Here is a 144,179-nt window from a genome sequence, read left to right as displayed (position 1 = left end):
ATGTTCAGAAGTAAATTATGTTCAGGGAGGCCTGAACCTGTTGAAATTATAGTTTGACCTTTCCTTAACAGTCTTTGCTATAAAACATATTTTATATTGGCATAGCGATACAAATATAATTTTAGTGTTTAAAAACACCAAATATTAAGTAGTACTAACTTATTCTCACCTATTTACCAGTTCAAGCCTTGTATAAAGCCTGGTTAAGGGGAGACTATGACTATGTTTTATTTAAGAGTAGAAAAGAGATTATTTTCCCACTATAAATATTATATCCTCAAATGTCAGACTCTTGTATCCTCCATCTTGGTATTGAACCAAAGAATATTTATCAGGCACTGACACAGATGTATATACATAGAGTACGACATGCATAAAAACACCATTAAAAATATCTCAAAAAAGCAAAAGAGGATCTATTTGTATTTCAGTTAAATATCAGAAAATATGTCACATTTGTGGTCAAATATTCAGTAGATTTGTATGTATTTGGTTATATTCAGTAGTACCCATGATCTGTTGATTACCTGCCATACATCAGACATTAAACTATGCATTATACACGGATGACCTCAGTAAGTGTGTACGCTTCGGTAGGTTATTTGGTTTTATCTCTGCCCCAATTTCCTCATCTTTAAAAGAACACAGTAATATCAATTTGTTTTCTGAGTTGCTTTTTGGTATTATAAATTTATTAGAAATACCCTTTTCAGTGAGTTTCCCTGAGGAGAAGAGAAGCATGTGTAAGTTAAAACAAATAAACCCTAAGTCCTGTAATACTATACTAAAGGCATGTGAATCGATAAGTGGAAAAAGCAAGCCTTCAATAGGTAGCTTTTCTTCTTTAAAAAAAAAAAACAGTGCACACACGTACACAAACATACACACACACACACACAGAACTAACAATTTTATCTTTAAAAGTGTTTCCAAGTAATGAGCACACTGATAAAAGGGCAATTTAATAACAACAGTAACTGATGGGCTTCTAGCCAGAATTTTATTGATCTACTTGCCTACAAAAGTAAATCTCCCTTCACACTACTCATCTGTTTATGTTTTATTACAGTACTTATAAAATTTTTCTCTTTTCTAAATGTTTTTATATATCAATAATTAAATGTTCTCCTTTACTTGGTTTTCAGATTTAAAATATCCATGCAACCCATAAGAGCACTTTATATTAGAAATAGAACATAGCCCCTATTAAATAAAAAATTATTACACTTACTGTTTTTCATTTGCTGTATCTTATGATTGTGCAAAGTATAGCCTTTGTCTGAGTTTCACTTTTAATTAAGCTTTGTATATTTTTCAGACTCATCAATGAAGAAAGAAAGAGCAATCATACCACTGGTAAGAGCCAGCATATATAGCACACCAGGCTTGAAATTAGTGGTGACAAAGATAATTAACGGATAATGTCAATGCAATGAAGTGTTGTCACAAGATAATGGCCTCCTGCTGCTATATAAATGTTGAAGTGGAGCCAATTTTTCAAAAACAAATGTCAAAGTTGAGACAGGAATTTTTATCTCATAAAATAATAACCTTTAAACAATGTTTTATTGCAATAATTTATTTTGGATACATTACACCTTGCTCTAAAAATGCTAGAAAAAGTAATTATTTTATAATAGGGATGCTATAATTGTGTCCTGACAGTTATTTGTTATTATATTCAATGTTATGGTTATTCAAAATCTGGCATTTTGATTTTTAACAATTTAGAAGTGTTTATTTCAGTGTATTTCCCAGCACAACTAGTTACTTTACTTTTTACACAGTTAGCCTGTATAAGCTTTACTTGAAAAAAATGATTTACACCTGAGGGTCTAAGTAAAAAAATAATGTACTAATTTATTATCAATAAGCATGTTGTACTGATAATGTTTTTAAATTCACTGTTACATTTTTATTTAATACCTTCAGTTGAATATTATAGTTTAATATGCCTATTTTTTAACTAACCTACATTTTTTTCTAAGGAATATATCTTTCCAGTTCTCATATGATTGGAAGTAATATCCAACGTCAAATGACAACTAAGTAATCATGTATGAATTATTATATGACTCATGAATTAATATCGGAAGCTATTGCCAAACTTAGAGAACTCTGTGTAAATTATTTGATCTAAACTTACTTTGTTAAAATAATTTTGTGCCAATTAACAATTTATTTTTTCTCAGCTGAAAACCCTTTTTAATAACTTCCTCTCATGCAATAGTGAAAACAATAATGTAACCTTGTAAACACTTTCCTTTGCCAGTTGGCACATATTAGGCTTTGTTAGTGCAGAGCGCTGCAGGGACCCAGCAGGAGTAAGGGTCTTTTCTTGGTTTCAGAATGCTCCTCTTGGTAAACTCCTGCAGTGCACAACAGCCAACAGCACTTCTTGGGCAGTGTCCCCCAGCAGGCAGGTTTCCAATTCACATCCTTGCAGGAGGATTACCAGTAAGTTCCATGGCCCAGGACCCTCAGAGAACATTTTCACCATTGTATGAGCTACTGCTACACCCTCTCCAACAAAGTAAAGGTCTCCGCCTTGGGAAGAAGGTTCTTCCATATTTGTTCCTTCTTTCAGGGCTGTCTCGGCCAAAAAGGTAGGGGCTCCTCCTTATGACTGCTCTTCTATTCTTCAGAGTTCTCCTTTCCTATTAGTAGGTAGTCCATTATAATTCTTTATATTAAACCTTCCTTGCTAAAATTACTATATAGTTTCTATCTTTTTGACTGGACCCTAACTAGCACAACTTTCCGTTTTATCCCATCATTTAAAAAAAAAAAGAATGTACCAGAATATAGTGGATTTTTTATTTTCTTATTGAGGTACAATTTATTTAATATGAAATTAACCATTTAAAAATATGTCATTCAGTGCATGTAATACATTCTCAATGTTGCTCAAACACCACATACCTCTATCTAGTTCCAAGATATTTTTATCACCCCAAAAGAAAACCTTTTCTCATTAAGTGGTCACTCTCCATTTTCCCTTTGCTTCCTTCCTAGAAATCACCAATCTGCTTTCTGTTGTTATATAGGTTTACCTATGTTGATTATTTCATATAAATGGAATATACATGACCTTTTGTGTCTAGCTTCATTCACATAATGTTTTCAAGCTTCAGCCACATAGAGACATGTATCAGTACTTCATTCCTTTTCAAGGTAACATTTCATTCTATGTATACACATTTGCTTATCCATACATCTATTGAAAGACATTTGAGTTAGTTGTACCTTTTAGTTATTGTAAATAGTGCTGCTATGAATTTTAATATGCAAGAATTGGTATGAGTCTCTGTTTTTAATTCTTTGGGATATATACCTACAAGTATAAATATTAACCATACAGTAATCCCTTATTTTTTTTTTTTTTAATTTTTTTTTTCAACGTTTATTTATTTTTGGGACAGAGAGAGACAGAGCATGAACGGGGGAGGGGCAGAGAGAGAGGGAGACACAGAATCGGAAACAGGCTCCAGGCTCTGAGCCATCAGCCCAGAGCCCGACGCGGGGCTCGAACTCACGGACCGCGAGATCGTGACCTGGCTGAAGTTGGACGCTTAACCGACTGCGCCACCCAGGCGCCCCGAGTAATCCCTTATTTAAACTTTTTGATGAATCACCAAACTGTTTTCCATTGTGGCTGCACCATTTTATATTCCCACCAGCAATGTACAATGGTTTCAGTTTCTCCACATTTTTGCCATTTGCTATTTTTCATTTATTTTTAAATTTTTTCATGTTTTTTTTTTATTTTTGACAGAGAGACAGAGAGAGACAGAGACAGAGCATGAGCGGGGGAGGGGTAGAGAGCAAAGGAGACAAAGAATCCAAAGTAGGCTCCAGGCTCTGAGTTATCAGCACAGAGTCCAACACGGGACTCAGACTCAGGAACCTTGACATAATGACCTGAGCTGAAGTCAGACCCAGGCACCCATTTTTTAATCTTATTTTTTTAAGTTATAGCCATCTTAATGGGTGTAAAAGAGTATCTCGTGGCTCCAATTTGGATTTCTCTAATGATGTTGATCATCTTTTGTGTTTCTTGGCCATTATATATATCTGCTCTGGAGAAATCTCTATTCAAGTCTTTTGCTCATTTTTAAGTTGGTTGGAAGATTTCTTTTTCTTCCAATAGACTTTTATCAGATAAATGATTTACAAATATTTTCTCCTATTATGTAGGTTTTCTTCTTACTTTCTTGATAATGTCCTTTGATGCACACAAGTTTTAAATTTTTATGTAGTTCAGTTTATCTAGTTTTTCTTGTGTTGCTCATGCTTCAGTGTCATATTGAAGAATACATTACCATATCCAATGTCATGATTTTTCCTTATGTTTTCTTGTAAGAGTCTTATAGCTTTAGCTTTTATATTTACATAACTGACCCAGTTCGAGTTAACTTTTTGTGTACTGTGTGAAGTCAGCATTAACTTCATTCTTTTGTATGTGGATAACCAGTTGTGCCAGCACCATTTGAAAAAACTACTTCCTCATTGAATGGATTTGCCATCCTTGTCAAAAATCAGTTGCACATAGGGGAGCCTGGTTAGCTCAGTTGGTACAGTCTGCAACTGTTCATATCAGGCACATGAGTTCAAGCCTCACGTTGGGCATAGAGCTTACTTTAAAAAATCAATTGCACACAAATGTATGGGTTTAATTCAGGACTTTCAATTGTATTCCATCTATTGTCTATTCTAATACTGGTACCACACTGTTTTGGTTAACTGCAGCTGTATACTAAGTTTTGAAATCAGAAAGTGTGAGCTCCAATTTTTTTCCTTTTTCATTATTGTTTGGGCTAGTCAGAACTCTTTGCAATTCCAGATGAATTTGAGAACTGGCATTTCTAAATTCTGCAAAAAAAGATGTCAGAGTTTTTCTAGGGATTGCCTTCAATCTGTAGGTCACTTTGGGTAATACTTCATAATGCTTCATAATAACGTCTTCCAACCCATGAACCCAGAGTGCCTTTCCTTTTATTTAGGTGCTCCATAATTTCTTTCAGCAACATTTTATAATTGTTGTTATATAAGTCTCTTACCTCATTGGTTAACTTTTTGTGTAGATATTTTATTCTTTGGGTAATATTAAAAATAGGATAATTTTCATAAATTTCTTTTCAGATTGTTAATTGCTCTTGTATGGAAACACAACTGATTTTGTGTGTTGGTATGTTCCCCTGCAGTTTTGCTAAATTCATTTGCCAATTCTGTTATGGGGGATTTTCTATATATAGGATTATGTCATCTATAAATAGAGATAGTTTTACCTCTTTTCTAATTTGGATTCCTTTTATTTATTTTTGACTATTTGTCCTGACATGAACATCCGGTACAATGTTGAGTTGCAGTATTGAAAGCAGACATACTGGTCTTATTTCTGATCTTAGGGGGAAAGCTTTCAGACTGTCACCACTGAGTATGATGTCAGTTATAGGCTTTTCACAAATGCCTTTTATTATGTTGAGGAAGTTACCTTCTAATCTTAGTTTACTGAGTGTTTTTACTATAGAAGGGTGTTGAATTTTGCCATATGCTTTCTCTGAGCCAACTGAGATAATCATGTTTTTTTTTTTTCTTTTTGTTCTATTAATGTGGTTTTTCATTTTGATTTTCTCATGTTGAACCACCCTTGCATTCCTGGGATTAACTCCACTTGGTCATAGTGTATTGTCCTTTTTCACGTGCTTTTGGATTTGCTTTACTAGTATTCTGTTGGTGTTTTTGTATATTTATTCATAAGGGATATTAATCTGTGGTTTTCTCTTCTTGTGGTGTCTTTGGCTTTAATAATAAGGTAATGCTGGCCACATAGGGTACGAAATATTCCTCTCTCTTCTAGTTTTTGGAAGCAGTTGAGAAGGGTTGGTATTAACTCCTCTTTAAACGTTTGGCAGAATTCACCAGTAAAGGCATCTGGTCCTGGCAATTTTTTTTTTTTTTTTTTTTCAGGGAGGTTTTGACTACTGGTTGAATCACCTGATATTTGTCCTGGATCTGTCTGAACAGCTTTCTCAGTCAGCTTTGATAATTTGTATGTTTCTGGGAATTTGTCAATTTCATCTTGTCTAATTTGTTGATGTACACTTGTTTATAGTATTCTTATAATCCTTTTAATTTCTGTAAGGTCAGTAGTAATGTCCACTCTTTCATTTCTGATTTTAGTTACTTGCAGGTTCTCTGTTGTTTTTTTTTTCCCCTGTAATCAATCTAGCTAAAGTTTTGTCAATCTTGTTAATCTTTTTCAAAGAACTTATTTTGTGTTTCATTGATTCTATTGTTTTTTTTTCTGTTTTGTTGACTTCAACTTTAATTTTTGTCCTTTCCATTTAATTTGCTCTTCTTTTTCTAATGCCTTATGGTGTAAAATTGGGTTAAAGATTTGAGATTTTTATTCTTTTTCAATGTACTTATTTAAATGTATAAATTTTCTACAGAACACAGCTTTCACTGAATGCTATAAGCTTTTGTATACTGTGTTTTTGCTTTCATTCATCTTTAATTATTTTCTAGTTTTTCTCATGATTTCTTCTTTGACTAATTAATGAAGAGTGTGTTTCCAGATATTTACAAATTTTCTAGTTTTTCTTCTATTATTGGTTTCTAGTTTCATTCCATATGGTCAGAGAAGATACTTTACATGATTTCAATCTTTTAAATGTATTAAAACTTGTTTGGTAGCCTTTTATATCATGTTTCCTAGACAATGTTCTTCTACATTTGAGAAGAATGTGTATTCTGATGTTTTTAGATAAAGTGTTCTATATATGTCTGTTAAGGCTAGTTGTTTTATAATGCTGTTTAAGTCCTCAACTTTCTTATTATTCTTCCATCCAAACGTTCCATCCATTACTAAAACAGGGGTTTTGAAATTTCCAATAATTATTGTACAACTCTCTATCTATTTTTCCCTTCAATTCTGCCAGTGTTTGCTGCATATATTTTAAGGCTCTGTTGTTTGGATATGTTTATAAATTTTATATCGTCTTTATTGATGTTGATGTAAACTTTCCTTTTCATAATAGCTACCTTGGCTCTCTTGTTCCCATTTGCATCCTTTTTTCCCATCCCTTCACTGTGAACTTATTTGTATCTTTGAAGCTAAAGTGAGTTTCCTGCATCGTGTGTTCATATTTATTTATTTAGAGATGGTTTTCATTTATTTTTTTTTAATTTTATTTTTTTAAATTTATATCCAAATTAGTTAGCATATAGTGCAACAATGATTTCAGGAATAGATTCCTTAATGACCCTTACCCATTTAGCCCATCCGCCCTCCCACAACCCCTCCAGTAACCCTCTGTTTGTTCTCCATATTTATGAGTCTCTTATGCTTTGTCCCCTCCCTATTTTTATATTATTTTTGTTTCCCTTATCTTATGTTCATCTGTTTTGTCTCTTAAAGTCCTCATATGAGTGAAGTCATGTGATATTTGTCTTTCTCTGAATGACTGATTTCACTTAGCCTAATACCCTCCAGTTCCATCCATGTAGTTGCAAATGGCAAGATTTCATTCTTTTTGATTGCTGAGTAATACTCTGTACGGAGTATTACTCAGCAATCAAAAATATATATATATATATACCACATCTTCTTTATCCATTCATCCATCAATGGACATTTGGACTCTTTCCATACTTTGGCTATTGTTGATAGTGCTGCTATAAACAGCATTGGGGTGCATGTGTCCCTTCGAAACAGTACACCTGTATCCCTTGGATAAGTACCTAGTAGTGCAATTTCTGGGTCATAGGGTAGTTCTATTTTTAGTGTATTGAGGGACCCCCATACTGTTTTCCAGAATGGCTGCACCAGCTTGCATTCCCACCAGCAATGCAAAAGAAATCCTCTTTCTCTGCATCCTCGCCAACATCTGTTGTTGCCTGAGTTGTTAAGGTGAGCCATTCTGACAGGGGTGAGGTGGTATCTCATTGTGGTTTTGATTTGCGTTTCCCTGATGACAAGTGATGTTGAGCATTTTTTCATGTGTTGGTTGGCCATCTGGATGTCTTCTTTGGAGAAATGTCTATTCATGTCTTCTGCCCATTTCTTCACTGGATTATTTGTTTTTTGGGTGTTGAGTTTGATAAGTTCTTTATAGATTTTGGATACTAACCCTTTATCTGATATGTCGTTTGCAAATATCTTCTCCCATTCTGTCGGTTGCCTTTTAGTTTTTTAAGATATATTCTGTCAATGTCTATCTTGAATTGGTGAGTTTAATCCATTTAAAGTGATTACTGATTAGAACTTCTCTATTTTGAAATATGTTTTCTGTATGTCTTAACTTTTATTGTTTTACAATTTATCTAATACTGTTTTTTTCTGTTTGATGATTTCAGGTGTATCATTTTGATTTCGTCCTCATTTTCTTTTCTGTATACTTTTAGTAATTTTCTTAATGTTTTCCATGGGAATTACTATTAGCAACATAAATTAGAAGAGTCTACTCTGAATTGATACTAACTTAGCTTCAATAGCATTCACAAACTCTGTTTCTTAGCTCCACGCCCCCTTTATGTTATTACTGTCAAAAGTTACATCTTTGTACATTGTGTGTCTCTGCTAATGATTATAATGATTGTTTTATGCATTTACCTTTCAAATCATATATGAAAAGAAAGAGGTGTTACAAACTAAGAATACCATAATACCCACTTTATATTAACCCGTGTAGTTACTTTTACTGGAGCATTTTATTTCTGTGTATGCCTTTAAGTTATTTTCTACTATCTTTTCATTTCACCATAAAGGACTCCCTTTGACATTACTTGTAGGGCAAGTCTACAGCTTTTGTTCCTCTATTAATACTTTTTTTTTTTCTGTAAGATAGTTTGCCCAGATATGAACTTCTTGGTTGACAGGGTTTTTTTTTTTTTCCTTTTAGTAACTTAGATATGTCATCCACTATCTGCTGGTCTGTATGATTTCTAATGGTAATTCAGTTATTAATCTTATTCAGGATCACTTGTAGATGATGAGTCATGTCTCTCTTGCTGCTTACAAGATTCTTTGTTTTTGATTTTTTATAGTTTTATTATAATGTGTCTCACTGTTAACCTCTGAGTTCATTCTATTGAAGTTTGATGAACTTGTTGGATTTGTAGATTCACTTCTTTCATCAAATTTGTGAAGTTTTCAGCCATTGTTTCTTTATACATTCTAACTCTCTCTTTTCCTGGGGCTCCCATAATGCTGTGCCAGTACACTTGATAGTGCCCAAAAGATTCCTTGGGCCCTGTTCATTTTACTTTTTTTTTTTCTCTTTTATTCCTCAGAGTGGATAATTTCAATTGTCCTATATTTGAGTTTAATGATTTTTTCTTCTGCCTACTCAAATATATTATTTTTCCCCTTTAGTGAATCTTTTATTTCAGATATTGTCATTTCTTCAGCTCCAAAATTTCTATCTGATCTCTTTCTTATAATTTGTATGTCCTTATTGATATTATCTATATCATGAGACATCAGCCTCCGGGGTTCATTTAATTCTTTAATCGCTTCTTTTAGCTCTTTGAGAAAATTAAGACAGTTGACTTAAAGTACTGTCTTATAAGTCCAATGTCTAGGCTTGTTCAGTTATGGTTTTTGTCCCCCCCTCCCCTTTATTCCAGGAAGGCCATACTCTCCTATTTCTTTGTTTGCTTTTAATTTTGTTTGCTGAAAAGTTGACATTTTGCATATTCTAATGTGTGAACTCCAGAAATCAGATTTTTCTCCTTTCTGCCTCCCCCCGCCCCGAAGGTTTGCTGTTGTTGCTTGTTGGGGGCTACACCTATCCATTCACTTAATGACTTTTCCAAACTATTTTAACAAAAATTGTTTTCTTTGTTGTATGTAGCCACTAATTCTCTGTTCCATTATCTCAAGACTTAGCCAGTGACCTGACAGAGATTTCTTTAAATGCTTAAATTTAGCATCATTTTTCTTCATCAAGCACTTCCCTGGTTGCTGTTAATTTTTCCTAAGTTTCTAGATTTCTAAAAAGTTTATTCTGTTTTTGCCAACTTAATGAGTTCCAGTGGAGTGAGCTCCCTACTCTTTTCCATACTGTCACTTTTATTAAAGCATATTTTTAAATGTTTTACCCAAAAAATGACAAACTATTAAGATAGAATTCATGAATTACAAATGGAAATGACTATCATACTTGAAGTTATAACTTATTTATGAACATATTCCCTAGAGGACCTAGATAATTGACAAGCTTTGTTAAATCTTTGAATCCTATAATGTAAATCAAGTTATTTTTCTATGCTTACCCTATTAACAGTAGCCATTATGTTTCTGAAGATCTTTTTAGTAGAATTTAAAAGTAGTAACATTTCTTGAGCAGGTGTATTTTAAAGAGATCTTATTCCAAGTATTGTTGTACATATTATCAGAATTCAAGGATACAGTATTACATAACATTTAAAAAATTATAATTATATAAAAATTGCAAAAAAATGCAAGAATATTTTAAAGGAGGTTACCATTTTCTATGCTTTTAATATAATGATGAATATAAAATTTTACCTGGTATGACCAAGACCAAATATCTTAAAATTGGGGGCTTGTAAGTGATTGTAAACACCTAAATTATCCCCTAAAGAATCATACTGCATCCCAGATATGAGAAATCCACCCAAGGAATAATAATGTCACACTGCTAAGACTAATATACCAGATTTTTTTTCCCCTCTACACTTCATTTGACTTCAAATGAGAAATAAGCTCAAGAAGAGAACTCATTTTATAATAAATTTTTAACATCTTAATTCCATTTTAGTTTATACCGCTATTCAATTATTAATTAGAAAATTGCAAATATATAGCAAACACAATTTTGTCCATTTACCAACATTCACATTACAAATTTAAAAAAAGAGAGACATGTTTGAATGTATTATACACAAAAAAATAAAAAGGCAATGCAAAAATAATTATATACATGTATAAAATGAGAATATTAGAATGGGTGTATTCTTGAATTTTATTCTGCACAGCTGATTTGTCAATGCTCTTCCAAAATTCAGCTAATGAAAAATTAGCCATTTGTATTTGTTCTCAAAACACTGTTTGCTTGTTTTTTTCCCCTCCAAGAAAGCAAGCAAACAAATTAACTCAAGAAAAAAAAATCTAGATACTAACACATTTGTGTGTGTGTGTGTGTGTGTGTAATGAAAAGTCAATTTAAAAAATAAAAATATATCACCAAACCAGAACTGATATATACCAGGGCTTTACAAAGTCCTGAAGCAAAGCAATCCTTTAAGAATCAAAGAAAATATTCCTGTCAGCCTGGAAGAGTAGAGTTATATAGAAAGTCCAAAATTAACTTGTTGGCAAAGTGAACCTAATAAAACTGAATAGGAATGTATGTGTAGGGACACTTGACGGTGGCTTAACTGGTGAAGCCTCCAACTTCAGTTTAGGTCATAATCTCACAGTTTGTGGGTTTGAGTCATGCATCAGGCTCTCTGCTGTCAGCACGGGAGTCCACTTCAGATCCTCTGTCCCCCTTTCTCTTTGCCCCTCACTGCTCTCATGTGCTCGTACGCTCTCACTCTCTCTCTCTCTCTTAAAAATAAATAAACATTAAGAAAAAAGGAATGTGTGTGTAGAATGAGAAGTTGGGCACATAAAGTGGGAGCAGTGTAGAAAATCAGTTGACTTAGTTAAAAGATGCAAATTTTAAAGCTTCTCTTTTGTGACTTCTATATTTTTCAACACTAGCCATGGATCAAAGCCACCTGTAGCACTTTGTAAAAATTCAGGTTTCTGGAATCCCCCTCTGAGAATTTTATTCATGAGTCTGTGGTATAATCCAGGCATAAGTATTTTAGGAAGCCCTGCAGGGAACTCTGATGAATACCCAGAGGTGCATATTGCTAATTCGTCCTCTATATGTTTAATGAAAAAATATATATTTAATAGCTTTAGTTTTATATATCTGTGCCCATTTTATTAGGCAAAATTCTAGTCTCTACTCTTTGAGACTCCATAATGGTAATATATGCATGAATTTAAATAAATTTATTTTGTGGGCTACTTAATTTTATTCAATGATCAAATAAAAACTAGGTACCGGTAGATATTTTATAGCCCTACAGAAGAGTAATTGCATCTCTTCAAGCCCTAAAATTCAGTAACTACTCAATGTAAACTACCAAGTTTGCCCTAACCTCAGAGTCTTTGCCTAGAAAGTCAAATAAAACCTAATGTATATTTAATTCGTTTCCTATTGTGTCTGACATGTAAGCAGAAATGTCTGTGTCCTGGGAAGCCCAGGTGGCTCAGTTGGTTGGGTGTCGACTTCAGCTTAGCTCATTATCTCGTGGTTCTTGAGTGTGAGCCCTGCCTCAGGCTGTGTGCTAAGGGCTCAGAGCCTGGAGCCTGCTTTGAATTCTGTGTTTGTCTCTCTCTGTCTCTGTGTCTGTCTGTCTCTCTCTGTCTCAAAAATAAATAAACATTAAAAAAAAAAACTAAAAAAACGAAATGTCTATGTCCCCTCTCATGGCCTGTTGTGGCCACTTAGTACAATGTCATCACAAGCACCAGGATTTTTGCTTCTTCTTATAACAAATAAGATTATAAATGTGATGGAAAAATTGAGTTTTGATTCTGTTAACAGATTGAGTGTAGCCACTGTAGGGCTATATATAGTGTATATATAGTGTAGCCCACTGTAGGGCTATATATAGTGTATATATAGTGTAGCCCACTATAGGGCGACCTTAATTCTAGGTCTGAAAGGATAGTAGGGTGATAGTGAAGCCAGTCTCTCTTAGTACAATGTGACTGTAAGTCTTAGGCTTTCCCACCCAAGAACAGATTTCCAAGGAGATGTTACAAGTATCTATCGCTCTTAGAAGACTGAATTTTTGTTCATGGAGTGGCAACTTCACAGATTTTAGCATCTGAATAAACTACATTTAAATTCTAGCCCCACTAGGTCCTAGCTGGGTAAGCATTTGGAGTATTCAATGGCAATATTTTGCATTTCTATAGCCACTGAGTGCCAAGGGCTATCAGGGTTCTCTTTACTTCTAAAGACACAGTCATTAATGCCTTCAAATCTAATGAGATTACAGAATCAATTCCAGAACACCCAGAACCAATTTTAAAAATTCACCCTAAAATTCTCTTTTTCTAGAACCACTCTTGGTACCAAAATCTGTATTAATCAGGATTCCAACAGACAAATCGTACTTGTAAGATAGATAGGTAGGTAGATAGATAGATGATGATAGATAGATAGATAGATAGATAAATTAAGAAGGGGGAAGACAAAAAGATTTGTTTCAAAGAATTAGCTTACATAATTGTGGGGACTAGCAAGTCTAAATTAATTAATTAAATTAAATACAAAATAAATAATTTAATTTAAACCTGAGTACTACAGCCTAGTCATGTTGACATGTAAAACTAACCATAACAGAATCCTCTCCTTGGAAATGACAATAGCAACTTCTGGGTAAACCACAAATCAACCAGAATGTCTTCATGAAGCTCATATCTTCCTTACAACGTAATATTATATAATTTGTTGCACATAATTATCATTCTGTTGAAATCATCTTTTATGTTACATCTATGTGTAATTAATATTTGTATCTTTGTTTCCATAGTTATATTTTATAAAAAAAAAAAAAACCTTGGGAAAATGTCATCAGCAGGTATATCGAAATTTCAATAAGGATAGGCACAGAGTGATAGTAATTTTTGTCACTTTCCAAAATACTCATCAATGAAATTCTGATGTGAAATTATAGGAAAATATGCTTCTACAAGTTCTTACATTCTGTTAAGATTCACCCTAAATGTAAGAAGTATATTCCATCTCTTTAGTGACACCTTGTGCCATGCTACAATTCTTCACATAATATTATAGGAAGAAGAATCCTACTTCTACATAGTAATACACTAACTATAACATCCAGTAGTAATTTCATTTAAACATTTTCAAACATAAAGCATGGTCTTCAATTTCAATAAGCATGTATTAAAAAGATGGTTAACTCTGTGAATGCAGATTTATTCTTTTTGATACCTACAGTATCACCAGATCCTGAGATATTACCTGGCATAAAGAAGATTCACAATTAATTTTTCAGTTTTTTAAATATAACAGCTCTATGAGAAATAATTCACACACCATAATATTCACCCTTTTAAAGGTGATAATTCAGTGTTTTTGAGTATAATCACATAGTTGTGCAAATGTCACCACTAAATAATTTTAGAACATTTTTAATCACACCAAAAAGAAACCCCATATCCATTAACAATCCTTTCCCATTCCCTCATTTTTGTCTCTTACAAGACTCTGAGAGTCAGTAATCTACTTTCTGTCTCTATGGATTTGTGTATTCTGAACCTTTCATATAAATGGAATCATACAATATGTGGCTTTTTGTGACCAGCTTCTTTCACTTAGCGTAATATTACAAAGTTCATCCCTATTGTGTTATGTTCCAATAATTCATTCATTTTTATTGCCCTATATATTCCAGTAAAAGGATATACCACGTGAGTTTATCCATTCATGAGTTGATAGAGGTCACCGGTTTTTGGCTATTAGGAATAATGATGCTATGAATATTAATGTACAAATTTTTGTGGGTGAACATGTTTTCAGTTGTTTTGGGTTGATTCCTAGGAGTGGAATTTCTGGTCATATTGGTAAACCCTATGTTGAACATTTTGAGAAACTTCCAAACTGTTTTCCAAAATGGCTGTACCATTTACATTCCTTACTTATTTTGTTCATTGCTGTATCTCCAGCACTTAAGATTGCCTAGCAGGTCTCATACCTATATATATTGAATGAATGAACGAACATAGTTTTCCTACTTATTCACAAGTTCTCACTATAACAAATTAGTGCCAATCACTTATTTAAAAGAAGTTGTAAAGAGGCATTTCTAATCTCATTGTTATTAGTTAAGGCAGAAGGGAATCTCAGATAGTTACCTACAACTCAGGAGCACACTATCTCAAGGATTAATCCTCCTGAACATTATTTTTCTCAAGAATATAGGAATTACACATTCAAAGTAATTTATAGATATATAACATGATTTATTCATAATTAAAACAGCAAATCAGCTCAGTTGGTTGGTATACATGCCAATAAAACCAAGTTGATAAGTTTGAGCCCCATAAACGTTGGTTTTCTATTTGTTTAGGTACTGGCCACATATCGCATTCCTTTCCCTTGGCAACTTAACATTGCCAAAGAATAAGTTGAATGCAACTACATCAGCAGAAAACATTAGCTTTATTAAAAAGGTGTCAAAGTTTGTTGACAGTTTTAAGAGACCTATCTGTAATCACACAAGATTCAGGTATAAGTATTCAATATTCAAGGGTAATATATACTCTGTGTACTGTGGATACTTAAGTTAAAACAAATCAGAAGTATGTTCTTATTTTACTTTATTTATTTTTTTTTAATTTTTTTTTCAACGTTTATTTATTTTTGGGACAGAGAGAGACAGAGCATGAACGGGGGAGGGGCAGAGAGAGAGGGAGACACAGAATCGGAAACAGGAAACAGGCTCCAGGCTCTGAGCCATCAGCCCAGAGCCTGACGCGGGGCTCGAACTCACGGACCGCGAGATCGTGACCTGGCTGAAGTCGGACGCTTAACCGACTGCGCCACCCAGGCGCCCCAGTATGTTCTTATTTTAAATTCCTAGTAAGTTCCTTGTGTGCCCTCATTTTGCTATTAACTGTACAAGGAGTTATGCATGTAGATCCACGAAGCACAGACTCCTTAATTATTAGACATTGATGTGTTGCTGTATTTTGAACACCAGGCTGGCACTTGTTTCAATTTGAAACAATCAGCATACTTAAATATTAAAATCACCTAAATATAAAGTACAATTTATTTTCTTAAGTAATGTCAAGTAATGTACAAGCTCACATGGAGAAATAAGTTTCATTTAATATTTTCATGATGTTACTTTCATCTAATTTAAATATGATTAGGACATTTATCTAAATTTATCTTGAGGTAGTGTAATGAATATAGTGAAATGCAGTTCAAAGCAAAGCATTTAAGGAAGATACGCATGGATGTTCTTATGATCAAGATGGAAAATGTGAACTCTATGAAAGTTTACAGGAGACTACAGGCTACCATTTATCGAATTCCTATAAAATATTCAGCATTGGGATCTCAGCTTTACATACATTATCTTATTTAATCTTTACACCACAAATAAAGTGTTCTAATCCTCAGTTTATAGAGAATAATTCTGAGGTCTTAGAAGGGTTATTGCTTAAGAATGCTAAAGGAAGAAGCTGGGATTTAAGCCTATGATGTCTCCAGAGCCCAAACTCTTAACTACTAAACTATATACTTTCTTCCAAAAACTGTAATCTTAAGCCCCTTTGTACAAAACTTCAGATTTATCCTAAATAATAATATTATTGTTATATAAATCTTCTTAACATTACAATAGTAATATATAGTTGTTAAAAATTTGCATAATACATATAAGCTAAAGAATGAAAATAAGGGGCACTCAGTTGGTTGAGCATTCAACTATTGATTTCACCTCAGTCACAATCTTGTGGTCATGAGATAGAGCCCCATGTCGGGCTCCATGCTAAGTGAGGAGCCTACTTAAGATTCATTTTCTCTCTCTCTCTCTCTCTCTCTCTCTCTCTCCTTCCCCCAGAGCCCCCTCTCTTTCAAAAAAAATGCATGAAAATAATCCAATTGTATCTGTGTTCAAAGTCCAACTATAGAGAACAGAATCCTTTGTGCCAGTGTAAACCAAAAGAAATTTTACTCTTAAATGGATTACAGAATTATTGTAAAGTGTGCAGAAACAAATTCTAGGTTGTGCTTTCAGAAATGAATCCTACTGCCATACCATAGGTAACTATGGTCACTACTAATTCTTCAAGATTAGTAGTCATTATGCAAAGTCATGATGTCCCTGCCAGGAGTAGGTACTGCTTCACAATCTTGGTACCTGCTGTACTACACAACAGCAAAACAGATGTCCCAAGAAAAGCTTCTTAGCAATCACATTACAAGTAGCCCAACAGTGGGACCCTTGATGATGCTGCAGCAAAAAAATCAAATGCTTCTCTGACTCTACTTAGAAAATGCCAAGAGTAGTAGAACTATAACTTCTGCCTCACCTACAACTTTGAGATATCCTGCAATGACATGGTCTTCATGGACATTAATAAGATACAGAACCCAAGCTACATTGGAGTTTAAGAAATGGAATTTCTAACTTTCTTGTCTTTACAAAGAAACCCTCTGAGGCTTGGAAGGTTGGAAGAATGTTGGGTGCCAGCCATCATAACCACTAAGCCTAACACTGGATGTAACCACTGTGAGCATTTTGTTACTTTTTCTTACTATTTATAAATCAATAAATTTGTACCTATTTCTCTATAATCTGATTTTTTTTAATTGAATACCTAAATGGTGTTCAATTTTATGGATATACACAGTTAATCTAATAAAAGCTCCATTTTGAAAATGTAGATTGTTATAACAATGTAACGTGTTTTAATATTACAATGTTACAGTGTTTCAGTAAGTATTTTTGTGGCTACCAGCGCCTGAGTGGCTTAGTTGGTTAAGAATCTGACTCTTGAGGGGCGCCTGGGTGGCTCAGTCTGTTGAGCGTCCGACTTCACCTCAGGTCACGATCTCACCGACCGTGAGTTCGAGCCCGTCTGGGCTGATGGCTCAGAGCCTGGAGCCTGCTTCCGGTTCTGTGTCTCCCTCTCTCTCTGCCCCTCCCCCGTTCATGCTCTGTCTCTGTCTCAAAAATAAATAAACGTTAAAAAAAAAATTTTTTTTTAAAAGAATCTGACTCTTGATTTCACCTCAGGTCATGATCTCATGGTTGGTGAGATTGAGCCCCGCATCAGGCTCTGAACTGATGGCACGGAGCCTGTTTGGGATTCTCTTTCTCTCTCCTCTCTGCTTCTTCCCTCCACTTGCGCTTTCTCTCTCTGTCTCAAATATATATTCAGAAATACTTTTGTGGCTGACTCAATTAACACATTTATGATATCTTCCTTAAGATACACTGTTAGAAGGGAATTTCTAAATAAAGTATACAAAACATTGTAATGCTGTTAAATAATTTAGAGAAATGTGGTATCAATTTGTTTTCTTACCAGCAATGTACACAATTACCCAGTTTCCTCCAAAATCTTGCCTACACTGGACCTTATAATTTTTTATAAAGATTGTCATATTGTTAAGCTTTGCAGTTATTTGACTATTAATAAAGTTATTTTACATGTTAATTTGTCATATGTGCAGTTTTTTAAATTCATATTTCCTACTTCATTAAAATCAAACTTTTGTTTTAACTGATTTATAAGAGATCTTTTTCTATTGAGATGTCATTATTATGGTTATTAGCCTTTTTCTTGCATATATACCACACACAATTTCCTCAGTTCAATTTTTATGGTGTTTTCTCAGTATACTTTTGCCCTGTATGTTATGGTCTCAATTTTTATAGTTCAATTTTGAATTATAAAATTCTCTAACAGAAATTTTCATTTTTTATTGTTTTTTGAATTTTAAATATTTAAAATCAAATTAGGTCCATTGTGACAAATCAGCATTTTTACAAAATATAACAGCGTTGGTGTTATATAGAGATCTAATTCCCATACCAGAATAGTCATACTTTAAAGAATAGAATTCAGTGGGTTTTAGTGTATTCATAGGATCATGCAAACACTACCACTATATAATTTTTAAACAATTTCAAGTGAAAATGGAGAAATCCCAGCTCTGTTAGCAGCCACTCTCCATTCTCTAGTTGTCTCCACCCACCCACACCCTAGAAACCACTAATCTACTTTTTATTCTGTGTCTATATTGAAATATTGAATATTGAAAGTCTATATTCTAGACTTTCATGTGAGTGGTTATCATATATGTTCTCTTTCATGACAGGGTTCTTTAACACAATCTTTTTAGGGTTCATACATGCTATAGAATGTATCAATAATGCATTCCTTTCTACTGCCAAATACTATTCCACTGTATAGATATACCACCTTTATCAATTAATGGACATTACATTTTCAGGCTACTAGAAATAATGCTGCTTAAACAGCAGAGTACAAGTTTTTGTGTGAACATTTGTTTTTAATTCTCTTGAGTAGATACTGAGTAGTGAATTAGTAGATACCTAATAGGAAGTTCCAAACTGTTTTCCCAAGTGACTGCACACATTATATTCCTACCAGAAATGTATGAGAGTTCTTATTACTCCATTCTCTCCAATGCACATTTGTCTTTTTGGTAATAATTATCTTACTTAATTTGAAGTGGTTTATTATTGTGCTTTTAATTTTCATTTCCCTAATGGCTAATGATGTTGTGCATCTTTTCATAGGCTTATTGACAATTTGTATATCTTCTCTGGAGAAATATCTATTCAAATCCTTTGCCTATTTTTTAATTGGGTTCTCTTTTTATTGTTGACTTGTAAGAGTTCTTTATTTTCTCTGGATAAAAATCCCTTTACATACGTTGTACAATATTTTCAAACATGTCGGCTGCCTTTCACTCTCTTGATAATTTCCTTTGAAGCACAAGTTTTAATTTTCATTAAGTTCACTTTACCTATTTTTTTTCATTTGTTGATTGAGCTTTTGGTGTCATTTAAAAAAAAAAAATCATTGTCAGGGCGCCTGGGTGGCTCAGTTGGTTAAGCGTCCAACTTCAGCTCAGGTCATGATCTCATGGTTTGTGGGTTCAAGCCTCGCGTTGGGTTCTGTGTTGACAGCTCAGAGCCTGGAGCCTGCTTCAGATTCTGTGTCTCCCTCTCTCTCTGCCTCTACCCAGCTCACACTCAGTCTCTCTTTCTCTCTCTCTCTCTCAAAAAAAAAAAAAAAAAAAAAATCATTGTCTAACCTAAGGACACAAAAATTTACTCCTACATTTTCTTCTAAAAAGAAGAATATATATTTAGGCCTATGATCCACTATGAGTTAATTATTGTGTATGATGTGTGAAAGAGGTCCAACTTCATTCTTTCATATGTGGATACCACTTATCCCAGCCCATTTATGGAAAAGACTATTCTTTCCTTTTTGGGGCTTTCACTTCTATTCCATTAATCTATACAAGCATCTCATTGTCTGAATTGCTATAGAGCTTTTAGTTAATTTTGAAAATTGGAAGTGTGGGTCCCCTAATTTTCTTCTTTTTCAAGATTGTTGTGGTTATTCTGAGTGTATTACATTTCCATATAAATTTTAAGATCATTCCATCAATTTTGCAAAAAAAAAGCAGCTGAGATTTTTATATGGATAACATTAAATCTGTAGGTCAAATCTTGTGACTCATAAACACAGGATATTTTTCATTTATTAAAGTCTTTAAATTCTTGAATAGCAATGTTTTGTAATTTTCAGGGGTCAAGTCTTATACTTCTTTTGTTAACTTTATTCTTAAATATTTTATTTTCTTGATGCTATTATAAATGAAACTGTTTATTTAGAGTGTTCATTGCTAGTGGATAGCAACACAATCTTTTAAACTATTGGTCTTGTATCCTGCAACTGTGAAGAATTCATTTATTAGCTGTGATAGTTCTGATATGGGTTCCTTAGGATTTTCTATATTTAAGATCATGCCCTCTGCAAATAGATATGGTTTTATTTCTCCCTTATCAATCTGGATGCCTTTTACTTCATTTTCTTGCCTAATTTCCCTGGCTAGAACCTCTAGTACAATATTGAATAACATATGTCAAGAGTGGATATCCTTATCATTTCCTGATCTCAGGAGGAAACCATTCAGACTTTCACCCTTAGCTGGGGTTTTTCATAGAGATTTTTATCACCTTTTGGCAGTCCTCTTCTATCCCTAGTTTGTTGAATGTTTTTATCACGGAAGAATCTTGGATCTAATGTTTTTAAGTCGACATTAAACAGCCGGCATTCAACATTGATAAATAAAACATTTAATCAAATTACACAACTACAATTTAGGTTTAAAAAATGGCATTATCCTAAAGTTTTCTGGTTTTCCTGGTAGCATGTGAATTGATTTTGAAGTCAATTCAAAAAAAGAAGTAATTCCAAAATATTGTGAGTAAATGTAACATTATGAAAATTAGTGATAATCCTATAAAAACAACTATTCAGAAAAACAGTATACTCCTTATTTTATAAGCAGATTCTATGTTCTAGGACTTATTCTTTAATGTTTACAGCCAAGAATGGTACAAATGCTTCTGCAGAAAACTTATTCCACAAGTTAAAATTTAAATATTATGAGAATAATCATCATCAGAAAGTTGTTTCTAATATTCAGCCAAAGTTGTCTTCCTGGAATTTACCCCATTTACCCTAGTTCTGCTTCCAAGAGTAGACCTACAATAACTTTATCATTTCTTCAGCTGGGAAAAGTGTACTTAACATTAGGACAATTGGTTCTAGTGTACCAGATTAGAATTGCTTTTTTTCTGGGTAAGCTTTCTTCCAAGAATGTCTTGGAATAAAAAAAAAAAAAAAATGCTAAAAACTTACAAACCGTTAATCTTATCATTTATAAATTGCGTGAGTATTTGTTCAATGAATGAATAAATTGTAATCATGGTGATTTACAAAACATTGAATCACTATATTCTCCCTCTGGAATTTCCCCAAATAACAAATAATGTTTCAACTTTCTGGAGCTTAGGAATTGGCATAGCACATTCTAAGTGACTATTTCAAACTCGTCAGTCACATAAACCTACTTATAGGCTTTTGTACAGTCTCATTCAGTCCCTAAAAACTAAATTATTTCATTGATACTCTGCCCATCATTGTGCTCAGTTCTGGGGATGTAGTGGTTGAAAAAGTCAGAGAGATCTAGTTCTCATGGAGTGTGTACTTTACTGAGTGGAAGATAGATTATAAACAAATAAGCAAGATAATTTCAGAGAGGGGCTATTGCTACAGAGATGATAGAATAATATGATTTGTAACAACTGGAAACTCCTCAATGCATAGAAATTGGAGGAGAATATTGTCTAAGGAGGACTTTTAGGGAGGTTAATGATGTGCTTGTGAGGTAAAACATCACTTATCTCTTAAGAAAGGTGCACTTTTTAAGGCTTTTGTGGGTCTCCTTGTTTTACTTATGAATGAGATGTCAAATTAAGAAAAGCCTTGACAAGGCTTGTTTACATATCAAATAATACGAATCCAAAGGATGATGATGATAACCTGTATTTGCATAGTGTTTGATAGCTTTTTTCGTATTTTCACATTCCTTGCCTCTATTGTGCCTCAGGACAATCCTTTGACGAAAGTAGAACACAGTATTATTCTAAGGTTTAAAAAGAAAAACTAAGTTCAAAGAGATTGAGTAAACTATATATCACACAGCTGGCAAATGATGGAATTTAGACTAGAAGTAAGGTTTTCTACCTAATGGAACTAATACTCTGAATTTTTGTTATTTTAGATTGGTTATTTTGAATTGATCAGGTATGATTATTGGGGAAATTACTTCTGGTGTAAACTTTTAGGAATACTTCTTGATTTCAACCAGGCCACCAGAACAATGATTCCCAGTATGTGATCCCGGGGACAAGCAGCATTGTTGCATGGGAACTTATGGAAATGCAAATTCTCAGACTCCCATCTCAAACCTCAAATTGGAAACTGAGAGTGGGGCCCAACTATTTGTGGTTTAGCAAACCTTCCAGGTGATTCCGATACATGCTATGGTTTGAGATTACTAAATTAAAAGGTAAGAAATGGTTATCCCCAAGGCACCTGGGTAAGCTCAGTTGGTTGAGTGTCCGACTTCCACTCAGGTCATGATCTCACAGCTGGTGGGTTCAAGCCAGGCAGTTGGGCTCTGTGCTGACAGCTGAGAGTCTGGAGCCTGTTTCACATTCTGTGTCTCCCTCTCTCTCTGCCCCTCCCCCACTTGTGTTCTGTCTGTCTCAAAAATAATTTAGCAAACAAAAAACAGTCTATCCCCATATTCTTGTGGTTTTTGTTTTTTTTTTAATTGACAATACAGTAAAACTTTGGTTTGCAGGCATTATTCATTCTGGAAACATGATTGTGATCCAAAGCACTTCCATATCAAAGCAAATTTCCCCATAAGAAATAATGGAACCTCAGATACTTTGTTCCACAACCCAAAAATATTCATACAAAATGATTATAATACTGTAATATAATACAAAATAAAGAAAACACAAAATATAAAGAAATGTAAACAAATTAACTTGAACTTATCTTTGAAAACTTTCATGGCTAGTGAGGAGACAAGAGAAAGGAGGGTTATTGTGTAGGATGACTTTCACTATCACTAACAGAATCACTGCTATCTATTGGCTTAATGAAATCTCTTTCTTTTCATGAAATTTTATCAAGGAACCTATCCAATAACTTAGAATGAAGCAAAGCATTCTTAAGCGTACTCTTGAATGGAAAAGCAAACGACTGTCCATAGGAGCTTTGAAGTGACAAAAAATACACTAGTGCCAGTTGTGGGCACCTTCCAAAGTTCTGAAAAATCACTGATTTCTGCCAAACACCACGGCCGAGATGGAGCATCCAAGCGTGGGAGACAATCACCCACAATCCCACAGCAAGAGAGACAGACAGAAAGACAGAGAGAGAAGAACCATAGGCTCAGTTGTGATCATGTGATGTTTGGCATCACATACTACTCGTATTGTAAGGCATCACTCATTTATCAAGTTAAAATTTATTACAAATGTTTTCTTGTCTTGTGGAACATTCATAGAACAAATTACTCGCAATCCAAGGTTTTACTGTAAATATGTTTAAACTTTAATTTTAACTTCATTTATATACATAGATAAAATTATTGTATAGATAAAAATATGACAGTTTAATTTTATGATTTTTAGTGAAATCTGAAAAATTTCAGATTTTTCTGAAATTGTAGCAAGAATTTGTTAGTAGCACAAATTCCCCAAAATAGTAGCAAGAATTTGTAACATCTATTTTTGTAAGCAAGAGATCAAAAAATTATATTGTATATATTTCTGATAGGAATGTGATTTCATACATCAGAATTCTCTTCCTTGGGAATCTAGATCAAATAAATAAAATCCTCGGTATGTAAGTAAATATTACAAGGAGGTTTACTGCAACATGTAGTATATACTACTCTGTACAGAGTACAGATCTCTGTACAGAGATCCACTGTAGTAAATAACTAGAAGTAAAGTGAATTCCTATCAGAAGGGAAATAGTTGAATAAATTATGGTATATATTGAATAATTTATAGCCATTTAAAATAATTAGTTAAGGCTACCCAAGTGAACTAGAGAGACTGTCATTACAGTTGGGTAAAAACTGCACCTTTTTGGAAAATAGACAATGACAGAATATCACCTATGTATACACATGTCCATCCATGTGCTTATTTAATTATATGAGAGAGAAGAAGAATATGACAAAATGCATTGTAAGTTCTTAAATGGCATAACTATTGGCACAGGGACTGATTGCTAATGTGAAGTAGATAAAGGTCATAATTTTATAATTATATGCTTTTATCAGTTAGAGAGCTGTCTGGCCGAATAGCCCTTTAGTCACATTCTGCCTACCCTACAACCATGTCATGAGGATAGATAAGAAGCAGCATACTACAATAGTGAAGAACCTAAATTCTGCAACCTTAAGGCCTTAGTCCAAATCGGGCTTTACTACCAACAGCTATATAGCCTAAGAAAGGCTACTTAACCTCTGTGGCTCTTTTTTTCTTTCAAGTTTATTTATTTATCTTAGAGAGAAAGAGAGAGAGTGCAAGTAGGGGAAGGGCAATGAGAAAGGGAGAGAGAGAATCTCAAGCAGGCTCTGTACTGTGAGCACAGAGCCCAATGCAAGGCTCAAGCCCACAAACTTCGAGATCATGACCTAAGCTGAAATCAAGAGTCGGACACTTAACCAACTGAGACACCCAGGCACCCCTATGGCTCAGTTTTCTTACCTATTAAATGAGAACATAATTGTACCTATCTCATAAGTTTGTTGTAGGATTTAATAAGTCAATGTATCTACAAAGCTTAGTACTATACCTATCACTGTTCTAAATGAATTAACCTAAGAGTTACTATAACAATCAGCTTACAAAGTATTTAGTTTTATACAAGTTACACATCACACAAAAACTATCACTGTAATTATTAAACCATATATGTAATACATATAACAGACCTGTACAAAGTAGGTATTCAAGAGTTACTGTTTGTCCCTAAGGTACAAATGACCATCTTCTTCCTTCTCAAAGGACTACTACCACTCTTCCTTCTCTTCCCTCTTCTCCCAACTTCCTTGGAAATGGAAATTTATCAGTTTCTACTATACCCTGGTGTTTCTTCAACAAGTAAATAAAGGCTTTTATTTCTGATAACTAGAGAGAAAGAGGGTTAACAAAAGACATACATTAATTTATTCAGCAAATGTTACTGAGTGACTACTACTGCTGACAAAGTGAAGGCTCTTGGAGAGGGCAGTGATGAGGGAGGACAGATTCTCTACCTACCAATTTATATCAAATTATTTAAATTATGTTATGTGCCACAAAGGAGAAATAGAGAATGAAAAGAAAGCACAAGTCAATGAATTCAGAAATGAACAAAAAAACCAGGCAGAGGCCAGGCCACATAGAGCTCTATAGGCCACATTCAAGGTATTCGATGTATCTAAAGCACAAGGGGAAGGCACTGGAAGGGACACAAATCAGAATTGCCTTTTTATACAGTTACACATGATGGAGACGCCTGGGTGGTTCAGTCAGTTAAGTGTCAGACTCTTGATTGCAGCTCAGGTAATAATCTCACAGTTTGTGGGATTGAATCCCACGCTGGGCTCTGTGCTGATGGCATGGAACCTGCTTGGGATTCTCTCTGTCCCTCTCTCTCTCTGCCCTTCCTCTCTCTCTCTTTCTCTCAACATAAAAACAAAAAAGATTGAAGACAACCTTCAAACAGTTACACATGATGGATTGAAAATGCACATGTTTCCTGCCACTCCTGAAAAGACACTGAAATGATAATAAAGCAATAAAAAGCTAGAAGTGTAAAAGGACAGATGGAATAGGAAAGGACACAGGAGATGACGCAAGGACAGAAGATGTCAAACGGTTCACCAGATGGAAGCAGTGAAGGAGTAGTAACTGCCTTACTGAGCAGAGGGAACTGAAACCTCCAGAGGCAGATAGCAATGAGGAGCTGGCTTCTCACCTCAGAGTCTCAGAAAAACTCAGAAACGGAGTTATCTTGTACTGATTCCACAGAAGATGGCATTAGGGAGAAAGGCTAAAAAAAGGGGACTGTCACACTTTTTTTTTAATGTTTATTTATTTATTTTGATGGAGAGAGACACACACACACAGAGAGAGAGGGAGAGAGAGAGAGAGAGAGAGGCAGAGACAGAGAGAGAAAGAGAGAGAACAAGCAGGGGAGGGGCAGAGAGAGAGGGAGACACAGAATCCGAAGCAGGCTCCAGGCTCTGAGCTGTCAGCACAGAGTCCGATGTGGGGCTCAAACCCACGAACCATGAGATCATGACCTGAGCCGAAGTCAGATGCTTAATGAACTGAGCAACCCAGGTATCCTAGGAGTGTCACTCTTAAGATGTCTCAAGGCTCAAGTCTCCATCCACACAACTCCTGTGGTCTGGTGATTACCCTTCCCCAAACTTGCAAATAGTTTTCCCCTGGAGATAGCAAAGGAAAGGCACCAGACCTAAGGCACCAGAAGTATAAGAAGACAGAACCATGAGAGGCCCCAGATTGGAAAATAAAAGCAGGCTGGGGCACCTGGGTGGCTCAGTTAGCTAAGGGTCCAACTTTGGCTCAGGTCATGATCTCACAGTCTGTGAGTTTGAGCCCCACATCAGGCTCTGTGCTGACAGCTGCAGAGCCTGGAGCCTGCTTCGGATTCTGTGTCTCCCTCTCTCTCTACCTTTCCCACATTCACACTCTGTTTCTCTCTCAAAAATAAATAAACATTAAAAATTTTTAAAAAAGAAAAGAAAAGTAGGTAGCCTTTAAATATTGCCCCACATCCCTAATAAAAGATTAGATAGCCCTCTCTGATATTTGGGGGGTGCTCCAATTCAAAATAACTTGAATCACCCTGCAGTGAACACCCTGTTTTTAAGCCTTACTAATATACCTAGAGCTTCAACTCCATATCTTACTGGTATTTATATTTGATTATTTGGATGAGCAAACATCTGAGAAATCTTACAACATGAAAAATGACAACAACAAAACAAGTTATTCAGAGAAAAAAGATACAAGACAGAAGCACAGGTGGGGGAGTTAAAAAATATATAATACAGTCAGAAAAATAAGAACAGATTATAGTATGCATGAAATAAGAAACAAGAACAACTACTAAGCAAAAAACTATGCATGTCTTAAAACTACAACAGTTGAAATTGTGATTTGATAGAAGGGTCAGAAGAGAAAGCCTAGGAAATCTCCCAAAAATTAGAGCACAAGGAGTAGGAGGTGGTAGAGATGCAAAACTGAAGAGAAATGAAAATTAGAGATTCAATCTTGGCGGCCAAAAATTCACCATAAAAGAGTTCCAGAGAGGGACTACACAGAAAAACAGAAGGAGGAAAATAAATCAATACAATTTCTCAAAATTGCAGGATTCAAAAGTGAGTCTGTTTGAAGTGCTGAGTATCCATCAGGATGAATGAACAAAAGTGAGCACAGCCGGTAGAGAAGACACCAAACCTTCCAGAGAGAGATGAATCAGGCTAATCAAAGGATCTGGAGTCAGAACAGAAATAGACTTCTCAGTAGCAATATGCATCCATGCAAATGAGAAGTCTGGGGTCATCTTTCCAGTTGAGAGTGAGTGGTGATGCCACTCTTCAACTTAAGGACTACAGGAGCAGGCCCAAGTATGTACAGGCGATGAGAATTGGGCTCATAGGAATCTGAGCTGTAGAACACAGAAAAGTAAGGTAGGGGAGCTTTAAGTAAGTTACTCGTCTCTCATCTTCATTCAGACTGAGCTCAGCTGTTCTGAGATTTCCTCATTTACCCACCTTCTTAGTGCCTGTCACGGAGATCAAGTAGTATTTGAAATTCTAGTCACAGGAATGATTCCCAAATTCCCCTTACTTTAGGGAGATCTCTACCTGAGAAGATAACTCCCTCCCCTCCATATTTTGAAACAGCCATAGGGAGGGGGAGAAGAAAGAAATGGAAAAGGATTGAATAAGCAGGGAAATCACAGTATTGACCCTTCAGAATTACCCCTGAAAGAGGATGGCTTAGCTTATACGGATGGGAGCGCTGGGGGCCTGTTCACCTCTACACCAATTCCTCCTTGTCTTAATGCAGGGATCATTCAGAAGGAAGCTGTGTCAGAGACCTGCCTGTATTTTTGGACTATTAATGCCTCATATATCACTTAGTATAGCAACTGGTGCTTAGTAAAATCAATCTCACCTGCTCTCCCCTCTTTTACTGTTCAGCAACTCCTTCGGAGTGTGGGTGGGGAAGTAAATGCAAATCTGTATTGCTTGGTTTACTTGATGGGTAGGCTCTTGTTAGTTCAAATAGTTGGCAAAAAATTTTTAAAGATTGTGAATTGAAATTCTTGTCATCTCATCCTTCAGCATTGAAAATAATGACCTTGAATGCAGTTTCTACATTCCCCACACCTCTTACCGGAGCTGTTAATAAGTGACAAGAAAAACTGGTTTGATTCATCTGCTAATGAGCTGTAGAGATGGTCTAAAGATCAAAGAAAAAAAGCAAAACCTTAGGAGATTTAGATGAAAGCAAAAATATTTCAGACAAATAAATTCAGAAAAATGAACATACAGGTGAACTGCTTATTGTGGAAACACGGGGAAGAGTAAGCAAGAGGCCAGGAGCAGGATACACAAATACGGGGAAAGTTATTTTCAGAATCTGTTTACCTAATAATATTGAGCACTGAAATCAAACAGAAGAGGGTCATGAGAGAGATCCGCATTACTCCACTTAAGCAATTAGAATCTAGGTAGTATAGAGCTAAATTACTCATTTGGACTCCCACATAACAGTTTGCTCATACAGTAAATATGAAAGCACAGTATTGCATTGCAGGTTGTTCTACAGGAGGGTGTCTAGACTGTGGAGGACTGGGAGGCAAGGACAGCTGGAAAGGGCCTTATTAAAGTGTGTTTACATTGCTCCAAACATACAGTAGATATTCAATATTTTTTGACAGTGAAATTATTTTGAAATAGTCAATTTTATCTAAAAGCCATCCAAAGCAATGTGCATAAAAACAAAAAGCAAATGAAACCTTCAGATTTTAGTTTGTCTTGATTCACGATAAAATTACTCCTAGTTATATCAATTGTCCTATGAATCAGGTCAAAATGATTCAACTAATGAATGCTTATCTACTGTGATTCTATGCCGAGTATTTATAGTAAGTTTACCACAGTGTCCTTACGCAGGAAATGATTTATCATAAACTGTCTATTTAAATATGCCCACAACGTCAGGATATTCCACTTCGAAAATAAAGAATCCTCACCTAATAAAGGTTAAATCAATCTTCAGGTTATAAGCGAGTATCAAACTCTGCCCCAAAACAATGAAACCCATTTATAGTAAATGTGAACCCATTTACTATAACCGTGTGGCCCATACTTATTAACACTATTTTGTAGTTGTAGCTCCATGAGTAAGCCCGTTTGCCTTAGAGAAGTGTTGCAACAGAAGAGTCCCAAGGCTTCATTTTACAGATTGAAAGAAAGATCTAAAAGCAATTCCTTCAAGGTTAAGCACAGGTGTGTGTGACAGATATGAACTTAACCCTTCTCCCCTTTAAACCCAGGTCTTGTTGTTGTTGTTTTCAGTATTCCAGTGTAGAAGTGATAAGACAAGTTGTGCATTCTTAACTGCCAATTACGGATTAATCGACAGTGAATATTAATACAAAGAAGATTTCGTTTTGTGAAATACGTAAGAGAATTAGAAAACAAAGTCAAAGGCAATAAATTAAAATCTGCCTATTCATAGTATTTATGCATCAAGAAAAACTGAATTGGATAGATAGGAAATGTATCTTACAGTGAATTTCAGTAATAGCAATAAAAAGAACTCTGGAATTAAATTTTGTCTCTAAAGCATCATCGTTAGAAATCATTTTAAACGTGCTTTCCAGGCACACTTCTCTTTCTCTGTAGACGTCTGACTTAATTATTCGCCCATTCATTTTTAAAATTTAACTTTTTCAGTTTATCTTCAGTTGTAACGACTTTTCAGAAAAGTAAAACTAGACAGACCACGGAGAGCCACACACATGCAGTAAAGTTGGAGAGACAGGAAGCTGAGGGGCGGACGGAGGCTGGGAAAAAAGTACGGAGAAAACGAAGATTTCTCTATCCCCCGCCCCGCTGCATCGTGCACCTGCAGCCCAAGCTGGGGTCCCGGCAGGAACCAGGAGTCGCGCCTCTTGCAAGGCCACCTCGGGCCCCTGACTGAGCGCGGAGGGGGCCCTGCGGGTGCCTCAACCGGTCGGCCGGCCCGCGCCGGGCTGCGATTGGACGCGCCGCCGCCAGCCACCAGCCCAAACACTAAAGCGCTGGGAGGAGGCGGGGGGAGTTCTAGCGAGTCGAGGGCTTTGGCTTTTTCACGTCTCCCCCACCCCCTACCCTTCCTCTCCGCACTCCATGCCGGGTCTCTCTCTCCAGCTCGCCGCGTCAGGCTGGCTCCCGCCGCAGGAGACTTGGCGCAAACCTAACCGCTGCCGCCTCGCGCGCTTCCAGCCCCAGCCTCTCCGCCTTCCCCTGCGCCCCCCGCTCGCGCCATGGGGCCAACCTGCGGCTCCTAAGAGTTGCCGCTGGGAGCAGCGCGCTCTCCCGCCCATTTCCCCACGAGCGGGCGATGGCTTAGAGCGCCAGAGGGGCCAGCCCAGAGGTACCGGGAAGGGGAAATTCGGCCGGCCGACTGGGGAAAAAGAGGCCAACCATGAGTTTCCACAAGGAGGACGGAGTGAGCAGCCTGTGCCAGAAGGCGCTGCACATCGTCACCGAGCTGTGCTTCGCGGGCCAGGTGGAGTGGGAAAAGTGCTCGGGCATCTTCCCCCGGGACAGGGGCAGCCAGGGCGGAAGCAGCACAGGTAACCGGGGAGGGCCCCCCTCGTGTCCGCGCGCTCCGCCGGGACCCCGCGCGGCGCCAGGGCGCCTGTGGGACGCCGCGCCTTCCTACCTCGCTCCTCTTTCCGCTCAGCTCCCGGACACCTGGAGCGTGGGTTCTTCGGGTTTTGTCGGCTCGACTCCGCTGCCCGGCTTCTTCCACCTCCCCGGCGTGCTCCGAGCCCGCCGCGCCGTCCCTCGCTCGCCGCCGCTCTCCCACGCCTGCGGGCTCCCTTCCGGGGTGGCGAGGCGAGACGAGGCGAGCGAGGGCGGCGGCGCACAGCCTGTTACCCAGCGCTGCCTGCGAGAGCCGCTCGCCGGCGGGACTCCTGCTGCCCTGTCTCGTGTCGCGGCTCGCGAGCTTGGGGAAGGGGCCGGGCCGGAGAATCCCTGCTTGGACGCGAAAAACCACCTTGCAAATAGGGTTGCCTTGGCCTCCGGGAGCGGAAAGGCTCCGGGGGCGGGGGAGGGGGGGGTGTGTAACTCGCGGCTACAACCTGTCGAGCTTTTGACAGTGTCCGAACCCCTTATTAAATGTGATTTTGGAGGGTTTCGTGACAGCGTTGGCAAAACAGGGATTCTTTTTTGAGGCGACAACCAAGGCTCGGGTCACATATAAAGTGGAGGAAAGAGAAAAGATTAAAAATTCTTTCTACACACATGCTGTCATGCACACCCCAACGCACGGGCATCCTCCCTCTCCCTTCACGAAACTTGGAAGAAATGGGGTGAAATGGAGAAGGACACCGACCGTCAGAAATCTGGAAGTGGAAAGAAGCCTCAGGTGACAGGTTTTTCTCGGAGGGTTGAGGGGAACCGTATCAGAACTAGTGTTTGGTCACTCCTGGGGAAAGGGTTTTAACCACCTGCGCAATGCTTGGTTAGTGTAGCCTGTTGTCCGTTCACACGAGCGAGAGGGACTCCAGACTTGCGGGCCGCGTGATTTCGAGAGTCCCTTGTGACGGTCACTTGTGGCTTTGGGCGACCAACAAGCACTGCTTTCGGGATTTTCGGCGACGGGCTGGAAGATCGCCATCTCTTCTGTAGGTCTTGTTTCTTCCCCTTTGCTTTCTGTCATTTTTGTCCTCGTGGCGGGGCTTCGTGGCTTGAGGGCAGCCAGGGCAACAGGTGAGAGCTGGACCGCTCAACTCAAGCGGAGCGCGACTGCCCACAGGTCTGCGGGCTGGGGAAGGGGGCCAGGAGGGCGCACTGAGTGAATCTCTCCCAGCCACCACCACCACCAAAGAAAAGGGAGAGGAAGGGGAGGTGGGAATAGATGTGGTTTAGCTTTTCCCTACCAGTATTTTTATGGACTATCTGCAGGGTTTTCAAATTCTCTGATCGTGGCAACCGGAACCAAGAGAGGCTTCTTTTCTGTCTGTGGTTGGCAGAACCTGAGAGATGCTGCTACTTGAACCCTGGAGCGGAAGGGTACATGATTGGTGCTGTCCCCATGCTGGACACTTAAGACGTTTTGTGCATATACAAATAAAACAGTCTTTTTTCACTTGTTCAGTAGGTGTTGAATTCCAACGAGTGTATCAAACAACTATTAGTGGAAGGAACTGGGTGAACACAGTGTATATGTGTGTCACGTGTATGGTTGCTAAGCATGAGATAAATACCCAAAATAGTGTGACCTTAAAAGTCCTCTGTGTTCATATTGGATAAACTCTTCTGAAACATCTTTAGCGATCGACATTCTAAAGATAAGACTCCGAGAAGGGGGTATAGTGGAAGAAATTAAAGTATTTAAATTTAAATACCTGTAATTTGGTCATTTAATGGTTGATGCTGTGATCATCTGTTTGTGATCATACACCAAGAAGTGGTCTCCTGGTTCTCAGATTGGCTGGTAATGAGGAAAACTGTGCAGTCGGAAACCAATTACTAGCTTATAAATCTTTCGAAATATACAACCATATAAACTTAAGGTAAAACACAGTATATGAATTGCAGAAACTGTGCAGTCGGAAACCAATTACTAGCTTATAAATCTTTCTAAATATACAACCATATAAACTTAAGGTAAAACACAGTATATGAATTGCAGAAAGCATGTCCTAAGCCCACAAGAGGTAGTCGTAGTTTGCATTCCTTTTGGCCTTTCCCTTGGAAAGAAAAATTGGGGAAAAATGAGTCTAAAACAATTTCATGGATATTTTTCTTCTGTAAAGAAAATATATGCTATTCAGATGGAGTATTTGATTCAATATATGAATATATTTTGAGTGGCTACCACTAAAGAAGACATTCTGTAAGGTTGTATGAGATCTAAAGATGCACAAGATTACTTTACATTTTCCATTTGTAAATCTGTACAATTAGAAATAAAATACTTTAATCCACAAATAAACTCCCAATACCAATAGATATCTGCAAAATGGATTCAAATATTACCTACTGAATCTTTATATTAGCCACTCAGCTTCACATTATTCTTTATAGTCGATTTTCTTATAACTTAGCACCTGTGCCCTTTATTCTAGGTCTCTAAATAAAAACACTTCCAGTAGGTGACCCTTCTACTCACTGTTTGTTGAATAGGAAACACATTATTGGTAGGAGGGCATCTACATTGAATGGCACAGTGGTTATTTACTTTGAATGTTAATCAGCACTGCCTATATGGTGTCAGTTATTCAAAGGGTGAAGTGACAATTACAGGCTTCCAGATTGTGTATATTTTTAGATTCCTTCCCATAGGAGTAGAGGGGGAGAAATTCTGGTAATCCCAATTAAAGTCATTCCACATTAAAGAACTTATGAATCACACATATAAATAATATATTCTCCTACCAGTGTTTTAAGTGCCAATAAAGAGCGGGCTCCACCATCTTCTTTACTATAACAGAAGTAGCAGAAGCATCAGCAGTGTTATTGGCATTAAGGATCTACCAATCAAGTTGACTAATCCCATATTTTCATAAGATTTGTGAAGAATTAGACTGCATCTGCCAACACCAATTAATTTACTTTTTTGGAATAGTTTATTAGAGACATTATTGATGTCAGCATTACTAGCACACTGGAAAGTTCATCATGTGTAATTTTTAGAAAATCAAATGTTTGCCCTCTCTTTACCTCTGACCCCCACCCCCACCCCCAATAGACATGTCACCAACTAAATTCATCTTCATGCACAATATGTTTTAATACTTAGGGAACATACAAAACAATATATCAGCCAAAAATGTTATTTTTCAGATATACCATGACTAATACACATAATAGTTTTGGAACTGCATTTGGGTTCATTTCTGGTCAGTCTTTAATTGCTGCCCCATATCCAAATGCTTATGAGGTTTTAGGAAAGTATGTTGCTTAAAAGGCAGACCTCATAAACCATAGCTAATCAAACCCCCTGAAGCACATAGTCACATCACAATTGTATAGACCTAACCTTAATTTAAATATTTTCAATAAACATTTAATTCATCATTGTTTTGATTTTGCATTTTAATACTTTTAATTTGGGACTAAAAATTCTAAAATAAAAGTGTAAACAATTTCTTTCTCAATTTCTATGTGTATTCCTGAATTTTGTAGATGTAGGGATCAGTAGGTATATGGCAAAGAATTTCTTTGAAGTTACTTGACTAATAAAGGAGATTGCTAAGTAAGATTTTTAAAATTACACTGTGATTCTCTGAGATTGAGGCATTTTAAGTCTATGATAAGGGCTTAAAATGAGGGTGTTTCGTAGGTTTTTCTCTACAGACACAAAGTAAATGATTACTTAATCTATAATTCTGGTACAACTACACACTGAGTTTTACACATTCTAATGATTGTATAAAGAGTTACAATTTAGAAATATAGTGGAAATTTTTCCTCAAAACTTGTAAATATGAGACAGAGTAATTGAACCATAATAAATTCAGATACACCCATATATGAAGAAGGATGTAAGAAAGGATTTTTTTCCTTCTCCCACATTGTCACTCCAATGAAGAATGCCACTCCAATCAAGAAAGTCTCATTTTTACATGATCATCAATACATACTATGCTTGGTATCATTTGCTCCAAAGGGAAATGAACAACTGCTTTCAAAGGCCAAGCCAGTGTCCACAAACACCTACTTTTCTTAATTCTGAGATATCAGTATTTTGACAATATTGACAGGATTTGTTTTGCTTTAATCTTTTTTCTTCTTGAGACAAATTAAGATCTATATTTCTTCCTTTTAAAAAAAAATTTTTAAGTTTATTTATTTTGAGAGAGAGAGAGGCAGAGAAAATCCCAAGCAGTTTCAGTGCCACCAGCACAGAGCCCAATGTAGGGCTCAGACTCACCAACCATGAGATCATGACCTGAGCTAAAATCAAGAGTCAGATGCTTAACTACCTGAGCCACGTAGGCACCCTTATATTTCCTCTTAATATGAGCTGTGAATCTCTGAAATCAGATCCTTACAAGAATGATTTTATATATAAGATCTATAGCTGTCCATTTCATTCAAATCCCATTGTCTTTAAAACTTAATCATCATTTTGTTTTATGGAAAAAATTAGTCATTATTTGGATACATCTACATTCATTACAAGATTACAAGATTTTTTTACAAGATTCTGGCAGAAGATAAACATTATCACAAATCTTTATTGGAATCTCTAATGCCAATTAAAATTATCTATATTTTGAAAATACAATTGTGTTCTTCCTGATGTATACATTAAATCAGTAGAACATAAGCTCTTTGAGAGCAGTGTTTTGTCTACTGTCTTATTCTCAGTGCCTAGAAAAACCTATGGCTCCTCTTAAATATTTGTTGGATTAATGAAAGAATGAATGAATTAATAAATTCATCCTCAAGAAGCCACAGAAAGAACAAAAGGCTTGAAATATCAATGAACTAAATTATGAGTTTTGATTAATTACAAGAAATCGTATTTTGTTTATGATAATAGCAGAAATTAGAGCATTTGAGGTATTTAAAACCTAGAATACGAGCAAAATACAAAAAAGCAACTGAACATCATATGGGTATCTGTTGACTTCCCACAGAGTGTGTTCAGGTAGAGCTATGATCCAGTGGCTAAATTTGTAAGTGTTGTGTAATAAATGTATTAAGTTTATGCAAGTTCTAGAAAAGTGAGAATATCTACTTAAAATATCAATTTATAATAGTAAAAGAAAGCCTGTTTGCTTAAGTAGAAACTAGCATGGGGAAGATAATCATCTTTTTTCAAATGCCTATTAGTCATACCAGTTAGAACTAGAAGTCATTATTTTGCAGTGTTGAAAACGAAGGCAGGGAAAGTTAGCAACTTCCCCTCAAATCAAGCTAGTTAATGAAGCAGCAAGGATAAAAACCCAGGGTTCCTTAGGTTCCACAAAAAGTAAGCATAGGAAGATTTCCTAGGGGCATCCTTGGTGCCACAGGGCACTGGAACAAATGTTTGTAAAAAATAGGCTCTTAACTATCATTATACCATTGGCTATAATTAGTGATGTATTGGAAGGTATTAAGATTTCTCAGTGTGTAATTATGACCCAAATTCCAAAATTTCCTTTTGTTAGATATACTGTCATACAAGCGTAAGACACAACATTCTTTATTTTTCTTACTTGAGTACATGCATGCATATAATTAAGTGTACATGAGTGTTAATTCATGAATGTTTAGCTAAATATAATTGATTCATTTGAACAGTAAAATCATGTAAAAGATTTTAGTGTGTTTGAAATGCACAACTTTGAATGCATATAATTATAAATATAGCTCCTTCTGTATGTCCATAAATAAGCCTATAATGAAAACAGATATTAAATTTCTGGTTAAATTATTTTTGTTACTTTGTAATTAGAAAAATAATACATTAAAATCAATTTTTGCTTTATTTTCCTACCATTTTTTGGGTATGTAAGTTTAGTAGTCAACCGTCTATATATGTCATTATTAAAATTCAGTGCTATGATATCAAAGAAAACTAGGCCTCCTAATACGAAGTGTTATTATTAAAGCTCAATAAATTATGTTGTTTATTTCTAATTTGTACAATACTGATTTTCTCTGTTGGTGGAATATCCAGCACTAGCCAAGTTTAGAAACAGTCCCTGACTGAAGCAATGGCTTCTTGTTATTGTATAATAGTTTTCTTTTTCCTTATTTTATTTTATTTTATTTTATTTTATTTTATTTTTTAATGTTTATTTTTGAGAGAGAGAGAGAGAGAGACAGAGTGCGAATGGGGGAGGGGCAGAGAGGGAGAGGGAGACCGGGTATCTGAAACAGGCCCCAGCCTCTGAGCTGTCAGCACAGAGCCCACCACGGAACTCGAACTCGGGACTGGTGAGATCATGACCTAGGCTGAAGTGGGACACTCAACTGACTGAGCCACCCAGGTACCCCTTTCTTTATCATTTTAAATATCCTAAATGACTACCGAAACTGTAAAAGCTGACATCATCATGACTTAGGTAGACTGTCTGAAAATAAAGCTGTATATATATACATATATACATATATATATGTATACATATACATATATATACATATATATACGTATACATATACATATACATATACATATATACATATATGTATATATACACACACACACATATACAAATACTGTATATGTATACATAAAATCATAAAATTGTTCTGTGATGCCTCAGAGCTAGAAGGGTAGAATGACGAAGGTGGGAGGGACTGATACTACCTTTTTTTCATCCGGGTGGATCCTGAAGTGTGTTACGATCTGCTATTTAACATTCTGTTATGGAATAGAGAACATTACAGTCAATTTAAAAAACCTTGTAAATGTCAATTTGTTCATACTGCAGAATTATTTTAATCAAACAATGAGGACTATAGTTTACAGTCTTTATTATTCCCTTAATTCTGTTTCAATAGTCATAAATTTATAGGAATAATGGATAAAACAATATTAAGCTTATTATCATTTCTAACATGTTACAATATGAGTTGTTACTATATCTGAGAGGTGGTTTTAGCATTATGCTTTTATTCAACAAATATTTATTGAACACTTAGGTAAAAGCCACTGTGCCAGACATAAAATGTACTCGTACTAGGCGGCCTGGGTGGCTCAGTCAGTAAAGTGTCTCACCCTTGATTTCAGCTCAGGTCATGATCTCACGAACCATGATTCCTCCATCAGGGTTTGCATTGGTAGGGCAGAGCCTGTTTGGGATCCTCTCTCTCTGCCTCTCCCCCGCTGGGTGCATGTGCACACATGTGCCCTCTCTCTCTCAAAATAAATAAATAAACTTAAAAAAATAAAATGTACTTGTACCATTAATTAAATGCTGTACATAATTCAAGTTATTGTAAATGTAGAATTAATAGATAATCACAGATTATAAATTATTTACTCAATTATGAACATGTGTAAAGATTTTTTTATAAGTTAGGATACTTTTATATCATATTGAATACCATATTTGATTGAATCTAAGATGCTATTGATTATAAGATGCACCATTATTTTATATGGTACCAAAAAGAAAAAGAAATGTCACTAAATAAATTATAACTTGATACTTTGTTATCACATAGAGTTTTTATTTCACACTTATGTAGAGACTTCTTTTAAAACAGACATAAATTGTTGAAATCATATATCACAAACATAAAAAGTAAAATAAAAGACATAAATGGGTTAAAATAAGTTTAAAGTTGACCATGATTCTTCTGAATGGCTTTTTGATTTCAGAATTGGTGACACCATTGTTTTTCCACTCATTATTAGGCTCTGTGCCATCAAGAATGCTGTCAAGAGTGGTAATGGTGCATTTTTTTCCTTAAAAGAATTCATAAAAGATATAAAGGCCATTTGGTGTTGTGCTCTAAGCTACCTGTACAATTATGTGCAATGTTAGCAATGTTGGCAAACTCACTGACTCACTGCCTTCTCCACCTATCCCCCAAAAGTTTGTCTTGTAAGGTTTAGTGCTAGGCTTTACTGTTTTCTCCACTGTTTTGGGGTTTTTTGGTTGTTGTTTTTTTTTTAAGCCACTTGGACTCATTCTATGGCTTTTTATATCGATGCCTTTGTTTTGCACATACACAGAGAAAATTATGACATACTTACTTCCTGGCTATTAGTGATTGTAATAAGCCATTGATACTAAAGTATATTCAGGTTTCAGAAACTGTAAATGTTTTAAAATATGCATATTATAATCAACTCAATATAGTATTAATACAAAGTTTTTATCATTTATTGAAATTCAAGAAAAAGGCAAATCAGTACTGTTAAAATGGAAATTATAAGAGGCATTGTTGCAAGGATAATATGTTGATTGATTATGTATTGGATATATAGATGAAAAAGAGACTGCTAGTTATTTCCAAGTATTTATTTCCCCCCTTTTATTTCACAGTATCAGAATCCTTTATTTTTATTTACATATGTAGCAGCATTAAAATAACTTATTTTTTTAATTTATAAATGACAACTTTTCTCAGCTTTCTTTCTGGTTTGCTGCAGCCACATGACTACATCTGACCATCAGAATGTTAGTGGCAGTGATGTGTACTACTTCCAGGCTGTGCCCTTAGAATTAAAGGACAGACTCTCACCTTCCCTTTCCCCATGGTATTCTACCACCTAACTGCCTGGAACATGGGCATGGTAGCTTGCCATCTTGGACATTAAGGAGAAGGCAAAAACCTTTGAATAGCAAAGCACAAATATAAAAAAAAAAAAAAAATTAGGACTCTAGACACCTTGAACCTGATGTGTGTGCCCTGCCCTGCTTATGCTGGAATAGTTAATTACATGAGAGAGACATAAACTTCTTCTACCTTGTTTAAGTCACTGCTAGTTTAGCCTCTTGTTATAGAAATCAGAATTATGCCCTATTATAATATTAGAGTTGACCCTTGAACGACACAGGATCCAACTGTGTGGATCTACTTATATGCAGATTTTTTCTAGTACAGTACTCTAAATGTATTTTCTCTTTTTTATAATTTACCTAAGAACATTTTATTTTTTCTAACTTTATTGTAAGAATACAGTATATAATATATAAAATATATGTTAATCAAGTGTTTATGTTATTGGCAAGGCTTCTGGTCAACAGTAGGCTATCAATAGTTTTAGGGGAGTCAAAACTTATATGGCAGTTTTCAACTGTGTGGGACTTGGTGCCTCTAACCCCCTCATTGTTTAAGGGTCAACCACAACATCATCTGAATAGGATAAATAGGTTAACTTCAAAGATAATTCCAAATTTTTATCTTAGAAACAGTTTCCCTCAGCTTTCTTTGAGTAAGAGTTGTTGATTTGGGGCACGTGGGTGGCTTAGTCAGTTAAGCATCCGACTTCAGCTCAGGTCATGGTCTCATGGTTCATGGGTTCGAGCCCTGGATTGGGCTCTGTGCTGTGTGGAGCCTGCTTGGGATTCATTCTCTCCCCCCCTCCCCCCCCCGACTCTGTTCCTCCTCTACTCATGCTTTCTCTCTCTCTCAAATAAAAAAAAAAGAGTTGCTGATTTGGGTTTTATTCCCCTTCTTTCTCTATGGAATGATGCCATAAATATGGTCTATGTTCAGGCAATAATGGGAAGAAACCAAAGAACAAAAGGCTTGAAATATCAATGAACTAAATTATAAGTTTTGATTAATTACAAGAAATCATATTTTTGTACATTTTGAAAATTAAAGAACTAGAACTTTAAAATTTAAAAAAAATGATACAGAAACCACAGATAAGAATATCAACGCAGTGGTGATGGGAATGGAGAGCACACCAATTGGTCTGTGCTTTTCTGTGTGATCATATCCATCTGTGTAGGTAGTAGACAATTAGATCTGACACTTTTTACAAGCCTCAGTGAATAGGACCATGTAAATGTTATGGTCTGGTTGCATAGACTTTAGCAAAGTTCTGCTTTACAAAAGTTTCTGAGGAATTAGCATTTTTTGGCTTACTCTTCTCTCTTTTTTTTTTTTTTCCTTTAACATTTATTTATTTATGAGAGACAGAGCATAAGCAGGGGAGGGGCAGAGAGAGAGGGAGACACAGAATCCGAAGCAGGCTCCAGGCTCCAAGCTATCAGCACAGAGCCCTACACGGGGCTCAAACTCACAAACTGTGAGATCATGACCTGAGCCGAAGTCGGACGCTTAACCGACTGAGCCACCCAGGTGCCCCATGGCTTACTCTTCTCTTATGAGACTTGTGTTTTCTCAGTTTTTCAGAACTGGGTCACTTTATTTTGAATTATTAAGACACAATGAAAGAATAAAATCTTTATACCAAAAGTGAGTCAGAGACATCTCGACAGATAAGTAGACAGTGGTAAAGCAATGGTTATGCATATTTATGTCATCAAGCCAGAGTTTGAGCAATTTTAAACCTGATTATCTGGGCACCTAATCTAATATCTGTAAATTTAATTAACTCTTAATCTTCCCAAAATATAATAAGATGAATGTCATATAATGGATTCTTTTTAACTATTCAGAGACATTGAAAATTTCAGATAGGGTCTACTCATCAAGTTTGCCTATTGCAAGGGTAACTTCAAAGGCCCTGCAGAGAAGGCAAGCAAAGCCATTTATTTTCATCACCCTGGCCTCCCCATGGCTGACCTTTTTCCTCCAGTGTTCTTTTCTCTACCTAACCTCCCCAGTCCCCAACCACAAGTTCCTATGCCTTCACCTTTCTCACTTGGAAACTCCAGTCCTTTCACCTTTCTACTTCTCTGTGAATTCTCTGTCAATAGATATGGCACCATACTTAATGATGCACCATTTTTCATCATTGCAATCGCTTTCTCCTTTGAAATATATTACATCTTCCAGTGCTGTGGGGAAGGGAGACCTCATTCATGAATAAATGCATCTGCTTCTCTATCCCTACACCAGAGCAATCAACTACTTAGGAGGTTTTAAAACCAGGCAAGCTAGTATCCAATTTCAAAAGAACCCTCAATTCTGAACGGAAATCCTGTGTTTTCCTATTCAATTTTCTCCTGTTCTCTACAATTCCTATTTTCAAACTTCCCCCCACTATATCTAAATAATCCAAGCTATTCCCAAATATCCCAAAGTAACTGGCAGTTGACCCCAACTCCTACTTTGGAGAGAAAATACTACTTATAAATAAGAATTCACTTGACTTTCTACCCAAGACCTAAAAACTTCCCTGATTGCAGAACCATCCTCTTTTACTTGTAAAGGAAAAAGTGAGGCAATCCTTTCATCTTTGCTTCAGACCCCATCCATCCATTTTCACCATTTATGGGACTTCATCTAATTATTCATTTGCTTAACTTTCTATGTCTTCTTGTCTGCTGATTCCTTCCCTTAAGTTTTAAAACATGCTTGAGTATTGCACATCCTAATAAAACACCTCCATCACCTCCACGTGCTACTCTTTCCTCCTTTCTCTTTCCTCCTTTCCAACATCCAGTTTCCTGAAGGAATGGTCTGCTCTCATAGAATCCACTTCCTCACTCCTATTCATTTATTTAACCACATTAATGTACTTAATATAGCCTCTCCTTCACTAATCTCATTGAATTCACTAAAGCCTACTTGTTAATGTTAATAGTTACTTATTCTAATTGAACTTACTTTAACGTTTTTATGTTGATTACTTCTTAGGATATTCTCCTCCAGGGATGTCTTGGTAGCTGAGTCAGTTAAGTGTCTGACTCTTGATTTTGGCTCAAGTCAAGATCTGACAGTTGTAAGATGGTGCCCCCAGTCAGGCTCCTTGCTGAGCGTAGAGCCTGCTTAAGATTCTCTGTCTCTTTGTCCCTCCCCCCTTCTTATGCTTTGTCTTGCTCGCTCCTTCTCTCTCAAATATATATATGAAAACACATTGACCTGAGTTTGTTTTTTCATACTTTCTCAGGTTTCTATGCACACAGACTCTTTATTCCTTTAAGTTCTTTTTCTTTAAATATTGATGTACTCAGGTTTCTATCAAATTTTGTCTTCTCTTTCATGGATTCAGATTCCACTATTAAAGGAAGTCCTTCAATTTCATCTTTAGTTGCAGTCATGCATTACCAATAACTTCCTCAAAATTTCTACTTGCATGAGCACAAGTACTTCAGACTTAGTATGACCAAAGCTGAAGGCATGGTCTTCCTTACTTCATCATCCTGTTTGTCTCCCACTAACTCACATTCTTATCCTTCAGTCTTCACACTCCTTAACTGGAACTTCAACTTCCAGTTATCTCCTGAATCTGCTTTTCTCCTCATTTCAGCAGCCCTCATTCAGAACCACTATAATCCTTCAATGAATGACTATTATCATATGTTAACTAGTTTCTCTTCTTCTAGTCTGACCTCCACTCTTATCTTCTCCTTAGCCAGAGTGTTATTTCTGAAATGCATTTCTGACCATTTCAATATCTTTATTTAAAAATGTTTCTGAGGTTACTTATTTTTCTTTGAACTAAGTCCAGACTCATAACATTTTTCATACCATGGTTAAATGTGAGTCACAATCATAAAAAAAATCATTTAAAACATTTTGATGACTTTATAAATTCTCCCAGATTCTTCCTTATTCTTTTGATAGTCAGATACTTTTATTTTGCTAAACAAATTTTGTTGAAAAAATTTATGTCATAAAGACCTAAGTATTAAACAGTTCATTTTGTTTTTAATACCTTTACTGGTTAGCCATAATTACAATAGCAAGCAATGCAAAATATATAAAATACAATAAGCTTATTTTTATAAATTTAGTTTTATTGTTTCAGGATAAAATTCTAATTATCCCAACTTCTTTCACTTTTTGCTGTTGAGAAGAAGGAAATCTCTTTTTCCCTTTGCTGTATGCTTTTGAATGAAAGGAGCTGCAAGATAGGAATCTTGGCCCACCCTCATCTCTGAGAAATGACTTATCAGTTTCCCCCTTCTTTGATGTATGAGCTTCATATCCTCAGGAAACAAATATTCTCTACTCCTCCATGTAGTAAATTTTATGGGGTCCAGTCCTCATGGGGAATACCAGTGGTGGTGCAGCCAGGCTTATGACTGTATGGTCAAGTCTAATTCAATTCAAGGTGGCATATTAGCAAGTCCACTTTCTGATAGACCTAAGCTGATAGCTGCCTGTATTTTAATTGCTGCCTGTTTGAACATGTGTTTGCCTCTCAGTTGTTTTGAGCACATATGGACAGGAAAATGGAATGTTACTTGTTAGCTTCCTGAAACATTAATATTTACTTAGAAATGCTGGTGTTCATTTTAAACAGATTCACTCCTTTCAGTACCAGTTGTCATCAGATGAGTCTCTCCTCTTGTTACTAATCTGTGAATCACCATTCAGTCTATACTCAATCCATAACTATGCCTCTGTTCTCCTCAGTACTCTTGTTTAAAGAAAAATAAAGAGTTGATAATGACAGCAAACCATCACTGCACTTACTATCCAAATTAACTTTATATACCTTTATATACTTTATATACCTTTATTTAAACCTCACAACATCCTATGAAATAAATATAAATACTTCTATTTTTATGAGACTCTTAAAACCTAAACAACTTGCCCAAAGTCCCTGTGGTGGAGCTGACATTTGAACCCAGATCCTGGTAGAAGGATTTCTGCATATTCCTTCTAAATCACTCAGTTTTTAGTCATCTAGCCACCTCAAAACCTACAGCCTTTTAAGTTCTTTTTCAGATAATTCTCAAAATGTGGATTCAATAGCTCCATAAACATTTTTTGACCATTTGATAAATACCAGACACTACAATAGGTGAATAAATTTGGTTTCTGCTCTGAAGGATCAAGGAACGAGTTTATGTGTAGGATGGGAACATTTGGAGAAGCAAAATAAGTACAGATGTGCAATCTCTTATCCACAATCACAAAACCTCAAAATCCCGAAAACTGACAATTATTTTGTAAATTGTAGCATTTTGGTATCAACACCCTATCTGAATTGGCATTAAGCTACTTATAATCTTCAGTGATCCCACTCAGTGTGACTAATTCATACATTTCATTTTAGATGTATCGATGTGTTTGGTTACTCAGTGTTATCCCAGATAATGTGTACTATATTGCCTTTCTAATATTCAAAAGAAAATAATAATTTTTGAAACACATTGTGTCCCAGGAGTTTTGGGTAAGAGAGTGTCAAAAAAGGTACTATTTGGATCTGATTGTTGCATACAAATTTGCCAGGAAGCCAAATGGAGGAAGATAAATGCAGTGGAACTACACGCAACAGCCTGAACAAAATCATGAGAGAGTAATGAGTGGTCAGGGGAAGGAGTACAGGTAGGAAAGTGACAGAAGAATAAAGCTGACCAGTTCCCAGGGGTCAAATCACAAAGGTGCTGTGGAATGCCTTACAAAGTTTGGATTTGTCTCAGATGGCTAAGAGGTGATATAGAAGAATGTTAGGCTAAGACAGGTAAGGTGACCATACATCTCAGTTGCCAGGACATGACTCAGTTTCTTCCTGCTACCCAAGCATTATTGATAACACAATTTTTCACTTTCACAAGTAATTTAGTTTGGCTGAAATGCTTTATGGGCCCCTAAATGGTAGAACCAGATACTGATTTTAGAAAGAAAATTGTCAGTAGTAGGGAAAATGGAATTAGGGTCAGAGATTTCCACAGGACTTTTTCCTAAAATGAGAATAACCTTATGAATGCCAAAACCTAGTATGTAGGAAAAATGGCATAAAAGAATGTCATCACATTTTTGTGGGTGAGTAAAAGTTTTCTAATGCCTATAAGTAAGAAGGGAGGCATTTTCAGTTATGGACTGGAAACGAACTCCATCCTTTCTTCTACCTCACATTGTCCTGCGGTTTCCTTATATCTTGGCTTTTGGCTCCAGCTGAGTTGAAGAAGTTAACTGCGTTAAAATACCCAGGAAAATATAACGTAAATGGAGCTGAAAATACATGAATATTATGAATCCATAATTGTAGTATTTATGCCTCCATTTAAAATAATTAGGAAGCAAGGGGCACCTGGGTGGCTCAGTCAGTTAAGTGTCTGACTGGCTCAGGTCATGATCAGTTCATGGGTTTGGGCTCCACGTCATCAGGCTCTGTGCTGACAGCTCAGAGCCCGGACCCAGCTTTGGATTCTGTGTCTCCCTCTCTCTTTCTGCCCTTCCCCCACTTGTGCACATGCACATGTTTTCTCTCTCTCTCTCTCAAAAATAAACATTAAAAAAGTAGGAAGTATGTTGATGTGTTTTTCTTTTTTTTCCTCAAGTTACGGGGCTAATGAACAAATTAATAAGTAAAAGTAAATTACAAAATATAAAATATGATCACACATTCTTCACCAATTGAATATAAATGGGAAATATATTTAATGGTTGCTTTAATAAGCAAGTAGAAAATGAAGGAAAATATTAATATCTATGTATCACAGTATGTCAAATTAATTTTTATCTTATAATTAGGTAGCATTAAAAATTTGGAATTATTTCAATTTCTGAATAGATTTCCATTAGCTACAAATTGGGAGTTTCAACAGAACCATTTTATCTTACTAATCAGGAAAATGTAAATTAAAACAAGGTATCATTTTCCCATCATATCAGTGAAAATTAAAGTATAACAGCTTTTCTCTGAGATTACAGGAACTAGTATACTCTTAGGATGTTTTTGTTATAGACACTCTGGGATTCTTTTGGAAATAGCTAATAAAATTAAATATGTGCATAACCTATGACCTTGCAATTCTATTTCTAGACATTTACCTTAGAGAAACACTCACAAATATGTACAAGAAGAAGGGGCAAAGGTGCTCATTATAGCTATGTGATAATAGCAAAACACTGGGTATAATCTATCCCATAATATCCATCATGGGGAAGTATTATGGAATGCTATGTGAGATGAAGTTAGACCCCAAGGATCATTGAATTAAAAAGTAAAGCAAATTGAAGAAACAAATATGCAGTAAGCCATTTAAGGTTTTTTAAAAAAGTTTTATATGGGTTTTTAAGAAGTGTCTTTATTAGTGCTTGGGCTGGACAGATACACCCCAAACTGGGATCAGTGGTTGCTTCTAGGGAGGGGTAGGAAATCTTGAATTTCCAGTAGTGGTTAAAGGAAATTAGATTTATTCTTTATTAGTTTTTTAGGCCTTTCATAGCAAAGTACCACAGACTAGTAGCTTAAACAATAGAAACTTATTTCCTCACAGTTGTGAAAACTTGATGTCTGAGATCAAGGTATCAGGAGGGTTGATTTTTCTTCTGAGGCCTCTCCCCTTGGCTTATAGGTGGCCACCTTCTCCCTGTGTTTTCACATGGTCTTTCCTCTGTGAGCACCTTTGTCCTAATCTCCTCTTCTTACAAGGACACCAGTCATACTGGAATAGTGCCTATTCATAATGACCTCATTTTGCCTTTATGACTAATTTAAAGGCCCTATCTCCAAATACAGTCACATTCTGAGGCACTAGGGGGTGAGGATTTCAACATAAGAAAATGGAAAGGATTAAGGGACAGACACAATTCAGCCTATAACATATTCCTAACATTTTTATTTTAAACAAAAGAAATTGGATTCATATTTACATTGAGGCTAAGCAAAGTTGTAAAAGAAAATGACAAGATTATTTACATGTAGACAAATTTCCCTTTACAGGAAATCTGTTTAGTTTTTAAGGGTGCTGTAACACCAGATTGCCAACATTGGTTTTCTTAGGAAGGTGAAAATGGAAGTAGGTAGGGGGATATCCTTAACTTTTTAAAAAACAGACTTGATTGTTTAGAGCAGCTTTAGATTTACATAGAAATTGGGAAGACAGTACAGAGTTCCCATATACCCCACACCCAGTTTCTCCTGTTATTTTTTTTTTTTTAATTATTTTTTTTCAATGTTTATTTTTGGGACAGAGAGAGACAGAGCATGAACGGGGGAGGGGCAGAGAGAGAGGGAGACAGAGAATCGGAAACAGGCTCCAGGCTCCGAGCCATCAGCCCAGAGCCTGACGCGGGGCTCGAACTCACGGACCGCGAGATCGTGACCTGGCTGAAGTCGGACGCTTAACCGACTGCGCCACCCAGGCGCCCCTCCTGTTATTAATATTTTACATTAATATGGGTTATTTGTTGTAATTAATGAAGCAGTATTGATACACCATTACTTAAAGTCCATACTTTATTCACATTTCCTTAGTTTTTACCTAATATCCTTTTCCTATCTCAGGACTCCATCTAGGATACCACATTACATTTGGTTGTCATTGTCTCCATAATCTCCTCTTGGCTATGATAGTTTTTCAGACTTTTTATTTGACAACCTTGGCAGTGTTGAAGAGTGCTGGTAAGATATTTTGTAGAATGCCCTCCTACTGGAATTTGTCTTACAGATTTCTAATGATTAGTCTTGGGTTATGGGTTTGGGAAAGAAGACCACAAAGGTAGAGTGCCATTTTCATCACATCATATTAAGGGTGTGTACTATCAACATGATTCATTATTGCCAATAGTCACCTTGATCACCTGGTGAGGTCTCTCCAACTATAGTTACCCTTTTTTACTCCTTTCCATACTGTCTTCTCTGGAAGGAAGTCACTATGTGCAGTATGTGCACTCTGTCCACACTTGAGGAGTGGGAGCTGTGGTCCACCTTCTTTAGAACAGAGTATCTACATATATTGCTTGGAATTCTTCTGCACAGGAGATTTGTTTCTTTTCTCTCATTCATTTACTTACTCAATCTTACTAACTTTTTTTTTACTATATTTCTTTGGATCATTTTACATAATGAGCATATATTAATTTTGTGGTTATTTTGAAATAAGGATATGTTAGAGATACTTAACATCATTAATTTGGGATGTTAGAAAGTAGGAACATGCAAGGTTATCAGAAAGGACCTAGGGAGGTTAAAAATATAACTACCAGTGTACCTCTTCTCTGTTAGTAACATATTATTCTTATTTAGACGACAGAAAGTGGTTTATACAAATATTTGATATAATTCCCTGCTTAGAAAGTGAGAAGTTTACATCTTTAGATAAAAGATGAAACAAACAGAAGCCTTCTTATTGTGTGCGTTTTCTGAGTTTCTTAAGTTTCATAACTTCATGGCAGGTTATAAGTTGCCACCTTTCATTTTGCAAACTCTTGGACCCCTTGTACTGTTCTTTGAAATAATGTGCATACATCATGCCTTTTCTATACACAATTGGGATTTTTCATATATCTCCTTTGAGAATTTCCAGGCTTAATTATTAATCTTTCCTCCCTAACTTAAAAGTAAATTTTGAAACTCTAAAAAAGAAATCTGTTGATAATAACCATAATGTAAATTATCTCACTGTTTCTGCTCCTTTATGTACACTATCAGTGGATTAATATTTCTTTACATTGTGATTTTTTTCCAGATATTTCGGTCAGCTTGTTAGCGGTGGTTGTCAGCTTCTGTGGCCTGGCCTTGTTGGTTGTCTCACTTTTTGTCTTCTGGAAGTTGTGCTGGCCTTGTTGGAAAAGCAAACCTGTGACTTCCAACGTCAGCACCCTTCCACAGAGCATTTCAAGTGCTCCTACTGAAGTCTTTGAGACCGAAGAGAAAAAAGAAGTTAAAGAAAATGAAAAGCCAGCTCTAAAAGCTGTTGAGCCTGCTATAAAAATCAGCCACACTTCCCCTGATATCCCAGCAGAAGTCCAAAATGCTTTAAAAGAACATTTAATTAAACATGCACGTGTGCAAAGACAAATTACTGAACCTACATCCTCATCCCGGTAAGAAAAGATCAAATATATAAAACTGTGCGTGCATGTATGTGTGTGCTTGTATGTGTGTGTGTGTTTGTGTGTGTGTGTGTGTGTGTGTGTGTGTGTGTGTGACTTTGTAAGGGGAGAAAAATGGAGATGAGAAAGGAGAAAAGAAAAACAGGAGAAATGAGAATGACATAAGAAACAGATCAATGAATAAAGAGGAAAAGGGCAGGACAGTTAAGCATCCAACTCTTGATTTCAACTCAGGTCATAATCTCACGGTTCATGAGTTCAAGGCCTACATCAGGCTTTGAGCTGACAACATGGAGCTTGCTTGGGATTTTCTGTCTCTCTCTCTCTCTCTGCCCCTCCTCTTCTCATGCTAGCTCTATGGCTGTCTCTGGCTCTCAGAAATAAATAAATAGGGGCACCTGGGTGGTTCAGTCGGGTAAGGTCCAACTCGATTTCTGCTCAGGTCATGATCCCACAGTTCTTGAGATCAAGCCCTGAGTCGGGCTTCATGCTGACAGGAGAGTCTGCTTGAGATTCTCTCCCTTCCTCTCTGCCTCTCCCCCATTCATTCATGCACACTTGTTGTCTCTTTCAAAATGAAGAAGCATTACAAAATTAAATAAATAAATAAACCTTAAAAAAAAAAAAAAAAGAGGAAAAGGGTAGGACACAGGAAGTAAGGATGAGGGATACTGAGGACAAAGGAGCCAGACAGGGAGCAGTACCATGAAGGGGTTTTAGTAGAATTTAACGTCTCAGTAAGATAACATAACTACTGACTATTATTTGTTAACTCTTTCCCTTGAAAGATCATTGCTTGATAGTTGCTACTTGCAGTCTCAGTGTAGTTTAAGTCAACTAATAAATATCAAGAAAACAGCTACTTGCAATCTCTGTCATGAAATCGTCTGGAAGTTCACAATCAAAATTGAGTAACAGAGATTAATATTGAGTCTACAGTTGTTTAGTAACTGCATTGTCCACATGGAACCACTGGAAAATGCTATTTGAACACATACAGGCCAAGCCATATTGGGCAGAGTGTGGTAAATGCCACAGGAGTTTTGGTGAATATCCTGAGCACACTAAAGAGTGTATACAAAAGGAGGGAAATGAGAGCCTCTTCATGGAGATATATTTTAACTCTGCTTGGAAAAATCAGTAAAAGATTGCTTGAATGAAAATAATTTGCTGTAATGTATTTCAAATTGTGTTAACTATAAAGGAAACATAGACTCCTTTTTTTTAAATTTTTTAATGTTTATTTATTTCTGAGAAAGAGACAAAGCATGAACAGGGAGGGGCAGAGAGAGAAGGAGACACAGAATCCCAAACGGGCTCCAGGCTCTGAGCTGTCAGCACAGAGCCCGACACGGGGCTCGAACCCGGGAACTGCGAGATCATGACCTGAGCCGAAGTCAGATGCCCAACCAACTGAGCCACCCAGGCGTCCCAAGGAAAAGCACATTCTTGTGAAGAGTCATTTTTTTTCTATTAAGGATGGTCTTCAGTCCTTAAAATGAATGACAAAGTAGTACTGGTTTTTCTCTGGTTCTCAGAAGTAACAACTAGTTTTACCCGAGGGCAGAGGAAAATCAGTGGTTTGGGAAGGCAAGTATGGTTTCCTGCTAAGTAACTGACTTCCTAATCTTCCCTTTCTACCTCTCTAAATCTAAGTAACATCTACGCTTTCTGACATGACATACTTTTGTAGGTTTAAAAATCTGTGAAATTGAAACACTGTGCATGGATCATGTTTGCCACTAGGATTGAAAGAATATTCAGTACATCTTTTGTGAAATAGAAAAGAATTGTATCAGAGGCACCTGGGTGGCTCCGTCGATTAAGTGTCTGACTTTGGCTCAGGTCATGATCTCACACTCCGTGGGTCTGAGCCCTGCATCAGGCTCTATGCTTACAGCTCAGACCCTGGAGCCTGCTTCGGATTCTGTGTCTCCCTCACTCTCTGCCCCTCCCCTGCTCGTGCTCTGTCTCTCTCTGTCTCAAAAATAAATAAAAACATTAAAATAATTTTTTTAAAGAAAAGAAGAGAATTGTATCAATAAATAAATCCACCTCTTTCTGAAATACATTCCAGACAAACAAGTAAGAATAACTGTTACTTTGGGGATAAGGAACTTTGGAATAAGGAGGATGGATGGAGGTGTCTTTTCCACGTTATGCTTTTCTGTGCTCTTTAAAATTTATAACCAATGTATGTCTCATAGTTAGTTTTTCTGAGCAGTGGCATTTAGGGTCATTTTTAATTTTTATGATTTCTATGTAATATGAATATATGTTAACTTAAACTTATCTATTATGGTTATTTAACTGAAATAATTATCCCCTATGCCACTTTTTTTTTTTAATTTTTTTTTTCAACGTTTATTTATTTTTGGGACAGAGAGAGACAGAGCATGAACGGGGGAGGGGCAGAGAGAGAGGGAGACACAGAATCGGAAACAGGCTCCAGGCTCTGAGCCATCAGCCCATAGCCTGACGCGGGGCTCGAACTCCCGGACCACGAGATCGTGACCTGGCTGAAGTCGGACGCTTAACCGACTGCGCCACCCAGGCGCCCCTCCCCTATGCCACTTTTAAAAACATTTATAAGAGGGGCACCTGGGTGGCTCAGTGAGTTAAGCATCCGACTTTGGCTCAGGTCATGATCTCATGGTTTGTGAATTCAAGCCCCACATCAGGCTCTGTGCTGACAGCTCGGAGCCTGGTACCTGCTTCAGATTCTCTGTCTCCCCCACTCTCTGCCCCTCCCATGCTCATGCTCTATCTGTATCTCTCAATAATAAATACATGTTAAGAAAAATTAAAAATAAAAAAATATTTTTAAGAAAACTGCTTTATTTATTTATTTTTTTAATGTTTATTTATTTTTGAGAGAGAGAGAGAGAGAGAGACAGAGCGTAAGCGTGGGAGGGGTAGAGAGAGAGGGAGACACAGAACCTGAAGCACGCTCCAGGCTCTGAGCTGTCAGCACAGAGCCCGACGCGGAGCTTGAACTCACGAGCTGTGAGATCATGACCTGAGCCAAAATCAGCCGCCCAACCGACTGAGCCACCCAGGCGCCCCAAAACTGCTTTAAAACTATCTGATTACTTGATTATCATTACTCTTATCACTGGCAACAGTGGCCAAATACAGTATTTAGTAAAGCCTTAAAGACACTCAGAAGTTTTAGAGTAAAAATGTTCAATTAATTTACAAAACATTTTTATTTATTTTTTATAAAACATATTTTAAATATTGACAGCAGTATGTACATCAACCAGCTTAGCACTCAGAATCATTAAGCTCTTTTAGTTGATAAGTGCACTTTGTCCCCCAATCTTAAAAAAACATAAAGATTAAATTACACATATCTTGTATTTTCTAAGAGAAAAAGTAGAATACAAATTCATAGTTTTGCTAGAACTTTGATATTTCATCTACCTCTTTGAATTTCCTTGTTTATATGAGTGGCTGGGGAAGGAAGAAAGATTTATTTTTGAGCACTTGCAATTTGGTCACTATGCCAGGCACCCTTCCTGCTAATCCTGCCGACCTGCATGAAGTAAGTGTTATTAATTATTCCCATTACTTGTGAGTTAACTCAAGGCCCAGGGAAATTTACAATTTTGCCTAAAGTCATGCAGCTGATGAAAGTTAGAATTCAAATTTATCCAGATTGATGGTTTCACATTTTAAGCATTAAAGCCAAGGGGATATATAGTTTTTTACAATCAAAGATGTTGGTTACAGTCTGCTGAGGACAGAGAGTTTGGAGGTTGAAGAATGAGGGCATCTTCCTGCTCATTCTACTCAGAAATCTAAGATTGTACATGATTATTGTGAATGGCTAGAGTCACGATTTTAATCTCTTTGGCCTTGAGATGAATTCCTTGCATAAAACTTGATTATACTTAGTTCTCAAAACCCCTCATCTACATTAATTCCTTCATCATACTAGAAATTACCTTTATATGGAAGGAGGAGGAAATTGCTGAGTTCATTATGCAGCCCACTTGGACACAGATTGAGGGCACATTATCATAAATCAGATTATTCTGCTCAAATCTTAACTTTTCACTGAAATGTAGCAAAATCAAACCACACACATACACACACATGCACATGCACACAATGAATTGGTTTTGTCACCTTATTAGGCTATGCCAGTTCCAGTCTGCCATTGGGACACCCTTTTACTCGGCTCAGACAGTAGCTGACAAACATCTTACCCTTTCAAGTCTTATTTGTCTCTATAACTTAATAACATTTTGATTGGTTCAAAAATTAACAGCATTGCTGGAAACTGGAACATTTTCCAAGTTCTTATCTTCCTTTTCAAGTGCCTAGACACTTGGCCACATCAGCTTGCCAGCAGCCAAATGACTCAGGAGGCATCTCTGTATTTCTTAGTTATTAACATTATTCTAGTATGTATCTTGATTGATTGTTCATTCATTCAATAGTCTCATTCAGTAGATATTTACTAATGGGTATCATCAGTGTCTTATACACACCCTGTCCACTCTGCAAACTTAAGGGAGCAGGAAAAAAATTTACAACATAATGCAAAGATAAGACATGAAAGACCAACTTCAATATCAGGAATTACAAGTATAGACTGTGGTGGAGAATGTGGAATTCTGAGAACAGAAAAATTATTCCTAGTATGAGGCTTGGAAAAGGGCCAATAGGCAAAGGCTAAAGGAAATGAAGAATTCACATAAATGGCAACTGGGAGAAAGTTTGCATCCCAGATGGAAACATTTTATGTGAAAAGACCTAGAATAGGAAATGTTTCCATGAAAGTGGAATTTACTTGATCAGAAAACAGAGTTCAGTGGAGGAGTAAAATAGAAGAGAAAGTTGGCTGGACTCAAACTATATAAGGAGGCCTTGAAACCATGGGCAGGATACTCAAGGTCTGCCCTGTCAAAAATATTTGCAGCAGAAGAGTCCCTTGGATAAAGAGCTGTGTTCTAGGAAAATTAATTTGGCAACAGTTTATAGGACAGACTAAAGAAAAAGACATCTATTTGGAAACTAATATAGTAGTTCAGGCATGATAAAAATCAAGAAATAGCAAACAATAACCAAAAGACAAAAACCTGAGGGAAGTTGTAAAGGAAGAATCTAAGATCCCTTATAAAAAACACTGAGACATTTTAGTCATTATGAGTGTAGCCTATACCTTTTAAAAGCCTGCCATTCAGGGGCGCCTAGGTGGCTCAGTCGGTTGAGCGTCCGACTTTGGCTCAGGTCATGATCTTGCCATTCGTGGGTTTGAGCCCCGCATCAGGCTCTGTGCTAACTGCTTGCTCAGAGCCTGGAGCCTGCTTCGGATTCTGTGTCTCCCTCTCTCTCTGCCCCTCCCCCACTCGCACTCTGTGTCTCTCTCTCTCTCTCTCAAAAATAAATAAACATTTAAAAAAAATAATAAATAAATAAAAGCCTGCCATTCAAACAATTACAATTTGATGATACCAAGCTACCATTCAAGCATTATGGTTCCATATTCCCCCACACATAGAGCTCTATGCTGCTTTCTTAGGCAGAAAATGCCGAATTCACTTGTGTATTGCTCTTGACACCTAGACAAAGTACTGTAGGAACTCAGGTTATATTTGTTGGTCTAAAAAAAAAATCATTAAATGAATTTGATGACCTCATCCTATTGATCCAAATGGATACTTCATGATTGTCCACTAGAGGAGTGCTTGGTCTTTTGACTATCCCCACCTCTCTGCATCTGCATTTTTGCTTTTGTGCTTCCTTCATCTGGGATGGTGACCTCTTTTCTATCTACTGTAAGGTGTTTAAGGAAAATGCATCTCAGAGTCTACCTTCTCTGCCCAATTATGAGCTATTACCCTTTATCATTTGAAGCCATAGTTACAATCTAGCAATTATCTATTGTCCTAATATTTAGCTCTAGCTATTTGCCAAACTCGATGCTAGGTTCTCAGGAGAACAAGGCTGTGTAGCCTACTTTTATGCGCTCCTAATTTCTATCACTGTGTAGATACAGAATAAGTGTCAAGTGATGCTTCTAACTGATTGGGGTCGTCTCCACTTCTCTGTGCTCTTTTAACAACAGCATCAGGTGGTGAGATAAACTGCCCATATTAGAAAGAGGTTAATGATGGTATACTCCCAGGGATGAGTTTGAGGGCCAATTTTCTGTGCATTCATTAATGGTATAGAGAAGAGGTGAATAGTAAGTGGAAAGTAATTTGTTGAGGATGAGGAATTATATAGGTTAGCCACTGTTAGGATTCTAAATACCTACTGAAAAATAATTGGGAAACCTAATGGCAGAGCCAACTGAACATTAACAAAAGCAGGAAAATGTGCATAGGAAGAAATTGTCTTATATGTGTTCATGGACTTACAATCAGCTATGTATGGTTGCTTACAAAAGTAATTTTTAAAATCATTGTATAAGAGAAATGAAAGAATTATATAAAAATACATAAAACTGGATTGTATAGTTTTCTTTAAGAGATTTTTTTTCAATTAAATTCCTCCTAAAAGTAGAAATTGCAATTATCCATTCCAAGGCACTGTAAGTAATGGAAAGCAAGATGTTATACAAAGGGAGAGTATAAAAGATATAAACCTAGCTAGGATGTCAAGAAGCAGTATTTACCCAAAACTGAGAGAACTGAGAACTATCTCTTTGAAATAAAATTTCATGAAACATGCTGTACAGGTGCTTGAAATGGTTAAATAACCCTTTTCATGAAATATGTATTTGATAAATACACTAACTTCTTTTCTGACGTGGGATGGCTCTTTGAACCAAGGTCAAAGACAAAACCTTATAAAATAAATTCAAACTTGGAGAGTTTGTTTTCTGGCACTGACAAATACCATCTCCTCTTTATAAGCACTAATTATGAATTGATTGGACTCTTCTTTATAATACAGAATATTCTTGGGAAGTTTGATTTCATGAGTCACAGGAATATTAGGGTAGATTGTTTTAAAATTTTTTTAACGTTTATTTATTATTGAGAGACAGAGACAGAGCATGAGCAGGGGAGGGGAAGAGAGGGGAGGAGACACAGAATCCAAAGCAGGCTCCAGGCTCCGAGCTGTCAACACAGAGCCTGATGCAGGACTCGAACTCACAAACTGCGAGATCATGACCTGAGCCGAAGTCGGATGTTTAACTGACTGAGCCACCCAGGCGCCCCTAGGGTAAATTGTTTTAATACAAACTCCAATTAACATTTCCTGAATCTCAGCGTATGTTATTATGAAATTCATGAAAAGGTGAATAATACTTAGTCTCTGCTGTTATGAAGACTACAGTCTAGCACACGGGTTGAGGAATGGAAGACAGATGTGGAAACAAATAATTTCAATACACTGTTTGCAGACATCAGGAAGAGCATAACAGACTGAGAAATGGAGACTTGTAAAGCAGGAGAAAAGCCAAGAGGTATAACTTGGAAGCCAAGTGAACAGAGTATGTAAATAACCAGGAATGATTAATTGTTAAGTGACCCTAATAAGGTCAGCTGGGATGAAGACCGTGAATTGCCCTGGGAGCTTAGCAAAGTGGGGAAGACATTGTTCACATTTCTAAGAGTGGTTATGGTGGAGTTGGGCATATGTAAAGCTAATTAGAATATGTTTAAATAGAAGGAAATCAATTAGACAGTAAACAGACTGTCCTCAACTCTTTCAAGGAGTTTTGCTACACATGTGACAGAGAAACAGTGTAGTACAGAGAGAGGAAGTGGTGTAAAGAAGTTTCCTTTAAGTTGGGAGAAACAATAGTGTGCTTTTATACTGATAGGCAGTGATTCAACAGAGAGGGAGGATTAATACATTAAGCAGAGGGAATATTCTTCAAGGTAACATGAGAAAAAATGGGATTTAGTATATAAGTGGAGGGACTGGCTTCAAGGCAAAACATATAGGTACAAATGCTAAGAGGGTTGATGATAGTGGGAGTCTGCGGAAGGTTTCTGCTCTTTGCTTCAATTTTTTCTGAGTGCAATGGAAAGTTTGGTCCTTAATGTAGACTAAGAATGAAGAAGGTGGTGATGGAGGTTTGTAGAAAAATGAGAAGGTATGAAATAGTCGTCTTGTGAATCCAGGAGGTTGAGAGGGAGAAGGGATTGCTATGCTACATTAGAGTTTGCATGAGGAATGTGGTCACAAATTTAAAGTGGAGCAGTGAGGGGCACCTGGGTGGCTCAGGTGGTTAAACATCCAACTCTTGATCTCTCATGAGATCAAGCCCCATGACAGGCTCCATGCTGACAGCATGGAGCCTGTTGGGGATTCTCTCTTCCCCTCTCTCTCTGCCCCTCCTCCACTCAAGTGCATGCATGCACACACGTGGGCTCTCTTTCTCTCTCTCTCTAAATAAAAAATAAAGTAGACCAGTGAGAGTTGTTTTATGTATTTCTCCAATTGCATTCACTTGCACTTGTGCAGGTGTAGAAATGATGGAGACTTGAATTCAACCAGAGCCACAGTTTTGTCCTGCTGCTAAGAAGGTAGGGAGCAACAGGGAATAGGGGATGTGTTAATGAGAGTGACTACTGATTAGCCATGAAATTAAAACTGGGTAAAGAGAGGGAAATGACATCAGGGAAATAGGGATTATGAAATGGTGGTATAGACAATGGATTGGAGGTTCTGGTGAATTGGAAAGGTTGTCTTGAGTTGGAGTGTAAGAGGGTCTGAGCTAGAAGGATAATGGGTGTTGATCAGAGAGAGGCATGCATGACACTGGGATTCTGGAGAGTTTGCAGCTAATGATGACAAAATCTATGTACATGGTAGTAGCTTGAGTAAGTAAAGAGCATCATGGTAGGAGGGGAGTTCAGGGAATCTAGAGGCCACAAGGTGGGAAGAAACATATGCATTGCTAGCAGTTAGAACAAAAACATTGTCAAAGGCAGTGTTTTAGTGGAGCAGGAAATGAAATAATGACGACTTAAATGAGAGTGATGTAGTAATCAACAGACTACTAACAATAAGTAGTAATGGGGATATGACTTGCTGACTTGAGCTCCAGCACTGGGAGAGGTGGATGAAGGGAGAATGGTGTCAAAGCGGCAATGGAGAATAAGAGGAATGTACGACTGCCTGGCCTCCAGGCCAGTGGAACAGGATTGCAGGGAAAACATCAGCCACCACATGAGAGGGGCACACAGGAAACATGTCCTTGGAGAAAAGTCATGTTTCTACTAAGCAATAATGTGAGAACATTCAAAGAAGAGATTAAGGATATAGAGGATTTTGCTGATGTCCAATTTTTATTTATTTACTTAAGTTTTATTCATTTATTTTGAGAGACAGTATGTGAGCAGGGGAGGGGCAGAGAGAGCGGGGGAGAGAGAGAATCCCAAGCAGGCTCCACACTGTCAGTGCAGAGCCCAACGCAGGGCTCGAAGTCACAAACCACAAGATCATGATCTGAGGCGAAATCAAAACTTGGATGCTGGTGGACTGAGCCACCCAGGCTCCCTTCCAATTTTTATTTTAAAAATTCATTGTGACATATTCTACAACTTAGTCTGCCTTCGTATATGTGGTGCTCTGCCTGTTATTTTTGTGCCTGTATTGAGTGAATCCTTGTTTCGAATTGAACAGAATAGGAAACAAATAAAGATGAAAACTTACTTTACCAGAAACTTGATTTAGTCTTACTTTTCAAGACTTCTTAACTATGAAATGGGGCTATAACCTTTAATATATGCTGACAGTCTCTGATACAAACTTCGATACCAACAAAAAACAAGGAAAGATGAATTCCATAGAAACATATTAAAATAAATCAATAAAGTGCTGCTAAATATATTTTTGTTGTTCCTCTCTGATTTCTCAAGCAATATCTAAGGTAAACTGAACAGATGGTAAAGGCACTACAGTTAAGAGTAGGAGGATAAAGGTTTCCCACTTAAGGAGAAGAGAACTGGTAGGTGCTGAGAAGTGAGTTAATCAGAGAGTCTGTGTTGTCCAGGGCGGTGGCTACAGGACATACTCCCACAGGAGTGACTCTGTGCCATCTGTGCACCCCCAAACAGCAACCCTAGACTTCAGATTGTCAGAACCAGAGAGTTCATTATTTTTTTTTTAATTTTTTTTTTAACGTTTATTTATTTTTGAGACAGAGAGAGACAGAGCATGAACAGGGGAGGGTCAGAGAGAGAGGGAGACACAGAATCTGAAACAGGCTCCGGGCTCTGTGCTGACAGCCCAGAGCCCGACGCGGGGCTCGAACTCACAGACCGCGAGATCATGACCTGAGCCGAAGTCGGCCGCCCAACCGACTGAGCCACCCAGGCGCCCCAAGAACCAGAGAGTTCAGTATGGCATTTGCACGTTAGCTCCTTGTATCCTGAATTGTAATGATATTATCAGATGAGAAATTACAGTTTTCAGTCATCTAATATCTCACTGGGTCTTCACAATGTGAAAGGACTGTTTTATAGGTAAGGAGCGGAAAGCCCAAACAAGTTAAGTGACTTGCCCAAAGTTGCACTTATTTTATAGGGAAGCTGGGAGCAAACTGTCTGATTCTAGTCCAGCACTTTGCCTACCTCATCTCAGTGTTAGGATCTTCAAGCACTTTCTTCTGGGTAGTAGGGAAAAGTTGGCTTGGTTTCCAGTGAGATTCCAGGACTCTACCCACACGTCAACCAGAGCAGTGCTGTCTTTACATATTCAACTTCTGGCTTCTGATTTCGTTGAAGGAAGGGATCTGTTGGTAATAAATATTTGAAAATCACCATGGTAATGCATGCTATTCCTATGGCATTAAGTTAAGTTTGATCTATCTAGCTGCTGTCAGATATTCTAGGCAAGGTAGGGAAAGTTTTTCCTTCTCTATTGGAGAAATAGTTGGGTGGTGCCATCCTAGGGTTTGAAGGGTAAGAATGGGATCAGTAATAGTAAAATGTCCTATACTTTGATTGGCTGGATATTTGTGAGACTAGCCACTTATCATATCATTCCAAAAGAGAAAAAGGAAAGGGGTGGGGGGGGGAGGGGAAGCAAAAAGAAAAAGGTCTGTTTTGTCATGGCAATAGTTTAACATTGTAATAATTAAAGCTTCTCTTAACTGACTAGCTAAACTATGACTTAGAATATGCACTATTTACCCTATAATTAGGGCACTGGCTTACTAGAACAAAAACATTACTAATCTTTAATTCTTGCCAGAGGGGTTTTACAGCTGTACAATTATATTCACAGACATAAAGAAAGTGCTGATTTTTAGGGAGAGGTTAGAAGATTAAAATTTTGTTATATCAAAAAGTATGAGGGTGAAATTATGGAATCAATTTATAAGAAATAAGGAATTAACTTTTGGGGGAATTTTGCTTACAAAAATTTTCTTTAAATATTACTACAGGGGCTCCTAGGTGGCTCAGTTGATTGAGCCTCTGGCTCTTGATTTTGGTGAAGGTCATGATCTCATGGTTCATGAGATCGAGCCCTGCATCAGGCTCCATGCTAGCAGCGCAGGGCCTACTTAGAATTCTCTCTCTCTCTCCCTCTGCTCCTCCCCCTGTTCATGCACATGCTCTATAAATAAATAAGTAAATAGATAAATATTTTAAAAATGAAAATCATTACATAAGAGAAAGTGATTTAGGCAGAAATATTTATTCAACAATATATTCTAAATTGCTTAAGAACACTGAATATATAACTAAATTATATTAGACCCCCTTAATAATTCAGAACATATACTACTTGTATTCTTTTTAAAATTATTCTTATTTTCACAAATACTCTCCAATGGTGGCCTGACCCCAATTTAAGCCCCTGATTCTATATAAGGAATAGATGTAGAAGCTTAAGGAAAAAATGATATTCCAATACCAGATTAGCACTAAAGAATATCAAGAATTAGAATGGGATTAGCTATACCATTTTTATGGTATTTAAATATTGTTTAATATTTCCGTCCTGAGAATACAAAATAAGCTAATTAAACGTAAGAGAGTAAATTTGGAACACCTCAGATTATAATTCTGATTTTACATAATTTACATAATAAAATTCCATTTTATTAATACACATAATGATATCATGAATAAAATTATTAAAGAATCATAGAATGATAGAGAATCGTAGAAATTAAGTGTTAGAAAAGAGAAGTCTAACATCTCAACCTGAGGCATAAACCTTTTTCTTCAACATCTAACTTTGGTTTCTATACTTCATGTAGACCATTTTGAACAGCTGTAGATATTTTTATTTTTTTATTTTTTTTATTTAAAAAATTTTTTTTACCGTTTATTTTTGAGACAGAGAGAGACAGAGCATGAACGGGGAGGGGCAGAGAGAGAGGGAGACACAGAATCGGAAACAGGCTCCAGGCTCTGAGCCATCAGCCCAGAGCCCGACACGGGGCTCGAACTCACGGACCGCGAGATCGTGACCTGAGCTGAAGTCGGACGCTCAACCGACTGAGCCACCCAGGCACCCCTGGACAACTGTAGATATTTTTAAATGCTCCCTTATATTAAGCCAAAGTCCATCTTTACCTGTAACTTCCATAGATTCTTATTAATTCTGCCATGACAGCCCTTTAGAAATTAGAAGACAGATTCCTCTCCTTTCTAGGTTCAACATCCTCAGCTCCTCAAATTACTGCTCAAATGGTAACGTGGCTACGTATCTTCTGGATATTCACTCATTTTTTTTTTATCCCTCTTAAATCAGTCCTTATGTGTGCATCAATGAATCAAATATTAGTTAAACCAATGTCCTCAGTATTACTTGGTGTTTACTGTAAAAAATGTAGATCTGATGTAACAGACAACAGAAGTGAATACAGGATTTTAAAGTAAGTGCTAGATAGATATTAAGTGTAAGAGAGAGCTGAAAGGAGAGTCAGGCAAAGACTAGTATAGAAAGCAAAACAGAAGTTGATGAGGATCTGGACTGAGTAGCAATAGAAATGGAACAGAATGGACAAGTATATGGAATGTTTCAAAGAAAACATCAACTGGATTTCGAAAATTGAGTAAATCTCATGAATGAAGGAAATGTGATTCAGAGCATACTGCAGATTCCCAAGCACAAGTGGCTGATAAATATGTTAGAGCTATTGTCTGAGATTGTGGAAGGGAGAACTAGTTTGAGAGCAAAAGGCAGAAAATGATTTTGCTTGAGTTTGGGGAAAAATTAAGATATCCACTTAGAAATCTCCCTTAGAGATGTGTAAATATGGGACTAGAAGTTTACATATCTGAGATATATGCAGGGAACCACCAGATTTAAGATGACAGTTATAGTTCAAGAATTGATGATTAGTCTACTGGAGAGACTAAGGAGAATAAAGAACTAAAGACCTGGGACTAAGCCTTGAGGAGACATGTAAGTTGACACGGCTCATACCAGAAATCACAGATGAAGTAGAAGAGAAGCAGATTTTAATGCAAGTCACATTTACAAGACAATGGTAAGTTGATATAGCTAATGTTCCAGAAATGTTGACTAGATGAATAGTAACAGTGATAAAGGAAAGTCAGTTTGAATTCTAAAAAACTCTATTAGGTTGGACCCAAATTCTAAAAGTGTATATTTTTAATCCTTAGAATTTCTGAAGCCCACTCCATGTTGAAAAAAGGAAAATGTACTAATTTTGGCTGTCACCACTATATATTCTTTTCACAAGTAAATATTCATTTAGTTATCTTAAGTATTAGGAATAATTCCTTAAGTATTAGGAATAACTAAATAGTATTAGAATAGGTGGACTTATGTTTTTTATCGTAATGGGGCAGTCACTAAAAACACGAAATTCATGAGATACAAAAAATCCAGATATAAAAAAACCAGTCATCAACATGATTTGTCACACAAAAATTACAACAAGATATAACCAGATGATTTATGATTTGTGGTATTTTGTGGAATACTAAACTTTGTAACTGTGTTTCTTCACAATTGTTTTTAATTATGTCCTTATGATTGAGAGTAAAAAATTCCAAAAGTTCATAAAAATGTACATTTGAGTGTTTCAGATGTTTCTATAATTTTAGAAGTCTTTTCCTTTGAATATTGCATTTCTGGTTTTCCGAAAGTAGCTCTGTGTGTGTGTGTGTGTGTGTGTGTGTGTGTGTGTTTGCGTGTGCATGCATGCGTGTGTGTCCATCCGTTTTTCTGTTTATACAAATGCAATGCTTTCATTATCCTGGGGTGGGGGAGAGTTTATATGCCACTGTATAATGTTGTCATCAAAATGATCTACCTAAATTATCTTGTGTGTACATGTGTGTATATACAGCCACAATTCCTTCAGGAGACACCTACCAAGGCAAATGCAGGTTTCCAGTGTTGATTTTAGCATGGGCACAGAACCAGTTTTACAAAGAGGAGAAACAACAACCAGCATTGGGAGGATAAAACCAGAGCTCTACAAACAGAAATCTGTTGACTCTGAGGGCAACAGGGAAGAAGATGTCAAAACCTGTGGGAAACTTAACTTCACCCTCCAGTATGACTATGAAAATGAACTTCTGATTGTTAAAATTATCAAAGCCTTAGATCTCCCTGCTAAAGACTTCACAGGCACTTCTGACCCTTATGTGAAGATGTATCTTCTTCCAGATAGGAAAAAGAAATTTCAGACCCGTGTGCACAGAAAGACTTTAAATCCTCTATTTGATGAAACTTTTCAGTTTCCTGTAGCATATGATCAACTAAGCAACCGAAAACTACATTTCAGTGTATATGATTTTGACAGATTTTCTAGACATGACATGATTGGGGAAGTGATTCTTGATAATTTGTTTGAAGTCTCTGATCTCTCCAGGGAAGCCACAGTGTGGAAAGATATTCATTGTGCTACCACAGTAAGTAATAATTCCACCAAACTATTTTTTTTCACCTGTAGTAGTATATAAAACTAATTATCATTCAACTTATTGGAATGAGTTTACAAAGTTACGGAATTTATGTATTAAGAACGTGCAAAGGTAGGATTTGATTACGTATGTAATAATAATTTAGGCACTTGCACGATATTAGTGACTATGTAAATAAAAAAAACCCAGCTCTTGTAAGTTAACAAAAATAGTAGTTCTTTTCTTTTGTAAAATGTTTATTTTATAACCTATTCCCAGCACTCAGTTTCCTCATAGTTAATATTGAGTGACTTTCATTATTTCAGATATTGTTCCTCAGATCAAACCTAAAATGTACTTTGATGATATTTGGAAAAGCCCTTGGTTTAGTCTAAAACAGCCCATTTCTTCAGAAGGTTTCATGGAATAGACACAATTACAGAATTTGAAATGTTGAATGAGCAGAAGTGATTGTTTACATTAGAATTTTTGTTTTACATTACAAAACTCTTTCTCTTAATATAAAATAATAACTTTAATATTGAAAATTTGGAAAACAGTAAAAAACATAATACAAAATAAAATACTCCATAATGCTACCAATTACATATAATATCATGGCATATTGCTTTGTAAATTTTTTCCATACATGTTTTGAAATTATTGTTCAAACTAAGTTTCAGGGTACCTGGGTGGCCCACTTGGTTAAGCATCCAACTCTTGATTTAGGCTCAGGTCATGATCTCATGGTTTGTGGATTCGAGCCATGTGTTGGGTTCTGTGCTGATGGCACTGAACCTACTTGGGATTTTCTCTCTCTCTCTCTCTCTCTCTCTCTCCCTCTCTCTGTCCCTCCACTCTCTCTCTAAATAAATAAATAAGTAAATAAATAAATAAATAAATAGTTCAAACCACGTTTAAATTTTTTCCCACTGATTTTCTTTTATGTTACATTTGTTTTATTGTATAATGTTTAAATATATGATCTATTTACCTAACCATTCTCTTACTGTTGGACATTTGAGTTAGGCATAAATTTTGGTATACTAAAAATTGTTATGTTCTTATTTACACAAATCTGTTTTATTTAAGATTATGTATCTAGGATAGAATTATGGAATTGGAATTAGAAAACTGGTCACTTAGGTTAGATTGCAGAATTGTATTGATTTGTTGGTTTTTAAATGGGTACATTTAATTTTTTACCACCAGGTTGTCTTTAAGTATTTACCATCTTTTGTCGAAATTTTACCAAAATTTATAAGCTTAAAATGTAGAAGTCCTTACTAGAGATAAGGGATAATTTTAAAAATAAGATAATTTTTTAAAAATATATTAAAAAATAAAAATAGGAAATTATATTTTAATACAGAGTAGCTGCTGTTTTTTTAATTTTTTAGAGAGAGTATGTCAACAGGGGAAAGGGCAAAGGGAGAGAAAGAGAAGGAAAGAATCTTAAGCATGCTCCGTGCTCAGTGTGAGCCCAACTCGGGGCTCAATTCTACTACCCTGGGATCATGACCTGAGCCGAAATCAGAGTTGGATGCTCAACTGACTGAGCCACTTAGGTGCCCCAAGAGTACTCCTTTTACTTTGTCCCCCATCAATGTTTTACTAATGGAAACCAAAATTTGGGGTCATTATATTTTCACTAAGAATGATATAGATAATATCATTTAAAATTTTATACTTCCAGTTGAATTGCATCATCATAACATTCTCACTTGTTGGGTCTTTATTTCTTGGTTTCCACTGTGAAATTTATTAGGGAACAAAGAAGAAATTTTGAAACCAGATCATATTTCAAAGATACATTGGAGCTCTTTTAATTCATGTTGTTTTTTACTTTATTACTTATATTCCTATAGTGGAAAATCTGCAAATGCAGGTAATAGTTAATTGTTAGGTTATTTCTTTCTTGATGCCCCAATCTTAAACTATCCCTTCTTTTTTATTCATTCAATAAATATTTGCTAAGTGCCTAGTATGGGTTTAGTATGTTCTAAATATTTAAGGATGCAAAAAATTGTTTTAAAGCATGTTCTTGGGCCCATATGGAAAATCTAGGACAATTTCCCCATCTCAAGATTCATAATCTTAATCATATCTGCAAAGTCCTTTTGCCATGTAGGCAACATATTCATAGGTCCCAGAAATTAGGATGTGGCCATCTTTGGGGGTACCTTTATTCTGATTACCACATCTATACACATTTTCGCTTCAATATTCTGGATACAAAAATAAGTGGGTAATAATAAAATATATTATTAAATTATTCTAGCCAAATGACATTTCTCTGTAACTGGAACATTGAGGTACATATTGTTCTAGATACTATTTACGGGTTTTCTTTTAGGAAGATCGTAATGAAACCTACATTTCTTGACTATGGGACCCAAGTTCACAATATATGATAGTATCATCTTTATGCGTAGCATAGTGTTTAATTAAAGCTTCTCGTCAGCTTTTGAAAAATCATTAAGCAATTTTATATTTCAGATTAATGAAAACAATATGGGTTGAAATTGCTTAAGTGACTATCTTTTCTTACACACTTTTAACTTCAAGTAATTTCATACAGAAATACAGAGCTTCCTACAAAGAAGGAGAAAAAAGGAAAGAGATAGAAAGAAATGTAGTCATATGCCCTCACTCACCCAAGTTTTGTAGAAACCTGCAAAGGTGATCCAACTATGTGAACAGAGATATAAAAGAATTTAAGTAACAGATAAAACATATATTTGAATTAAAATATTAGCCATCTTTATATTATGAGACACTAATGATAAATATAGATAAATACCTAGTTAAGTAAACACAGATCTAGAAAAACCATTCTTATAATTTAAGGTTCTCATACTGAGATAATCATGTGTATTTTGTTTTCTATTTATTATTTTTTTTTGAAAGAGACAGAGTGTGAGCACGGGAGGGGCAGAGAGAGAGAGAAAGACACAGAATCTGAAGAAGCTCTAGGCTCTGAGCTGTCAGCAGATAGCCCAACACGGGGCTCAAACTCACAAGCCGTGAGATCATGACCTGAGCCGAAGTCAGACACTTAGCCGACTGAGCCACCCAGGTGCCCCAATCATATGTATTTTAGAGAGTGCCTTTATATACTACAAACGTCCAAGTTAAAAATTCTAAAATTTAGTAAAAAAAATTTTTGTCACCAACTTGAAATAGTTGATATATCTTTAATGTTTAATGAATCTCCTGCTTTACTAATATCAATTGATGTAAATGCCATGGACCTCTTTTTTCTTCTTCAGGCCAATGACATAATTATTAATATAGAACTCTATGGAAATAAGAGTTGCTGCTTTTTTGTGATTGTTGTTTTTAATTATTTTATGTGTCTTATTCCAAAAAATTTTTATCTTAGAGTATCTGTCACAATTTTTTTTCCATATATCCAGATGCCTGTCCAAGGCCCTGTTCAAAAAAAGTCTTCCTAGGCCGGTTCATTAAATGAAATTGACTTTTTCCCTATGGCATTAGATTCAAACAACTTCAATTTGATTACATAAGAATTTACTGAGAATCACCTATGTACAAAGTTTATACTTTAGTAAAATACAAATTTAATAAAATTTAATAAATTTGTATTTGATCAAGAACTTTAATAGAAGAAACAAAGAAATAAAGTATATGTTAATGTATAAATAATACTATATAACATTTTCCTGAAAACCTCCACAAATACGGTCTTGTTCACACATACATTCTCTCTCTCTCTCTCTCTCTCTCTCTCTCTCCTCTCATGCAGACTATGTCTAATATGAAAATGGTTTATAAGACCACCATATGAGGATGATAGAATTCTGAATAAAGGAAAGGGATGTTTCTTGACAAGGAAACAGCATGAGGAAAAGGAAATAAACAAGACTAGCACGTTTTCAGGGGGAAAATAGTAGACTTGTGTGGAATATGAGATGAAGGAGGGACTAAAGGGAACCAAAAGTAGAATGTTCTACTTAAACTACAATCAGTAAGCCCTTTAATGCTGTGGGAATTTATATTTGTTTTTATCAGGAGAATAAAACTAGTGGAGCTATCATCCTATATGGCTTCAGTGTGTACAGTGGGTAGGAGTAAAGGATCATGAAATGTAGGGGTCCAGGTAGGAGTCTAGATTAAATGAAATAGAGACTGGAGTAGGCTGGGAGCCATGGAAATGGAAAGAAGCTAATATCTGCCTATGGAAGCGCTGTCTGTAGCACATATTTATACCTTGTCTGAGTAGATGTCTCATGTCTTCCCCTTCCCTCTGAGCTGGAAGACAGAAATCACCTTGTATACCTCTTATATTCTTCTCAGCATATATGAGCACTTAGTGATTAGTCAATAAATACTTGTTGAATAAATTAACATAGCAAATTTTCACACAAGGTCAAGTGTGAGAATGTTTGTAAGTATAAATCTGCCACTACCAGAGGGAAAAAACAATGCAGTATTGTACCCTATTGATTACAAATTAATAAATATTTTCTTAGTTCTATTTGTTAACATCAACTACCTTCTGTAAGAAAAAATGAAAAACTTTGTGGCATAAATTCTTATGTAAAATAAAGCAGGAATATTTTATTGTCAAAACTCCATCAGGTTGTGGGGCGCCTGGGTGGCTCAGTCGGTTAAGCGGCCGACTTCGGCTCAGGTCACGATCTCGCGGTCCGTGAGTTCGGGCCCCGCGTCGGGCTCTGTGCTGCCAGCTCAGAGCCTGGAGCCTGTTTCGGATTCTGTGTCTCCCTCTCTCTGACCCTCCCCCGTTCATTCTCTGTCTCTCTCTGTCTCAAAAATAAATAAACGTTAAAAAAAAATTAAAAAAAAAAAACTCCATCAGGCTGAAACATATTTTGTACTCACAATTTAATTACTAATTATGTCTATACAAGAATTAACATTTTTATCAGGAATCAGGGTTTTTTAAAATTTAAGATTGAATGGCAAAGGATATAAAAAAAAGGTATGACTTAATTCTTTACAAAAAATTAATTTTCACTTTAGGGATCATCCTACTACATATCAGAAATATGGCAAGCCAGTCATCTCTTGCACTAATATAGAAAGTTGGCAAAAATGGTAGAACGCGTTTGCAATGTATGCTTTATACACATTTACTTTTTAAGCTATGTAAAAGTGTATTTGACAAATTTTTAATTCACTTATTTTCAAAAGTCAATCAGTATAAAGACTAATGTATTTTGAATATTTAAATATAGTGATCTCATGCACACTCAAGAAGCCACTGAAAGTATAGCTAGATAAAGAAAAGCTTGTCTTTATTTTTTTTACTAGAACTTTATCTTACATATTTATTTACTCATCTATTCAATGGACATTTTTTTTCAGCACTAACGATGTTCTAGACAAGAATTCTCACAGGAAAAAAGGGTATATGCACATAACCACACTGACCTAGTTTACAGCTATAAAGTACTTGAATCTATTATCTTTTAACTAAGGATCTGTCAAGTTTGAAAGAAAGAAACTGTTATGTTCATTGTACCAACCAGAGTACTAAATGTACTAGCTGAGCTTGAGTTTGAAGTAATGTATTTTAATGTCCATGACTAAAATTTCTTTAAATGTTTAAAAAATTGTTTTTAATTTGTTTTCTTATTTCTAGTGATATATTTTTAATTTTTCTGAGCATCTTGGGTCTATCCCAGGATCAAAATAATGCTGGTTTTTGTTTTGTTTTGCTTTGTTTGCATTTAGCTATCAATTCACTTTTAAAGTTTGCTAACTATGGAATAATAGGTTAGCCAGTAACATTTTAAAGAATGGCAAAATTCCAACCTTCTTCTAAAGAAAAAAGTGTGGTGAAAGGCAAGGTGGGAGAGAGTAAACCTTTTTGGTCAGGGGCTGTCCCGCTACATCTCCGGAGTGCAGCAGCAGGATTATAGTCATAGGCCTGCAGAATGGGACGATGAACCCATATCTGCTCCTCCTTAAGCATTCCTAATTTTCTATTTCATCTCTGGAGTGTCACAGATACCACATCTGCTAAAGGGCCACCATTAATTTATTATTAACTTACATGATGCAAATAAATTCTATAAACCTATCAGATCTTTTGGTCTTAGATCATTTTGCAAGAATTTATAGGAAGTATCTTTGTTGCAATATAAAATCAAATTAAAATTAAATTCAAAATAATAGAGTCTATCATAGACTATCAAAAGATTATGTGAGTTCCCAAACCTTGGCTCTTCTTGGCCTTAACACCTGCTCAACTCCAAAAGATTGTTAAAGGACTCTAACGCAATCAAGGAAACAAAGCTGGAACAGACCCATAAAAACACAACAAACTGGTGGTTGCCACAGGGGAAGAGAGTGGAGAGATGGGCCAAATGGAGGAAAAGGAAATAAAAATAAGGAAATTTGTCTCATGAATATTTGGAATTCAATAAATAACCATAGTTGTTTATATTATTTTGACAGTTAAGTCACATCTGTGTACATTTAGAGAGCAAGGCTTTAGTGTTTGGTCTGTTTTGACTACCTTTGCATTTTACATAAAATACCTCAGGCAAATTGGCTTTAAAATAGCTCATAACAATTATATTAGCCTTTTATTATCAGTTTAAGCAGTAGATTCCTGTAATATTGATTATAGTATTTTGTTTCACACAACAAAAAAAGTTAATGCATATCCAATACTTAAATTTATGCCACCAGTTTTAGTCTTAATTCAAAACTGAACCCACACTTTCTAAATAAATACAGCATTGTTGGGTGAGCACAGTAAGACATTTTGAGTCATTAAAAGAATATCACAGATTGGTAGCCAAAGCTGACCATATTTTAGTCATAACATTTGGGGTTGCTCAAAAGGCAAGATAATTTTTTTTTTGCCTAAATTCATTGCATCCACATAATTTCCAATTTAAATTCCTACCTTGCTCAACTTGTAAAGATTATAATGCTATCTAACTTCTCTATCATCCTTGGCTCTCTTCCTCTCCCTCTCCCCCATTCCCCTCCTCTTCCCCTTTTCCTGGCCCCCCCTTCCCACCCCACCCCCTTCTTTCCCTAGCCCTCTCTGGCTATTATTGGAAGGAGAGTAGCCCAATCACTGAAGAATTTAGGCTCTGGGACAAACTAACAACCTTTGCATCCCTGCTGTGTCACTTATGACTTTGAATGAATCTATGGCTTTGAGCAAGTTACAAAGTCTCTCTAAGCCTTAATTACCTTATTTATAAAATGGGAATTATGAGAAGGCAAACCACAGTTTGTTGAATAGAGTAAATAAAATAAGTGCTTAGCACAGAGTCAGGCATTTGTAAATGCTCACTGTATGTTAGCTGCCAAAAAGTTATTACAGAATGATACAGGGTATGGTTTTGGTTGTTGATGTCACTTACATATGAAATAGGAATAGAGATCTTGGTGCAAAAAAAAATGGTTATGTCTTAATATTATGGTAGGAGATAGTTTTAGGTGGTACGCTTTTCTATTTAGGGTGGAAAGTTTTGTGTAAGAGTTAATTTAAATCTTTTTAGTTACCTATGGTGTGATTCAGTGAGTATATGATTTTTAAATGAAGTATACACTTATAATGTTACATCACACGCCTCTCATCTGCACCTTGACTTGACTCTTCCTTTTACACTGGCACTTCTCTTTGTTCCTTCACCAACCTGTACATGCGCTTATTAAAAAGTGCATCTTGTAAAACTTCAGGAGCTAAAGATGCTAGATGTAGTCCATGTGTCCCTTTAGGTTCACTCTCTACTATTCTCCATCCTGTCTGGTACCTCAGCGGGCTGGCCAATTAGGTCTACCGACACTGTTGACACTGTTCTCGGAGTTCTGGCAAGAGACATTAGGGCAGGAGGAGAATGTCATTTGGATGTGTATTCTCTCATCTTTCTCTTGAGAGGATGCCTCAGGCTGGCCGTGTCCTTCACCTGAGGGCACAATTTCTCTCAAAGCAGCCTTTGCTTTTCACCATTTTTTCCATCCAAGTCCAGGTAATGGTTCTCCCACCCTTGTCCTTTCAGACTTAGAAGTAGGGCATCATGGCCTCCCCTCTTCCCAGCAGCCGGGTGCAGTACCATCTCTGGTGGTTTTCTACCCCGGCTCACATCTCTGTAGATAGTCTATCTAGTAAGCCCTCTGGAAATAGTCTAATTTGTGTGTGCCACCTGTTTCCTCCTGGATCCCTGACTGATAACCTAAAGAAAGAAAAAAAAGATTCCTGATTACAAACAGGTTAATTTCTTGTAACCTTGGACTTTGCCTTTTGTCTGAGCTATTCTGTGTGTTCATTGTCTTTAGTCCTTCACAAGCTTGATAGCAAGGCAAGGCCTTCAACTGCAGAAAGTGAGAAAGAACCATGGCCATGCTAACATCCTCTCATCTTTATACACAGAGAATTGCAAAGGAACTCCTTAAAATGGAATTTCACATTTCATCACAATTGAGAAAGTCAGAATTTCTGCTTCTTAAAAATCAAGATTTCAGACAAATAACACATTATTTATTAAGAATAGTCTGAAAAAAAACTCTATGTTAATAAGTTTCAAAACATATTTATGTGCCTAATTTCCTACTTAAAAATTTTTAAATAGAAACACTTATCAAATATTATGCATGTCCCTGGTTTTTTAAGTAAAATCTACTGAATAATTTTACCTTTTCTTAATAGTGGTGATCTTTATGACCATCAGTTGTTATAAGAAATTTAAAAAGCAAACTTTTATTTCTGTCCATTACTCTTCCATTATAAGTACACATGCTTCCTGCATTCCTTACCTTTCCAATTTGTTGCTTTTAGGTTTCTAAAAGAATATTTACGCTGAGAGAATTGTGTACAAATAAAATCAATGTCTTAAATAATGACCTGAGATCTTTTTCTCAGAGTAAAATGCTTGAACTTACAATAGGTCAGAAGACTTTTCATATTAACTTAAAAATTCTGGTGTGTGTTTGGAGTAGAATTTTGAGAACACTCATGTCTAGATCATGTGATCATATTTTAGAATTGCTAGAAAGTTCAATTTAATCCTTTAATTTTATCATCTAGAAAATGAAGGCCAAGGAATGTTAAAAAAAAATCACTTATGTCCATCCAGCTGGTTAATAGGAGATCCAGAACTATATTTTAAATCTTTAATCAACTCTTAGTCCAGTGTTCCTTGTCTTGAATTATGTTGGAGTGTTAATGTTCTTGGAATATACTAAAAAGAAATAAAGAGAATTTCTTTTTAATATGGGAGTTCAACTTTTGGCTTACAGAGTTGAAATCTCAAAATATTTACGTAGTTGAATTAAAGAAATTTTTAATATGATACTTATGACAAAACTATGCTTAAGGCTTTTAAAATTTATAATCTTGTCAAATCTGTCTTGTTAACAACTTTTATTAAAATGCATGGAGAGCTAAACAATGACTCTCTTGGCCTTATTCAAAATGAACAGTTGCAATCAATGTTATTTCAGGAAATTTCTAGGCCATTTTTCTCCTCTTAGATGGAACTAGTGAAAAAAATCCATATTTGGGGTATAATTGAATTTTACCACTTGTGTCTTACTGTATTTTAATGTTTGGAAGTTGCAAAAGATAAGGAGAAACTTTTCAGGGAGCTTCTGGGTGGCTTGGTCAGTTGAGCTTCCAACTCTCGATTTCAGCTCAGGTCATAATCTCATAGTTCCTGAGTTTAAGCCCCGCATTAGGCTCTGTGCTGACAGTTCAGAGCCTGGAGCCTGCTCAGGATTCTCTTTCTCCCTCTCTCTGCCCCTCCCCTCAAAAAATTTTTTAAAAAATGAATAAAAAAGGAGAAGGTTTTCAGCCCCATGACATTCTAGCAATATACCTGCATCTGTTGTAAGTTATAGGAATTCATTATAGTTCTAAAGGTACCATTGAGTTAAATGTGTTCCTTTTTGCACTTTACTAATTTAATTATTATTAACATGCTCTTATATAGTGAAGAGAACATGCAGTTGACTTTTAAATGTGAATGTTTAAAATATTCTCCTCCTTCCCTATAGTAGACTGCATTAAACAGTTTCCCATATATCAGGTAATTGATTTCCTAATTTCTAAAAAATTTTTTCAAGGACATATAGTTACTCATCTCTTGGCTTTGAAATCTAAGGCCATGAAAACAATTTAAAGTTTTTTGTCCTGGCTAGTAAAATTTGAAGCATTGTTTCTGCTGGGGAAGGTTAAGAGGGAAAGAAAAGTCTACAGGAACTTAAGTGAGTGTAGTTTCATTAGAAGCCTGGCTCTGCTGCCTTCTGGCTCCATTACTTTGGGTAAGTTTCTTAACGTTTCTGACCTCGTTTCTTTGTCCATATAAAAAAAGGTGTATAATAATATCAACCCAACAGGAATATTTTGAAAATAAAATGAGATAATAAATGTGAACTTCTTGTACAATTTAAAGTTACCAAGTGTCATTTATCCCAGCATGCTGTAATCTTGCACACAAACAGCTGTTTGTTATCCACTTGATTGCTAAGAACCCAGTTTCTTCCATGTTTTAAATTTCTTACCCTAATAATTAAATCCCCTAAGTGAATCACCTTCATGTTTTTTTTAAAAAAATTAATGAGATAGTTTTCCTTTACTCTTTTCTTCAATCTTGAACTTGAATAAAATAGGATAGTATTATAAAAGACTATACCATGGCATATATCAAATTCAGTCTTTCTATAAATTTAATTCACTAAACCAGAGATTTTACTGAGTATCAGTTTTACTCATGTCTTTAGAGTGCCTTTAAATTTTTAAATACTCTATGCACAGTCCCACACCCCATGGTAAGTAAAGGATGCTTTACAAGTACAGGCACTTATCAAATACCAATCTACAAAAGAGTCTATAACCAGAAGCAGAAAATTATGCCCAGTCAGGCTTTTGTCAGAGCAGGTCAGATGTTTAACTTATAGTCTCTCTATCTACAGAGTAGCAGGTATGTATGATATATTGCACATCCAGAGAAAAATAATGAATAAAAGAACATTTTGTGATGGAAGTCGTTACCTACCCCATCCACTCATAGAACAGGAATCTTAAATCCACCATTTCATCCAACTCTATTGAATTCTCCTTTTTACCAGGCACTCTTCTGGATGTTTTAGAGCATAATCTGTCCCCACCATATAGGGCTACTTTGTAGAAAAGGGAGGCAGGTAATAATGGAAATATGTAATATGTCCAATGAATGAAATGCTTTGTGAAACAGAGGCAGACTAAAGGACAGTAAGTGGCAGTGGGGCAGAGTTGCTGTACAACTCTGTATAAGGGTGGTCAGAAAGGGCCTCTCCGATGAGAGTGTTAGAAGATGAGGGCCGGATCTTCTAGAGCCCTCAGGCCATGGAAAGAGCTTTTAGTTTTACTCGGATTGACTTGTGAAACCATTGATGGCTTTTGGTCAGAAGTGAGCTATGGTGTCACTTAGCCTCAGTAAGATTTCTGACTACTATATGAAGAACAGACATGGGGGAGCTAAGGTTGTTTTGTTTATAGCGAATTATGCTGAGAGACTAAGATTGTCTTTGCCAGTAATTTGCTTAACATAGGTTCACTGTGGGAATTATAATTTACAATAATAGTTCACAAACCAATAGCATTCCAGATAACATCTTTTAATATGCCAATAAAGAGATACCAAGTCAATGATAGAATAATTACAATATTGCTCCAGGCAAAGAGGAGATGAATGAAATAAAATCCACATTTAGCTGAGGTATTCCTCTCTATGAGTTTGTTCTTGGTAGTCAACCCTTCCAACTAAAATCTGGGTATCAGTTGCTGGCCTAGTAGGAGCTAGGACCATGTAGCTAGCAGGAGGCAGCACCAATATTACAGACAAGATGGGCTTCTACGAAGGTTATTACTCAGGGGACACAGCTTACACCACTGCCTATGACAAGTAGCCTTGCCAAGTCAGAAACACCTGTCCCTTCCTGACACTGCTGCACAGTTTAATGGCACTGCCAACCAAGAGTAGCCTGGCCATGGCAGGATAAGGTGTCTCAAAATCTATAGACAGCTATTTAGATTAGCCAAGAGTAGCCCAAACCAAACACTCTCGAGTTACTGGTCAAACCTTGGTTTTTAAAGTTTAAAAGTCCATCACGTGATGGACACCCTTGCCATTACTCCACTATCAGTGATATAATGGTTCTCTACTCCATGTGCAAGAGTTTGGCAAGAAAGTCTTTAACTGCAGAACAATTTCGTTGAAACAAGTTATTCAAAACAAATTCAAACTACAAACAGTGCTGTCCAAAACAAGCTTTCAGGGGTGCCTGGGTGGTTTGGTTGAATGTCCAACTCTTGATCTCAACTCAGGTCTTGACCTCAGGCTGGTGATTTCAAACCCCACATTGGGCTCCACACTGGGCATGTAGCCTACTTAAAAAAAAAAAAAAAAAAAGAAAACAAAAACAAGCTTTCAAAACATTGGTTTGAAATCACAACAAGTCAATACACAACGGGGGGTGAAACCATGTAAAGTAAGGTAGTTTCTTAAATAGTGAAGCCAAGTTCCTCCAGTCCAAGTGTCTATGTACAACGATACTGAGAGGGATGTCTTTAATTAGGAATTTTAGGAAGGTATTTAAAAGCTTCAAACACTCTAAGGAAAGCTGCATAGTTTATTACACAAGTTTCTATGCCACTATCTATAAACAGTCATCAAGGTTTAAGAATAAGTCACCAGTTCCTCTCAGCAAAAAGTTTAAAGTATCTCTTAATCAGTATTATAAAGGGAAGAGTTCTTATTAGATTTGTATTCTCTTCTTATGCCCCAGGTTGCTCTTGTCCCAGTGTCTACAACGGACTATCCCCTCTTTGTTTCAGGCAGCTTATTATACCAGTAGTTATGAAATTTGATTTGTTAAATCCAGGAAAGGCTGTTTTAAGGTCTCAGCTCTTTTCTACAACCTGAGCACTTTGTGGCTTCTAGTAGCTAAATCCATGGTTGTGTTGGATAGGATAAAAGCTAAACCATTTTGGCAGGCAGAGTTACTTCCCACCCAGATTGGGAGCTGACAGTGGTTCCCCACTGAGTAGAAACATGGCACTATTAAATTGCATCCCTGGCAATAGTAGCTCTGCGTGGTGACTATTGATCACTAATGCTCATTGGGGTTTGTAATCATTCCATCTCTAACACTGCCATGTTCTCTGCCCCTTTCTGTCCTGACTTCAGCAAAGTTTCACCTGGACTTTGTGCTATGGCCAAGCACAATGCTTAATATGATACTGTATTACTGAAAATATATTATTGAAAAGTGTATTCCTTCCTTCCTGCAGAAATATGAGTAGGTCCTGCTAAAGGGCACCTGGTAAGCATTTTCTCTGTCTTCCAGTGGAGATAGTGGAAAATAATCAATAATGAAAATGTATGTAAAAATCCAGGAGTTCAACCAGGTGCTGTGGCAGAACCTTCCTTTGCCTGTTCCTTCCTCCACCCTCATTCAACATGGTGAAATTTGGTTTAATCACATCACTGGGAAAAGGAGGCAGGGCAGGAAGGAAGTGTGTGAAAATTGTGGTTCTTTGAAAGAAAAGGAGAGAAGTGGAATAGACACTGGAGAAGATTTACAATGTTAATTACATTTCCTAATTGTATTCTATCAAACAGCTTCCTCCTCCTCCTTTGCCTCCCAGAGTCACGAGACTGCTTGTGCTGGCAGGTTGGAGGAGATGGCCAGATGTGCAAGGAAAAAACACAATTTATACACCTTAAAGATACATTTGATTCTCAAATTCCAATGCATGATAGAATTATAGCAAACATAATCCCAGATCACTCCAGAGTAGAAGGATCTTTGAAGAAATAAAGTTCTTTTTTGAAAATGTTTTTATTTATTTTAAAGAGAGAGAGTGCAAGCAGGGGAGGGGCAGAGAGGGATGGGGGATAGAGGATCTGAAGCAGTCTCAGCTGACAGCAGAGAGCCCAATGCAGGGCTCAAACTCACAAACCATGAGATCATGCCCTCAGCCAAAGTCAGATGCTTAACCGACTAAACCACTCAAGCGCCCCAAGAAATAAAGTTCAATAAAACCAATAGATAAGTATCCTCTAGCTTTAGCTCCCCAAGCCCTTAGTGTATCTTTAGATGGCTCAAAACTATTAGGACTATTTATTGTACCTCCAGGGCCACCGTATGAACATACCCTACAGTTCCTGGGGGCCCCACACACAGAGTCCGCAACACCCCTAAACTGTGTCTTTGCTCACTTGTTCTCTGGTTATGGAGTAGCCTTCACTCCTTCAAATGGTAGGTGTCCCTACTATCACTGAAGTCATGACCCAGCCTGATACTCTTGTGATTTATTCATTCAATAAGTTTTTTACTGAGCATCAACCTTATTCCAGTCACTGACCCCAGAAACATTGTTATAAACAAGAAATGGTATTTTTTCCAACATCTATGTGTCAGACTACAAACTGGACCCATAATATATCCCTTTAAAATTTGAATGCAACCCTTCCAGGTAATTGGTATTAGCCATGACAATGGATCTCATCCTGACTGCAGAAAAAAATCAGGGTTGATCTAAGTATTCCTGAGGAGAGGTCATTTAGAATAAGGCCAGTGTGTTGCCATTTAAATTATCCTGTGGCCTTGCCAGAGCCAGTGGTCTCTGTTCACCTTTTGGTCATGGCCGGACACTTCATTTCTCACCTCATGGCCTCTTTTTGTGCTGCTCCCTCTGTTTTTAATTCTCTTTACCTTTGGTCATTCTTCAAAATTCAGATCAAAAGTCACTTACCTCTGAAGTTCTCCTAATTCTCATGAGAAGAGTCAGATACATTCATTATCCAGTATGGTCTTTCCTCATGAATTCCCAACCAGATCAGCCCTGATCTTGTTCTTGAGTTTGAAATGGAGCTGGTAGCACTAGTTGATCCTTTGTGGTCTTTCTAATGAGGTTCTGTTGGGTCTGTAGCGCACAAGGGCTAAAAGGGCCTATTCATACATTCCTCAACATGCCTGAATTATATATTCTATTTAGCCCTCATTTTACCAGTGCTTAAAATTACAAAATTTTAGAGCTGGAAAATAAACTAGTTTATCTCTTGGAACACCCTCATGCTATACCGAAGAAACTGAGGTTAAGTGAGCTTAAGTAGATTGCCCAAGGTTGGATTCCATGATTTTCTCAGGTGCATGGATTGTGTGGGTCAGAAAGAAATAAAGATTTTATAGTAGTTTGAATGCAGCAGACCCACTCTGGGTCTGCACTGCACCATAGCTTCATTTTGTGAGCAGGTGGATGAAACACTGGTAATTTAATGAAGAAGCTCATTTTGATCTAGTAACACATCGTTTAACAGTGTGAGGAAAACCATCCGTTTTCTTACCAACCAGGAAATGTGAAAGGCAGGCTGCATTTAGGGTGTTAAGTGGATGTGAGGACTGCTGTCACCATAGCAACCAACTGTTTGTTTAAAATTTTCTTTTCAATAAGTCCTAATGATTCTTTCTTCCTAATAGATCTCTGAATCCAGACCTTTCTTCAGCCAACACCTTCACACACCTGTTTACTTCAACGGCCCCTCTCTTTTTTTCATCCTAACCTAGCCTACTCACAACAAAGAAATGTTTTTCAAATATTATTTACATTACTGTCCTTATTTTTTGAGTGTCTGTTTATGTCAGGCACTTTACATGCATGATACCTACCTTGTGAGGCAGATGTTATTATCTCCACGTTGTGATTGAACCGAAGTTCAAGGAGGTCATGTATTTTTGACATGTAGGAATTAGTACATGGAAGATGTAGGATTTTAACTCTGGTTTTTCTGATCTGGAAACTTATACGCCCTTTTCATTCTTCCAAGCTCCCATTCTTTCTTGTTACCAGTACCATAGGAGCCACAGAATAAGCTACCTATAGCCTTACATGACCTCCAACATGTTACCAAATTCCTTATTTCTCAACATAAGCTGCTCATTCTTATTTGTAAATATCAATCATAGTACTCACATACAACACTATTCCTCTTGTTCTCTGTCAAATCCCACCTCTTTAGGCTCTCAAACCCCAACATGATGTTCACCTCCTCCAGGAGTGCTTCCCTTGGTTATGACATACTGTAGTTACCAAGCCTTGAATCTGCCTCCTCTCCATCTCTGTACTCAGTTGCTATAGTTTGACCTTACTATTAGCTCAGTCCTGGAAGAGGATTGCCAATGACTTATTTTTATCTTGGAGAGTGGTACGTGGAAAGAAACTTCATAACTGTGACTATGTTTATGAGGTTAACTATAGTCAATTATTAGAAAATGATCTTTATCTACCCAGCCCTATGTCTGTGGAACCAGGATAAAGAAATCAAACATACGGTCCCTGACTCAGCCTCAGTGTCAGACTTTTTCATAAGCCCTTCTCCCAAGTATACAGGTAAAAGATTGTCACTGTGAAATGTTCCACCAAATACATTAGTGTGTATGAGAATGGTCTTCTTACCCGTAAGAAATTTTATGGAACACTATCCTAGACTTAAAGCAGGTTTTCAAATGATTATTTGCCCAAAGATACAATAGTTTCTCAAAGATTAATATGGGAAGTTCATGCTTATGTAGAATTGGAATAAATGAGGTTACCCATAAATAAAATTTTCAGAAACTCAAAGCCTTTCTCATTTTAAGAAACTAAAACCCCAAATTACCACTTCAAACATTTTAAGGAATTTCGATAAAGATAACTCTAAAAATTAGTATATACTTCTCTACCTTCTTAAACAGAACATATGGAATATTTTTTTCTTAGCTTAATGACTCAAGAGTCATCATTTTGAATACTAATTATTGTTGAAGTTTATAATAAAATGCTGTTTTTAAGTTTCTAAGACATTATTAGTGTTAGTTCCCCTTGATACAAGATGATTCCAGATTGTTATCGTGTTTAGAATGTTTCCTTCTTTCTTGTATGAATATTGTCTCTCTAGCCATCATTTATTGCTGCCTTCACCAGATCAACTCTGTTTCCCCATCTCCACATTTCACGTGTGAGTTTTGACCTGCTATTGATATGCCAAGTAAACGTTGTTAGAATTTTGTCTAAAATAATAGTAAATGGGTATTGAATAAAAAATGAAATAGAATCCTTATTTAAGAGAATTTCATCAGATAACTGTGTTATATTTATGCCATATGTTCAGAGACCTTTCAACTTATTTCCTGATTCTTTGCTGGATACTGGAGGGTTCAGATTGTTGGGGCTGAGTGTGGCCTTATAAACTGCAGTGATCTGGGGCAGAGAAGAGGCAGGAATTAAAATACACTCAGCTCAGGGCGCCTGGGTGGCTCAGTCGGTTAAGCGGCTGACTTTGGCTCAGGTCATGATCTCGCGGTCCATGAGTTCGAGCCCCGCTTCAGGCTCTGTGCTGACAGCTCAGAGCCTGGAGCCTGTTTCAGATTCTGTGTCGCCCTCTCTCTGACCCTCCCCCGTTCATGCTTTGTCTCTCTCTGTCTCAAAAATAAATAAACATTAAAAAAAATTAAAAAAAATAAATAAATAAAATACACTCAGCTCCCTGGAGTGAGGCCATCAACATCAAACTCTGTCAGGGTACTGAGCATTAGTGCATGCTAGTTCAAAGGACTATAGCCAAAATCTGGAGTTCTGCTGTTACATTTGTTAGAGGACCTTTTTAAAGGTTATATGGCCATTTACCTTCATTAAGTTCATTTTTCATACTTATCTCTTAGATCACTTCCAGATGTAAAAAGTTCTAGAATATTGGTATTTATCTTAGAGAGTATTCTGCCCTTTTCAGTACGTGAGCAGTTTCAGTTCTTTTACATTCATACTTCCTGAAGGAAAAATCTAGTCTAATGAAGACTAACTTTTGTGCACTTGTTATGCATGCATATTATACATTAAGCATTACCACCCAGTCCATTCCAGTTTCCTTAGAACCCCTGACCTCATGGAGTTTAAATGCTTCAGGAGATTTATTACTACTACAGTAGGCAAAAAGCCTGCTAGCTTGTCATACAGAGCTGCCTGGAGATGTTCTTTAATCATGCTCTTTGCTTTCAGTTGATTTAGGCTAGTACTTTGGTCAACTCCTCAGTTTAACCTCTATGTTTACCAATACCCGTTAATAACAGATAGTCAAAATTATGTTGCAGCTGGATCCACAGAAAGGACCTTTGAGAGATGGGACCAAATATGGTAAAACTTTCTTTGTTCCAACCAGTAAGCATGTGATATATCTAGAAAAGTAGACAAATTACTTCCACAGATTGTTTAATGTGTAAAAGGAAAACCATATCAATCACCACACATGAAAGTGTTTCATTAATCCCTTTGATTTCTCTGTTTGTGTACATTTGACTGTTTGTGGTACATTCCCTATTGGACTCTAAGCATTTCATCTATGAGACCATGTTTCCTGTTACCTTCCAGCTTCTCCATCACCATCCCCAACTGATAATTCCTGGAAGGAGAAATACACAGTGAGAGAAAGGGGGATGGCTGCCAGGTAGAAAACTTTAGAGAAAACTCTACCAACTCAGGCGGGCGGGGGGGGGGGGGGGGGCGGCGGTGCACCTTGGTGGCTCAGTCAATTAAGCTCCTGACTCTTGATCTCAGCTCACTCAGGTCTTGATCTCAGGGTTGTGAGTTCAAGACCCACGTTGGGCTACATGCTGGGCATGAAGCCTACTTAAGAAAGAAAAGAAAGAAAAAAAAGAAAAGAAAAGAAAAGAAAAGAAAAGAAAAAAGAGAGAGAGAGAAAGGGAGAAAGGGAGAGAGAAAGAGAAAGAGAGAGAGAAAGAGAGAAAGAAAGAGATAAAGAGAGAGAGATGAAAGAAAGAAAGAAAGAAAGAAAGAAAAAAAGAAAGAAAGAAAGAAAGAGAGAGAGAGAGAAAGAAAGAAAGAAAGAAAGAAAGAAAGAAAGAAAGAAAGAAAGAAAGAAAGAAAGGAAGGAAGGAAGGAAGGAAGGAAGGAAAAGAAATACTCGGAAAAAGAGACAGAAAGAGAAACAGGAAGAAAATAATCAGATAAAATAGGATCAGACTTAATTTCTCAGCCTTTCAGAGCCTACTGTTTTCCTTCTCAACTGACCTCTCCAAGGACAGAATCATGCCACATCTACTTGGCATCTACGGCACCTACCAGTGCACCCAGCAAATAATATTTATTAACTGCTTGGTGGTGAAAAGAATGAATCCTTTGTAAGAGATTATATTCTTCCTGTTTTTCATCAGGCCTCTCCTATTGGATCTTACTCACTATTTAGGGTCCGTAGCAATTCAACAGCCCAGAGGAGACCCAGTTGGATATATCTTTGTTTTAAAACACATATTTTTTACTAATGTTCTCAAAAAATAATAGCTGCTTTCCTTCAGTAATTTTTTTTTCATTTATCTAGTACTTACTGAGCTTCTCATATGTGTAAGGCACTGCTCCATGTGATAGCAATACAGCCATGAACAAAACAGCATCTTTTATCATATGCCAGACACTATGTTGAATGCTCCGGACTCTATTTACATTATCTCATTTAATGATTAACACCACTGTTGAGTGGGTATTTTTTCCCAATTTAAAAATGAAGCTTCAGAGATTCAAAGTTGAATTAAATTTCCTGGATCTCACAGCTAGGAAGTAGAAAACAGGAGTGAAACACAAGGTTAACTGGCTGTAAAGTTTATGCTCTTAATTGCCAAGCTCCACTACTTCTAGAGCCTGGATAAAGAAATCAGAATTATAGAAGTCGGAACCTAAGCTGGAAGAATAAGTCCAGCAAATGTGAATAGTTTGTCATGAAGAATTTTTTGGAACCTGTTTCTACGGGCCTGGGTACATAAGCAACTTATTTCCCACCAAATTAAATCTACTATATATTGTCTCACCAGGGATGATTTGATCAAATCCTGTAAACAGCTCTTTTGGAAGCATCTCAAATGTGCATTGTTCACACTCATTTTCATTTGTCCACCATCTACGCAGCCATGGAGAAGAAATATATCTATATCAGTGTACTGGACACAGTTCAAATTCATATTTGATACAAAGCAGATCAATTTTTGTCCATATTAAATAATAATCTTTTCATTCCTTCCAAAAAATGCACTGAGAGCCAGCTATGTACCATGTACTTCAGAAGGAAGTAGCAATAAGACAGACAAGAACTCTGCTGTCCTAACCTTAAATATGGGAATCAGAGAAACAAAAAATGAATTTAAAAGATAATTTCTGATGATAAGTGCTGTGAAAAAATGTAAAGGGTCTGTGAATAGTTGAGCATAGGATAAGAAGATGGAAGGAGATGCTATTTGAGCCGAGTCCTGCATGGTGAGAAGGAGTCATCCACAAAAAAGATATAAGAGAAAAAAAGAAAATGCAATTGGCAAAAGCAGGAACAAACTTCATTTGAATAACAGAAAAGAAAAAAGGCTTTTGAGTCTGCATCAGAGTAAGCTGAGAAGAGAGTCAAGAAATAAAATTAGAAAGATAGGATCCCTATCACCCAGGGCCTTATATGTGTCACCTTGTAATGCATTGTCCAAACCAAAGACATATTTAGTAATTGAAAGGGATGAAAGGGGCTCCTGGGTGGCTCAGTCAGGTAAGCGGACTCTTGATCTCAGCTCAGGTCATTCTCACGGTTTGGGAGTTCAAGCCCCGTGTCAGGCTCTGCTCTGGTGGCGCAGAGCCTGCTTATGATTCTGTCTCTCCCTCTCTGCCCCTCCCCCATTTCATGTGCGTATGCGTGCTCTCTCTGAAATTAAAAAAGGGAAAAAAATAATTAAAGGGGATGTTCTTTTTTTTATTTTTTAATGTTTTTATTTATTTTTGAGACAGAGAGAGACAGAGCATGAGCAGAGGATGGGCAGAGAGAGGGAGACACAGAATCTGAAGCAGGCTCCAGGCTCTGAGCTGTCAGCACAGAGCCCAATGCTGGGCTCGAACTCACAGACTGTGAGATCACGACCTAAGCTGAGGTCGGACGCATAACCGACTGAGCCACCCAGGCTCCCCGAAAGGGATATTCTTAATAATTACACCAGGAAAGTAGGTACAAACCCAGAATTTCCCAGATATACCAAGATTTATAGTTACCCCACTTATATACCAGGAGTTTGAAGTTTCCAGTATAGTTGTGAACCCTTAGATGGTTTTAATCAGGAGAGTAAAATAATTTGATTTGCATTTCATAAGTGATCACTTTGGCTCCTTCTGAGATTGATCAATTTTAGAGACTGAAAAAGTAATCCTGATAGTTGCCTGATACTCCTAGAGCTAAAAAGAAAGTCACTAATTTGGATAGACTTTGTAGACTTTGTAGACAAGACATGGATTGGATGTGTAAGGGCAAGGGAAAGAAGGAAGAAAAGTGACTGCTGGGCTTTTGGCTCCAGCCTCTGGTTGAATTATGACATCATGTGCTGATTTGGGGAAGACTGACAGAGGAATTGGTTTCAGAAAGTGAATGGCAATGAATGGAATCAGCAGTCTGGTTTTGACTATAATAAGTTTGAGATTCCTGTTAAAAACACAAGTGGAGATGTCAAAGGAGCGACTGGACTATACTCCCTTTTTTTACTCTGTTTGGAACAGCTTCTGGCAATGTCATATGTATCCTTAATAAAAACAATTTAGAATGACATTCAGATATTCTATTAAAGTGATTTTTTACTCAACATCTTCAATTATATTTGGTTTTCACTATCTAGTGCTTGAAATTACTAACATTACCTATTGCCTTTCTAGGAAAGTGTAGATCTGGGTGAAATCATGTTCTCCCTTTGTTATTTGCCAACTGCTGGACGTATGACATTGACAGTCATCAAGTGCAGAAATCTGAAGGCTATGGATATCACTGGGTCATCAGGTATGTACACAATTGGCCTGATGGGTCAAGGGTACATTCTCAAAATCACAGAACTATATGGCTGTTGAATTGTTGAGTTCATTTGTCTATAGTTCATTTGGACAAAGTACTCCAAATCACCTGTTTTATTTACAATATCATTTCACAATTTTTAAAAGATGTTATCAAATAGATTGACTATGAACTTGGATTTTTATTTTTTCTTTCTCTGCTGATCTAGTTCTTTCTCAAAAATTCATAATTTACCAATCACTGCCCCACTTCTAACCAGTCAGTTGGCTTATAAAAGAAGATTCTTGGACTTCAAGCTTGCATTACCCTACAAGTATGAAAACACATTTAGACTTAATTTATCTCCCTTACCTGATCTATAGAGAAACAACAAGTTTCCAACACCATCATGTGCATTTATTCTGACCACCTTTCTAAATAAGAATTGGGGCAACAGTAGGGACTGAAAGAAATAATAAAGGAAATAAATGTTTCTTAAAGTTTCTTAAAGATGTTCTTGGAGGAAATTTCTCTTATGCTAATTTTGATAAAGAGGTAAAGACACACCATTCTCTTTTATCCCTTTATTTATATTTTTTTTATTTTTTTAAGTTTTTTTATTTTTGTGAGAGGGAGACAGAGCAGGAGCGGGGGAGGAGCAGAGAGAGACGGAGACACAGAATCTGAGCTGTCAGCTCAGAGCCCAACGCAGGGCTCGAACTCACAAACTGTGAGATCATGACCTGAGCCGAAGCCAGACGCTCAACCGACTGAGCCACCCAAGCACCCCTATCCCTTTGTTTAAATCACAACAGTCTGGAGGGTTATATGTTAACTAAATATGTGAACTCTGGCACAGGTCTATGAAGGGAAAAATGGTAAGGACAGAAGAGGGAGGTCAGTAAGCATGTGTTGAATTAAACAAATAAAAAATGGTAGTGGAGATACAGGAAAGGATGACCTAAGGAAACGAATCTATAACTTTATGGTTCTACAGAACAAAAAAATAAACTAAATTTGCAAAAAGCTTAAGGGAAAGAGCTCCAGGATATACTAAGTGAATAATAATAATAATAATAATAATAATAATAATAATAAAAAGTGAGGTGCAAAAATAAATACAAAAATCATGCTCCTTTCTGTATAAGAATAGGGAACATTACAATATATATTTATGTTGTTAATATTTGCAAAAGAAATACCAAAGCGATACACAAAAACTAAACGGTGGAGAGAGAGGTATGGGAACAGATGGGAGGGAGACTTCCCATTGTAAATTTTTCTCTATCATCTTCACTTTTAAACTATTTTGTGAAATATGTTTTCATCTTTTTTAATTTGCAACACATAATTGATATATAAAGGTAGAAATAAAGTAAGTAAATTTCACATTTATTTTGGTGAAAAAGTCTTGGGACAGTAAATGTTGAAGAACTCTGCAAATTATTGTTTATTCTACTCTTTCCACCATGTATCAAAAGAGATCAAATTTTGAGACAAGCAGACAGCATCAAAGTTATAATTAACTACAAGAGTACTTTTTGTTTATATGAAGCTTTTCATCAGAGGAGTGCATGCTCGGAGAACACCACCTCATTAATTCTCACAGGAGGCTTGTGAATCAACTAAGGAGCCAGTAAATTATCCTTGTCACTAGTAGAGAATTGTGGTCAGAGACATGATGGGGGTGGTGGAGGATAAATCATGCCTTGTTCCCATTGTTAATGAGAGGCCTAGGCCTGGGGGCTCATAGACCAAAGAGTATCAGAGAAGTGAGTTTCTTCCTTAGAACATACTTCCTATTAAAAAACTGAAAAATAAATGGGAAGCAGTCACTGAACATTACCATTTTACTTTGTTTTCCTTTGCATACTCTATTTCTAGTCAGAAAATATATTTTGCCCCTTGATGGAAATGCTTATGAAATATACAGATACATTTTTCTAGCGCTTAAAAGGTGTTCATTTGCTCAAATAACTTTATACTGCCATGATTTTGGCTTATTCTAAGGAAATGAGATGTATTACTCCATAGGTGGAAAGGAGAAAAAACAAGAATGAATGTAGAGGAGTCACGGATTTTCACCAGATAGCGTTCTCACCCCAATGCCAACACCCCCTCCCAAAACCACACCTGCTTCTCATAAAAAGGTACAAACGTAAGGCTTTTACAGAAACTTTCATATGATTCTGCATAATTTTCTATAATACTGGACCAGTTTTTCTACTTAAGGTGGCAGAAGTAAGACTGGAGATGAGTCAGTGGGGGCAGAACTTGTTAACATTTATTTGACCCCTTTGGCCTATAAAAATGTACTCCAACTAAATTTTTCTCTTCCAAGTCGGCATCATATAGGCAATGTCATATCAATAGGTTTCCTTAAGAACATCTTTAAACCAAGTATCGCCTTTTTTTTATTGTATACTATTGTATAATACCAAATACAATGCAAATAAATATAAATACAATGTATTTAATATATTTGTAGTGACCTCTTCTTCAATCAGAGCTCCGTAATCAAGCACCAACATGCTGACTGTAAAATTAAACTTCTAATTTTAGTACCTTTCCAACAATTGAGGAAATTCTAACTAATGTAGTTTTTGCTTTCTAATTTCTACATATTGCATCATATATATACATATATATATATATATATATATACACATATATGATACAATATTGCTCTTCACAAATTTTGCTCTTATCCTAAATCATTTGAAGGAAATTAACTTTAATGCAATTATTCTTACTTGTTAGGATTATATTCCCTAGAAATCACTTTTAACAAAATATGTCCTCAAATAGCTGTGACTAAAAGTCACATTATAGTTCTGGACTGGCTCTTGATAAACTAGTAGGTTTTCTCTGTTGCATTAAAAATGAAATTCTTTTCTGATTCTTTCAGGATAAATTCTTACATTTAAAGTAAGAAGTCATGGGGCGCCTGGGTGGCTCAGTCAGCTGAGCGTCCGACTTCAGCTCAGGTCATGATCTCGCGGTCTGTGAGTTCGAGACCCACATCGGGCTCTATGCTGACAGCTCAGAGCCTGGAGCCTGCTCCGGATTCTGTGTCTCCCTCTCTCTCTGCCCCTCCCCTGCTTATGCTCTGTCTCTCTCTGTCTCAGAAATAAATAAAACATAAAAAAAAATTTTTTTTAAGAAGTCTTAGTCTATTGCCCAAAATAAGTCATTCGAATTTAAAACATAATACTACAAGGCTTAATATACTACTTTCCTTATTTAGTTACAGTTACCTACAGTTTGATTTATGTCTTGTACTATTACTTTCATTTTAATGAAATTACCTCACTACTCCTAGATCCTTATGTCAAAGTGTCTCTGATGTGTGAAGGTCGGAGATTAAAAAAGAGGAAAACAACGACGAAGAAAAACACTCTAAACCCTGTGTACAATGAGGCTATTATTTTCGATATCCCTCCAGAGAATGTGGACCAGGTCAGCCTCTCCATTGCAGTCATGGATTATGATAGGTATGTGTATTTCTCTCACTGAAGAACAGCCCTGTGTGGTCATATGTAGAGCAAATACAGTTTTTCTGGTTATTTACTGCTACAACAACGGTTTTAATTTAAACTGGAAGAGGGAAAATTTATTCATTCAAAATTTATTTTTCCCATGTTATAATATCTCTTTTTTCTTTTCCAAAAGAAGTCATTCTTAAGTTGAAAGACAGGACACCTGGGGCTGGTGTAAGGGTGGTGCAGAAGTAATATGGAACCCATTACACGAAGCACTATTGTGATGTCCTTTTACAGTAACAACAGAAATTACAACCAATCAAGTTTGTTTTCCCAACGGGGCTGGAATATGAATATAGTAATTCTTAACCAGGCTCTATCATTAACTGGCTATGTGAAAGGGCAAATTATGTAATCTCTTTGGGATTCACTTTTCCCATTTGAAAGACATTAGCATATTATAGGACCATTAACAGTGAGTATTAAGAGTGGAAGGTGAATAACGGCCATAGGAAGACAGCCTTGATACCTTCACATCAATCTTAAAACATGCTTTGTGGATAATTCTTCCAGTTCACACACTTTGAGTCACTTCTTTCACAGAATCAATGGCAAACTCCCAAGTGCACATCTGAAGTTTCTTCCTGCTTTAGCTCCTACTTTATTCTCCCATTCTTGCCTGGTCTGAAATGTTACCTAGCTCTATGTACCCCATCCCACCCATGCTTCACAGCTTCACAGCTTCACACACACACACACACACACACACACACACACACACACCCCTTTTAGAAAAGAATACTGTATGTTTAACCTACAAAATTATCAGCACACAGACAGTGTCTTACTACATTTATTTTGTTCTAATATATTCAAAAAGAGTGCTCCATTTTATGGTATGATGAAAATAGTAGTAACCAGAACCCTGTAACCTAGAGAAATTGATATGCTATCCTCTGGCTCAGAGGAAATGAAGCACTAAAAAAATAAAATGTTTTATACCATCTATTTGCAATTAGTTTATATCACAGCTTATGGGAAAAATTTTTACTATTTATAGAGAGAGAAATCTTGAATTGGTTAAAATTTCAAACTCTAAAAATGTTGCAATGTTTTCATCAGAAGCCCTTGTTCTGTTTTACCAAAAAATTACTCCTATTGATTTAGCACAGCAGTGACTGCAGGTAGATACAAGTGAGCGTTTGTCATGCAGACAGTTTTAGGGAAATGGATGCTAACAATATATAAAACAGAAAGATTTGAAAAATTATTCCTAAAAATATGCTTGTTTGCGAAATTTTATGTGGAAGAATCACAATACTAAGCATTCATATCTACATCAATGACAGGAAGAAAGTAATGAAAAGATCTTAAAATTATCTCAAAAGTCTCCTTAGAGATGTCTGTCAAAATAACCCTATAGAAATGCCCTTAAATTACATTCCATTCTAGGAGCACCTGGGTGGCTCAGTCGGTTAAGCATCTGACTCTTGATTTTGGCTCAGGTCATGATCTCACAGTTAGTGGGTTTGAGCCCTGCATCGGGGTCTGTGCTGACAGTGCAGAACCTGGTTGGGATCCTCTCTGTCCCATCCTCTCTGCCCACCCCCTCAAATAAGTGAGCGCGTAAATAAATAAATAAATAATAAATTACATTTTATTCTTACGCAACTTAGCACATGCACACTTGAGTCAACTGTCTTGATTCATACCCTGCCTCTGCCTCTTACTAAGTGAGTAGGGGTGGGTCCCTTAACTTCTCTGGGTGTTTACTTTCTTTATCTGTAAAATGAGATGATGATAATGATACTCATGGTCATGGTGTGAGAATTAAGTGAGTTAGTACATTTAAATTACTTACAACAGTGTCTGGCACATAATAAGCTCTCAGACTTATTAACTATCATTGTTATTTTGATTTGTTGCTGTGAAAACAGGACAGGAATAGAAAATAGGAATGTTGTGCAGTGTGCTCTGGTGCCATGCAATAATAAATCAAATGCTGTAGTAGCCCTGCCCTGTTTAATTGTAGTATAAGCAGTAACATACGCTGACATATCACTTAGAGTCAATTAAATATGGTCATTTATACAAGAAAGTGGGTACTGACCTTTTGATAAAAAATCTAAGCATCGTTGTAAAACATTAAGCCTTGTGAAGAAAAAATGAGAGCTGATTTATGTCACTTAAAGTTGACAGTAGTGCTTCCAAATTCAACAGTACAGGTAAGGAGCAGTGTTTCTCATTCTAGTTTATTGTGACATGTGCTCAAGTTACAGAGAACTAAAATGGTTTATGCGTGCTCCTTTTACAAATTCATATTTGAATGCTGATCTTGTGTAGTAAATTTTGTTTACTTAAGATTTTTAATTTGACCGAAAGTAGTTTGATCTGCAGAATCATTTAGAGCCCATCACAAAATCCAGTGTTTAAATCATATGCTTGAAATTCTGCTAAGATGTATGAAACTCCATTTATCTTTGAATGTTGGAATGAAAGTGTGATATCCTCCAAATCGTAGGGTAGGACACAATGAGGTCATAGGAGTGTGTAGAACAGGACTGGACGCTGAGGGTCTTGGGCGAGACCACTGGAATGAAATGCTGGCCTATCACCGAAAACCAATAACACATTGGCACCCCTTGCTGGAGGTATGCTGTGATTCCCTGACATCTACTCACTCACTCTCTCTCTCTCTCTCTCTCTCTCTCTCTATCTATCTATCTTAATCTCTTTTGCTTAAATATTATTTATCTGCCAACATTTGTCTGAAATTTTATATATTCATCTATTTTTTTAAACAGAGGTTGCTCTTACTTCTGTCCTACATATTCTATCATCCAGTATTCAGAGTTCTGTGTGCCTTGTTGTATTTTAGAAACCAATAAACTTTCTGTGTTTGATATTCCTTTGGACAGTAAGCTCATGAAATTGCAAGACTGTCATTATCTTTACGTAGCCTGGAAACTTCTATCAATGAGTGATAGAGCAATGAAGCAAATTTATTACTAACTGGAAAACGAATTTTGCTGCTTCTCTTTTGTGAAAACAGCCACCTCACCTAAACATCCCAAGAATCCTTAAATAGAAGTACTATCTTCTAATACGACTCATCTGTGTAAAGGGGCAGGTATATCTCCCAATACTCTGGTCAGGAGGTGAAAGTGCTCACAAATATTTAGAATGTTGAGACATCAGCATGCCTGAGTTCGAAGCCTGGCTCTGCTTTGTGACTGTCTATTAGACAACTTTGGCCATGTTACTGTAACCTCTCTACATTTCTGCTGTTACTCTGTAATAATAGTAAAGTCAAAGAGTAAAACTAAATAAAATGGCAAATAGTAAGTGCTTAGCAGTCTGACATAATGTTAGCTCTGATTACAACTAACATTAATAGTTATATTAACCATAAGTATCAATACCAGTTTCTATCAGGATTTTTAGGCTTTAAGTTACTTGTCAGTACTTGATACACTGAATGTTGCTAGATGAAATGACTTTCTTTCTCAAAGATGATTGCTGGAGCCTCTTGAAGAGTCACAAAATAAGTCTTTTATGTGACCTGAGAGATAATGCAGGTTGACAAAACGTTGTGTGGTAGATGATGGAATTTATGCAATTCGATAAAAATAGTTATGATAGCCACATAGTAAATGAAAAATACTCTGCCCTATGTTCACCAGTAAGATTCTGCTTCTTATCTGGCACTAAGCCCTGGGTTGAATGAGAAAGGCAGCACAGTGTAATTAACTAAATGTCAGAGGGTCCAGGTTCCTTTCATCTTAGTCACAAAACTGTGACCTTGGCTGTTACTCAGGACATTATAGGGAAAATCTGATGAACCCTATATGAACAGTGCATGTTCAGGCAACAGAGGTGAACTGTTATCATAGATATGTGCTTATATATATTAATGCTCTTAATCTTTACCTCATTTCATTTCATATAAGTCATAAAAGATACACATATACAAACACAAATGCACATTCATGCAGCACTTTCCCTCAAAGTACAGACACGTGCATTCTCTAATTCAGCAAGTCTTGGGAAAGTTGTGTTTCATGTCAACAGCGTGCACTGTCTAAAGTATACTATACTTTTTATTATTCGGTCACTATCCACTTTCCTGCTTCTCATCTTGTTTTTACTTAAAATTTGAAAAGCGAATATTAATTCTAAGAATCTAGACATGAAAGTAGAGTTTGCTGGGCAGAGAACCACACTGGAAAGTGATGTGGGTTCTAATCCTTGCTTCTCTGGCTGTCTAATCCTGAGCAAATCACCTATTCTATCTACAGCCGCATTCCTGCATATTTAATGAAAACAGAAATGCATGCCCCTCCAGACTTCACAAGAATTATGCAAGGAGAAAAGAGATAATATGAGCAAAAACTTTTCACTAATAACAGGATAGGGTTTGTGTGACCCAAGGTATATTATAATTACTTGTAAGTGTTTAATAAGCAGCTCTACATTTATCTGGTGAAGGGGAGCTATGGAATAGGCATCTGTTTGTGTCTCAGGACATGTGAACACTTTTCAGTCATTGTAGGACATACAGGAAGAACAAGCTACAATCTGGGCATCAGAAGAAGATCCCTGATATTTTTATAGCAGCTGAGTATCAGAGGACAAATGGGACTAAAGACTATGTAAATATACTTTCTCCAGCAAGTAGCTCCTTTTTTCCAACTCCTGCACCTACATTCATTGGTCAAACAGAACATATGGACTAGAGACCTAAGAACTGGCTGGATTTTGCATTTTGGGAAAGTGGTGAGTGTTTAACTACGTCTTTTGTTGCCAGAGGAGGGATTAAAATAATAAAGGAACAATTACTCGAAAACAGGGTAAGTTGGTGGGACAGAGACTAAAGCATCATTTAGAAAATCTGGCTACTTCTACCTAAATAATCAAAAGTTTATCCTGTTGTAATTGAACTTTTTAAATACATGTAATATTTAAAACCATGAGAAATTATTCTTCAACCCCCATGGCTCCCATTTGCCAAAGTCAGTCCCTGTTGTTTCGTTAATGACCCTGATAAAAATCACCTCCTGCCTTAGAACAAGTGCAATGTGGTCTCTTGTGCCTTGAGCCTTCTTGCGCTTACCTAGCAAGTGTCCTCCACTATCACAAACCATTAATTATTTTGCAGTGAGAACATTCATAGAATGTGAAATGAATCTCTAGTCATGAATAATTGTGTGTACAGTGTTGGTCTGCATGCCATTTTGTACCATGCTGTGTCTACATCTCCGTGAGATGTCTGTGCCCCATCGTGCTGCCTGAGAAGGTGAGTTCTGGAGGGTGGGGGCATTTATGTATATCTTCTCCTCAGAGACTGCATATCATGGGTGAATATTCACTAGTAAAAGGTAACAACAGGGGCACCCTGGTGGCTCAGTTGGTTGAGCATCTGATTCTTGGTTTCAGCTCAGGTCATGATCTCACAGTTCATGGGTTTGAGCCTTGCATCAGGTTCTGTGCTGACAGTGCAGAGCCTGTTTGGGACTCTGTGTCTCCCTCTCTCTCTGGCCCCTCCCTGCTCATGCTCTCTCTCACTCAAAAAATAAATATACATTTTTTTAAGAGACAGCAACAACTACCCACTTTGTTATTTTTTTGCATTAGATCATGCATTATGAAATTATTGTCTTTCAGTTACCTGGCCGGGCAACCAGTTTTGATAGTCAAGGATCCTGTCCATCTCCCAAACCACCTTCCACACCATAATGCCTCCAGAATAAAGACCATTTTAATAAGGACCCAGGACCATGTGCTCATCAGATCAGAAAAAGAGTGGAAGGTTTGATTTCCTCATTTAAAATATATCCTGATAATGAACAAACTTAATGTACAATTTTTCATTTGCTTTTTTTTTTTTTTTGTCCCTTCTTTAACTTTGGACATCTTGATATATTTTACTTGAATACAAGTAGTCCTTACTTTCATAAGGCATTTTATTCTTCATTTCATATACCTATTAGCACAAAGGTGTTTTAATAAGTTGCAATTCTTTGCATAAGAAATACATTCTTTTAAAAGAATCCATACTTATCTAAAATTAAATATAATTTATGCTGCTATTGTATAAAGTAGCACATGTCACTTATGTATGGTTTTGATTTTGTTACAATGTTCATCTCTAGTCGCACAGATGGTTCCATATAGACTTTAATGGAAATTTTGAACTTAAACAGCATTAAATCCTTAAACAATCAAATTAATGTCACTTATCTGATCATATATTCTTTCATTCTCAGAAAATTAGGTCCTTAGTGAGGTTTGGCTCTGCTAAACTCAAAACTTTGTCTCTCAAGCTCATTTGAAGCATACACGTAAAGCTGTAATTTAAAGAACAATTTTGAATTAAACTTAAGGAGTAATATTTAGTAGCTGGAAAATGGGAGGTTGAGCCATTTGGGCTACCATTTTATACTGTCTTAATGTTACAGTGGTTCAAACATCTGTTGAACTGTTAACTGATATTTTCAAAATTCTAATAATCTTTATCTCAAATGTAGCGTTAGTATTCCTAAGTCAATAGAATGAGAAGTCGTTTATTTTTTAAGTGTTTGTAAAGTTCTCAAGTACTGTGACCTGTATATTTTATGACATAAAGGTATTACATAGATCCTGTATTTCTGATAGAACATACTACACCAAAGGTACAATAAAATGTCTGTGCTTATTGTCAATTAGATTGTACATAGTAATGGTGACTTTTAAACCCAATCAGAAACTAATCACTAGAACTGGGTATTTTCCTAAAGAATGGATGACTTATTTTTCAGAAAATTCTATACATATACCATACATAACATAACTTCCACATTTAATAGAAATAAAAATAATTCTAAAGGCCCAGACCCACAGTCCTTTCATGAAAGGTATTTGCCTTCATAAGGATCAAGGATCAGGCCAGGAGTTGTAAAAACTATGCAAATGTTTTTACATGACAGAACTTTCTTTTAAATCAGGTCAACTTTTTATTGTCTCATTTCTGGACCCTATCTGAAGGTATCCATATTGAATGACCTCAACCATATTTTTGAGATATATGCAATGGATAGTGCATATTTCAAAGCTATCTCAAGATAGGAGGTTAAAAGAACAAAAAAGGCAAGAAAAATCTGTATTTAGAATGTAAAAACACATTATCAGAATGAGAAAATTTTATCAGTAGTTATAAAATTTTGATTTTAGTAGAATCCCTTATTTCTACATGTTAAAAAAAAAATTTAAGCTGTGAAATTTTGATCATGGCATCTCTCATCTGATGGCATTACTGTTAATTAAGATGTAAATATTTTACACATTAACATTTTAAAGGCAAACACAATTCCCTAAAACTTTTCAAAAATGCCTGTATCTTCCTAACAAAAGAAATTACTTCTAGCTAATATTAGCTGATAAAAAATAACAGAAGGAACTTGTTTGAAAATACTTGTCTACCTTATGAAGTTTAGAAGAACCATTTGCTATACACAGAATAGCAATTTTGGAAATCTTTGTTTCACTAGGAAATAAAAATTGTCAAATGGGAAGACAAGTGATACTCAATAAAATAACATTTTTGCTGACAGATGTTTTATTAGTAGATATAGCTGCAGCCTATAACTAATTAGCGACTGTATTTCCTTATATCTCCTATAATAATTATTTTCATCTGAAAACATATTTTAAAGGACTTTTTATGCATTCTTAGGAGCTCCTGCTTTTCTTTGCCTCCTATGGAGAAAAAGCCAATGCTTGTGATGAAAACAACACAAACCAGCCAAACAGGAGACTTTACTATGGGGATTATAGATAAAATCTGTTTTTAGGGTAGTTTTTAAAAACTGTTTCCTAGGGATTAGAATAAACCCATCATGCCAAGTATTTGTTAATCCTGTGAGACAGATGAAAAGAAACTTTACCACAGCTCATCTTTCATGCAACGCATGAGGGACGTTTACCCTCCTATTCATAAAGCGTGATCATTTAAAATAATACTTCTTGTTGCAAAAACATAATCCTACCACTTTCAACACAACACACCCTCATTCTACACAGCCACACACCGATTCAAACTGATCCTCCTTCTGCTTGTAATTGAAGATGGAATGTTTTGAATTTCAGTATTTAAAATTAACATTTTAATGACAACACTGACCCGTTATGAAGTTGCAATTTGGGTATATAATGAACACCTAATTTCAGGGACTTATTCAGGGACTTGTCCGACATAAGTCTAGGAAAAGGGAGCAAGTGTTGATTCATTTTGTAACACTGATTTTCTTTTTGGTTTTTCATTTAATTTAATTTATTTTATTTACTTGTGTATTTTACCTGATTCTCTAAATAATCAGGGGAATGAGGAAATTGAATATGAAAGAACATTAATGTTTGTGGAGTCTACAGTCTTCTCACCAAAATCTGAACAGACAATGCTTTTTACGCTAGTTTCTTAATATTTTTCTTGACAATTTTAATCTTCTTTGTAAGGCTAGCCCTGTTTCTGATACTTTGTTTTACATGTAAAAACTCATGATATGAATGCATTCACAGTTGAGTAAAAACTATCATTACGACTATGTCAGGGAACTAGAGACGAAACGCAGAGCCAAGCATCCACTTTCTCATGCAGTTTTGGCGAATGTGCGTGTGTTCTAGTTACTGCAGGGAGATCACAATTGATCAAAACTGACTCAGGTTTTAGATAAAAGCAAATATATTTGAACCTATTTGGTTATGATACTTGTCATTTCCACCTTGTTTATTCTCCTATAATTTTTATTATTTTAAGATTTTGCAGACTCAATAAAGAACAATCTCGTAAGACTTTACCTTAATGATGAATTCCTTTAAAAATGAAAAAAGCTAAACTTTCACTCCCTTTTCAACTTCTGCTGTCCATAAAACAAAATATAACTTATTTCAGAATGGGTTATCCAAAGAGCTGAAGGCTATTGCAAACAAAGGGATACAAAATCTTAACTTTGAACACATAGTCATTTCTTTACCTCTTTAAGGAGTACTTGATGTCATCTAAGTGCAGTACATACAGTTTCATGGAATGGCATTTCATTTTTGCCACCTTAATTGTGATTATTACCAGGTAACTTGACTAACTGATAATTAAGACAAAAAACAAAACAGACTTGAGAAGGATTTCAGAAAGTCATTCAGCCTCCACTAAATCTAAAGACAATGTGGAGATCTGTTTTAGTCACAACTTGTTCTTGCAGCAGCTGTGGTTATTCTGATGTACTTCAGTTGATCTAAACTTTCATCGATTTTAGGCTAAGAATTTATTGCTGCCAATAAGAGATGATGCAGAAGTATGCAAAGTAAAGTAATTTAAAGTTAAAATCTACATGGGGCACCTGGGTGGCTCAGTCAGTTAAGCATCTGACTTCAGCTCAGGTCATGATCTCGTGGTTTGTGGGTTCAAGCCCTGTGTCGGGCTCTGTGCTGACAGCTCAGAGCCTGGTGCCTGCTTCGGATTCTTTGTCTTCCTCTCTTTCTGCCCTTCTCCCACTCCTCTGTCTCCCAAAAATAAATAAATGGTAAAAAAAAAAAGTTTTAAGTTAAAATCTATGTAACTAAATGGTAGTTAAACACAGATGTTAAAGCACATGGAAATAAAGATTTTGAATGCAAAATCAAAATCTTCTTTGTACTTTTAACTTTTGGTGGAATACAAATCTTCTAATACTGTCCAAAAAAATTCATGACACAGAATTTTAATAGTTCCTCAGTGACATGGCTCAGGATATGATTCATCTGAACCTACTAAGACCCATTCTTCAAAAGAAAATAGTGAGTTTATACTTTACATAGGAAACAGAGCTGATTAAACTAAATTCTGTTTCCAATATATTACTTAGTGATGCTCTTTAACATAAGAATTTTCTATTTCATTAAAATACTTTTCCTATATTAACTCAATTTTATGTTAGTTACAGTGAATAATAATTTACTAAAAGACACATTGATAATACTTGTCATCCACCATTAACAGTTAACCAAAAAGATGTGTATTTGAACAGTGGCAGTAAAGTAATATTCAGCTCAAGTGTTTTCTCATCAGAGTAAAAAGGTGTTTTTTCATTTTCACCCTGCTCATCATGAAGGTGGGTAACCAGGGTTTGATTTGATGGCATGACAATACCATGGTATAGAAACTTCAAAAAGAAAGAACTAAATTAAGGACTGCAATGAGGCTTAAGTTATTGCATGCAAACATTTTGAATACCAGAAATGGTGTTTGAAAAAATAAGCAGGTGTTTAAGAGAAAAGATAGGCTTCTTTATGCTTGAGATGATTTAAATACACTCCTACAAGGAGGAATTGATTAGAGTAATTCTATTTTTATCTATATTGAAATACTGGAAATGACTATTGATAGATCTAGAGATACAGATGGCAGTTAATGTGGAATTGTTTTCATCTCCAACTGAAAATAATTTCTTCTAAGCTCACCTGGGTATAAGAACTCTCTCCGAAGAACAAACTATGCCTGATCTTATGAAAGCATAAAAAAATATGTCATTTTCTTTAGCAATTTTGTTGTGATTTACATCAACTGTGCACAGAATCCCTATTTACTGTACAGGGTGGTGGATTTCAATTATTCAATTTCATATTTTTGTTCCCTCAAAAACCATTTAATGGATAATGAGGCATATTATAAAAATGAATGAAAAATTCTTAGAGAAGTAAGTCTCAATGTTAGAAGGTTAATACAGATTTTTGTTTTTGTTATATATTTCAAAAAAATTTTTTTTTTATTTTTTTTATTTTCCCAGTCCAAACATCAATACAGAGTTTGGCTATGATTTTGCTATAGAATAAAATTTGTGAACCAAAAACAACAGAACACTATAATCACTAAGGCTAGCTAAAGAATCGTTCTTTATAAAAATTGAATGATTTATTCTATTTGTATCTATATAGATCATTTTGTGGGTGTATTCTTTTCCTTAAAAAGACATTTTAAGCCTTCCACTTATTTTTTTAGATTTATATTCAAGTTAGTTAACATACAGTGTAGTCTTAGCTTCAGGAGTAGAACCCAGTGGGGCACCTGGGTGGTTCAGTGGGTTAAGCATCCAACTTTGGCTCAGGTCATGATCTCGCAGTCTGGTCCGTGAGTTCAAGCCCTGCATCAGGCTCTCTGCTAACAGCTCAGAGCCTGAAACCTGCTTTGGATTTTGTGTCTCCCTCTCTCTCTACCCCTCCCTCCCCCCCTCTCTCTCCCAAAAATAAATAAACATTTTTAAAAAAGGTATTTAAAAAAAGGAGTAAAACTCAGTGATTCATCTCTTACCTCACACCCAATGCTCATCCCAAAAAGTACCATCCTTAAGGCCCGTCGCCCATTTAACCCACCCTCCCCACCCACCCCTTAAGCTGCCCATTTAAAAGATACAGTAATCTCCATTAGGAATAGCTTCATTAATTCTATCCCTATATAAGAAAGAAGAAGATAAACCAACTTTAATATACAACACATTTGCATTTATAGTTTTTTTATAAACAAAAAGTCCAACACAGTTCATGTCATTTGCATCAACTTTTTACTGACCCCTCCATCTGAGAGAAGTGATGGGGTTCATCTGCAAAATATGGGTAAGTTATGGAACACAGTGAGTGAGACTGTCTTTCAGAATGAAGAATTGAGAGGTCAAAATAGAAAAGAACCAACTCACATTTTAAATGTGATGATTCCACTAATGAATAGTCCAAGATATTTGCCAATTATTCTCAACTGCCAGAAAACATAATTTTTTTTCAATGCACACATGATATTGAATAATTTAGATCCATCATATTTGATCTTTTTTTGGTATCCTTAAGTCATTGTTCATAAGGTGACTTTTTAACTGAAGTTTGTGATGTAATACGTAGCCATTGTTCAAATCAATATCTTTGACTTCTGCATTATAGAACAGAAATTTTAAAATCTTTTGAAATTCGTGTTTCAGGTTTTTGTACATGGTAACCAGCCAATTGTGAAACTTGACTGCATATAATTGTATTACTTAGAACAAATGTTTTGCAACCACCTTTAAAAGATGTTACACATTTCAGTATTTTTACAATGTCTTCTTTAGAATGTGTGAATATTTGTCAGGTTCAGATGAATTATGTAACAATGAAACCTCAAGCTGTTATGAAGTGTACAGTTTATGATTACTTTTGTAAAAGAAAATGGAAAAGCACTTGAAATATAATTTTACTGTTTCCTATGTATTTTGAAAAATAAATAAAGTGATTATAAATTATTTTTGTTTGTCCTCGAAGAAAATACCTTTTTCAGATTTCATTTTGAGACCTTTCCTTTGATAAAATTTTCTTTAGCAGTTATTATTTTTGGCACTCCAAAGAAAGCAGTGTAATTTATTTATCAATAATTCACTAACTCAAGCAACTGAATATACCTTAAAAATCTCAATACACACAAATTTTTCTTTCACAAAACTATTAATGTACGGTCCTAGATTATTTCCATTGAGGAGTAAGGAAATAATCATGACCTGAGTGTTAAAGAGGTAAATACTAACACGTATTAGCTACGTTTGTTTCATATGCAAAAAAAAAAAATCCCCATAAATAGAAAGTGATCTAGCTGCTGGAGTATACCCATTATTTTGTTCATTTGTTCATTTTGTTTTTCCTCAGATTTTCAAAAATATTTTCATAAGGAATAACATAGGTGTTGCATCTAGTTTTAGGTGGTCAACAGAGCACTTGACTCAAAAGGAAATCATGATCAATGATAAACTGGATGTTCTATACTAGAATCATTGTTCAAAAAAAGAACCAGCTCATAAGAAGCAGCAAGTAAATCAATCTATGCCTCTGGAGAGAATGTAGGATAAAGAGTTAGTGATGTGACCTGTCTGGCCTTGCTTAAGTTTCTACACCCAAAAGTGTGTGGAGCCCAAATGAAATCTAAGTTGCTACTGAAAAGAACAAATGGCTTTTTCTTTGTTAGTATTTCCAATTATCTCCCCAACAAATGTTTAGATTTCTATTCACATTGATTTAAAATTTAATTTCCACTAACAATATACAATAGTTTCTAAGTACTCTAGTCAGTACTTGTGTTATTAGAATCTTTGCCATTTTTTTTTAATCTTAGCCAATTTGAACATGACACAAATGATATCTCTTCAATGTTTTCTTATTTCTTTTTTTTCTAGTGGTATTGATCACTTTTCATAGGTGTTATTTGAAAATCTGGGTTTCATTAAGATTTTCCCCATACTCTTCCTTATTGATTTTCAGATATTGTTATCCCATTTTTAAAAATTTTAATTTTATTTATTTGTGAGAGAGAGAGAGGGTATGAGTGAGCAAGGGGAAGAGAGAGAGGGAGAGAGAATCCTACTCAGGCTCTGCACTGTCAGCGTGGAGCCAGAAGAGGGGCTGGAGCTCACCCAATGCGAGGCTCAAACTCATGAACCATGACATCATGACCCGAGCCGAAGTCGGACACTTAACTGACTGAGCCACCCAGGTGCCCCTATTATCCCATTGTTTTAAATGCAGACAAATTTTGGGGCGCCTGGGTGGCGCAGTCGGTTAAGCGTCCGACTTCAGCCAGGTCACGGTCTCGCGGTCCGTGAGTTCGAGCCCCGCGTCGGGCTCTGGGCTGATGGCTCAGAGCCTGGAGCCTGTTTCCGATTCTGTGTCTCCCTCTCTCTCTGCCCCTCCCCCGTTCATGCTCTGTCTCTCTCTGTCCCAAAAATAAATAAAAAAAAAAAACGTTGAGAAAAAAAAAAAATTTAAATGCAGACAAATTTTTCATTTGATCACATCTTAAACATACCTCCATTCTGCTAACCACAAGGTATAATAATTAGGTTATAATCAGAAAAGCAATTTACATAATATATATGATTAAAAATAATATACATTAAAAAATATATGTGAGAAACATAAAGCAAAGTGCAATCAAAAGCTATCCTCTCTGAAAAGCATGAGTTGTTATTTGACAATTTGGGCTGTCACCACCTGTGTATCTGAAAGAATTTAAAAGCATTCAATTCATGAATAAGCAATTAAAAATTCATTTATGTGCTAGATTTGAACAGTTTTGATTCTATCCACTCTCATAAAATAATACAACAGGACTATATACCCATCAATATCTACAGAGAATAAAGCCAAAAATCTGAACAGTAACCACAAATAGGACACCTGACAGTTTCTGGTTTTTTAACCCACTTTTCCTCCAAATGGAAAAATCACCAAAAGTTCCAAATAGGAGTATAAATTATGTGAACAGAATCAGTTCCCACTGTGAATGCACTTAGTGAATCTAATTGTTAGCTTGTATGCACTTTCGTGAGCAATTTTTTTTTAAAATTTCAGGACAAATATGACAGAAAATTTTATCCTAAATGGGAAGCTATGCCTGAGTGAGCGGCAGGAAATCAAACCAGAAAGTAAAGGAACTAATACATAAAAATCATACCGAGAACACAAAACACAAACAAGCTACCCAATTGCACAGCTCCTGAGGGCAATGATCATACTGTAGTCTATGGAAGTGGTGCCTCTAGGAGTACAAAAATCTAACCAACTCAGTGAACAACAATGGAGAAGCAGTGCTAAAAGCTATAGAGTTACTTCAACCAGAAACTGTAATTGAAAGCGAGGGTCAAGGATTAAGCGAGAGTTTTTTGGTTTTGTCTTGTTTTAAATTGGGCATATTGCCTAAAACATACAGCTCATGTATTATGCACCAAGCAGTGTGCTCTATCTTAGCCCTAATCTACACAAAATCCCTATGAAGTATTACTGTGACCATTTTTGAATGGAGAATTGAGGTTCACATCAATTATGTAGACATACATACATTGAATGGTAGAGCTACAGCTATGAACACATGGTTAAATCATTCCAAAGTCTGGGCTTTTATTCTCTATGTGTCATGAAATATAAAAACTAATATTTATGCAAATTAAAAAATGTTTAACATACGCTGTTTCTTTTCTTTCTTTTTTTTTTTTTTTTCACTTATGCTGTTTCTTGATCATTACCACAAGGCGTGTGGGTTTTATCACTCCCGTTTTACAGAGATGGTGACTGATTGAGAGAGGTTAAATGAAAGCTCAAGTTCACATAGTAGGTGGTGGGACTGGGCCACAAATCTAGGTCTTTGGCCCTCAAACTTCATGCACAATTTATTACCTGATGCTTTTTCAGCAGAACACAACACTAAACATGCTATGAAACAAAAGAGTACTTACTGGTTTTTTGCCTCTGTAGATAAATCACCAAGATGAAAGATGTATAAACTTCATTGACTTTTACTTTACTCATCTATAAACTGAGATAAGTTGTGTCTGTCCGATCTACCAATTAGTTAATGTATGTGTCATTTTTATAATATGTAAACCACTATGCAAACAGTAGGTACTAGTTTTTGTCACCAGTACCATTCCTATCATTAATGCCTAATACCTATGGATTGGACAAATATTTCTAAGAGCCATAAGCTGGGTGTATGCGCAGATCAAGTTGCTAAAAAGGAGGGAGTAGATACCAAATTGACCCTGACCTTGCAAAAAAGGGCAAAGAAGGTAAGAGAAGGAGCATGATACATAGGCTCATGTCCTAGAGTCTTGGTATTCTTATCTCATTTCTAAATTATTTTTCCATTGCCACTATTTTAGTTCAGGCCATGAAACCTGTTATTTAAATTCTGCAAATCTTGCTAATTGGTTTAAAAACTTTCAGATTCTCACCAAACCATTCTCTACTACCCACTACTATTAGGTCCACCTCTAGAAAACGCAACTCTGTACATCCCATATCCTTACACAAAAACCTTAAATGAATCTTAAAGGGGAAAAGAATGGTACCGGAACAACTAGAAATTCATTTTAAAAAGAATAATTTGAAAACCTACTTCATATCCTACATAAAAAGTAATTTCAGACATGTCACACCTAATTGTAAACCTTAAGCCTATACAGCTTCTGAAAGACCAAGCAGGATATCTTTATGACCTTGGGGTAGGCACCCCTGGCTAAGACTTTCCAGTTTCTTAGAAATAGCCCAAGGCAATTATAGAAAATCTTAAAATGGAAAGATTTAAATTTCCTCCAAATTGATCTAAAGCAACTCAAAGTTTCAAAGCCAGTCTAATCAGAACCCAAATGAGTTTTTTTTTTTATTTTGTTTTAATAGAACATGATGAGGTGATTCCTAAATGTGTATAGAAAAGTAAAGGTCTATGAACAGCCAGACTGCTGAAATAGAAGAAGGAAGAGGAAGAGGTGAGACTTACTCTGAAAATATCATGGCTTATTCTGAAGCTATAGTGATTAAAACAGTGTGACACTAGTGCAAGGTTAGACAAATACACAAAACAAATGGAGCAAAAACTTGTCAAACAGATATGGAAATGAGATGTGTGACAGAGAGGACATACTAGATCGTGGAAAAATGGAACTATTTATTAATAATTGCACTTGGAAGAATGGTTATTCATAGGGAAAAATACAGTCCACATACTAAATTCAACTTCCAGTAGCATTAAATGTCAAAAACTTTCAAAATTCTATTGTAGAGTATAAATTTTTTAGAGACAGAGAATGACAGAGCATAAAATATGCTTGGTATTTTTTAAAAGACCAATGAATTGTATTACATCAAATCATTTAGCACCAAAAACAAAAGCAACAAAAGACTAAACAAGTAGGACTACACTAACTAAAAGCTTCTGCACAGCAAGAGAAGCCATCAACAAAATGAAAAGGCAACCTACTGAATGGGAGAAAATATTTGCAGATCATAAATCTAATAAGGGGTTAATACCCAAAATATATAAAGAATTCATCTGACTCAATAGCAGTAAAGCCAGTCAACCCAATTAATTGGTAAACAACCCAATTAAAAAATGGGCAGATGAACTGAACAGACATTTTTCCAAAGAGGACATCAAAATAACCAATAGGTACCTGAAAAGATGGTCAACATCACTAATCATCCGGGAATTGCAAATCAAAACCATAATGAGATATCACCTCACATTGTTAGAATGGCTATTATAAAAAGATAAGAATTAACAGGTATTGGTAAGCATGTGGAGAAAAGGGAACTCTCCAGCACCATTGGTGGGAATGTAAATTGGCACAGCAACTATGGAAAACAGTGTGGGGTGTCCTCAAATATTAAAAATAGAATTACCATATGATCCAGCATTTGCATTTCTGGGAATTTATCCAAACAAAAGGAAAACACTAACTTGCAAAGGTATCTGTACCCACCTCCTGCCATGTTCATTTCAGCATTATTTACAATAGCCAAGATATGAAAACAACCTAAATGTCTGTCATCAACAGATGAATGGATAAAGAACATGTAAAATATATATGCAATGGAATAGTACTCAGTCATTAAAAAAATGAAAACTTCCCATTTATAACAACATGAATCGACCTTGAGGGCATTATGTGAAGTGAAATAAGTCAGACAGAGCAAGACAAATACCATATGACCTCATTATATGTGGAATCTTATATATATACATATATATCATTAAGCATATTGTATCTCACACACACACACACACACACACACACAAAGTTCATAGATACAGAGAATAGATGGGTGGCTGTCAGAGGCAATGGGATGAGGGTAGGGAAGGTGAAATTGTTGAAGAAAGGCAAAAGGTACAAACTTCTAGTTATAAAATAAATAAATCATGAGAATGTAATGTACAACATAGCAACTATAATTAATAATGTTGTATTGAGTATTTGAAAGTTCTTAAGAGAGTAGATCTTAAAAGTTCTCATCACAAGAACAAAACATGCTGTAACAATGTATGGTGAAAGATGTTAACCAGACGTAGTGTGATGATTATCTTACAAATATCAAGTCATTATGTTGCACACCTAAAACTAATATAATGTATGTCAATTATACCTCAAAACTTAAATAACTTGTCATCATCAAAAAAAAAAAAAAAAAAAAAAACTTCCAGAAGTGAAAAGGAAGCTCAAATTGGGGATAAGATATTTATAACACATATGACTAGCAAACGGTTAGCAGCAAGTTATATTTTAAAAAATCTTGGGGCGCCTGGGTGGCTCAGTCGGTTAAGCGGCCGACTTCGGCTCAGGTCATGATCTCGCGGTTTGTGAGTTCGAACCCCGCGTCGGGCTCTGTGCTGACAGCTCAGAGCCTGGAGCCTGTTTCAGATTCTGTGTCTCCCTCTCTCTGACCCTCCCCCGTTCATGCTCTGTCTCTCTCTGTGTCAAAAATAAATAAACGTTAAAAAAAATTTTTTTATAAAAAAAAATCTTAAATCAATAAGAGCTTAAATAATCTAATTTAAAATGGGCAGAAATATGAAAACCACGAAAGGTGTTTTAATGAGGAATAAATGCATATGGGCAATGAACGTATAAAAAGATCCTCCACCTTATTAGTCAAGGAAATACAAATCAATCCTGTAATGAGATAGTGATATATTATATAGTATTAATTGACAAACTCACAAAGTCTAACAACACCAACTGTGAAGAGGTGGTGACTAATGGGATTCCTAATATATTTCTGATAGGAGACTAATAGTAAGAAAACTGTTTGGAAATATCTATGAAACACCTACCTACCGAGTATGGAGCAATCCCACCCTTGAGTATACACCCAGAGAAACCTTCCTTCATGTGCATTTAGTAAATAGGACAAGAATCTTTATAGAAACACTGTACAAAACAGGGGTGATAAAAGCAGGAAATGACCCACATGCCTATAGAAAGGGTGCTAGATAAAGAAAGTATGGCATATTCAACAACAAATTATGACATATCAGTGAAATAACTGAATTATTTCTACCTACAACATGGATAAATTTTAGTAATAAAACACTGACTAAAAACACTAAACCTCTGAAGAATTTACATATACAATATTATATATATTTTTAATCTCTAAAGTATATTGTACCATTACAAACAGAAACTATGCACAAACTAACTTAGAGCAATAGAATAAAAACTGATAATTGAGTAAGAATGTACTATATACCAATGGCACAGAATTTAGAGTTTAGAAATGAGCCCTCATATTTATGATCAGCCAATTTTTGACAATTTTGCCAAAACAATTCAAAGAGAAAACAACAGTTTTCTTAACAAATAGTGCTGGGACAATTTGATATCCACATCCAAACAAAGTTGGGCCCCTCCCTCATGCAATATACAAAAACTAACTCAAAGTGGACCAAATACCTACATGTAAGAGCAAAAATGATAAAATTCTTAAAAGAAAACATAGACATAAATTTCCATGACCTTGGAATTAGCAACAGTTTCTCAAGTGTGAAAACAAAAGCACTAGCAATTAAAGAAATAAGTAAATTGAACTTCATCAAGATTAAAAACTTTTATCCTTCAAAGGATACCATCAAGAAAGTGAAAAGACAGACTACTAAATGGGAGAAAATATATGCAACTTATATATCTTATAAAAGCCTTGTGTGTCTAGATATATAAAGAACTCTTATAACTCAATAATAAAAAGATAAAGAACTCAATTTTAAAGTGGGCAAGGGACCTTAAAAGAATTTCTCCAAAAAGATATACATATGGCTAATAAGCACTGAAAAAGAGGTTCAGCATCATCAGTTATCAGGGAAATGGAAATCAAAACCACAATGAGAGACCACTGCACACCCATTAAAATGTCTCTAGCTTAAAGTTTACTTATTTATTTTGAGAGAAAAAGAGTGTGAACAGAGAGAGAGAGAGAGAGAGCATGCGTGAGTTGGGGAGGGGCAGAGAGAGAGGGAGAGAGAGAATCTCATAAACTGTGAGATCCTGACCTGAGTCAAAATCAAGAGTCGAACTCTGGCTCAACTGACTGAACCACCCAGGTGCCCCTAAAATGCCTGTAATTTAAAAGATAGACAATAACTGGGGCACCTGGGTGGCTCAGTCAGTTGAGCGTCCGACTTCAGCTCAGGTCGTGGTCTCACGGTTTGTAATTTCAGGCCCCACATCAGGCTCTGTGCTGACAGCTCAGAGCCTGGAGCCTGCTTCAGATTCTGTGTCTGCCTCTCTCTCTGCCCCTCCCCCCACTTGTGCATGCTCACGCTCTCTCTCTCTCTCTGAAAAATAAACAGAAAAACATTAAAAAATTAAAAACAAGATAAATACTAACAAGTATTGCAAAAATTATAAAAAATTAAATGGAACCCTAACTGATGATTAATAGAAATAGAAAATGGTGCAGCCACTTTGGAAAACTGTGGCAGTTCCTCAAACTTGTACACAAAAAGTTATCACGTGACCCAGAAATTCTACCCCTAAATATATCTCTAAGAAATATAAAAACATATGTCTGCAAAAAAAACCCTGCACATGGATGTTCAGAGCAATATCACTCATATTAGCACAAAAAAGAGGAAACAATCCAGATGCCCACCAACTGATGAACAGAAAGATAAAATGTGGTGTATCCATCTCATGGAATATTATTTGGCAATAAATAAGAATGAAACACCAGTACACACTACAACATGGTGAACCTTGGAACGTTATGCTAAGCGAAAGAAGCCAGTCACGAAAGATACCAATCGGTACGATGATTCCATTTAAATGAAATGTCTAGCATAGGCAAATACATAGAGGCAGAAATTAGATTAATGGATGCCTGAGGCTGCAGTGGATGTGGAGGCAGGGAAGACGGCAAAAGGGAGCAGGGTTACTTTGAGGAAGATGAAAATGTTCTAAAATCGACTGTACTGATGAACGCGCCACTAGGTGAATACACTAAAAAAATGAATTATGCACTTTAAATGATGGATTTGGTATATGAATTATATCCCAATAGCGCTGTTGCTATAAAAAGAAAGAAAGGGAGAGTGAATGACAAAAAAATCCAGGATAGTGTTTATTTGGAAGTGGGAGCTAGAGGAATAGAATAAGGACAAATAAATGTATAGGTATAAATAACTAGAAAGAGTCTAATTCTTGATTGAGAGTTCATGGATGCTCTTTATGTGAATAATACACATATGCACCATACCTACAACCATAAAATAAAAGACGGCTTTGCATGGACCAATGAAGATAATTTGTCTACAAACGAAGCACTATGATTAACAGCATTCTGTGCAACTAAGGTCCATTTAAAAATTAATTTATTAACATTTATCCTGCTATATTCTATAAATCACATCCCCAGTTCAGAAAACTGGATTAGTGGATCAAATGTGATTGCTTGAATCTGTTACACAGAGATAAAAATGTAATTTTATAACCTAACATAATAAATGCCAGAATGAACAGGCACTGATCTCTTTCAATCTCTCTTCTACCAGGATCAATAATTAACATCTGTTCATTCCCCCATGGTCCCCATTTCCCTCATGCTGACACTCCCTTTGGAATAAATTTGTTTCATTCTATTTACCACCACAGTCTCAGTCATTTTATAGACTACAAAGAAGTGAAAGCAAGAGTATAGATAGTAGCAGTGCTGGTAGAAGGGCCGACATATGAAACTGACAATGTAGTAGGGCTTGAGTAGAGTGCTCTTACATTATAAAATGTGGTTTCTAACTAGTCTCAAAACATGTGCAATCTAAAAATGTGTGTCTTCTTATTCACAACTGTGAAATACCAATTTTGATGTTTGCTTTTTTGTTTGCTTGATTTGGGGATTTTTGCTTTTGCATAATTCTTTATTAGCCTCCTCCAGGGTTATGTTTCTCTTTAATGCTTCTGCTTTTGAAAAGGAAGCTGGGAATAGCTGTTCTCTTACTTGGCACCCTTAGAGCAAAAGCCCCAGCTCTAAACATGTGAGACAGGTTAGAGGAAAACATCAAATGTGAATCTGGGGGCACCTGGGTGGCTCAGTTGGTTAAGCGTCCGACTTCAGCTCGGGTCACGATCTCCCAGTCCGTGAGTTCGAGCCCCGTGTTGGGCTCTGGGCTGATGGTTCAGAGCCTGGAGCCTGCTTCCGATTCTGTGTCTCCCTCTCTCTCTCTCTGCCCCTCCCCCGTTCATACTCTGTCTCTCTCTGTCTCAAAAATAAATAAACGTTAAAAAAAATTTTTTTTAAATGTGGATCTGGAAGCCAGTTTCAGCAAATCCCTCCAATTATTAGCCAAGTTACATTTTTGAAACACTGTTTCATGTAACCCATGATGAGATACAATACAGTGTGTTTTCAACAAACAGTATCATTTATTACATGCTACCCCTTTGCATTCTTCATACAAATTTTTGGAAATTTCATATTTCATATGAATATGAAATGTTGCATATTTGAGATACATAGTGTCATATGAATTTTTTTGTTAATTCAGAGCACTTTGGAATTCTCTTATTCTATATAAAGCCTCATCATTGTTCAATCTAAAAGGTAAAATTTTCTACATCACTGAAATTCAAATTTATGTAGATACTATAAATATTAGCACTGATCTTATTTAAATTAACTTTGACTTATTTAACATTCATTAAAATAACCTCTTCCAGTTTTTCCAGCTGTCTCTTCAATAATAATCTCTTTTTAAACAAATTTTTATATTGAAGCCAGCTATCTTACACGAACTGACAGCTGTCATTTATTTGTATATCAATATTTCCATCAGAAATGACTAAGCCCAAAAGAATCTAGCTACCAATGTCATACAGCCTTCCAGTCCTTATGATTCTATTTTAAATTTGCACAATTTTGTAGGAATATTATCTTATGAACTACAACATTAGAATAATTCTCCTTCTATAGATTATATCCACAATGAAATAGACTATCTTTCTTAAATATAGGCATAGTTGTCCAAGTAAATATACTAGCTAGTTGTGCACTCTAGTTGTTTAACCTGTTGGGAGTGATTAGGTAATTTAATTATAATTACATAATTATAATTCTCAGCAATAGTTTTACCATGAAATTGGCATTCAGTCCTCTACTGCATTATTTTCTGAAAATTTTCAATGCTGTTGTTCATTGTTGTCATTGTCCTTGTGTTGTTAAATTAGAATCTTTTGTATCATAAATAGCTATTTTTCATGGGTCCATTTTTATTGTTAAAACAAATGACACAATCAAGGGAATTCAATCTCCTATATATAAAATGGTAAGAAAAATCTGAACCAAGATGTTTTAAGATTTCAAATCTTGATTTAAACTTTCCCTGCTTTAATGATAACTTGGTTGATACTATTTCTCCTTTGTTTTCAACCTTATATTAGAACCTCAATCTATTCTCATTATATTGGCACCATATGGAAACTTCTTTATAATATTCGCTTCACATCTTAACTTAGTACCTGAGTGCATAGAAATTGTTATGAAAATGTTAGTACAGGCTTTTGCATTGTTTAAAAGTCCTTAAAAGGTATCAAGAAAGAATTTTACCCAACCACAGCCGAGATTTAGGGGATTTTATGTGTCATACAAGAAAACATTGTACAGTATCTTCAAAAACAAGCAAGTATACTTAAACAGGCATGTAGGCAGGACATAAGCAGGACAGAGATGGTGAGATAGAAACACCACAATCAGTTGTGTTATTTCCATTTGCTTTCTGTCTGAAAATATTCCAGTGTTCACTTTGGCACACAGTAGACAGAAACATGATTTATCTTCTACATTACCTTTTACCTACACTTTTGAACATTTTACCACATTTTAACAGTGGCACATTCTTCCCCTTTAAATTGTGGGTATGATACAGGACATATGTATCCCCAAATATCATTGAACTTATTCTTGAGATCAGAAAGTAGATCAATATTCTCTGAGTTTTGCAGAGAAAAAAAGTGATAACATCATCTGTACAAGATGAAATTTGCATTCAATTACAAGGACAAGAAAAGGTATTTCTAGATGTTCTAGCAACCAGAAAGTATAGTATACACACATCCTTAATACAAAATATTTGAAGAATTCAACAAAATGAGAAAAGAAGAAAAATCTTAAGAACAGAGAAATCACAGTATAAAGGAATTGTCTGTAAGAAGTAAAACTATGTAAATAAAACATAATAAATATTAAATCATTATAAAACTTAATATACTATAAAAATGTCTTGAAAAAGAAGACATGATATAAAAAATATGAATTAATGGCAGACTTAAAATTCAGTTTAATGAACAAAAGTTAGAATGAGGAAAGGATGGAAGAAGAAAGCCAAGTTGAATTTATTATAATATATGGAGGTTTCTAATACATGCTTAGATGCAAATATTCAAGGAAAATAACCATTATATTATAGTATCTAAAAACAGATGTTCCCAAAATAAAAACAAAGTATATGCCTTCATATTGAGAGAAGAAAACAGAGTAGTCAATATAGCAAAAGAAGAAGGAAAACAATCAGAAACCATTAAAAACAATAAATTTTATGACAAGATAACATAAGGTCAAATATTAGTTGAGATAAAGCCAAGAGGAAACCTCACCTATTTGTATCAAACACTGTCAGATTAAGTAAATAGTATATATGTCCCAACAATAGGACTTTGGCAAAATAAAGTCTATCACATACTGCATTAAGAAATATCACACTCCAGGGGTGCGTGGGTGGCTCATTTAAGCATCAGACTCTTGGTCTTGGCTCATGTCATGATCTCAAGGTTCATGGTTTGAGCCTCATTCGGGCTCCTTGCTGACAACATGGAGCCTGTTTGGGATTCTGTCTCTCCCTCTCTCTGCCCCTCCCCTGCTCTCTCATGCTGTCTCTCTCAAAATAAATGAACTTAAAAAAATAACTTTCTTACAAAAAAAAAAATCACACTTCAGAAGAATACTTGATATCAGAAAATTATTTTTATAAATTTTAAAGAGAAATTGCAAGCAAAAGATTTCATACACAAAACCAGTGGCTTCTGAAGAGAATAACACATAGCAGTACAGGAGAGGATGGTTGGGAGGTACTCGTAGCCACCATCTGTTACATTGGATGCATAGAAAGAAATTTAAAAGTAGATCAATTGTGGGGTGCCTGGGTGGCTCATTCGGTTAAACGGCGGTCTTTGGCTCAGGTCATGATCTGTGGCCTATAGATTTGAGCCCTGCATCGGGCTCTGTGCCAACAGCTCAGAGCCTGGAGCCTGCTTTGGATTCTGTGTCTCACTCTCTCTCTGCCTCCCCCCGCTTGCACTCTCTCTCTCTCTCTCTCTCTCTCTCTCTCTCTTAAAAATAAACATTTAAAAAAAACCAAAAAATAGAAAAAGTAGATGAGTTGTGACTCTTTTAGGACAGTGTTTTTTGCTATGATTGTTTATTCATTTTAATTTTTTTTTTCAACGTTTATTTATTTTTGGGACAGAGAGAGACAGAGCATGAACGGGGGAGGGGCAGAGAGAGAGGGAGACACAGAATCGGAAATAGGCTCCAGGCTCTGAGCCATCAGCCCAGAGCCCGACGCGGGGCTCGAACTCACGGACCGCAAGATCGTGACCTGGCTGAAGTCGGACGCTTAACCGACTGCGCCACCCAGGCGCCCCTGTTTATTCATTTTAATGAAAGTGTCTTTTGCTAATCTTTTCCTCGATTTTGATACATTAATTTCAACATAAAGAATGAGACAGAGCCAAACTGATTTTGCAAGATTAAGGAAAGAAGAATTTGAATTTAACCAGAGGCAAGTGATAGATTGGAGCCAACAAGACTGGGAACTGTAGGAAAGTGTCATAGAGAAACTTCTGGTGATAGCAAGGCCTAGAAGGAGTATCAGAGAACAGACATGTCTAATGAGATTTTAAGGTTCTGCTATGACCCCCTTAACATCACCCCATCTGTAAAGCCCTCATTGTTCACATTGACATCTGTGTGAGCAGATGTTTGAGTGGGTTTGTACAGGTGCTGAGTTGCGTGCCAGAGCGATGTGAGAACGAGGGGAAAGAAAGCACATAGCAGCCCAGGGGAGGAGGGGGAGTGTGCTCCTGGCTGCCATCTCAGTTACATTTGGATGCATAGAAAGAAAATTGAAAGTAGATAAAACAGGGGTTCCTGGGGGACTCAGTCTATTGGTCCTCTGACTTTGGCTCAGGTCATGATCTCACAGTTCATGGGTTTGAGCTCTGCATCGGGCTCTCTGCTATCAGCGTGGAGCACCCTCTGGGTCCTCTGTCTCCTCATCTCTGCCCCTCCCTCACTCGCACGTGTGTGCTCTCTCTTAAACATTTTTTTTAAAAAGTAGATAAAACTGTGACTGTTTCAGGACAATGCATTTTGCTGTGATTGTTTTTTCTTTATATATATTGTAATATATTTCAAATAAAGGGAACACATTTTACTATAAATGCCAATGATTTTCTAACATTGAAAAAAATCCTTTCGACATTACAGTTCATTCAGTCAGTATCTATTGCGCAGCTACTCTATGTCAGCCATTCTTCTGGAGACTTAAAATTCATCAGTGATCAAAAATACAAAATAATCTAATTCCATGATCTGATGGTGATTAAATTCCACTCAGAGAGTCAGACCATAAACTATACATAGTAAATGGATGATATATGTATGGCAGAATTGGATAATCATATTAAATAAAGAGAACAGATTAAGAGGAATCACTGGTGCTCGGAAGGGTAGGTTGTCATTTTAAACAGGGTGGTAGAGGGGCGCCTGGGTGGCGCAGTCGGTTAAGCGTCCGACTTCAGCCAGGTCACGATCTCGTGGTCCGTGAGTTCGAGCCCCGCGTCGGGCTCTGGGCTGATGGCTCAGAGCCTGGAGCCTGTTTCCGATTCTGTGTCTCCCTCTCTCTCTGCCCCTCCCGCGTTCATGCTCTGTCTCTCTCTGTCCCAAAAATAAAAATAAAAATAAATGTTGAAAAAAAATAAACAGGGTGATAGAATAAAATAAATAAATAGGGTAAGCCTTTGGGAGGTCTTTCCTTTAAGCAAAGACTTGAAGCAAGGAAAGCATTAAACATAAACCTCTCTGGAAAGAAGAATGTCCCAGGCAAAGGGAATAGCCAGTGAAAGACCCTAAAATAGATAATCCTTAGAAATTCAAAGAAAAGCAAGCTGGCCACTAGGCAGCAATGCAGGAAGTGAGGAACAGAATAGTCAGAGATGAATAAGTCAGAGTACAAGTACATGTAGAACATGTAGGACTTCGGGGGCTATTGTAAGGAATTTGGCTTTCTTCTAACTTAGGAAGCCATTACAGGGATTTCAGAGGGTGAGTGACAAAATCCAACTGTTTCACCAAAAATCAGCCTAGCTAGTATGTCAGGTAGGTTCTAACTGTATTATTGGGAGGCAGAGAGACCAATGAAAACACTATAGCAACAATCTAGGTGAAATATAAATGGCCACTCAGCAGCGTAATCATAGTTAAAAATGGAGAGAATTGATTCGTTTTTAATATTTTTAATGTTTGAATCAAGATTTCCTGGCAGATTAAAAAATGACTAAAAGTCTGTTGGCATAAACAGCTAGAAGGACGAAGCTTCCCTCAAGTGAAATGGAAACACATAGAGAAAGAGCAGATTTGGAAGCAGAACAGAAGCTTCATTTTGGAGAAGTTTAGGTTTGAAACTGTGTAGCCAGGGAGTGGGCAGTTGTATGTACGAGAGAAGTCCAGACTGATGACATGAATTTGAAAGTAAACTGTATATACTTGGAATTTAAAGCCACAGTGTCATCAAGGGTGAATATAGGCATAAAAGAAACAAAAGGACTGAGCCCCAGGGCATTGATTCCCACACGGAGGCATGGATCCAGTATAGGAAGCAGTAAAGTAGACTAAGAAGGCACAGCAGAGGTGTTGGAGGAAAGTCAGGAGTGTGCAGATTTCTGCAAGTCAGGCAAAGAAAGTGTATTAAGGAGAAGGATGTAATCAACTGAGTCAAATGTTTCAAAAAGATCAAGTACGATGAGGGCTGAAAAGGGGCCAATAGACGTGTGACTTAGGACCTTAATACACACAGTTCCAATGGAAGAATGAGGCCAGAGTCTGGCTGGGAGAAGGAGAGCAAGGGGTTAAGACACAACTGGAAGAGAAGAATTTGAAATAGTGAACAGGATGGCTGCGAAGAGAAACAGGAGAATCGGACTGTATTTGGTGGAGACAATAGGGTCAAGAAAGTTTTATTTTTTTTAAGATGGAGAAATAATATCATGCTTGTATACTGTTAGGAATAGTGGTATAAACAAGGAAAACATAATAACACAAGAGAGGGAAGCAGAATCTCTGGAGCAATTTCTTTCTGTGAGAGGAGCTGAGGTCCAATGCACCCATGAAAGGATTGGCTTGAATCAGGTGCACAGGCAGTTCATGTATCAATTGCTGCCAGAGCTTTTAGCTGCTGGTGTTGGTAGGTTGGTCAATGTGATGCAAGGATCTAAGGAAGTTTTCCTGTGAATACTTCAGCGCTCTCTGTGGAGAAGGAAGCAAGGGTGTCAGCTGAAAAGGGAGGCTGGGGTGGGGACATATATTCAAAGTCTGAGAGAGGAAGAGGAGAGAAAATCTTATAGGAGAGCAGAGGGAAAGCAGCCCAGGGAAGTGTACTATGATTGCAGAGCAGAATTAAGGGTCTACTTTCAGGTTCATGGCCCTGAATTTGAAGTAGGAGTGGTCAATGTAGTCACACATTTTTTTCCAGTCATGTTAAGTTTCAGGGATATAGGCAAAAAATTTTGATGGAATAGGAATAATTGAGAGAATGAGCTGGAAAGATAGAAGATAGTGATACAAGAAAAGAGCTTATGGAACTGTGTAGTTATTTGTCTCCTATAAGGAAAGAAAATCTTACCACTGTAAGTCACAACAAATACTTTCTAAAAATATAGTAAATAGATTGATTTAAAGTCATTTATTCACATTTTTGCAGGGCTGTTACTGAGAATCTCTATGAGTGAACAAAATGGACCAAGCCCCTACCTTAATGGACCTTAATTTGAGGGTAGGAAAGATGTACTAATCAATAATTCTAATTAAGACATGCAACTCTTATATACTGTGTAGCAAGAAGACCTAGCCTAGTCTATTAGAGAACTTGTGGTTGATGGAAACTTCACCGGAAGAAGGGATACTTCAGTGGTGACATGAAGAATGGACAGTTGTGAGTGTGATGGAAAACAGAGAAAACTGCCTATGCCAAGATCCTTAATACATTAAAAGAAATGAAAGATGCTGATTATGGGTGGAACACATACTGGCAGAGTGAGGAGCAGTACAAGGCGACACTAGGTAGGAGCCAGCCCATGCAGTAGTATGACTACTATTCATTTGAACTTTCTAATAGTGGAATGGTTGCCCATAGATAGTAAAGTTTTGGGTTTACGTTTCTTTTTAATATTGAAAGAATAAATTGGAGGTGTGCAAGAGTGAAATAAAGATAAAGAACACTGAAGGCAGGGCATTTCTGATGGAGCAGAAGGATTCAAAAATATTTTTCCACATACTGAACTTGAGGCGACTGAAATGTCTAAATGTCTATGTCAAGTAATCCCAATCATTTGCTGAGGGTAAGAAGGAAGCAAGGTCTTTAAGGATAGAGAGGAAAATTCTGAAAGAGTTACTGAACAGCAAGAGAAAGCTACATGAGTTAAGGTTGATGCTGAAGGGCTGAAGCATCAAAATAAAACAATTATGCCACAAAATACCTTGAGGGCATTATGCTAAGTGAAATAAATCAGACAGAGAAAGACAAATACTGTATGATCTCACTTATATGTAGGATGTAAAAACAATGAACTCACAGAACAGATAGTAGATTGGTGGTTGCCAGGGGCAGAGGGCTGGGGAAGATGAGGAGATGTAGGTCAAAATGTACAAATTTCCAGTGATAAGATGACTAATTTCCAGGGATCTAATGTGCAGCATGGTGACTAGAGTTAATAGTACTATACTGTATACTTGAAATTTGCTATAAGAGTAGAGCTTTAGGGGTGCCTGGGTGGCTCAGTCAGTTAAGTGTCCAACTATTGATTTTGGCTCAGGTCATAATCTCACAGTTCGTGAGTTTGAGCCCCACATCAGGCTCCATGTTGACAATGCGGAGCCTGCTTAGGATTCTTTCTCTCCACTTCTCTCTCCCCCTCCCTGGTGCAAGCTCATACTCTCTCTCTCTCTCAAAATAAATAAATAAAATTAATAAACTAAAAAAGAGTAGAGCTTCAGTGTTCTCAACTTAACAACAACAAAATGATAATTAAGTGAGGTAAATGATGTGTTAACTAACCTTATTGTGATAACCATTTTGCAATATATACATATATCAAATCATCACATTGTACACCTTAAATTTACACAATGTTGTATGTCATTTATATCTTAATTAAGCAGGAAATAACCTCAGTTAAGCCAAAGGTTATATAAACTGACAAGGGTATAAGAGGTTGTGGCCTTAGAGTGGGATGTCTGAATTGGTGGCTGTAAGTGAGGCAGTTTGGGGTAGCCAGAGGTACAGGATGCACACATAGAAGGGAGAATCTCAGAAGGTTGGTAAAACATCATTTCAGGCAGGTGGACGAGGTGTTAGTAGTCAGATGGTCTGACCCAGAGATGAGTGGGGTGTGAGCACATGAACAACTGCTGCTTGAGAAATGCTGCAGGAGGAAGTTAGGTTAAGGCAAACATGTGAAAGACACTGAGATATCTAAGAGTTTGCACATCATCGATCAGGAATGGCAAATGGTGCAGTTAGAAGGCATAGAGGAATCTAAAGAGGTGAGAGACCAGATCAATGGAGAGGGACCCCAGAAGCATTAGGAGAATTTGAACTTGGGAGTAGTGAGTTGATCAGAGTGTCTGAGGGCAGCAGGAATGCCAAACAGCAGATTTCACTTCAGCAGTCCCTGGAGAATGCTGGATGCTCTGTTTCCCAGGGCTGCTGAAATCTGGAAAAGATGCCCCTTGTCTTGTGATGGGGTGGAGAGCAAGCTCTCTTGATCTCTTTGGGTAACAGCTCCTAGAGAATGTTTCTTTTACTAAATTGCATTATTCAATAGCTCAAGTTTATTTTAATTTTCTGAAAAAGTTAACAGTTTTCCCAAAAAGAAGAAAGATTAATAGCTTTTGGTAAGGGTTGGGAGTATGAGTCACTCAGTCCCCAAGGACCACCCCCATGCCCTGTGGGCTGATCTAGAAAGCAAGCTCTCTAATGTAAAGTATGTATTCTCATCTTCTGCTGTTTGATGGCACCTGGCTTTGGATGAAGTGGTCTGTATTTCTACCATAAATGGAGACTCTGCAGCTGAGGTATCACACAGTCTTCAATTAGCTGATTCTCTTATTCTAAGTTGTTTTTGACAAAAGTCAACTTACGCAACCCATTTTGGCTAAATGAATCATTCGCGTACTCTTATAAATTGCATCTATATCATGAAAGCAATGACTAAAGCACTTCAAAATCTCTTTACATAATGTGATTTGTTCTCTCTGGGTAAGAAAAGTTTTATGAGTTCAGGCTGCTCACTAACTGCCATGTGTGTGGAGGGTGCCCTACATAGGCTCTATGCCGAGCTACTCAAGGGCAGCAGCACCAAAAGAAAGTTTCAATCAAATGTTTATCATTTAGGCTGCTATTTTGAATCTCTGCCTCATTAGTACCTTAGTGATTAGTTAAGGACAATTTAGGAATAAAACAGAGGTTTGCTTTAAGCTGTCTTGTTTTAAATCAAAAGTAACAGAGATAAATGATACTTCTCTATTATTGTTTCTGATTCCCTAGACTTCAACTATTCTCAAATAGCAAGTATTCCCTTCATTGAGAGAAAGACTGAGAGCAAGAGCCCACCAAAAGGTACCACGTCTAAAATTTCAAATGACCATGAACCTTCCTTTGCTCTCTGAATTTGGTAGTCCCATTTCTGTTCTTAGGAAAGCTATTAATTTAGGGATTCCTTTTTTTTTTTCTTATTTTTTTTAACATTTATTTATTTTTGACAGACAGAACATGAGCAGGGGAGGGGCAGAGACGGGGGAGACACAGAATCCAAAGCAGGCTCCAGGCTCCGAGTTGTCAGCACAGACTCTGACGCGGGGCTCGAACTCACAAATCACAAGATCATGACCTAGGCCAAAGTTGGATGCTTAACTGACTGACCCACCCAGGCGCCTCTAATATTAATAATTCTAAAAGACACTGAGTGTTTACTCAGAACCATTTATCAGTAACTGGTTATGTTCTTGGTAGTTACAATTACAACTCTAATTTTTTTTTTATGTTTATTTTTGAGAGAGAGACAGAGCGTGAGCTGAAAAGGGGCAGAGAAAGAGGGAGACAACAGAATCCAAAGCAGACTCCAGGCTCTGAGCTGTCAGCACAGAGCCTGACGTAGGGCTCAAACCCACGAACCGTGAGATCATGACCTGAGCTGAAGTCTGGTGCTTAACCAACTGAGCCAGCCAGGTGCCCCACAGCTCTACTTTACTGACAAATGAAGAAACAGAGTCATGGAAACTTTCAACAGCCTCCCCTGAACCACACAATTTGTAAGTAATAGGGCCAGGTTTTTATTTAAGAAGCTTAACTCAAAGACTTTTATCTCAAAAATTGTACTCTTCCACCTTAATGAGGCTGAGAGGGGGGTAGATGGAAAGGGCAGTCAGCTACTTTTCCATCCAGAGTGTTAAGAGTTTATTCTGTCACCTCTCAATCTCTATGTTCAATACAGTGATTCTAAACCCTAGCAGATCCAATGTTTCTTTTTTAACAAAAGTTTTGTAATACTTCCTTCATGTTCTGAAATAAAATTCATAGCATGAAATGAAGAATCAACTGAATTGGCTTGGGTTGTCCAAACCCTGTTTATTCAAAAATTTGGCCCTTGACCAGCTTCTGGAAGGTAATCTCTAAGCTTTTAAAATACCTTGCCTGGGGGCGCCTGGGTGGCGCAGTCGGTTAAGCGTCCGACTTCAGCCAGGTCACGATCTCGCAGTCTGTGAGTTCGACCCCCTCATCGGGCTCTGGGCTGATGGCTCGGAGCCTGGAGCCTGTTTCCGATTCTGTGTCTCCCTCTCTCTCTGCCCCTCCCCCGTTCATGCTCTGTCTCTCTCTGTCCCAAAAATAAATAAACGTTGAAAAAAATAATAATAATAAAAATTAAAAAAAAATAAAATACCTTGCCTGAAAAGAGTGTCTTTGTGTACCTGGGGTTTGGGGCCACAACAAGTAGTTTATGCTAATAAAGTAACTTATAGTCGGGGCTTTGGGCCAAAAAGTATCAATCTGATCTCAGAGGAACTAGAGACAGAGTAAGGTCAGCCATGTAGGTACTCCACAGTTACATGACTGCCCCCCTAATTAAAACCCTGACAACATGGCCTAAGTAAACTTCCCTAGTTGGCAATACTTTATACATGCTGTCACATATTGTTGCTGGGAGAATGAAGCATTGTCCACATGACTCCCCGGGAGAAGACAACAGAGAGCTTATACCTGATCACTTCCAGTGCTGCCCTATGCATACAGTTACTGTAATATAAAAGAATACATGGAAGGAAAATTATTTGCAATAAAACAATAGGTATTTAAATATGAAATTGTTTGCGCATGACTATAATATGCAATGTTGGATGCTTGAACTTAGGTCTAAAACCAACTGGCAGCATGTATCTTTGGAGGCACAATTTTTCCAAATAGTTAAAAACTCTTGGTAAATTCCCAAAATATAACATTCCCTCAATAGCACTATTCCTGGAAGATTAAATATATTTCAACACTATGCAAAAAATACTGTCTTTACATGTAAAACAGAGGTAAGTTTAGGTTCAGATAATTATGGGTAGATTTTCATCTACCTGGATGTTCTTTGCAGACCAATAAAAAGTCACGTAGGATGCTAGACAATTCTTTCTTTTGGAAGGCTGTCCTGAATATCACAGGACTTCCAGCCTCATTAAATGAGACAGAATGGTGACACCCAAAAACACTTCCCTGGGAGCAGTGTCAATCCTATTGAAAACCACTGATCTAATAATATTCTTTCTTTCTCCATGGTATTAGTCTCTGTGACATTTCTCAACTCATTCCTATTGGTCATTGATACGCTGAATTCCTTCTTAAGGCCCTAGGGAGTGAAGGACTCACAGCAGTTTATACGCATACGTGCATAGAGCATAACAAGCACAACAGGATAATATCTGTAGGTATTTACCACTGTTGTTACTTTTTATTTTTTCCTCCTTGGAGCCTCTTTCCACATCTTTCTTCTGCTTTCCACAGTCCTTCTCAGGGGAGAAATATGATAAAGGGGGGAAAAAGAGTTTCTTCCTGGCTTTTTTTGTGTCAAAAGCCTCATTGGAGCATGGAGAAGACTTAGTCAAACTGAGGCAGAGTTTTCCTCCACTTCAACTCTTATGAGACTAGAACAAGTTTCTAGGGATTGGGTGGTGGGAAGCTGAGCCAGGATGAGAAGGCCCGACCTGAGCAAATCATAGGGACAGGAATGAAGGATTTTAAAGCAAAGGATCACTCTGAGGTAGCATTTAATTCAAGGACCTGGTGGCTGGGGGAAAGCTGACCTTACTCAGTTCCACTGGAGGGAGTACTGCTCATCACGCATACCCAGTGGTTAAGCTTCCTAACCACCCAGTGGTGAGGGCCTTCCCTTGGAGCACAGTCCCCTCCAATCTGAATGCCACCTAGCAGGGGGTGATGTCTACCTATGAGATAATGCTTTGGACACTTTCTGATAAATTCCAACTACCCACTGACTCACTTGGATCTGTTGGCAATGTCTCAGTATGGAAGAAGGGGTAGAAATTTGATTTGTTATAGAATTGGATTTAGGAAAAGTCACTGTAATTGTTTTCGGGTGGGGTTGCAGCTCAAGATCTTCCTGAGCTGATGTATGGCCTAATACATATCCATTATGCTAGCAGAACTGGAGCCAACTCAAGTGCGGCATCACCTCAAACTCAGGTAAAAACAAAGATGTCACCTCATTTCTCTTTATAGCAGAGAGATGGTGTGGCTATTCAAGGACAAAAGTTTGTTTGTTTCTTTGTTTGTTCATTTGGTATGAGAAGGAAAGGGGTATGAATGGGAAGAGGTACTAATTGGGTTTTTGTTTTAATTTTTTATTTATTATTTAGTTTGGCCCAGGAAGCACATCAATATTGACAGCAGATGAGTCAGCTTATTTCTATAGCTGTGGGTACTTTGTGGAGACCTCCCTGAATGTGGAAGCCTGTACAAAATTGACCACTGGTCCACTGTCTTTTAAAGGACAACAGACTGGTGGAGCGCCTGGGTGGCTCAATCGGTTAAGCCTCCAACTTTGGCTCAGGTCATGATCTCACAGTTGGTGAGTCCGAGCCCGCATCAGGCTCTGTGCTGACAGCTCGGAGCCTGGAGCCTGCATCAGATTCTGTGTTTCCTTCTATCTCTGCCCCTCCCCCACTTGTGCTCTGTCTCTCTCTGTCTCTCAAAAATAAATAAATGTTAAAAAAAAAATTAAAGGACAACAGACTGGTTATGGGCAGAGAGTGCTGTTTGTTCCACTTGGTCCAGATTGCCCTTCACTCCCCTTCACTCTCCCTGCCTCTCCTGTTTCCTAGTCTTCATCTTTAGGAATTTTTTGACATTCGAAAAAAAGCACAAGATTAGAAGTCCTGCACCACATGGAACTTGTTTTGATGTAACTTTGCCATTAGAGACCCACCCTGGACACATCAGTATGGGTGCCTCTCTGGGTCCTCAAAGACTCCATGTCAGAACACATGGGACATATGATGAGTGAGCCACTGTGGATAACCACATAAAGAGATCCTGAAACCAACCCCATAAGCATTACGTTGGGCAAATGGATTACATGGGTGTAACAGAAGATTGGAATTAATACATATTGGGGTAACTTTTTACTAATAATATGTTTGAGATTTTAAAATTCTTCTAAGGCTCAGTCATACTGATCTGTCTGATGCAATGATGGTATCACATTAAGGAAAACAAACAAGGGGTGACTGGGTGGCTTGGTCAGTTAGGTGTCCACCTTTGGCTCAGGTCATGATCTTACGGTTAGTGAGTTCGAGCCCCACCCAGGCTCTGTGCCTTCAGCTGGGAGCCTGGAGCCTACTTCAGATTCTGTGTCTCCCTCTCTCTCTGCCCCTCCCCCATTTGCACTCTGCCTCTCTGTCTGTCTCAAAACTAAATAAACATTAAAAAAAAATTTTTTTTAAGGAAAACAAACAAGATTTTTATAGGATATATCAACAGTTGGAAGTTAGCAAGTCTGGCTGCTGGCCCAATGCTGCCTAGTGCCCCACCCCAGCTAGATGCTGATGCTGTCCAGATCTCAGATTAGTAAATTATTCTCTGGGTTGTCCAGCCCCATGACTCAGACAGGGTAGACCCAGGTAACCTGGGATTCAAAATTATGTGTGCATGTTCATGCAGAGTTTTTGGTTTGGGGGTTTTCTTTTGAGAAGAGAGGCAATTGGTCATGTTTTGTATTCAAATTTTTATGCTCATCCAGCGGCAGAAGCAAAAGTATACACATGTAATAGAGGAGACACCTCCAGCTGCTTCTGGGTTTTGCTCCCCAGACTGAAATTCTGAGGTGTACCTGCTGAGAATTATATAGAGAACAAAAAAGAGGTACAGCTGCCAATCTCCAGGCTATGCCCCCATCCTCTCTTCCTAACTAATGTTTGTCCCCTTTGTGCCCCTCATAGGTATTGTTTCCCATTATGGACACTGCTTCCAGTTCTACTTAGCACACTGCTTCTCTACTGGCTTACTGAGTGTATTAGTCTGCTCAGGCTACCATAATAAAATACAGTGGACTGTGTGGCTTAAACAATAAACATTTATTTTCTCATAGTTCTGGAGGCTGGAAGTCTAAGATTAAGATGCCAGCGGGGTTGGTTTCCGGTTAGGATCTCTTCCTGGTTTGAAGATGGAAGGCCACTTTCTCAGGGTATCCCAACACAGCCTTTGTGCATGCACTGAGACAGAGAAAGAGAGATTTCTGGTGTCTCTTCCTTGTAAAGACACCAGTCCTCTTGGATTAGGGTCCCTTGCTATGACCTCACTTAACCTTAATTACCTCCATAAAGGCCCTATCTCCAAATACAGGTATATTGAGAATTAGGGCTTCAACATAAGAATTTTGGAGGGACTCGGTTCAGTTTATAACACTGAGTATTAGGTTAAAGGAGGGAGCTGATAACCCATGTTCTATTCATTATCTAGTCCTTGTCTTTTGGCCTTATTATCTCTCGGTTTCTCTGTCTCTGTCTCTCTCTATCGCAGTATTCTCTTTGTACTTCTCTATTTCTGTTTTTCCATTTATTTCACATCTGCACTCTAACCCTGAAAAGGATCTATATCTCCTGAATTTTGGTAAAAAGAGAACAAATTCCAAGTTGCATGAAGTCTGAAATCAGTTTTCCTAACTGCCTTGAAGTTACTGAATTTTTAATATTTCCACTCAATATTAAAGATCTCCTCCTCTTTGCAGCTACTTGAAGTCTGATGCCTGTCATATGCAGATCACATCAGTAACACATGTTAATTATTGTCTGTGACATCTTTCATCAAATTATTTTGTTGTTTTTCTCCAACACGAAAATATGTTCCAGATTCCAGTAACTGAGAACAATCTTGGTCACAAGTCCAACTGTATTTTATTATCTGGTTCAGAACATTTTGTCTTTCTATTCTGAATCACAAAGTGACCTTATCAGTTAACCTCTTGTTATTACAATAAAATCTAAATAACTTTCAGAGCGATGGCTGTCTCTAAACACATGTGGCAAAACTGAACAACACTGAACTTGTTCTAATTCACTTGGTATAAACTACTTCAACAAGCCCATCCATCTCTGTGAACAGCTAGAAATCTGGAAATCCTGCAGTCCTAAAGAAAACACTGTACATATTGCAGACACTTAGTCGGATTAAATTTGAGGTTAGACAAAAATTTAGTGCCCTGCAGCAAGATTACACATCCTTTGATGGAAACTGACCTCTTTCCTCTGCACCCATCCATGAATTTAATTCTTACACTCTGTTTAACAGCAATCAAAATTCCACACCCTTCAATTAGTATCTTCTTAAGATCCCAACATGCAGATTTTTTTTTAGCCTCTCAGCTTTCATGCTATAAAACTAGAAATTGATTAACATAACTATTGCATTTCTCTTTCTACTTCTTTCCTCATCAAAATTATAAAATTTGTAGCAACAAAAGCCATGTATTCCTTTACAGTGCATAACATAGAACTAGGCACATAACAGGATCTTAAGAAATGCTTTTTGCTTTGATTTGATATGGTCAATTTGTAATTCAATTAAGAATACCCCTCTGATTTCTTAATTACACAAACAATCCTTGGCTTATTAAAAAATTTAAAAGAAAACATGCAGAGGAACATGATCATATTAGCACAATCAATACACCATATAATTTATTCTTCTTTTAACTGTCTGAATCGTTGTATTTTCTATTTAGTTGAAAATAAAAATCCAGACAAAAATATCATCCTATATGTATCCAAGATATTAATTTTATTATTATAAATATGAATTGTCAAACTGGATTCTTGCTCTGTAGCTTATAACCATTACTCTATTTCTCCTGGAGAGAGCTAATGAAAGGACATTCCCTTGAATTTATAATGGTAAATTTCAGCAACAACAAAAAATGTTATGCTGTTTATTTTTTTTCCTCCAGAGAATATTCAATGTTCTCTCTAGCAAAAAATTTAGATGTAAGAAACCATGAAATTTTAATCACAGAAATAACCCTCTCAGCTTGATGTCAGCACTTTCATAGGGAATACAGATTTGCTAAAACTAGAAATCAAAAGTAACCAGTAATGAAGTGAAAGTAGATAGTTTGAGATAAGACACCACTGGTGTGTTTGGTCTGATTTTAGATGAGATCCCCTATGGAACTTGTATTGTACAATACTGTGAGTATAAATAAGTATAGTACTGACATTTCTGTGGACCTAAGCAAATTAGAACCAAGAGGGCTAAGCTAATAGGAGGTGAGATAACTATAGTATAAATCACCAAAAGAACCATTATCAAAAAGGATGCTTGAAAACTTCAATGCTTGATTTCTAAATGAGACTCAAAATTCAAAGTGAATTATATAAACATAATGACATCTAGTATTTCTCATCTGGAGTTATTTGTAAGAGAAATTCAACACATGATATAGTGACTTAAAACATGTGAATCACAATAAAAGTGGACCAATATAGAAAACCAGTCTTTCTTATATACCTGGCTGCATGTCCAAACAGGGATATAAATTAAAGTAAAAACAAAGATCTAGAACAGTGATGAGGAACACAATTGATGAAGGGTCTAAAAAGACAGAGCCAAGAAGGGGCCTGCCTGCCTGTGTTTGTTGGGTTCCATGACCTTAGGGCAGCAAATCTCACCATTACAGTTGGAGATCTCAGTTGACTCAATACTGAGTGGATACACAGCTGGCATAGATTCCTAAATTTCTTTTGCCTTCGACTCTGACTACACTTCCATATGGAATATGCCTACATTCACAGAGAAGGTTAAATAGTCTCAGATTCAGTGCTTAGAGAAATGTAAAGGTGAGAGTTCCAAGAGCTATTAAATCATCTGAAAGTCAAGTTGGCTAGGTTTTTTAACAAAATAAATTTGATGCTTGAGAATTGTAGAATAAAAAATGCCAGTATAATCTCAAAGTTAAAATAAGTTGTATGTTAAAACCATTTGATAATCATATTGTTCAGTAAGACAGTAATCACCCTTCTCAAATAAATATGCTTCAAATTAAATTGCCTTGACACAATCTTATCCACAAAGTTTACCCTCAGGTTATCAAACTTATCATCTTCAAAAGGAACCACAGAAGAAGACTCCTATTATAAATAGGAGTGTATATCACTGAGGCTTCATATTTTAAGAAAATTAAATAAATATTTAATTAGAGTGAATTGTACTCTTTCTTCAAACTTTGGTACTCTCAGCTTAGTGTGTGTGTGTGTGTGTGTGTATAAAATAATTAATATAATGTGTTTCAATAATATAATTTGATTCCAGACACTGGAGGCAGAAATAACAAAGTAACAAAAGAGAATTAACATATGGTACACATTTATTATTTATTCTATTATCTTTGAGCCGGACACTGCTTGGGTGCTAGGAATGTATCAGTAAAAAGACACACAGCATTGCTGTGGTGGTAGAGTTCAGACACATATCTAAGGTAGAGAGATGGGCAATAAAAATAAATGAATAAAAACATACTGCTAGACTGTAATAAATGTTAACATAAAAACCTTATTGGTAACATAATGAAGAGTACATGAGTGAACCTACTCACAGATAAGCAAAGAAGACCTTGTAGAAGGTGGCACATTTAAGCTGAAACCTAAAAGATGAGAAAAGAACAAGTCAAGAGAAGAGCCAAGACAAAGCAGACATCCAGCAAATGCCAATCCCCTGGGCAACAAAGAGGATACGCAGGAGGAACCTGAGGGCATGATCTCGGCTCTATGTCCTCTCAGGGCAAACTATTAACTTGAAATGGTCTGAAATGGGCTGCCTTTAATATTCCAAGCCTTTCATATGGATGTCCAAAACCTGAAGGAGGCCCATTGGGTGTGCCAGAAGCGAAGTGAACATGATAAAGTAATAGAAGATTATACTGGAGCTACAATGAGGGAGGGCAAGGGCAAGGACAAGTGAGAACACCTAATAAGGAAGGAGTTTAGATATTACTCAATAGGAACCCAAAAAATGGGCATGACAGGAAGCCATTTATATTTTTGAGTCGCAATGGATTCTGTGTTTCTTCCTTACCTCTCTGGTCCTGTTCTTTGGAAATGACCAATCCAATAGCAGTGAGAAGATGGAAGCATTGCCAGTTGAATAAACACTGTAAGGTCCAAAGTCTGCCCTTGACCCTGGCCTCTCGTGTGAACTGTGCCTAAGTGACAGAATTGTCTCCTCTGCCACAGCCATTGCTCCCTAGGGCTGAAAGGATTGCAAATTTCACACTAGCACTGCTGACTTTTCAGAGGTTTATAAAATTAAGGTGTCACAATGATTCTTGAGAAATTCAGTCAGTCAATCAGTCATTTTTCAGCAAAATATCACCACACAGCAGGGAACAAAGTATAAGAGCCACAGTGGAAACACTCTGGGTTCTATGTGTCCTTTGAGGGCAATTATCACCTTGACACAGCCCTGTTCTCCACTTCCTGAAACAGGCTGCTTCCAAGCCTTTCATATAGATGCCAGAAACCCAAACGCTTATAGCAGTCAGGCAGGAAATATAAAGGATTGAAATGAGTATAGTGGGCACTTGGTAAAGTCCAAATCATAAACTGCATCTAACGAGGTCAGCAGCTACTCAGCTACAATGGACCGTTGCCTTATAAATCCATATTTTAAAAAGAATTGTCCTTATTTTAAAGAGAGGCCAAAATTTCTTTGTAAAATTCTGATAACTCATTAAAAATTGTTTAAATCATTATATGGAACAAATTTTTAAAAAGAAAAAGGAAATTGCAGTCTTGCCACTTATATCTGACCTGTCAGGAGTGAGTTTGCAATTTCTCCCTTTAGGTACCTTTGGAAGCTCACACCAATTTAAATCTGTCCAGACCTCCTACTGCTTCCTGAACCACCAACAGAGTCTACTAAAATTCAGACAAACTTCTCAGAAGATCCAGCAAACACTTATTGGTGAACCCAGGAATGTTAATATTAAGCATTTTTCTTGAGAACTACAGTAAGCATAAAAAAAGGAAAAATAGAGGCACGTAGGTGGCTCAGTTGATGAAGCATCTGACTTTAGTTCAGGTCATGATCTCACAGATAGTGGGTTCAAGCCCTGCATCAGGCTCCGGGCTGATCGTTCAGAACCTGCTTGGGATTCTCGCCTTCTCTCCCTCTCTGCCCCTCTCTTCTCTCACTCTTCCTCTCAAAATAAACATTAAAAAAAGGAAAAATAAAAGAGAATGAAAGAAAATCAAAATTAGAACTGAGGGGTGCCTGGGTGGCTCAGTCAGTTAAGCATCCAACTCGATTTTAGCTCAGGTCATGATCTCTTGGTGTGAGATCGAGCCCCAGGTTGGGCTTTGTGCTGACAGTGTGGAGCCTGCTTAGGACTCCCTCCCTCCTTCTCTCTCTCTCTCTCTGCCCCTCCCCTACTCATGCTCTGCCTCCCTCAAAAAATAAATAAATAAGCATAGAAAAGCTTATAAAAGTTAGAACTGAAATGAAAAATAATGTGAGGGGAATAAGCAACAAGATCATGGGAAGCAGAAATCAATGAAATGTAACACTATAATTATAATATGAAGAAAGAAAGATATTACTGAAATTAATTCATGAGAAAGATAGGGAGGATAGAATATACTGACCCATGTAGGAGAGGGAGAAGGAAGTGGAAGGAGAATTCCCATTGACACAATGATCTTACACGTGAAACTGAAAAGCAGGCCCATGAGAATACACTAGGGGTGCCAAGGGGAGGGAGCGGTAGGTGTAAGGAAGTGAATACTGTGGTAATCACTGTTGCAAATACCTAAATGAGACTATATGTCTGCTAGAAGGACTTGAGACTTGAAGGGAACCATTGTTACGTTGATGTTGTACTAGAAAAATGTTTTGTGAACGATTTTCAAAGTCCACTCTTGCAAGTAGCATATCTGAAAGAATACGATGAACATGAGGGTGTACACTCTTGCACATGGGGATTGTAGCAGCAGGAAGGAGGGGGCTCACATCCTGTGCTCAGTGTATCATCCTGCAATAATAATAACCAGGGGGCATATCAGTGGGAGAAAAGACATGATTAATAAATAGCTCTCAGGGAAACAATAGCAACTGCCTGATTCTGCATCTTCCCACACCCTCTCTAAAAACCCACACAATCAAGAGAGTAAATAAAACATTGAGATTTTCTATTTTAACAGAATATACATTAAAATATTTAGGAGTAAAGGGCTACAACACATACAACTTGCCCATAAATTGCTCAGAGAAAAACCCTCTGGTTTTCCAAATGTAGTCATTTACTCACCCATTCATTGTTCATTCACTCAACAAGCATCATCTGTTACATACGCCTTATTCAACATTACCTCTCCAAGTAGAATGCCTGCTAGTTGGTATGTGCTTAACAGGTATAGCACACATAAAACTAGGGTATCTTATTACATTCACAAGACATAGAAGTCCAGCTCCATAAAACATTGAGGACATTGCCAGGCTTTATTGCAGTTCACTTGGAAATGGATTGGAATTACTTTCCACATTAAACAGTAAGACCTTCCAAACTCCCCCTCAGTTTCACTTTTAAATAGCAGTTACTCAAATCTCTTAAATCATTCCTATTTGCAAAATTTAACAAAGCCTCTGATTTTCTTCCTACTTCTCCTTTCCCTATTTGGCCAAGCTCTTCTCTAAATTTCTTTCTGCCATTTCCTGTATCAGTGATCATCAGACCCTATCGATTTCCTCCAGTGCCTACTCCTACACCCAGCAATTTTAGGTTCTGTAGGCATGACAGAGACTTGTAGATGACCAAGCTAAAAGGCATTCTTCCTCCTTAGAATCCTGGGGCACAGAAGAGAAGGAATTTGAGGAGGAGACAGACGTAAAAAGGAAATGGAAAGACTTAAAAACAATTATATTTCTCCTTTATTCCTGCCAAATAGATGTATGTAGAATAAACAGAATAGACTATTCTGCTATTTCTTCAAAATGAAATATAGTTTCTTTCCTTAAGAAACTCCCAATCTGATATCCAGTCTAGACTCTTGATAAGAAAACAAGTAAAATAATAGTAATAATAATAATAATTTTGATGAGGGAGCATGGGGTGAACTGAGGACAATGCACAAGCTAGTACTGCCTGCCCCCCAGGAGGGATATGTGTGATATTCCTCAGGCTGCCCAAGAACAAAGGAAAGAAAAGAAAACAAATGGTTAACTGGTAGAGATCACAGTCATATAGGACATGAGTCTCCATCAGTTTGCAAATATCTTAGTAAATTACAAGAAAAAGGCAATCTTATCAACAGCCTAATTCCCAGAAACCTATATACTCAGTTTGCTGGAGCCCCAACCTCACACCTCCATAGTGATATGTAGAACAAAGGCAAGAAGGAAATGGCAGGTAAAATTAAATTTCCTTATAACCTGCAGCCCAACGACAAATACTTGAGGCAAATACAGAGTATAACATTTCTCCAGGAACCCCCTCCCACCTTAATGTTAATGTCTTACTAGAGGGAAAATAATCTTAGCTTCACAATAGCAAGGCCTCAAGTATTTTAGTAGTCCTCTTTAGCATATCAAAGTCTCTCTGGAGGCCTCCCTTTTGACTTTACCTCTCCCAACTTCACAATATATAAGGAGCCACTCTCCTTAACCCTAGTGCGGCTCTTCCCGCCCATGGATCCTGTCCCCATGCTTTAATGAAATCATCTTTTTTCACTAAAGACATCTTCAAGAATTCTTTCTTGGCTGTCAGCTCTGGACTCTATGAACACCCCACCATCATCCCCAAACTTCATCAATTTGACTCATATAGTAACAGAACCAAGTATAAGAATTTCTCTTGGCGTGGTGACCATAGATGCCCTGAGACAGTACTGGCTTACGATTGTGTTCATTAATGGTGTGCCCTTCACTCTTCAATTGTCTCAATTTGGATGTAAAATTGTTTGCCATATCCACCAGCAAAGTAGAGTGAGGTCTAACTTTAATATGAGAAAAGTTCCTTTTCAAAGACAGAGTTGGTCTATATTTATAGAAATTCATATTTAATACTGCTATTAAAAGGGGCTTCCTTTAAATTTTAATAGGACTCCCAAGAAAACTGCATATACCCTAACCTGCTCAAACACCAAAATCCTCCTTTACTCTGAGTTTTAGACCAGTCAATTGCAGACAGTGTTCTATGCAGGACCTTTTCTGACCCTCAGGAAACTAGCTAGCCTTTGGATAATGTGTGGTAGAGCCCCTCCCTAAGGAATGTGATGAAAACCTCAAGACAAGGGAAGCAACCTGGCTATGTGTGTGTACATGACATTCCTCATGACTTGTTAACATAAACTGCCCAATCATACTGTATGTCTGTATGTTACCAAGTATGGGAGACAAAGAAGCAGAGATTGTATAAAAGGCTACACCCTGCTGCTCTTAGGGCACGGTTTTTCAGGTACGAACCCAGGCACGACAAATAAAGTTGCTCCCTGGAAAAAGAAACCCTCAGTGTCTCATCTCTCTGTGTGAGAATCCTGCTATAAATGAATGGCAAGATTTCAGTTCTGATCCTCTCCAACTTTAAGGGCTAATTTTGATAATTATGATGATGTCAAATTGTTATCTTAATAGAGTGGTCAAACAAATCAATGGTCAATTCTGAAAGGAAACTGAGAAAGGATTCACAGATACCTAGAGATTGGTACAGATTGAGCCTTTTGAAAGCAAAGGTTCCAAATCAGAAAAAAACATACTCTAACCCATTTATATAATAGGTGCCATTAAAAAATTTTTTTTTACAGAACTGAATATTGGTAACTTTTAGAATTAGAGAATAAACAGAATTTTTTTAAATTTTAGAACTTCCTTTACTGTCCTAAAATTTAAAAAAAATTTTAAGTAGTATTAAGTACAAAGATGAAAGCTATCTGACTTAGTCCTCCAAAATCTCATGATCTAGTGAAAGAGAAAAAACAAACTATGCAAGACAGACTATATAAAGGCATATAACAAAACAAATTCTCACCCGAAAAGAGTTTACAATTCTTGGCAGAGAAGGACATTCTACCAGTGCTGATACTAAGTAGAATGTCCTAGGAGGCTTATCATTTCAGGTACAAACATTTCAAAAGCTTCCACTATTTGCCATTATTTGCCATACATAGAATCTCTATGTATGACTCTAGTGTATTTATTAGCTCATTTCAAGAAAGGGGGACATTAATTCTGAGGGGAAATTGAAGGCAGGTTTGATAGTTATCTTGATCCTGACTGGTACAGATCAGGCAAGCACAAAAGTTTACATCTCTGGCTCTCCAGCCTGGTTTGGCAGAGCTGTGCTGGGCTGCAGCACCTCTGTGTCCTTGGTAATGCAGTCATCCTGGTTATGCAGGCAACAGCCATCACCTGGAACACTGTTGACTATTTCAACCCATCAACCCCAAACAGATGGGAATCAGATTGCTAAGAAGGGATAGCCAAGCAAAAACTTTGTGATCTCCAAGATATTTTCCAGTCCTAAAAAATTGATTATTCTATGTTTTTGTCTTGCATAAGGAAAGGTTCATGGCAAATGTCTTAACATTTGGCTTTAATTGGTCATACTTGTTTCTTCTTTAGCTAGTTACCCAATATAAAACAATGCAAAACAGATACCTTAGTAACAAAGGATGAGAAGGGCAAAGAGCAAAGAAGAGGTATATTTTAGAAACTCTTGACTCATATTTGTTGTAGTATTAGTGTCCTGTCAGTAAAATTTACTTGTGAAAATATAGTAATTGAATTCCAATGATTTCTAATTTGTGGTTTATTGCTTAATATATTGACACCTCCTTATACTTGTATCATATAGCCAAAATTTACTGTGCCAACCATATTCTGTGTATCACTCATTTATTCATCTATGGAATAAATTTCCCAGCAGAGAATGAATTGATTCTCTGTGATTTTTTTTAATATATGGAAACATAGAGAAAAACTCTCATATTGTATTGATCCTTAAATACTTTGTCTATAATTGTGTTAGTCTTCTCTTTATAAAATTTTAACTCAGAAAACTACAAAGGTCATTCTAGTGAAAAGATACATCATATATTGAGCAAACTTTATCTAATTATGGTAAAGTACACATTGTTCTGAGACAACTGCCAAAAATCAAGGCTGGCTGTATGTAAGCAGTGATGGCAGAATAAAAACGTAACCAAAAATTGATCTGGTTCATTAAAAATTGATACCGTGTGTGTGTGTGTGTGTGTGTGTGTGTGTGTGTGTGTGTGTGTTATAATCTCTACAGATTGATGGGTGAATTTGGCAGGGTAGGGGAGAAAATGATCACTTTTCCATCTACCCTTCTAAGTTCTTAGGTGGAGCCCCTGTAACAAAAAAAAGACTAACAACAACAACAAAAATGTATCAGCTTGTGCATTGCACTTACGGACGGGAGCACCCAGAGATGAGTGACTCCAAGGGGTGGTTAGAGCTTGGATTTATATGCCATCTTAGGCTAAAACAAAAGAAACAGGGGTTTGGGCTTCTATGTGAAGGAGACAAATTATGGGAAGGTGATCAGGAAAAGCATGGTACAGAGACATGGCTCAGGGAGACATGGCTCCAAATGGAAATTTTCCTTATAAATGTAAATATCCTTTACAAAAGCAAAATTTGTGCCCTGTTTTTAGGGCTTTCCCTGCATCTGCTGGTTCTCAATGGCCTTTAACTCAAAATAATCCATATGCCAAAGAAACCTATGTTGGGATGGCACTTTCTGGTACCTCCTCACTGATATTTGAAACTGCACACTCTAATATTTGTAGCTGCTTTTTCCATATGATGTCAGAGTGATCTGTATACTGAAGTTGACAGCTACCTTATTGCTTATGCATCAATTTTTTTCAATCTGCAGACTCTGCAGAAAACTTTTATGAAAATGATAATTACAAAGTATCATTGACTTACTTACCAGGAATTTCACTAGAGATATATTCATTTAGTTTTATTAGGTAGGGATATTCCTCAGATTCCTTCCTCAGTCTCTTAGCATTTTGGGTTTAATTATCTAGTATAATGGTATTATTCTTTCCATCTTCCAGTTAAAGAAATTTTTTTAAGAAGATAAAATGCTCCAGCTGCCAAAGATTTATTTTCTCCAATTTGATAATCCAAAAACTGTTACCATATAATTAAATAGAATTACAGCTAATGTTGCCTTATTCAGTGTTCTTAAATATATTTAGACTTCTCCAATCTGCAGTTTGGTATCCCCAAAACAACTCATTTTTTTCCTAACATTCATTCATTATTAGTTATCTGACATAATATCAATTTTTTTGGATAAGACTACTGTAGAAAATGTTGATTTATGTGGTGAAATGCCTCTATACATTGTTTCAAATACTTAATAAATCCTTTTCGTATTGAATTTTATACAGGTTTAATATACAATGTTTGCTGAAAGAGTTGAATTAGTCATGAGAAGCTAGGCTGTACTTTGTAAAAAGAAAAAACAAAAAGAAACCTGAAATGTTAATTGCTTAATCTAATATTATTTCTTGCTCACATCAAGGCCAAAGTGAGTTGACCACCCCTCCTCCACTTTATAGCTATCCCTGTAACATATGATTTCCAAAATCCCCACCTCAGAAGAAGAGAGAGCAGAAGAATTATTGCAAGAACTGTTTTTAAGAGACAGGCTTAGGTGATAATGTAGCAAGATTCTCACACAGGGAGATGGGACACTGAGGCTTTTCTGTCCAGGAAGCAACTTTATTCGTTGTGCTGGCACAGGCTCAGGGGGTTCATACAAGAAAAACTGAGCCCTGAGCATAATGGGGATAGCCTTTTTATGAAATTTCAACTTCTTTGTCTCCCATATATGGTGACATATAGTCTGATTGGACACAGTCCAAGTTAGAGTCATGTCAGAGCTATGCATACGTGTATAGGAGTTGATTGGGCCACATTACCTTCCTTTGTTCTGAGGAGGCCTCCACCACATTCTTTAGGTAGGAGCTCTACCACAATAACTACTTTGGCAATTAGTTTAGGACCCAGCCATTTGGCCCCAATTTAATTGCAAGGGAGTTTAGGATTAAGGGAGCAAGGGAGCAAGGGAGCTTGTATTCCTTTGTGCCCAGGAAGAAGAAAATGAAATGGGATTTGACAAAAGTACAGAATTATCCTTGCCATGCAAAGTCTTCAAGAAGAGTACCAGTAAGGCTGGAAAAAACAAGAAAGCATTTTTTTTTAAAACAAAATGTAATTTGGGTTTGTTTTATGCTAGAGTGAACTGCCATTTTAAGTCATGGAGACAATGAACTTCATTGTGAAAGTATAAACTAAAAACTAACTTCCTGGTTTTAAAACAAATGAAAAGCACCATATGCCTATTTGTGAAAGATACAGCCTATTATTTAAAAGGTGACACTAAACTGCTATAATTCAAAAGCAAAAGGAAAACAAATAAAAACAAAAACAACCAAAAAGACAACCTGATTTAAAAATGGGAAAGGAGGACTTGGATAGACATTTTTCCAAATAAAACATACAAATGGTCAAAGAGTATATACGAAAACATATTCAACAATGCTAATCATTAGGGAAATGCAAATCAAAATCACAATGAGATGTTACTTCACACCAGTTAGAATGGCTTTTATCAAACAAAAAAAAAAGATAACAAGTGTTAGCTGGGTTGTGAAGAAACTGGAACCTTTGTATGCTGTTGGTGGAAATGCAAAATGGCGCAGCACTATGGAAAACAGTATGGAGGTACTTCAAAAAATTAAAAATAGAACTACCAGATTGTAGGGGAGGAAAATCATTTTCCTTCTAACCTTTTGAGGTCTTGGCTGAGACCCCTAAAATAAAAGACAGATTAACTGGAGAAAAATAAGCAGAAGTTTATTAACATGTATACTTCATGTATACATGGGAGATACCTAGGGAAAAGGAGTAATTCAGAGAGGTGATTTAGAACTCCAGCCTAAATACCATCTTCAACAAAAGACAAAAGAAGAAAGGTTGTGTGTGGGTGGTCAGTGATGTGGAGGTGACCAAAGAAAGCATGGTAATCAAGGAAAGGATTTGTTATGCAGATTTAAGTGTTGCCTTCTCCAGTGATAAGATTCTCTTGTGATATAGTCATCATTCTCTTCCTGGAACAGAAAAGGAGACACCCTTACAAATGGAGCTTCCCTTAATAGATGTACATTTCCTTACAAAAGAGTAACCCATTCTTGGCTGGGTCTCTGTATCAAAAGACAGATTAACAAAAGAAAAGCATACAACCTTATTTAATATAAGTGTTATGTGACACAGGAGCATTCATAAGGAAAAGAAGACCTGAAGTAAAGGTCAAACCTGAGCATTTTTAAGTTTTTTTCTTTAACAGTTATTTATTATTGAGAGACAGAGACAGAGCATGAGCATGGGAGGGACAGAGAGAGGGGGAGACACAGAATCTGAAGCAGGCTCTAGGCTCTGAGTTGTTAGCACAGAGCCTAATGCGGGGCTCAAACTCATAAACCATGAGATCATGACCTGAGCTGAAGTCAGACACTTAACTGACTGAGCCACCCAGGCGCCCCAAACCTGAACATTTTTATACTAGGCTTGATGAAGAGAAGAAAGTCGTAGGGAAATATGATAGGACAAAGGGTATGAACCAAGTGCAGTAAACTGGGGAAAACTTAACAAGGTCTGTTTGTTCAGATTCCTCTTGATGTTCCTCTGTGTTCAGAGATAAGGATGTTCTTTTCTTTGGGGGTAGGGAGACCACCACTCACATGAGGATCTAATGACCTGCTCTTCAAGGGAAAGTTAGAAAATCCTCCCTGCACCTGCCATTAGTCAAATTCCTTCAGTTTAAAATACTCAGTATGCTAAAGTGCCATATTTTGGGTAGTGTGTCCTGAATTTATCCACCTTATCACCCTGCAGATAATCCAAGGGATAATCTAAGGTAGTAATAAATATATTGGTTTAACACAATATCTCTTTCCAATGGATTTTAACTAATATTTCTGTTGTCACATGAGTACAAGACAATGTCTAAAACTCCATTGTCTTCACTGAATAAAATTGTTGAAAAAATTATGAATGGCTGTAGGCACAGCCTCTATTTCTTCCATATGACATGGAAAATATTTTTACATTTCATTTCAGGCAAACATGTGGCACCTTAATAGTGTCTTTGCTATTTGTTGTAGGAGGAACAGTAACCAGTGAAATAGAATTCTAAGAGTTCAAACATCAGCAAAAATAACAGATAAAGGAGAGAGGGCCCATTATTCTTTAAATATACATGACACTGAAATTAGGGTTCTTGTTTCTTAAGATCTAAATAAAATTAACTCAGACTCCCAATTCATTACATGTAGAAGCCCAGAAATCTTTCCAAAATTCTTGCAGTTTCTTGCAGGATGTATATCCTCAAGGTTACATCCTTTCCTAAGGTCTTCCTCCATTTAGTCAGTTCAGGTTATGAACTATTTCACTGCACACATAAATAGTGCTATCCCACTTTATCTCTGCCAAGTCACAAAACTTAGTCTATGCCTCAATTTCCACATTTACGTAAGGTTATCAGCGTGTACATATTTTGAAGATTTTTTTTGATTGAGGGATTTGAAGAGGGGTATATATTATAGCATTCACAGAACCTCCAAATTAAATAGTTGATATCTCTATTCAAAATATCTTTAGTTCACCACTCAGCTGCAGAATATTTTTCACTGATGACTTCCCCAATGGACTGCTTCAGTCTTCTAACGTTCTGTTTTTCCTTTCCCTTTATCTCAAATCCCCACCTCATCCCTTAGACCACCTTGGGAATTGGTACGACTTCTCACTCTTTTTTTACAAAGTAATTTAGTTCTGTACAGCACACTCTTAAACTAGGATCAGACCTTCCTTCCCATATCCAAACCCATCTGGGTGGTCAGCACACCAGAATCACTTATTTTATATAACTCATCCTTCTTAGCAGGCAGTGGTCATTTTATCCTCCATTAGGAGTTAGCATATAAAAATTCTTCTAAATATTTTATTGCAATATATAGTCATAATTCAGGCAGAGATTAGCTCCATTTAAAACTACATTTCTCTGATAGTTTTGTTCAAAAAAGGTCTGCAAAGGTAATTTTTAAAAAAAATTCTACTTGAATCTAGCAATACTGCATTTATTAAGCATGTCATATTTTGTCATCATCTCTGCTATATCAGGATCTATAGAAGCATTATAGTCCATCCCAACAAAATAATTTAAGACTGTTGAATAAGCAATATGAAAACATATTCCCATATAATGCCATAATGGATGGCATAAATACTTTTGAAGAGATCAATGTAAGTTAAAATATATTGTCTGAAAGTAATAACATCTTGATGTACTAAGAAGTTTAATTTTAATTAGTAGATATTTCTTTGACATAAATGCCATTACCATTTCCAGTCACTTGGTCTGTTAGAAAAAAAAAATTAAAAGATCACTCTAGGGGTTAACCAAGTCCAAATTACAAGAGCTAAAAAAAAAAGTGGGAAATGTAAGGAACATGGCTCACTCATAGATAATGGATATAAGAAGGATAAATGGATATAAGAAGGCTGGTCCAAAAAATGGATTGGGAGTCCAGAAAAAATCTCCTTGTCTCCTGTCAGCCTCCAAACATGCTTCCAGGTTAACCATAAGAATATTACATTGGTTCACAGAACAAGTAGGACTGGATAAAAACGAGGTTTGACCCATATGTTGCCATAGAATATTCAGGTTTCTGGTATCAGCAAAACTGAAGATATCCACATTGCTTAGGTTTCAGAGTGTGCCCAGGACAAGATGCAGAAAGTTGGAGATGATTGATATAAGCATATTTTCAAGGCTAAATCCAGAATAGAAGTTGATAATATGGGGGGTGGGGGCAAATGTTGTGCCTAAAGGAGTTACAACTATTCACTTTTGTGCAAACTGATTGAATGTAGTCAAGATACATGATGACTGCTTCCGTACACATACATGCATATCATCTGTGACCAAGAACAATCCTGGAACTAAATATGAAAAAGGATGAAGTGCCCTGTATTAGTCAGCATTCTCCACAGAAAAAGAACCAATAGAATGATATATAAAGAGAATTATTACAAGGAATTGACTCATGAGATTATGGAGGTTGGCAAGTCCCAAGGCCTACAGTGTATGTTAGCAAGCTGGAGACCCAGGAGAGCTGATGGTATAGTTCCAATCCAAAAGGCACTCAAGACCCAGGAAGAGCCAATATTTCAATTCAAGTCTGAAGACAAGAAAAAAGTTGATATCCCAGTTTGAAGGACATCAGGGGACAAAAAAAAAACTCTTTTACTCAGGGGAGGCTTGACTTATGTTTTCTGTACAGGCCTTCAGTTGACTGGATGAGACCCATCCACATTAAATAGGGCAATCTAGGGGCACCTGGGTAGCTCGGTCGGTTAAGCGTCTGACTTTGGCTCAGGTCACGATCTCACTGATCGTGAGTTCGAGCCCCGTGTCGGGCTCTGTGCTGACTGCTCAGAGCCTGGAGCCTGTTTCAGATTCTGTGTCTCCCTCTCTCTCTGACCCTCCCCCGATCATGCTCTGTCTCTCTCTGTCTCAAAAATAAATAAACGTTAAAAAAAATTAAAAAAAATAAATAGGGCAATCTACTTTACTCATTTCCATCAATGGAAATGTTAATTTTATCCAAACGCACGTTCACAAAAACACCTAAAATGTTTGGCCAAGTATCTGCTTACACTGTGGTCCAGACATACAAAATTAACCATCACATTCCTCTTTTCCAAAGTTTCTCACAGCAAAGTTGCCTTAAGACACTTTTTAAATATTTCTAACTCAAGACCTCTAAATTTTAAGACCATTTTTTATGAAAAAAAAAACCCCTGTCTTTTAATTACTTTGCTGACACATTTCTAAAATAAGGCATTGCACATATTTATTCAAATTCAGTCAATCAAAAGCTGACAAAACGAGGTGAGCAATGGCATGTCATCCAGAAAAATACAAAAATCTTAAAAGAAGACTAAATATTACTGAAGACAGGCTTTTTTGATAGACTGATTTTGTTCCCATTTTTCTGTAAGATCTGTTTTATCCTCTAAATATTTCATAGAAATTTGCCATAAACTTTCTCATATACTGTTACTAACCACCATTTATTAAGCCTTACTACGTGCCAAGCACTATGAAAAGTGTTTTGGGGGAGCAGGCTTTGAGGAAGATGCTATTATAATACCCATTTGTCAGATGAGAAAAGACAGGCTTAGGGAAGTTACTTACAAGAGATCACAAGCTAATAAACTACAGAGCCAAGACTCAAGCCCAGATTTATTTGTTCGGAAATTTAACACTCTAAACTACTATACTGTACAACACCACAATTAGAAGAGCTTGCCAAATTAATTGGGAAAGTCAGATCTTTCCAGACAAATAGAAAAGGATATGGCAAGGCTCAGAGTATTGAAAATTCCTGGCTTGTCCAGGGAATACCAAGAAATCCACCATCACTCAGTACTTGCAG

At 36.7% G+C, this 144,179-nt stretch overlaps 1 protein-coding gene across 3 annotated transcripts; it reads left to right on the top strand.

Annotated features, from left to right (window-relative positions):
- The first annotated feature begins 30,688 nt into the window (after positions 1–30,688).
- On the top strand, positions 30,689–98,815 carry SYT10 (synaptotagmin 10). 3 transcript variants are annotated; one of them, XR_006708828.1, is made up of 8 exons: positions 30,690–31,156; positions 49,502–49,859; positions 64,123–64,690; positions 86,391–86,511; positions 89,825–89,996; positions 92,506–92,635; positions 94,528–95,280; positions 95,649–95,758. XR_006708828.1 is itself a non-coding variant. In XM_045463779.1 (7 exons), exons 1-7 carry the CDS (start codon positions 31,006–31,008, stop codon positions 95,718–95,720), a joined length of 1,572 nt encoding a protein of 523 aa, XP_045319735.1. In that variant the 5' UTR covers positions 30,692–31,005; the 3' UTR covers positions 95,721–98,815. The 3 variants fall into 3 exon arrangements, 2 of the variants coding, with proteins under 2 accessions (XP_045319736.1, XP_045319735.1); XM_045463779.1 differs by lacking the exon at positions 94,528–95,280 and having other exon boundaries at positions 30,692–31,156; positions 95,649–98,815; XM_045463780.1 differs by lacking the exons at positions 92,506–92,635; positions 94,528–95,280 and having other exon boundaries at positions 30,689–31,156; positions 95,649–98,815.
- Positions 98,816–144,179: the final 45,364 nt, after the last annotated feature.

This window comes from Leopardus geoffroyi, chromosome B4 (assembly GCF_018350155.1).
Source record: "Leopardus geoffroyi isolate Oge1 chromosome B4, O.geoffroyi_Oge1_pat1.0, whole genome shotgun sequence".
Taxonomy (NCBI): Eukaryota; Metazoa; Chordata; class Mammalia; order Carnivora; family Felidae; genus Leopardus; species Leopardus geoffroyi.
The sequence above is the reverse complement of the archived record's forward strand: the minus strand, read 5'-3'. Positions and strand labels throughout refer to the sequence as shown.

Bases quoted from the DNA above. Each gene is read 5' to 3' on its own strand.
- SYT10 (XM_045463779.1), top strand. From the start codon at position 31,006: ATGAGTTTCCACAAGGAGGACGGAGTGAGCAGCCTGTGCCAGAAGGCG. The intron at 49,860-64,122 runs GTAAGAAAAGAT...GTGTATATACAG, and splicing joins GAACCTACATCCTCATCCCG to CCACAATTCCTTCAGGAGAC. The intron at 64,691-86,390 runs GTAAGTAATAAT...TTGCCTTTCTAG, and splicing joins ATATTCATTGTGCTACCACA to GAAAGTGTAGATCTGGGTGA.